General features: G+C 45.7%; 2 protein-coding genes and 52 non-coding genes across 54 annotated transcripts in view; 39 read left to right on the forward strand and 15 right to left on the reverse strand.

The window, feature by feature from the left end:
- Trnaf-gaa overlaps window positions 1–66 on the forward strand; it is a 73-nt gene extending 7 nt beyond the window's left edge. The window contains exon 1 of the tRNA in view: window positions 1–66. This exon is cut by the window's left edge and continues 7 nt beyond it. This is a non-coding gene — a tRNA (tRNA-Phe).
- Window positions 67–83: 17 nt separating this feature from the next.
- Trnae-uuc lies at window positions 84–155 on the forward strand. The gene has a single exon. It is a non-coding gene; the product is annotated as a tRNA-Glu (tRNA).
- A 344-nt stretch (window positions 156–499) lies between these two features.
- Window positions 500–571, reverse strand: Trnas-aga. Its single transcript has one exon. It is a non-coding gene; the product is annotated as a tRNA-Ser (tRNA).
- Window positions 572–1,077: 506 nt separating this feature from the next.
- Trnaf-gaa lies at window positions 1,078–1,150 on the forward strand. Its single transcript has one exon. It is a non-coding gene; the product is annotated as a tRNA-Phe (tRNA).
- A 4,746-nt stretch (window positions 1,151–5,896) lies between these two features.
- Trnaf-gaa lies at window positions 5,897–5,969 on the forward strand. The gene has a single exon. It is a non-coding gene; the product is annotated as a tRNA-Phe (tRNA).
- Window positions 5,970–5,986: 17 nt separating this feature from the next.
- On the forward strand, window positions 5,987–6,058 carry Trnae-uuc. Its single transcript has one exon. It is a non-coding gene; the product is annotated as a tRNA-Glu (tRNA).
- A 344-nt stretch (window positions 6,059–6,402) lies between these two features.
- Trnap-agg lies at window positions 6,403–6,474 on the reverse strand. The gene has a single exon. It is a non-coding gene; the product is annotated as a tRNA-Pro (tRNA).
- A 506-nt stretch (window positions 6,475–6,980) lies between these two features.
- On the forward strand, window positions 6,981–7,053 carry Trnaf-gaa. Its single transcript has one exon. It is a non-coding gene; the product is annotated as a tRNA-Phe (tRNA).
- Window positions 7,054–7,070: 17 nt separating this feature from the next.
- On the forward strand, window positions 7,071–7,152 carry Trnae-uuc. Its single transcript has one exon. It is a non-coding gene; the product is annotated as a tRNA-Glu (tRNA).
- A 344-nt stretch (window positions 7,153–7,496) lies between these two features.
- On the reverse strand, window positions 7,497–7,568 carry Trnap-agg. The gene has a single exon. It is a non-coding gene; the product is annotated as a tRNA-Pro (tRNA).
- Window positions 7,569–8,074: 506 nt separating this feature from the next.
- Trnaf-gaa lies at window positions 8,075–8,147 on the forward strand. Its single transcript has one exon. It is a non-coding gene; the product is annotated as a tRNA-Phe (tRNA).
- A 17-nt stretch (window positions 8,148–8,164) lies between these two features.
- Trnae-uuc lies at window positions 8,165–8,236 on the forward strand. The gene has a single exon. It is a non-coding gene; the product is annotated as a tRNA-Glu (tRNA).
- Window positions 8,237–8,580: 344 nt separating this feature from the next.
- Trnap-agg lies at window positions 8,581–8,652 on the reverse strand. Its single transcript has one exon. It is a non-coding gene; the product is annotated as a tRNA-Pro (tRNA).
- Window positions 8,653–9,158: 506 nt separating this feature from the next.
- Window positions 9,159–9,231, forward strand: Trnaf-gaa. The gene has a single exon. It is a non-coding gene; the product is annotated as a tRNA-Phe (tRNA).
- A 4,800-nt stretch (window positions 9,232–14,031) lies between these two features.
- Trnae-uuc lies at window positions 14,032–14,103 on the forward strand. The gene has a single exon. It is a non-coding gene; the product is annotated as a tRNA-Glu (tRNA).
- Window positions 14,104–14,447: 344 nt separating this feature from the next.
- Window positions 14,448–14,519, reverse strand: Trnap-agg. The gene has a single exon. It is a non-coding gene; the product is annotated as a tRNA-Pro (tRNA).
- A 506-nt stretch (window positions 14,520–15,025) lies between these two features.
- Trnaf-gaa lies at window positions 15,026–15,098 on the forward strand. The gene has a single exon. It is a non-coding gene; the product is annotated as a tRNA-Phe (tRNA).
- Window positions 15,099–15,115: 17 nt separating this feature from the next.
- Window positions 15,116–15,187, forward strand: Trnae-uuc. The gene has a single exon. It is a non-coding gene; the product is annotated as a tRNA-Glu (tRNA).
- A 4,879-nt stretch (window positions 15,188–20,066) lies between these two features.
- On the reverse strand, window positions 20,067–20,138 carry Trnap-agg. Its single transcript has one exon. It is a non-coding gene; the product is annotated as a tRNA-Pro (tRNA).
- A 506-nt stretch (window positions 20,139–20,644) lies between these two features.
- On the forward strand, window positions 20,645–20,717 carry Trnaf-gaa. Its single transcript has one exon. It is a non-coding gene; the product is annotated as a tRNA-Phe (tRNA).
- Window positions 20,718–20,734: 17 nt separating this feature from the next.
- Trnae-uuc lies at window positions 20,735–20,806 on the forward strand. The gene has a single exon. It is a non-coding gene; the product is annotated as a tRNA-Glu (tRNA).
- A 344-nt stretch (window positions 20,807–21,150) lies between these two features.
- Window positions 21,151–21,222, reverse strand: Trnap-agg. The gene has a single exon. It is a non-coding gene; the product is annotated as a tRNA-Pro (tRNA).
- A 496-nt stretch (window positions 21,223–21,718) lies between these two features.
- Window positions 21,719–21,791, forward strand: Trnaf-gaa. The gene has a single exon. It is a non-coding gene; the product is annotated as a tRNA-Phe (tRNA).
- An 11,598-nt stretch (window positions 21,792–33,389) lies between these two features.
- Trnaf-gaa lies at window positions 33,390–33,462 on the forward strand. Its single transcript has one exon. It is a non-coding gene; the product is annotated as a tRNA-Phe (tRNA).
- A 17-nt stretch (window positions 33,463–33,479) lies between these two features.
- Window positions 33,480–33,551, forward strand: Trnae-uuc. Its single transcript has one exon. It is a non-coding gene; the product is annotated as a tRNA-Glu (tRNA).
- A 5,681-nt stretch (window positions 33,552–39,232) lies between these two features.
- On the forward strand, window positions 39,233–39,305 carry Trnaf-gaa. The gene has a single exon. It is a non-coding gene; the product is annotated as a tRNA-Phe (tRNA).
- A 3,129-nt stretch (window positions 39,306–42,434) lies between these two features.
- Trnaf-gaa lies at window positions 42,435–42,507 on the forward strand. Its single transcript has one exon. It is a non-coding gene; the product is annotated as a tRNA-Phe (tRNA).
- Window positions 42,508–45,668: 3,161 nt separating this feature from the next.
- On the forward strand, window positions 45,669–45,741 carry Trnaf-gaa. Its single transcript has one exon. It is a non-coding gene; the product is annotated as a tRNA-Phe (tRNA).
- A 17-nt stretch (window positions 45,742–45,758) lies between these two features.
- On the forward strand, window positions 45,759–45,830 carry Trnae-uuc. Its single transcript has one exon. It is a non-coding gene; the product is annotated as a tRNA-Glu (tRNA).
- A 5,459-nt stretch (window positions 45,831–51,289) lies between these two features.
- Trnaf-gaa lies at window positions 51,290–51,362 on the forward strand. Its single transcript has one exon. It is a non-coding gene; the product is annotated as a tRNA-Phe (tRNA).
- A 4,847-nt stretch (window positions 51,363–56,209) lies between these two features.
- Trnap-agg lies at window positions 56,210–56,281 on the reverse strand. Its single transcript has one exon. It is a non-coding gene; the product is annotated as a tRNA-Pro (tRNA).
- A 497-nt stretch (window positions 56,282–56,778) lies between these two features.
- On the forward strand, window positions 56,779–56,851 carry Trnaf-gaa. Its single transcript has one exon. It is a non-coding gene; the product is annotated as a tRNA-Phe (tRNA).
- Window positions 56,852–61,657: 4,806 nt separating this feature from the next.
- Trnaf-gaa lies at window positions 61,658–61,731 on the forward strand. The gene has a single exon. It is a non-coding gene; the product is annotated as a tRNA-Phe (tRNA).
- Window positions 61,732–61,747: 16 nt separating this feature from the next.
- On the forward strand, window positions 61,748–61,819 carry Trnae-uuc. The gene has a single exon. It is a non-coding gene; the product is annotated as a tRNA-Glu (tRNA).
- A 344-nt stretch (window positions 61,820–62,163) lies between these two features.
- On the reverse strand, window positions 62,164–62,235 carry Trnap-agg. Its single transcript has one exon. It is a non-coding gene; the product is annotated as a tRNA-Pro (tRNA).
- A 506-nt stretch (window positions 62,236–62,741) lies between these two features.
- Window positions 62,742–62,814, forward strand: Trnaf-gaa. The gene has a single exon. It is a non-coding gene; the product is annotated as a tRNA-Phe (tRNA).
- A 3,164-nt stretch (window positions 62,815–65,978) lies between these two features.
- Trnaf-gaa lies at window positions 65,979–66,051 on the forward strand. The gene has a single exon. It is a non-coding gene; the product is annotated as a tRNA-Phe (tRNA).
- A 4,768-nt stretch (window positions 66,052–70,819) lies between these two features.
- On the forward strand, window positions 70,820–70,892 carry Trnaf-gaa. The gene has a single exon. It is a non-coding gene; the product is annotated as a tRNA-Phe (tRNA).
- Window positions 70,893–70,909: 17 nt separating this feature from the next.
- Trnae-uuc lies at window positions 70,910–70,981 on the forward strand. The gene has a single exon. It is a non-coding gene; the product is annotated as a tRNA-Glu (tRNA).
- A 344-nt stretch (window positions 70,982–71,325) lies between these two features.
- Window positions 71,326–71,397, reverse strand: Trnap-agg. The gene has a single exon. It is a non-coding gene; the product is annotated as a tRNA-Pro (tRNA).
- A 506-nt stretch (window positions 71,398–71,903) lies between these two features.
- Window positions 71,904–71,976, forward strand: Trnaf-gaa. Its single transcript has one exon. It is a non-coding gene; the product is annotated as a tRNA-Phe (tRNA).
- Window positions 71,977–77,143: 5,167 nt separating this feature from the next.
- On the reverse strand, window positions 77,144–77,215 carry Trnap-agg. Its single transcript has one exon. It is a non-coding gene; the product is annotated as a tRNA-Pro (tRNA).
- Window positions 77,216–79,103: 1,888 nt separating this feature from the next.
- Window positions 79,104–82,218, reverse strand: LOC123466559. Its single transcript, XM_045179947.1, has one exon. The coding sequence runs from the start codon at window positions 82,182–82,184 to the stop codon at window positions 79,104–79,106; it is 3,081 nt and encodes a 1,026-aa protein (XP_045035882.1). The 5' UTR covers window positions 82,185–82,218.
- A 1,579-nt stretch (window positions 82,219–83,797) lies between these two features.
- Window positions 83,798–83,870, forward strand: Trnaf-gaa. Its single transcript has one exon. It is a non-coding gene; the product is annotated as a tRNA-Phe (tRNA).
- A 17-nt stretch (window positions 83,871–83,887) lies between these two features.
- Window positions 83,888–83,959, forward strand: Trnae-uuc. The gene has a single exon. It is a non-coding gene; the product is annotated as a tRNA-Glu (tRNA).
- Window positions 83,960–89,580: 5,621 nt separating this feature from the next.
- LOC123476935 lies at window positions 89,581–91,119 on the forward strand. Its single transcript, XM_045179948.1, is given in 2 exon segments — window positions 89,581–90,152; window positions 90,154–91,119. Coding segments are annotated over 2 exon segments (1,527 nt in total). The 5' UTR covers window positions 89,581–89,591.
- A 1,235-nt stretch (window positions 91,120–92,354) lies between these two features.
- On the reverse strand, window positions 92,355–92,426 carry Trnap-agg. The gene has a single exon. It is a non-coding gene; the product is annotated as a tRNA-Pro (tRNA).
- Window positions 92,427–92,919: 493 nt separating this feature from the next.
- On the forward strand, window positions 92,920–92,992 carry Trnaf-gaa. Its single transcript has one exon. It is a non-coding gene; the product is annotated as a tRNA-Phe (tRNA).
- Window positions 92,993–97,840: 4,848 nt separating this feature from the next.
- Window positions 97,841–97,912, reverse strand: Trnap-agg. The gene has a single exon. It is a non-coding gene; the product is annotated as a tRNA-Pro (tRNA).
- A 506-nt stretch (window positions 97,913–98,418) lies between these two features.
- On the forward strand, window positions 98,419–98,491 carry Trnaf-gaa. The gene has a single exon. It is a non-coding gene; the product is annotated as a tRNA-Phe (tRNA).
- Window positions 98,492–103,534: 5,043 nt separating this feature from the next.
- Window positions 103,535–103,607, forward strand: Trnaf-gaa. Its single transcript has one exon. It is a non-coding gene; the product is annotated as a tRNA-Phe (tRNA).
- A 17-nt stretch (window positions 103,608–103,624) lies between these two features.
- On the forward strand, window positions 103,625–103,696 carry Trnae-uuc. Its single transcript has one exon. It is a non-coding gene; the product is annotated as a tRNA-Glu (tRNA).
- A 1,219-nt stretch (window positions 103,697–104,915) lies between these two features.
- Trnap-agg lies at window positions 104,916–104,987 on the reverse strand. The gene has a single exon. It is a non-coding gene; the product is annotated as a tRNA-Pro (tRNA).
- Window positions 104,988–114,847: 9,860 nt separating this feature from the next.
- On the forward strand, window positions 114,848–114,920 carry Trnaf-gaa. The gene has a single exon. It is a non-coding gene; the product is annotated as a tRNA-Phe (tRNA).
- The last annotated feature ends 6,976 nt before the right edge of the window (window positions 114,921–121,896 follow it).

Below are 121,896 nucleotides of genomic sequence, written 5' to 3' on the forward strand. Positions count from 1 at the left end.
TAGCTCAGTTGGGAGAGCGTTAGACTGAAGATCTAAAGGTCCCTGGTTCGATCCCGGGTTTCGGCAACCAACAGCTGATAACATCCCATATGGTCTAGTGGCTAGGATACCTGGCTTTCACCCAGGAGGCTCGGGTTCGATTCCCGGTATGGGAACAGTTAGAATTGTTCATTGTTACAATGTCATATTTTTGTTGCTTGGTTGAATCAAAAATAGAAAAATTCTCTGCTTTGGCAAGTTATCGATAATCAGTCATCGGTGTACAGTCTTAGACGGAGATTTGACGAAAAATTGCCGTCACTGTTTGAGTTTCAGTTTGAGAACACTTTTGCGGCTTTGTTGCAGCCAGAAGCCATAACTATTTAAATAGTTCACTAATGGGTGAACAACTTGAGTGGGTGAAAAGGCTGGAGATGCAGGTTATCGATCCCCGTACTTCTCGCATGCTAAGCGAGCGCTCTACCATCTGAGCTACATCCCCGAGTACAACGCTCACTGTGGGCTCATCCGGGAATTGAACCCGGGACATCTCGCACTCTAAGCGAGAATCATACTACTAGACCAATGAGCCGCACACAAACATACCACTTTAACAAATTGGAAGAAAAAAACCCCCAGTCCTGATGAGTCTTGATGAATGTTTCAAACTTTGTAAACTATGCTGAGGTAGTAAGTGAAGGGTCGGTCACTGCCATCGAGTGTACACAAAACCTACCCATGCTGGAGGAAATAGATTAAAGAAAGGGGTGTGACAACAAAGACAATTATTTGACAGCGGTAAACGAGCGAAAAGAACAAAGTTATGACACAAAAACAACAAGCCCGAGGCATGGTGATTTGCAAAAATGGTTGGGAGCTCCGGAAAAACACATGTCAGCAAGAATCGCACTACTAGACCAATAAGGTTACAAAAATTTAACATCAACTAACCTAGAGTGACAACCGCCAGTCCTGGAAAGACTTGGTTGATGTTTGCAAGTTTCTAAACTAAGCCGAAGTGATGGTTATTGGAATCAGGTGTGACAAAAACTTTATCATTTTGCTGGATTCCACACGGCCTGAGTGTTAACGTAATGTGCCGAAATAGCTCAGTTGGGAGAGCGTTAGACTGAAGATCTAAAGGTCCCTGGTTCGATCCCGGGTTTCGGCAACCAACGGCTGATAACATCCCATATGGTCTAGTGGCTAGTTTATGGAGGGGTTTCCGGAAGGGGAATAAACATGTATGAGGTAGGTGCATTTTAAAATATTACAAAAATTACATAAATAAAATATGAGGGAAAGAATCTACTAATCTACTGGGTAGGGAGTTTCTACGGGAAAAGGGGGGATATCCTCAGCTTCGGGGTTTGGTGCACCATGATGGAAATGGGCACACACCATATCCATTGATCCCTGGATCGCTGCCAATCGGGCCTTGAATCGGAAGGCACCCCAGGATCTTCCGTTGATTCCGAGAATCGAACGGATTTCGTCGTTCCTGGGGTACCATGATCCAAGAGACCCGACAACCAGGGGGAGAATCCTCCCATGCGAAGAATATTTATCATATTTCCGCTGGTAGGCATTCTCCATACTCCCTGGTTGGTCATAGCAGACCACGACGTCAACCATCACCCGGGAACCGGATAGTTGAAATTCAACATCCGGTCTTAACCTTTGCCCGGGGATGGCATTGTTGATCGTGACGTCGTGTCCCTGCTTGACTAGCAGCGATTCCAAGAGATCTTGGATGGTGTTGTGCCTCTTGGTGGCGAGCTGGAGACCTTCTTCACAGTGGTTAAGCACATGAAACCCGGTCTCGTTTTCCTTTCCGCATCGGCGGCAACTCGTATCTTGCTCCTGTGAGCAAAACCACGAGTGCCCCCGAAGAGGAAGGATGTCGAGCCGGGCCCTGTGAAGATATCTCCAGTCGCGGAAGGAGAGGGGCGTACGGCAGGATACCAGGCGAGCCATGTCTTTCGACTTGTCTTCCAGGGAGAGGCCAGTGGCAACTACTCCCTGGTGGCTCTTGTCGGAAATTAGGTCCCTGGTATAGCGCTGCCGAGCTACTTTCCGAAGTCCGCGGACTGCCTTGACTGGGCTTACGGAGACGTCATCGGCGACAATTCTTAGATTTTCGTCGCCGGATACATCAATCCGCACTCCCAGTCGTTTGGCAGCTTGGCGGGCAAGAGTCCAAAGATTGGACCCTGCCTCCGCGTACCTCAGTCTGTAGAGCCCCCCATCCACGGATCCCGAAAGATATTCCCCAACTGGCAACACTCCTGGATGCTCGTTTCTGAACCCTCGCCGGATGGTGTCATGGAGCTGCTCTCGGCATATGTTCCTCACTGTAGGGTCTCTACAAGTGAGGAGCTGAGCAAGCCCTGGCGATGGTCCAGATATCGGCATCATCAGTGAGGCGGCATGTTCCTAGGCCCCCAACCCGCCGGTCCGCGTAGAAAAACGGGACCGTTGCGTGATTGGGAAGGTTGCAAATAAGGCCTAGAAACTTCCTACACTCAGTGTCCAGTTGGGTTAAGACAGTCTTTCAGGACCCGACCCGAAGCGAGGTGATGGGAAAGGGAGGGAAGAAGGTGGCTACGGAAGATTTCAAGTTTTTGCCATGGTGCGAGGTGGGAGGCGGCAATCTTGTCGAGGTTAGGGATAAGGTCAGTTGGTGGTCGGAACCGCAATTTTCCTCCGATCGGTGTACCAAGATATGTTTCTTGGTCGTCTGGACCCAAGCACCGAATAAATTGATCACCAATTCGGCACTGGGCGTCAGACGGCTTGCCTTTGTCGAAGACCAGGCAAGCACACTTCCCGGCATTAAATTGCAGCCCCAAGGTGTTTGCGGTGAGGGTAAAAACGTTTAAAATGTTTTGGAGCTCGGAGGGAGAATTTGTAACCACGGCAATGTCGTCAGCATATGCCGTGGTTTTCACGAGCGAGCCAAATAATAAAAATCCGGGGTTAATATTGGACTTTCCGGCCCTGACGAGGGGCTCGGAAGCCAGGTTAAAAATAGGGGAACTAAGAGCGTCACCCTGGCGAACACCTGCTGTCGGGAAAATGCGGATGGATTCTTTCCCAACGGCAAAATCCATCCGATTTCCCGAATATATGTCCACCAGGATGCGCCGGAGGTCCTCTGGTATTGGAAGTGATGTGAACAGCTCATTCAGAACGGCGTGAGGCACAGATCCAAACGCGTTGCACATGTCCAGCCATGCTATAGACATGTGCTTTCGTTTGGTCTTTGTCTCCTCGACAACCGTCTGTAAGAGCTGTGTATGTTCCTGAATACCATGGACCCCCGGGAGGAAACCCTTTTGCTCGGGAGATAACCAGCCAAGGTCTGAAGCGACTTGCGTTATTCTCTGGCTGATCACTCCCGAGAACAGTTTGTAAATGGTAGGAAGAAGGGATATTGGTCTAAAGTTGGAATAGTCGCTAGTGTCCCCTTTCTTGAAAATGGGGACAGTTCGCGATGTCTTCCAACAATTAGGAACCCCTAGCTTCCAAACCATTTTACAAACTGTTTCCAAGCAGAATGCAGTTGGGGTCGATGGCTCTAAGATGACGGTATTCTAGGCCATCAACCCCTGGTGATGTGTTGGTAGCCCGGCGAAGCTTAGCTTCAAGCTCTTGTTGGGTTGGCGCACGATTAAGGAAGTTCATCTGGTCCTCTGAAGGTTGGGACCAGTCGCAGGTGTCGTAGAGTTCCCTCGCACTTTGGCACTGCTGCGGAGATGGTCTCAATCGGTTGTAAGTCCTCTTGAGATATTCCTCCGCAGCTTGTACAGTACCATCGTAGGAGGGTGAACGGTCTTCGAGCACCTCTCGAACGGCTCTTCTTGGGTAAATGTTGAAGAGCCGCTGAATCTTCCTCGCCTCGTACGCCTTTTGCTTGATATGTCGCCGGGCCTTCTGCATCTGCCGGTTTTGGTTTCTTTTTCTTTTTTCAGGGTTTCCTCGGGGTTGTTCAGGGCTAGGGTCTTGTAAAATTTGTGCTTTAGGGAGCCAGTCAGCTGTGCAACGTTCGAGGACGTCGTCTAGGTCATGTAGGGTCTCACAGCTCAAGAAGGCAGGAACCCAGAGACTGACAAAATCGTCGTCTCTTTGGCTCTGCTCTTCTGAGCTGTTATGACTACGTCCTCGATTGCTTTGCTGACTGGGGACAAAGGTTAAGGTCTCGGGGTTAGGTGAAGGGTCTAAAATCTCTTGTAATAAAATTGTGGGGCTAGTATTTTCTTGTGGGGGAGTTCATAAAGCCAACTAAAATTTTGTGTATTAAAAGAGGAGGCGAACTCCCTCCCAAGATCTAAAATAGGGCTAGCGGTAAAATTTGCTGGAGATAGGACATTACCAAGGGATTCCTCGATCGCTGGGATTTCCACCACGGATAGCTCATCACGCTCGTCTTCTGTTGCAGTAACATCCTCTAGAGAGATCACTGCAGCAGAAGAGTCACGGTTGGAGCCATCCATACTGGATATCCCAGCAAATCGGATGGAGGGTGATGGGTTGTTATTAGAATGTAACCTTTGGTAATGTCCTTTTAGTGTAGGGCCATCTCCAGCAAATCCACACACTCCGCATTCCCAATATTTAACTAGTCGGAGTGTGTGGGCTGTCTCTAGGTGTCTGTGGATACTACCCATGGCTCTGGTGTTAGTTGCCAAGGTAGTCCACTCACACCTAGGACACTTCGTGGGTTTCCCAGGGTATTTTAAAATGATTTTGTCCCCTTCAATTCTGGAAGGGGAAAACGTGGGGAGAGAAGAGTGAGCGGGATTAGGAGACCCCTGCAGAACCATCCATTGCAGATGCAATGGTTAGTTCGAGGGATTGGCGGAGAATACTGGAGGAAAGGGACTCAGTACAAGGTCTTGCATGTCTGCCGGCTGAAATAAACGAATTAAATTCCTTTTTACAGCCAAGGCAGACATACTGGGTGGTGTACTGAACCCCTCTCCTAGAATGTCTTTCTTTTATGTGTGTCTCCGCCAATTGTCTCTTGCGATCCCCAGACCAGGGACCGCTACCTCGCTCACCTTGACAGGATTTCTCCCCACATTTTAAAATGTTTGGCAGAGGAACTGGGATTTTAATGATTGTCCCATGGAGTCTTACTCTAGTAGCATTTCTACTAGATGCTCCTACCTCTGCCATTGCTACCCTGGGCCGACTTACATATGAAAGAATAAAACAGTAATTCTTATTAACTAAAACCAAAGAAGTAAAGAAAAAATCGGTCAAATATTGTTAGAAAAATAAAAACTAAACCAATAAAAATCTGTAGAGTAAATTCTAAATAAATATGAAAAGAAAGGATTTATAGAAATTTAAGAAAGAGGAAAAAAAATAGCAAAATTGACGCTTTAAGTAATAAAAATTAAAAATAAAATAATTTTGTAAAGAATAAAAAAAATTAAAACAGAAGAAATTGTGGAATAAAAAAACTTGAGGTAAGAATAAAAAAAAATATATAAAATAAATTTAAACCGAGGAAATTGTGGAATAAAATAAGAAAAAAAAAATTTTAAAAACCGAAGAAAGTGTGGAATCAAATTTGAGAAAAAAAAAATCAAGGATGAAAAGAATAAATAAATAAATTCTATGGAGTATTAAAATCAAAGAAAAATATGCATTAAAATTCAATATTTGTTTTGGTTTAAGCATAAGAATGTTTTTAAGGTATTTTTGGATGTCAATGGATAAAATGTAAAAATAATACAAGGAGCTAAAACACTTCATCAATAAAAATCGGAGCTCTTTAAAAACAGGTCTGCTCTCCACGAAGTCTAGCAGAAGGAGGATCAAATTATCAAGTCATTATTGGAATCAGGTGTGACAAAAACTTTATCATTTTGCTGGATTCCACACGGCCTGAGTGTTAACGTAATGTGCCGAAATAGCTCAGTTGGGAGAGCGTTAGACTGAAGATCTAAAGGTCCCTGGTTCGATCCCGGGTTTCGGCAACCAACGGCTGATAACATCCCATATGGTCTAGTGGCTAGGATACCTGGCTTTCACCCAGGAGGCTCGGGTTCGATTCCCTGTATGGGAACAGTTAGAATTGTTCATTGTTACAATGTCATATTTTTGTTGCTTGGTTGAATCAAAAATAGAAAAATTCTCTGCTTTGGCAAGTTATCGATAATCAGTCATCGGTGTACAGTCTTAGACGGAGATTTGACGAAAAATTGCCGTCACTGTTTGAGTTTCAGTTTGAGAACACTTTTGCGGCTTTGTTGCAGCCAGAAGCCATAACTATTTAAATAGTTCACTAATGGGTGAACAACTTGAGTGGGTGAAACGGCTGGAGATGCAGGGTATCGATCCCCGTACTTCTCGCATGCTAAGCGAGCGCTCTACCATCTGAGCTACATCCCCGAGTACAACGCTCACTGTGGGCTCATCCGGGAATTGAACCCGGGACCTCTCGCACCCTAAGCGAGAATCATACTACTAGACCAATGAGCCGCACACAAACATACCACTTTAACAAATTGGAAGAAGAAAACCCCCAGTCCTGATGAGGCTTGATGAATGTTTCAAACTTTGTAAACTATGCTGAGGTAGTAAGTGAAGGGTCGGTCACTGCCATCGAGTGTACACAAAACCTACCCATGCTGGAGGAAATAGATTAAAGAAAGGGGTGTGACAACAAAGACAATTATTTGACAGCGGTAAACGAGCGAAAAGAACAAAGTTATGACACAAAAACAACAAGCCCGAGGCATGGTGATTTGCAAAAATGGTTGGGAGCTCCGGAAAAACACATGTCAGCAAGAATCGCACTACTAGACCAATAAGGTTACAAAAATTTAACATCAACTAACCTAGAGTGACAACCGCCAGTCCTGGAAAGACTTGGTTGATGTTTGCAAGTTTCTAAACTAAGCCGAAGTGATGGTTATTGGAATCAGGTGTGACAAAAACTTTATCATTTTGCTGGATTCCACACGGCCTGAGTGTTAACGTAATGTGCCGAAATAGCTCAGTTGGGAGAGCGTTAGACTGAAGATCTAAAGGTCCCTGGTTCGATCCCGGGTTTCGGCAACCAACGGCTGATAACATCCCATATGGTCTAGTGGCAAGGAGTGGCTAGGATACCTGGCTTTCACCCAGGAGGCTCGGGTTCGATTCCCGGTATGGGAACAGTTAGAATTGTTCATTGTTACAATGTCATATTTTTGTTGCTTGGTTGAATCAAAAATAGAAAAATTCTCTGCTTTGGCAAGTTATCGATAATCAGTCATCGGTGTACAGTCTTAGACGGAGATTTGACGAAAAATTGCCGTCACTGTTTGAGTTTCAGTTTGAGAACACTTTTGCGGCTTTGTTGCAGCCAGAAGCCATAACTATTTAAATAGTTCACTAATGGGTGAACAACTTGAGTGGGTGAAACGGCTGGAGATGCAGGGTATCGATCCCCGTACTTCTCGCATGCTAAGCGAGCGCTCTACCATCTGAGCTACATCCCCGAGTACAACGCTCACTGTGGGCTCATCCGGGAATTGAACCCGGGACCTCTCGCACCCTAAGCGAGAATCATACTACTAGACCAATGAGCCGCACACAAACATACCACTTTAACAAATTGGAAGAAGAAAACCCCCAGTCCTGATGAGGCTTGATGAATGTTTCAAACTTTGTAAACTATGCTGAGGTAGTAAGTGAAGGGTCGGTCACTGCCATCGAGTGTACACAAAACCTACCCATGCTGGAGGAAATAGATTAAAGAAAGGGGTGTGACAACAAAGACAATTATTTGACAGCGGTAAACGAGCGAAAAGAACAAAGTTATGACACAAAAACAACAAGCCCGAGGCATGGTGATTTGCAAAAATGGTTGGGAGCTCCGGAAAAACACATGTCAGCAAGAATCGCACTACTAGACCAATAAGGTTACAAAAATTTAACATCAACTAACCTAGAGTGACAACCGCCAGTCCTGGAAAGACTTGGTTGATGTTTGCAAGTTTCTAAACTAAGCCGAAGTGATGGTTATTGGAATCAGGTGTGACAAAAACTTTATCATTTTGCTGGATTCCACACGGCCTGAGTGTTAACGTAATGTGCCGAAATAGCTCAGTTGGGAGAGCGTTAGACTGAAGATCTAAAGGTCCCTGGTTCGATCCCGGGTTTCGGCAACCAACGGCTGATAACATCCCATATGGTCTAGTGGCTAGGATACCTGGCTTTCACCCAGGAGGCTCGGGTTCGATTCCCGGTATGGGAACAGTTAGAATTGTTCATTGTTACAATGTCATATTTTTGTTGCTTGGTTGAATCAAAAATAGAAAAATTCTCTGCTTTGGCAAGTTATCGATAATCAGTCATCGGTGTACAGTCTTAGACGGAGATTTGACGAAAAATTGCCGTCACTGTTTGAGTTTCAGTTTGAGAACACTTTTGCGGCTTTGTTGCAGCCAGAAGCCATAACTATTTAAATAGTTCACTAATGGGTGAACAACTTGAGTGGGTGAAACGGCTGGAGATGCAGGGTATCGATCCCCGTACTTCTCGCATGCTAAGCGAGCGCTCTACCATCTGAGCTACATCCCCGAGTACAACGCTCACTGTGGGCTCATCCGGGAATTGAACCCGGGACCTCTCGCACCCTAAGCGAGAATCATACTACTAGACCAATGAGCCGCACACAAACATACCACTTTAACAAATTGGAAGAAGAAAAACCCCAGTCCTGATGAGGCTTGATGAATGTTTCAAACTTTGTAAACTATGCTGAGGTAGTAAGTGAAGGGTCGGTCACTGCCATCGAGTGTACACAAAACCTACCCATGCTGGAGGAAATAGATTAAAGAAAGGGGTGTGACAACAAAGACAATTATTTGACAGCGGTAAACGAGCGAAAAGAACAAAGTTATGACACAAAAACAACAAGCCCGAGGCATGGTGATTTGCAAAAATGGTTGGGAGCTCCGGAAAAACACATGTCAGCAAGAATCGCACTACTAGACCAATAAGGTTACAAAAATTTAACATCAACTAACCTAGAGTGACAACCGCCAGTCCTGGAAAGACTTGGTTGATGTTTGCAAGTTTCTAAACTAAGCCGAAGTGATGGTTATTGGAATCAGGTGTGACAAAAACTTTATCATTTTGCTGGATTCCACACGGCCTGAGTGTTAACGTAATGTGCCGAAATAGCTCAGTTGGGAGAGCGTTAGACTGAAGATCTAAAGGTCCCTGGTTCGATCCCGGGTTTCGGCAACCAACGGCTGATAACATCCCATATGGTCTAGTGGCTAGTTTATGGAGGGGTTTCCGGAAGGGGAATAAACATGTATGGGTTGGGTGCATTTAAAAATATTACTAAAATTACATAAATAAAATAAATGGGGAAGAGTCTACTAATCTACTGGGTAGGGAGTTTCTACGGGAAGAGGGGGGGTTATCCTCAGCTTCGGGGTTTGGTGCACCATGATGGAAATGGGCACACACCATATCCATTGATCCCTGGATCGCTGCTAATCGGGCCTTGAATCGGAAGGCACCCCAGGATCTTCCGTTGATTCCAAGAATCGAACGGATTTCGTCGTTCCTGGGGTACCATGATCCAAGAGACCCGACAACCAGGGGGAGAATCCTCCCATGCGAAGAATATTTATCATATTTCCGCTGGTAGGCATTCTCCATACTCCCTGGTTGGTCATAGCAGACCACGACGTCGACCATCACCCGGGAACCGGATAGTTGAAATTCAACATCCGGTCTTAACCTTTGCCCGGGGATGGCATTGTTGATCGTGACGTCGTGTCCCTGCTTGACTAGCAGCGACTCCAAGAGATCTTGGATGGTGTTGTGCCTCTTGGTGGCGAGCTGGAGACCTTCTTCACAGTGGTTAAGCACATGAAACCCGGTCTCGTTTTCCTTTCCGCATCGGCGGCAACTCGTATCTTGCTCCTGTGAGCAAAACCACGAGTGCCCCCGAAGAGGAAGGATGTCGAGCCGGGCCCTGTGAAGATATCTCCAGTCTCGGAAGGAGAGGGGCGTACGGCAGGATACCAGGCGAGCCATGTCTTTCGACTTGTCTTCCAGGGAGAGGCCAGTGGCAACTACTCCCTGGTGGCTCTTGTCGGAAATTAGGTCCCTGGTATAGCGCTGCCGAGCTACTTTCCGAAGTCCGCGGACTGCCTTGACTGGGCTTACGGAGACGTCATCGGCGACAATTCTTAGATTTTCGTCGCCGGATACATCAATCCGCACTCCCAGTCGTTTGGCAGCTTGGCGGGCAAGAGTCCAAAGATTGGACCCTGCCTCCGCGTACCTCAGTCTGTAGAGCCCCCCATCCACGGATCCCGAAAGATATTCCCCAACTGGCAACACTCCTGGATGCTCGTTTCTGAACCCTCGCCGGATGGTGTCATGGAGCTGCTCTCGGCATATGTTCCTCACTGTAGGGTCTCTACAAGTGAGGAGCTGAGCAGCCCTGGCGATGGTCCAGATATCGGCATCATCAGTGAGGCGGCATGTTCCTAGGCCCCCAACCCGCCGGTCCGCGTAGAAAAACGGGACCGTTGCGTGATTGGGTAGGTTGCAAATAAGGCCTAGAAACTTCCTGCACTCAGTGTCCAGTTGGGTAAGGCAGTCTTTCAGGACCCGACCCGAAGCGAGGTGATGGGAAAGGGAGGGAAGAAGGTGGCTACGGAAGATTTCAAGTTTTTGCCATGGTGCGAGGTGGGAGGCGGCAATCTTGTCGAGGTTAGGGATAAGGTCAGTTGGTGGTCGGAACCGCAATTTTCCTCCGATCGGTGTACCAAGATATGTTTCTTGGTCGTCTGGACCCAAGCACCGAATTAATTGATCACCAATTCGGCACTGGGCGTCAGACGGCTTGCCTTTGTCGAAGACCAGGCAAGCACACTTCCCGGCATTAAATTGCAGCCCCAAGGTGTTTGCGGTGAGGGTAAAAACGTTTAAAATGTTTTGGAGCTCGGAGGGAGAATTTGTAACCACGGCAATGTCGTCAGCATATGCCGTGGTTTTCTCGAGCGAGCCAAATAATAAAAATCCGGGGTTAATATTGGACTTTCCGGCCCTGACGAGGGGCTCGGAAGCCAGGTTAAAAATAGGGGAACTAAGAGCGTCACCCTGGCGAACACCTGCTGTCGGAAAATGCGGATTGATTCTTTCCCAACGGCAAAATCCATCCGATTTTCCGAATATATGTCCACCAGGATGCGCCGGAGGTCCTCTGGTATTGGAAGTGATGTGAACAGCTCATTCAGAACGGCGTGAGGCACAGATCCAAACGCGTTGCACATGTCCAGCCATGCTATAGACATGTGCTTTCGTTTGGTCTTTGTCTCCTCGACAACCGTCTGTAAGAGCTGTGTATGTTCCTGAATACCATGGACCCCCGGGAGGAAACCCTTTTGCTCGGGAGATAACCAGCCAAGGTCTGAAGCGACTTCCGTTATTCTCTGGCTGATCACTCCCGAGAACAGTTTGTAAATGGTAGGAAGAAGGGATATTGGTCTAAAGTTGGAATAGTCGCTAGTGTCCCCTTTCTTGAAAATGGGGACAGTTCGCGATGTCTTCCAACAATTAGGAATCCCTAGCTTCCAAACCATATTACAAACTGTTTCCAGCAGAATGCAGTTGGGGTCGATGGCCCTAAGATGACGGTATTCTAGGCCATCAACCCCTGGTGATGTGTTGGTAGCCCGGCGAAGCTTAGCTTCAAGCTCTTGTTGGGTTGGCGCACGATTAAGGAAGTTCATCTGGTCCTCTGAAGGTTGGGACCAGTCGCAGGTGTCGTAGAGTTCCCTCGCACTTTGGCACTGCTGCGGAGATGGTCTCAATCGGTTGTAAGTCCTCTTGAGATATTCCTCCGCAGCTTGTACAGTACCATCGTAGGAGGGTGAACGGTCTTCGAGCACCTCTCGAACGGCTCTTCTTGGGTAAATGTTGAAGAGCCGCTGAATCTTCCTCGCCTCGTACGCCTTTTGCTTGATATGTCGCCGGGCCTTCTGCATCTGCCGGTTTTGGTTTCTTTTTCTTTTTTCAGGGTTTCCTCGGGGTTGTTCAGGGCTAGGGTCTTGTAAAATTTGTGCTTTAGGGAGCCAGTCAGCTGTGCAACGTTCGAGGACGTCGTTTAGGTCATGTAGGGTCTCACAGCTCAAGAAGGCAGGAACCCAGAGACTGACAAAATCGTCGTCTCTTTGGCTCTGCTCTTCTGAGCTGTTATGACTACGTCCTCGATTGCTTTGCTGACTGGGGACAAAGGTTAAGGTCTCGGGGTTAGGTGAAGGGTCTAAAATCTCTTGTGATAAAATTGTGGGGCTAGTATTTTCTTGTGGGGGGAGTTCATAAAGCCAACTAAAATTTTGTGTATTAAAAGAGGAGGCGAACTCCCTCCCAAGATCTAAAATAGGGCTAGCGGTAAAATTTGCTGGGGATAGGACATTACCAAGGGATTCCTCGATCGCTGGGATTTCCACCACGGATAGCTCATCACGCTCGTCTTCTGTTGCAGTAACATCCTCTAGAGAGATCACTGCAGCAGAAGAGTCACGGTTGGAGCCATCCATACTGGATATCCCAGCAAATCGGATGGAGGGTGATGGGTTGTTATTAGAATGTAACCTTTGGTAATGTCCTTTTAGTGTAGGGCCATCTCCAGCAAATCCACACACTCCGCATTCCCAATATTTAAGTAGTCGGAGTGTGTGGGCTGTCTCTAGGTGTCTGTGGATACTACCCATGGCTCTGGTGTTAGTTGCCAAGGTAGTCCACTCACACCTAGGACACTTCGTGGGTTTCCCAGGGTATTTTAAAATGATTTTGTCCCCTTCAATTCTGGAAGGGGAAAACGTGGGGAGAGAAGAGTGAGCGGGATTAGGAGACCCCTGCAGAACCATCCATTGCAGATGCAATGGTTAGTTCGAGGGATTGGCGGAGAATACTGGAGGAAAGGGACTCAGTACAAGGTCTTGCATGTCTGCCGGCTGAAATAAACGAATTAAATTCCTTTTTACAGCCAAGGCAGACATACTGGGTGGTGTACTGAACCCCTCTCCTAGAATGTCTTTCTTTTATGTGTGTCTCCGCCAATTGCCTCTTGCGATCCCCAGACCAGGGACCGCTACCTCGCTCACCTTGACAGGATTTCTCCCCACATTTTAAAATGTTTGGCAGAGGAACTGGGATTTTAATTATAGTCCCATGGAGTCTTACTCTAGTAGGATTTCTACTAGATGCTCCTACCTCTGCCATTCCTACCCTGGGCCCACTTACATATGAAAGAATAAAACAGTAATTCTTATTGACTAAAACCAAAGAAGTAAAGAAAAAATCGGTAAAATATTGTTAGAAATATAAAAAATAAACCATTAAAAATCTGGAGAGAAAATTCTAAATAAATATAAAAAGAAAGGATTTATAGAAATTTAAGAAAGAGGAAAAAAAATAGCAAAATTGACGCTTTAAGTAATAAAAATTAAAAATAAAATAATTTTGTGAAGAATAAAAAAAATTAAAACAGAAGAAATTGTGGAATAAAAAAAACTTGAGTGAAGAATTTAAAAAAATATATATAAAATAAATTTAAACCGAGGAAATTGTGGAATAAAATAAGAAAAAAATTTTGTGAAGAATAAAAAAAAATTTAAAAACCGAAGAAAGTGTGGAATCAAATGAGAAAAAAAAAATCAAGGATGAAAAGAATAAATAAATAAATTCTATGGAGTATTAAAATTAAAGAAATATATGTATTAAAATTCAATATTTGTTTTGGTTAAAGCATAAGAATGTTTTTAAGGGATTTTTGGATGTCAATGGATAAAATGTAAAAATAATACAAGGAGCTAAAACACTTCATCAATAAAAACCGGAGCTCTTTAAAAACACGTCTGCTCTCCACGAAGTCTAGCAGAAGAAACCTCAGTGAAACGACGAAGAAACCTGAGTGTTAACGTAATGTGCCGAAAACCAGTGGGAGAGCGTTAGACTGAAAATCTAAAGGTCCCTGGTTCGATCCCGGGTTTCGGCAACGAACGGCTGATAACATCCCATATGGTCTAGTGGCTAGGATACCTGGCTTTCACCCAGGAGGCTCGGGTTCGATTCCCGGTATGGGAACAGTTAGAATTGTTCATTGTTACAATGTCATATTTTTGTTGCTTGGTTGAATCAAAAATAGAAAAATTCTCTGCTTTGGCAAGTTATCGATAATCAGTCATCGGTGTACAGTCTTAGACGGAGATTTGAAGAAAAGTTGCCGTCACTGTTTGAGTTTCAGTTTGAGAACACTTTTGCGGCTTTGTTGCAGCCAGAAGCCATAACTATTTAAATAGTTCACTAATGGGTGAACAACTTGAGTGGGTGAAACGGCTGGAGATGCAGGGTATCGATCCCCGTACTTCTCGCATGCTAAGCGAGCGCTCTACCATCTGAGCTACATCCCCGAGTACAATGCTCACTGTGGGCTCATCCGGGAATTGAACCCGGGACCTCTCGCACCCTAAGCGAGAATCATACTACTAGACCAATGAGCCGCACACAAACATACCACTTTAACAAATTGGAAGAAGAAAACCCCCAGTCCTGATGAGGCTTGATGAATGTTTCAAACTTTGTAAACTATGCTGAGGTAGTAAGTGAAGGGTCGGTCACTGCCATCGAGTGTACACAAAACCTACCCATGCTGGAGGAAATTGATTAAAGAAAGGGGTGTGACAACAAAGACAATTATTTGACAGCGGTAAACGAGCGAAAAGAACAAAGTTATGACACAAAAACAACAAGCCCGAGGCATGGTGATTTGCAAAAATGGTTGGGAGCTCCGGAAAAACACATGTCAGCAAGAATCGCACTACTAGACCAATAAGGTTACAAAAATTTAACATCAACTAACCTAGAGTGACAACCGCCAGTCCTGGAAAGACTTGGTTGATGTTTGCAAGTTTCTAAACTAAGCCGAAGTGATGGTTATTGGAATCAGGTGTGACAAAAACTTTATCATTTTGCTGGATTCCACACGGCCTGAGGGTTAACGTTATGTGCCGAAGTAGCTCAGTTGGGAGAGCGTTAGACTGAAGATCTAAAGGTCCCTGGTTCGATCCCGGGTTTCGGCAACCAACGGCTGATAACATCCCATATGGTCTAGTGGCTAGGATACCTGGCTTTCACCCAGGAGGCTCGGGTTCGATTCCCGGTATGGGAACAGTTAGAATTGTTCATTGTTACAATGTCATATTTTTGTTGCTTGGTTGAATCAAAAATAGAAAAATTCTCTGCTTTGGCAAGTTATCGATAATTAGTAAATTGCTCGAGGTCGCGAAGCGACCGAAGAGCAGTTATGATTGTATGTATAATAAAGCGAGACCTTAACTTATAGTGTTGACACTTGTATTTAGCCCTTTCAACGCAAACAAAAACAAAAGAATAACGATATGGTCCGCCTCAGGACCTCAACGCCCCCTTTATCCTCAGACCTTTAAGGCTCGGGAAATCTTCTCAGGGCCGCTGATCCGAAAGAGTAGGCCAACTCTTCACCTTTTCTGTTGGTTACTGCCAAATCCTCTTCCTCTGAAAGGAATGAAGAAAAACGATTAATAAAGTTAGGAGCGGGTTGGGGGGGTACCTTAACCTAAGTTAAGGTCTCGCTTTATTATACATACAATCATAACTGCTCTTCGGTCGCTTCGCGACCTCGAGCAATTTACTAATTGCATGTAAATCGCTCGACCTTAACTTATAGTGACTTCAAAGCACGTTAACCAGACAAACCACTGGCACCACCTAGCACTTGGCTAGCCACGCTTTCTTTCTCGATTGGCCGACTGTAATGCTTGGCGAATACGCTTTCGGACGACCAGTTGCCCGAACGCAAAATTGTTTCGATTGATAAACCCGTCGCCACCGCCTTAGATGCGGCCGCCCCACGGGTGGAATGCGCTGTATAGATTGACGTGTCAATTCCTGCGTCGCCCAGAAAATCTTTGATCCATCTGGCCACCGTTGAAGCGCCGATCGGAGCGTGGGGGATTTAATACTTAACATGAGATTAGAGTTAGAATCCTTCCTGAACTTGCGTGTTTCTTTACAATAATAATCAAGACACGAGACTGGACAGACGTTTGACAAAACCGTGAGCTTTTTTAAGGAGAAGATCGCTCCTGCTGAGCTAGGTGTCTGCGACTTTCTGAGCTTTGACAAGGCGAACTTCACTGCCGGCCCTGAGAAAACCATAGACGAAAAATCAATAGATGCAATTTCCGAGACCCTAAACAAGGAAGTGAGAGCCAACAAAATTACTAATTTCTTTGATAAAACTGCTAGGCTCAACCCGCTATCGGGGCCTAGCGACTCGATATAATCCAAAACTGTATCTGTGCTCCAAAACCCAGTATACTTTGGTTTGGGAGGGGAAGAATTAAAAATTCCTTGCATCAGTTTGACAACCAGAGGGTGTTTACCTACATCCCAGCCCTCTATCTTTTCCAGCGTACCGGACAACATTGACCGATACACATTTATTGACCTGTACGCTTTACCTTCTTCGAAAAGATCCGATAAAAATTTCAAAATCAAATTTAGAGTAGGAGACAAGGGATTTTCACTCCTCTTAGAGCACCAATGGAACCAAACGTTCCAGGCACTTTTGTAAGTAGCTGATGTGGTTTCGCGATTGCTGGCCAGGAGTAATTGCACCACTCCTTCCGAAAGGCCTCGGTTTTCATATCGTCGCCTGATAAGGTCCATGCGGCCAACAGGAGGGACCCTCGCACTAGGAGTGGGTGGCCGGTGCCCGTCGCGTCCAGCAACAGGTCCTCGCTCGGTTTCAAAATGCGGACCGGCCGACAGGACAGCTCCAAAATCGTTGGCCACCACGGCTGGGACGGCCACACTGGGGTTACCATCAGCACGTCCGCTCTGTCCCTCCTGATCTTGATCAAGCATCGGTGGATCAGATTGAACGGGGGAAACGCGTATCCTTTCAGATTCTTCCAATTCTGAGTGAAAGCGTCCAACGCCACCGATTCCGGCTGGGGTTTCCAGCTCATAAACCGCGCCACTTGCCGGTTCCAATGGGATGCAAATAAATCCACTTCCGGTGCCCACAGTTCCGACAGCTGGGAAAAGATGGACATCTTGAGCTTCCAGTCGCTGGACTCCCGTTTCCATCTGGATTGCAGATCTGCGAGAGAATTCAATATTCCAGGGAGATGAACTGCGTGGACCGAAATTTTTCTACTCTCGCACCAACACATAATGTCCGCCGCTATATCGTTAAGACTTTTCGAACGCGTCCCTCCAGCTTTGTTTACATAACAAACGGCCGTGGAGTTATCCATCATTAAACGAATAGAAATTCCCTCCAATTGACTAGTGAAGGCTTTGAGAGAGTATAATGCCGCGAGAAGCTCTAATTCATTGATATGCCTCAGCCTATCTACTTCCGTCCAAGGGCCCCTTGTCGAGACCCCATTAAGCACGCCACCCCACCCTGAGTTTGATGCATCCGAATAGATGGTCAGATCGGGATCCACCGCCAACATTGGCTTTCCGTTACATTTAATCAAATTAGCAACCCACCAGGACAAATTGATTTTAGAGCCGTTGTCTAATAAAACCAAAGAATTTAAATCATTTTCGAACCGGACGCAACCATCAATATAGAGCCTCTGCAAATCTCTATAATGGGACTGGGCAAAAGGAACGGCCTTGATCGCCCAAGCAAAAAGACCGAGGACTTGAGCAATCTTCCGTAAAGGAGCGGAACTTTTCGACAACAAATTTTGACACAGACGAATGATTTCGTCAACTTTTTCCGTGCGTAAGGAAAGCGACAGGTTACGCGAGTCTACAATTAACCCCAGGAATTCGATTACTTGGTGGGGGGTGCCGATAGATTTCTCTACATTTATCACAAAACCACATTTTTCTAAAAGCTCCGTGGCAAACAAAATTTCCCGCTCCGCCTCCTTTTTGCAAGAATTTAATAGCAAAATGTCGTCTAAATAGATGACAAGACGAAAACCTTGGGACCGTAGGAAGGTCACAATAGGTTTAAGAATTTTAGTAAATAAAAAGGGGGCGGATGTCAGACCGAAGGCTAGCGTTTTGAATAGGAAAAGTTGCCCCCCCCCACCTGATTTGAATAAACTTTCTGTCTTCTTGGTGAAGAGGCACGGTAAGATATGCGTCCTTCAGATCAATTTTTGTAAAAAAATCGTCGGGACGAATGATCTCTTGTAAAGAACTAACCCCTTCCATCTTAAAATGAGGGGAACAGACAAATTTATTTAAAGCTTTCAAGTTTACTATCGGCCTAAACCCACCCGATTTTTTGGGAATAATAAACACCCCACTGACAAAACATTGCTCCGATTCTTCAACCGGCTCAATAGCTTCTTTTCTTACAAGATCCTGAATTTCTTGATTACAGAGCGCCCATTGACTCTCCCCCATTTCCATGTTGCTTTGGTTACGAGCTTGAAACGGGCTCGCCAAAAACTCTAACTTTACACCCTGACTGATGCTTTGTACGATCCATGGATCACTCGACAAACATTTCCAGGAATCAACAAAACGTCTTAATCTACCTCCCACAATGGGCGGAGAATCTAAGGAATAATTATGTAAAGATAAATTTTCCGACCTGATTGAGTGGTTTCCTCTGCTCCTGTTAAAGGTGCCGGATGATCCGCCGTTATAGCCGTTGCTATAGCCTCCTTGACCGAAATTTCCTCCATGATGAGATCTTGAGGAGCCACGATAACCGCTGCTGCCCGCTCTAGGCCTTGATGACGAGCCATGGCTGCTACTAATGCTTCTAAGAGTTTGGTCGTCTGTTGCCTCCTTCACCATGTTCTTGATGAAGTGTCGACCAAAAAGCGAAGCGCACTCCCGCGGCTTGAAACGGTGGGGCTCCTTCAACAAGGAGAGAAATTTCGGATCCGAAACTTTCAGCAAGTTTTCCCGTCGGTTGGTAGTCACATTGTGAAACGTGTGGCCCCAGAGACGCAGGGCCGTATCCGCTGCTTCTGCCAATGGAGAATCTTTCAAATCTGCGGATTCCGCAATTTTTTCTCTCAGGAATAAAAGCGGACGCGCTACATCCAAAATTTTGTAGTGTTCAGCTTTCAGGGACCTTTCCGTAGCCTCCGCCTTGGACATCTCTGGAGTTTTAATGTCTTTGAAGCGGCGCGAAAAAGAAGAGTCTACCTGGGGACAAACTAAATCAAAACCAGAGTTAGGGAAACTCGGAATCAAACTACCACGAAGATTTCTGGCTTCCGGCGCGCTTAAAGAGGTTGTCATCCAGTTCCTGAAGACTTTCATTCTCTTCCTGGCAACCGTGAATTTGAACTGCTTCGATTCTTGACCCGGCGGCTGAACTGGCTGCCTATCTCCTGGCTGATCTTGTTGAGCTCGCCGTTCTTCTGACTGCTCTCTCCTTAAACGATCTTCTTCCACGATTCGCTCCAACCTTTCTCTAGACCGTTCCCTCCGTTCACGCTCCAACCTCTCCTGTTCTGCCTCGTCTGGAGCTCGAGATCCGCGACGTGGGCTGCGAGAACGATCCGGCCGATCTTGGGCTGGACGACGCTCTCGTTTTGAACGACGAGAACGGCGAGAGACTGAAGAATCACTTTCCGAAGATGACGAAGTCGAACTATCTGACGGCATGACCGTTTTGCGTAAGAGCCGAAAAGCGTCTGAGGATAAAGGGGGCGTTGAGGTCCTGAGGCGGACCATATCGTTATTCTTTTGTTTTTGTTTGCGTTGAAAGGGCTAAATACAAGTGTCAACACTATAAGTTAAGGTCGAGCGATTTACATGCAATCAGTCATCGGTGTACAGTCTTAGACGGAGATTTGACGAAAAATTGCCGTCACTGTTTGAGTTTCAGTTTGAGAACACTTTTGCGGCTTTGTTGCAGCCAGAAGCCATAACTATTTAAATAGTTCACTAATGGGTGAACAACTTGAGTGGGTGAAACGGCTGGAGATGCAGGGTATCGATCCCCGTACTTCTCGCATGCTAAGCGAGCGCTCTACCATCTGAGCTACATCCCCGAGTACAACGCTCACTGTGGGCTCATCCGGGAATTGAACCCGGGACCTCTCGCACCCTAAGCGAGAATCATACTACTAGACCAATGATCCGCACACAAACATACCACTTTAACAAATTGGAAGAAGAAAACCCCCAGTCCTGATGAGGCTTGATGAATGTTTCAAACTTTGTAAACTATGCTGAGGTAGTAAGTGAAGGGTCGGTCACTGCCATCGAGTGTACACAAAACCTACCCATGCTGGAGGAAATAGATTAAAGAAAGGGGTGTGACAACAAAGACAATTATTTGACAGCGGTAAACGAGCGAAAAGAACAAAGTTATGACACAAAAACAACAAGCCCGAGGCATGGTGATTTGCAAAAATGGTTGGGAGCTCCGGAAAAACACATGTCAGCAAGAATCGCACTACTAGACCAATAAGGTTACAAAAATTTAACATCAACTAACCTAGAGTGACAACCGCCAGTCCTGGAAAGACTTGGTTGATGTTTGCAAGTTTCTAAACTAAGCCGAAGTGATGGTTATTGGAATCAGGTGTGACAAAAACTTTATCATTTTGCTGGATTCCACACGGCCTGAGTGTTAACGTAATGTGCCGAAATAGCTCAGTTGGGAGAGCGTTAGACTGAAGATCTAAAGGTCCCTGGTTCGATCCCGGGTTTCGGCAACCAACGGCTGATAACATCCCATATGGTCTAGTGGCTAGGATACCTGGCTTTCACCCAGGAGGCTCGGGTTCGATTCCCGGTATGGGAACAGTTAGAATTGTTCATTGTTACAATGTCATATTTTTGTTGCTTGGTTGAATCAAAAATAGAAAAATTCTCTGCTTTGGCAAGTTATCGATAATCAGTCATCGGTGTACAGTCTTAGACGGAGATTTGACGAAAAATTGCCGTCACTGTTTGAGTTTCAGTTTGAGAACACTTTTGCGGCTTTGTTGCAGCCAGAAGCCATAACTATTTAAATAGTTCACTAATGGGTGAACAACTTGAGTGGGTGAAACGGCTGGATATGCAGGGTATCGATCCCCGTACTTCTCGCATGCTAAGCGAGCGCTCTACCATCTGAGCTACATCCCCGAGTACAACGCTCACTGTGGGCTCATCCGGGAATTGAACCCGGGACCTCTCGCACCCTAAGCGAGAATCATACTACTAGACCAATGAGCCGCACACAAACATACCACTTTAACAAATTGGAAGAAGAAAACCCCAGTCCTGATGAGGCTTGATGAATGTTTCAAACTTTGTAAACTATGCTGAGGTAGTAAGTGAAGGGTCGGTCACTGCCATCGAGTGTACACAAAACCTACCCATGCTGGAGGAAATAGATTAAAGAAAGGGGTGTGACAACAAAGACAATTATTTGACAGCGGTAAACGAGCGAAAAGAACAAAGTTATGACACAAAAACAACAAGCCCGAGGCATGGTGATTTGCAAAAATGGTTGGGAGCTCCGGAAAAACACATGTCAGCAAGAATCGCACTACTAGACCAATAAGGTTACAAAAATTTAACATCAACTAACCAACCGCCAGTCCTGGAAAGACTTGGTTGATGTTTGCAAGTTTCTAAACTAAGCCGAAGTGATGGTTATTGGAATCAGGTGTGACAAAAACTTTATCATTTTGCTGGATTCCACACGGCCTGAGTGTTAACGTAATGTGCCGAAATAGCTCAGTTGGGAGAGCGTTAGACTGAAGATCTAAAGGTCCCTGGTTCGATCCCGGGTTTCGGCAACCAAGGGCTGATAACATCCCATATGGTCTAGTGGCTAGTTTATGGAGGGGTTTCCGGAAGGGGAATAAACATGTATGAGGTAGGTGCATTTTAAAATATTACTAAAATTACATAAATAAAATATGAGGGAAAGAATCTACTAATCTACTGGGTAGGGAGTTTCTACGGGAAAAGGGGGGATATCCTCAGCTTCGGGGTTTGGTGCACCATGATGGAAATGGGCACACACCATATCCATTGATCCCTGGATCGCTGCCAATCGGGCCTTGAATCGGAAGGCACCCCAGGATCTTCCGTTGATTCCGAGAATCGAACGGATTTCGTCGTTCCTGGGGTACCATGATCCAAGAGACCCGACAACCAGGGGGAGAATCCTCCCATGCGAAGAATATTTATCATATTTCCGCTGGTAGGCATTCTCCATACTCCCTGGTTGGTCATAGCAGACCACGACGTCAACCATCACCCGGGAACCGGATAGTTGAAATTCAACATCCGGTCTTAACCTTTGCCCGGGGATGGCATTGTTGATCGTGACGTCGTGTCCCTGCTTGACTAGCAGCGATTCCAAGAGATCTTGGATGGTGTTGTGCCTCTTGGTGGCGAGCTGGAGACCTTCTTCACAGTGGTTAAGCACATGAAACCCGGTCTCGTTTTCCTTTCCGCATCGGCGGCAACTCGTATCTTGCTCCTGTGAGCAGAACCACGAGTGCCCCCGAAGAGGAAGGATGTCGAGCCGGGCCCTGTGAAGATATCTCCAGTCGCGGAAGGAGAGGGGCGTACGGCAGGATACCAGGCGAGCCATGTCTTTCGACTTGTCTTCCAGGGAGAGGCCAGTGGCAACTACTCCCTGGTGGCTCTTGTCGGAAATTAGGTCCCTGGTATAGCGCTGCCGAGCTACTTTCCGAAGTCCGCGGACTGCCTTGACTGGGCTTACGGAGACGTCATCGGCGACAATTCTTAGATTTTCGTCGCCGGATACATCAATCCGCACTCCCAGTCGTTTGGCAGCTTGGCGGGCAAGAGTCCAAAGATTGGACCCTGCCTCCGCGTACCTCAGTCTGTAGAGCCCCCCATCCACGGATCCCGAAAGATATTCCCCAACTGGCAACACTCCTGGATGCTCGTTTCTGAACCCTCGCCGGATGGTGTCATGGAGCTGCTCTCGGCATATGTTCCTCACTGTAGGGTCTCTACAAGTGAGGAGCTGAGCAGCCCTGGCGATGGTCCAGATATCGGCATCATCAGTGAGGCGGCATGTTCCTAGGCCCCCAACCCGCCGGTCCGCGTAGAAAAACGGGACCGTTGCGTGATTGGGAAGGTTGCAAATTAGGCCTAGAAACTTCCTACACTCAGTGTCCAGTTGGGTAAGACAGTCTTTCAGGACCCGACCCGAAGCGAGGTGATGGGAAAGGGAGGGAAGAAGGTGGCTACGGAAGATTTCAAGTTTTTGCCATGGTGCGAGGTGGGAGGCGGCAATCTTGTCGAGGTTAGGGATAAGGTCAGTTGGTGGTCGGAACCGCAATTTTCCTCCGATCGGTGTACCAAGATATGTTTCTTGGTCGTCTGGACCCAAGCACCGAATTAATTGATCACCAATTCGGCACTGGGCGTCAGACGGCTTGCCTTTGTCGAAGACCAGGCAAGCACACTTCCCGGCATTAAATTGCAGCCCCAAGGTGTTTGCGGTGAGGGTAAAAACGTTTAAAATGTTTTGGAGCTCGGAGGGAGAATTTGTAACCACGGCAATGTCGTCAGCATATGCCGTGGTTTTCACGAGTGAGCCAAATATTAAAAATCCGGGGTTAATATTGGACTTTCCGGCCCTGACGAGGGGTTCGGAAGCCAGGTTAAAAATAGGGGAACTAAGAGCGTCACCCTGGCGAACACCTGCTGTCGGGAAAATGCGGATGGATTCTTTCCCAACGGCAAAATCCATCCGATTTCCCGAATATATGTCCACCAGGATGCGCCGGAGGTCCTCTGGTATTGGAAGTGATGTGAACAGCTCATTCAGAACGGCGTGAGGCACAGATCCAAACGCGTTGCACATGTCCAGCCATGCAATAGACATGTGCTTTCGTTTGGTCTTTGTCTCCTCGACAACCGTCTGTAAGAGCTGTGTATGTTCCTGAATACCATGGACCCCCGGGAGGAAACCCTTTTGCTCGGGAGATAACCAGCCAAGGTCTGAAGCGACTTGCGTTATTCTCTGGCTGATCACTCCCGAGAACAGTTTGTAAATGGTAGGAAGAAGGGATATTGGTCTAAAGTTGGAATAGTCGCTAGTGTCCCCTTTCTTGAAAATGGGGACAGTTCGCGATGTCTTCCAACAATTAGGAACCCCTAGCTTCCAAACCATTTTACAAACTGTTTCCAGCAGAATGCAGTTGGGGTCGATGGCTCTAAGATGACGGTATTCTAGGCCATCAACCCCTGGTGATGTGTTGGTAGCCCGGCGGAGCTTAGCTTCAAGCTCTTGTTGGGTTGGCGCACGATTAAGGAAGTTCATCTGGTCCTCTGAAGGTTGGGACCAGTCGCAGGTGTCGTAGAGTTCCCTCGCACTTTGGCACTGCTGCGGAGATGGTCTCAATCGGTTGTAAGTCCTCTTGAGATATTCCTCCGCAGCTTGTACAGTACCATCGTAGGAGGGTAAACGGTCTTCGAGCACCTGTCGAACGGCTCTTCTTGGGTAAATGTTGAAGAGCCGCTGAATCTTCCTCGCCTCGTACGCCTTTTGCTTGATATGTCGCCGGGCCTTCTGCATCTGCCGGTTTTGGTTTCTTTTTCTTTTGTCAGGGTTTCCTCGGGGTTGTTCAGGGCTAGGGTCTTGTAAAATTTGTGCTTTAGGGAGCCAGTCAGCTGTGCAACGTTCGAGGACATCGTCTAGGTCATGTAGAGTCTCACAGCTCAAGAAGGCAGGAACCCAGAGACTGACAAAATCGTCGTCTCTTTGACTCTGCTCTTCTGAGCTGTGGTGACTACGTCCTCGATTGCTGTGCTGACTGGGGACAAAGGATAAGGTCTCGGGGTTAGGTGAAGGGTCTAAAATCTCTTGTGATAAAATTGTGGGGCTAGTATTTTCTTGTGGGGGAGTTCATAAAGCCAACTAAAATTTTGTGTATTAAAAGAGGAGGCGAACTCCCTCCCAAGATCTAAAATAGGGCTAGCGGTAAAATTTGCTGGAGATAGGACATTACCAGGGGATTCCTCGATCGCTGGGATTTCCACCACGGATAGCTCATCACGCTCGTCTTCTGTTGCAGTAACATCCTCTAGAGAGATCACTGCAGCAGAAGAGTCACGGTTTGAGCCATCCATACTGGATATCCCAGCAAATCGGATGGAGGGTGATGGGTTGTTATTAGAATGTAACCTTTGGTAATGTCCTTTTAGTGTAGGGCCATCTCCAGCAAATCCACACACTCCGCATTCCCAATATTTAACTAGTCGGAGTGTGTGGGCTGTCTCTAGGTGTCTGTGGATACTACCCATGGCTCTGGTGTTAGTTGCCAAGGTAGTCCACTCACACCTAGGACACTTCGTGGGTTTACCAGGGTATTTTAAAATGATTTTGTCCCCTTCAATTCTGGAAGGGGAAAACGTGGGGAGAGAAGAGTGAGCGGGATTAGGAGACCCCTGCGAACCATCCATTGCAGATGCAATGGTTAGTTCGAGGGATTGGCGGAGAATACTGGAGGAAAGGGACTCAGTACAAGGTCTTGCATGTCTGCCGGCTGAAATAAACGAATTAAATTCCTTTTTACAGCCAAGGCAGACATGCTGGGTGGTGTATTGAACCCCTCTCCTAGAATGTCTTTCTTTTATGTGTGTCTCCACCAATTGTCTCTTGCGATCCCCAGACCAGGGACCGCTACCTCGCTCACCTTGACAGGATTTCTCCCCACATTTTAAAATAATTGGCAGAGGAACTGGGATTTTAATGATTGTCCCATGGAGTCTTACTCTAGTAGCATTTCTACTAGATGCTCCTACCTCTGCCATTGCTACCCTGGGCCCACTTACATATGAAAGAATAAAACAGTAATTCTTATTGACTAAAAACAAACAAATAAAGAAAAAATCGGTAAAATATTGTTAGAAAAATTTAAAAAAAAACCATTAAAAATCTGAAGAGAAAATTCTAAAAAAATATAGAAAGAGAGGAATTTAGAAATTTAAGAAAGAAAGAAAAAAATAGAAAAATAGATGTTTTAAGTACTAAAAATTAAAAATTAAATAATTTTGTAAAGAATAAAAAAAATAGAAACCGAAGAAATTGTGGAATAAAAAAATTTAGTGAAGAATAAAGAAAAATTTTAAAAACAAAGAAATTGTGGTATAAAAAAATTAATGAAGAATTAAAAAAAAAATAATAATAATTTAAAAACCGAAGAAAGTGTGAAATCAAATAAAAAAAAAAATTCATGGATGAAAAGAATAAATAAATAAATTCTATAGAGTACTAAAATTAAAGAAAGATATGCATTAAAATTCAATATTTGTTTTGGTTAAAGCATAATAAAAAAATTTTTTTTAAAGGGTTTTTTGGATGTAAATGGATAAAATGTAAAAATAATACAAGGAGCTAAAACATTTCATCAGTGAAAACGGGAGCTCTTTAAAAACACGTCTGCTCTACACGAAGTCTAGCAGACAGGATACCTGGCTTTCACCCAGGAGGCTCGGGTTCGATTCCCGGTATGGGAACAGTTAGAATTGTTCATTGTTACAATGTCATATTTTTGTTGCTTGGTTGAATCAAAAATAGAAAAATTCTCTGCTTTGGCAAGTTATCGATAATCAGTCATCGGTGTACAGTCTTAGACGGAGATTTGACGAAAAATTGCCGTCACTGTTTGAGTTTCAGTTTGAGAACACTTTTGCGGCTTTGTTGCAGCCAGAAGCCATAACTATTTAAATAGTTCACTAATGGGTGAACAACTTGAGTGGGTGAAACGGCTGGAGATGCAGGGTATCGATCCCCGTACTTCTCGCATGCTAAGCGAGCGCTCTACCATCTGAGCTACATCCCCGAGTACAATGCTCACTGTGGGCTCTTCCGGGAATTGAACACGGGACCTCTCGCACCCTAAGCGAGAATCATACTACTAGACCAATGAGCCGCACACAAACATACCACTTTAACAAATTGGAAGAAGAAAACCCCCAGTCCTGATGAGGCTTGATGAATGTTTCAAACTTTGTAAACTATGCTGAGGTAGTAAGTGAAGGGTCGGTCACTGCCATCGAGTGTACACAAAACCTACCCATGCTGGAGGAAATAGATTAAAGAAAGGGGTGTGACAACAAAGACAATTATTTGACAGCGGTAAACGAGCGAAAAGAACAAAGTTATGACACAAAAACAACAAGCCCGAGGCATGGTGATTTGCAAAAATGGTTGGGAGCTCCGGAAAAACACATGTCAGCAAGAATCGCACTACTAGACCAATAAGGTTGTTGTATGAAATCCAACTCAAGCGTGCCCAACTATGGTTGCCAAACCATAGAGTTGCTGAACCCTTTTCTTATCCTCTTTTCCATAATGTCGTCTGCCTCTTTAGATCCATCAGCACTCCTCTTTCTACTTCTTTTCTAGTTCTCAAGAGGGTAAGAACTCAAGTCTTTTGTTCAGATCCATATATGTGTGGAAGTTATCAGGAAATATATTGTGTTATGTTGAAACCAATTGTGTGTGTTCTAATCCGTTAGCTTAATTATTACAACAGGTTATGGGCCCAGAAACACGTTGCTGCCTGGTAACTAACAATGGCCGAACACGAGATCCAAGACAACCAACCTTTGCGGGCAGTAGCCCATTTGCCGAAATTCGACGGCTCCAACCACCGAGAGTGGAACTTCGAAATCGACCTAGTCTTTCAACATCATGAATTAAAAGACCTAGTCTCGGGAACCGAACTACGTCCAGAAGAGGTAAAACATTTCAAATTCCTCTCCCGTTGTGCTGGGCCTTTTTTTCTGAACTGTTCTACCAACGTGGCTCATTACTTAAATCACCACTGAGAATAACAAGCCCGATGTAAAGGGGGATTTTTTTACTAAACATTGTTGCTTAAATCAGATCCTATGATATTCTCAGAATTAGACTCTTGATCTATTTAATTTAAAAAAAAAACTCAAAAACTAGTGACGTTCAGGGCATGAATACTGTCATTTTTCGAGAATCTATATAAGGGGCTGGAACATTCATACTATTTACACAGTATGTCGTATGCTCATGTTACTTCAACAAAATGCCACATTCCTTAACAATGTCACTCTACAGTTAAACTGAGAGAAACTTTATCAGCCTTAACGCTGCATACAATTGATTTTTTGCTCTACAGTTGAGACTGAGAGAAACTTTATCAGCCTTAACGCTGTAAACATTCAAATTTTTCTTTTCTGTACAGTTGAGACTGAGAGAAACTATCAGCCTTAACGCTGTGTAAATTTGATTTTTTTTCTCTACAGCTAAGACTGAGAGAAACTTTATCAGCCTTAACGCTGTGTACATCTGATTTTATTACTGTACAGTTGAGATTTAGAGAAACACATTCTACTATAATGTTGTCCATATCTCCTGCTTATCCTTATCTTTCCTTTCCTTTTATAGGAACGAAACGAAGCTGGTGAACTGCTAAATGATGCAGCCATAAGACTTTGGACAAGGAAGAACATAACGGCCCTTAACTTCATCTTTGCCTCAATAACAAAGAAAATGAAGGAGAATTTGTACACCCCAGGTCTTAATGCAGCACAAATATGGACAAAGTTGAACCTGCAGTACCAACTTCAAACTGAAGAACAGTTGCATCTTCTATGGCAACAATACTATGATTTCAAACATACAGCTGGTATGCTAAATTTTTTAAAACATAATGATGCAAAAGTTTACATCGCCCTGCTTCACTCAACAGGTGATGACATGAGGACCATGATACAAAAACTCTCGAACATCGCTGACCAACTGAGAGAAAGGGAACAGGCTCTCCCTGAAGTCCAACTTATCTCAAAGGCCCTAGCCACACTTCCAGAATCCTTCCGGGTTGTCAGATCCGTTTGGACCAGTGTTCCAGCAGCTGACCGAACCCTTGATCATTTACTTCAACGACTCATCACTGAGGAAAGTGTGCTCAAGTCCTATCAAAAGGCAGAACATCCGGAAGAAACTGCGTTCGCTGCAAGTGGATATCCGAAAAGAAAGTTCAACCATGGTCGCGGCAGCCACTCTGGCTATGGAAAAGAATATCATCATGGACCCACAGAAGGTCATGTAGACAAACGATCACGATGCGGTACCTGCAACAGCCCACACCACGAAGAGAAAAACTGTTTCAAGAAACACGGCTACCCCCCGAATTGGTCTAACACAAAAAGCAGAGGAAGAGGCAGAGGAAGGGGGAACCCACCCAACTCATCAAATGCCTTGCTATCCCTCTCCAAACTTGATCCCAGAAGCATACTCACTTTCCTCGTTGACTCAGGGGCCTCCAAGCACATGAGTGATCAAAGAAGCTTCTTCTCAACCTTCAGACCTATGAATGCAGGCACTTGGTCCGTAAAAGGTAACACCTTTTTTTTCTTATCAAGTTTTTTTTTTCAAAAACTAATTTTTTTTTCCTGGCCTTCCAGGCATTGGAGATTCTGAGTTGGATGCTCTAGGGATCGGAAACATTGAAGTTTTGGTTGAAGTAGACAAAGTAACGACTTCTAAGACACTGACAGAGGTTCTCTATGTGCCTGGACTTGGCTCAAACCTTTTCTCGGTTGGAGCAGCAACTGCCAACGGCCTAGTAGCAACATTTGATGACAACAAGGTAATAATCTCTTATGCCGCTTTCTTAATTAAATTACACAAAGCATCAATATTTTTTTCTCTCTCTCTCTCTCTTAAGGTACTCTTCAAGAGAAATGGGGAGACTGTCCTCACTGGGGAGAAACAAAATGAAAACCTTTTTCAGCTTCACATGAAACCCGACATCCAGTCAATCCAGAGTGACACAAGCCAAACATGCACTCTCGTCGCACTTGGCGCAAACCTTCGGGCATCAATGACCACTTGGCATCAGCGCCTAGGTCATCTCGGCTACCAGACTCTCTTGAAAATGGTTAAGGAGGACCAAACGATTGGCTTAAATATCAACGGGGAATGTAATGTCCCAGCATCCCTCTGCTCCAACTGCGAGTTGGGAAAATTCTCAAAGCTACCTCTGAAAACAGGCAGACACAGAGCATCCAGAATTGGCGAATTGACACATTCAGACGTCTGGGGACCCATCTCCACCACCAGTCTTGGAGGCGCCCGTTACTTCGTCACCTTCAAGGACGACTTTAGCGGATATATCACCATCCACTTCATGAAAAAGAAAAACGAAGTGCCCGCCCTAATCCGTCTCTACCACGCCATGCTCCTGAATGAAACTGGCTACTACATGCTTACGCTTCAATCGGACAACGGCAAAGGAGAGTACGTCAACAAAGAAAATGCTGAGTGGTTCTCTCAACAAGGAATCCGTCATGAAACCAGCGCACCTCACACGCCAGAGCAAAACGGCTCCGCCGAACGCCTAAACCGGACGCTACTAGAATCTGTTCGTTGCATGATTATTGAGAGTGGTATGCCAGCTTTTCTTTGGGCAGAGGCCACATCCTACACAGCATACATAAAAAACCGAGTCCTCTCAAGGACTGGTCAACTCACTCCTTACGAATATTGGAATGAAAGAAAACCCGACATGACAAACTTTCGAATCTTTGGATCGAAAGCATTCGTTAGAAATCCACTCATCTCATCAAAACTGGAACCTCGCAGCCAAGAAGGATTTTTTGTTGGACTTTGCCCCACTCAAAATGCATCCCGAATTTACATCCCATCAAAAAGGAAGATTGTCATAAGTAAAGACATCAAAGTTGATGAGACAATTCTTTATCGAGATCATGTGGCCAAGGACACACTACCCTCAATGGTAACAACAATAATATTAAAAAAAAAAAAAAAAAAAAAAAAAAAATTTCATTCTTTATTCTTTCTCTCCTATCAAGAACCAACTCCAAGTCGTTACGGACAATGAAAATTCAATAGAGGCAAGTGACACTTCTGTTCCGACTTTCGATGAAACTCCTGAAGGAGACAGAGCTCCTCCTGCCACCATGGCAAATCAAGAAGAAGAAGCTCTCGTCAACACCTCAGTACCAACCACCAACATCATAAACAATGAGGAAACCGCCAAAATTGACGACACCATCCAGGAAGCCGTAATCCAAATCAACAACCAAAACGATGTAGGAGTAAGCCCTACCCACGTCTCTCCTCTAGCTTCAAATGATGTCCCTCAAGAGAACAACTGTAACCTTCGCAGATCAACTCGCATACAAGCAAGAAAAATGCAATCGATCGCTAAACAAGTAACTCTCCATGACATATCAGCCAACCGTGAATATGGAAAAACGATGTCAAAACCAATGGAACCTAGTAGCTATCAAGAAGCCATCTCCTGTCCGGAAGCTAAACTATGGATCCAAGCAATACAAGAAGAATATGAATCACTCATTAGAAACAACACATGGACAATATGCCAACTGCCTTCTGGCCGGAAAGCAATCGAAGGCAAATGGATACTGAAACACAAACCCGGGTTCAAAACAACTGCACCACGATACAAGGCTCGGTTCGTCATTAAAGGTTTTTCTCAAGTACATGGTGTTGACTACAACGAAACCTACGCCCCAGTAGCCAAGACCTACTCCTTCCGGATGGTTATGGCAATCGCAGCTGCAAGAGACCTGGAAATAATCCAACTAGACGTCAAAACAGCCTTCCTCTATGGGACACTAGAAGAAGAAGTCTATATGCACCAACCTGAAGGCTTTATCCTTCCCGGACGAGAAGAAGAAGTGTGTCGTCTCATTAAAAGCATATACGGACTGAAACAAGCTTCTCGTGTATGGAACGTCAAATTCAACGAGTTCATCACATCTTTCGGCCTTAAAAGATCCCAATGTGACTCATGCATCTATTACCGCCATCTCCGCCAGGGGGAGATAGATGAGGAAATAACCTTCTTTATTCTTTACGTAGACGACGGTCTGATCCTGAGCAACGTCAATCAAGTTCTACTGGACATGGTGGAATTCCTTGGCAAGGAATTTGAAATACGTTCACTACCTGCAGACAGATTCATCGGCGTCGACATTGACCGCAACCGCAATCAACGAGCCATTCATCTTTCCCAGCCAGATTACGTCAAAACCATCCTACAAAGATTCGACATGGCCAACTGTCACTGCGTCGCTGTCCCAGCCGATCCATGCGTCAAAATGTCACCAGCCATGTGTCCCCGAACGGAAGAAGAAAAGACAATGATGGCCAAAATTCCCTTCATGGAAGGAATCGGCTCACTGATGCACCTAGCCAATCTGACACGACCTGACCTCGCCTATGCCATCGGCCAAGTATCACGTTTCTCTCAAAATCCTGGACTGGAACACTGGAAAGGGCTAAAAAGGATCCTGGCTTACCTGCGAAAAACTATCAATCATGGCATTCTATATAGCGGTGGAAGCAACGAACTTCACGGGTATGTTGACGCAGACTACGCTGGAGATCTCGAAAACCGACGATCAACATCCGGAGCCGTATTTATACTCAATGGTGGTCCCATTTCATGGCACAGCCGTCGCCAAACCTGTGTAGCCTTGTCTACCACAGAGTCAGAATTCATTGCAGCAGCTGACGGGACAAAAGAAGCTATATGGTTGAAGCGCTTGTACTCAGAGTTGGGTGGCCCGGACGTCGCCACGCCACTGCGATGCGACAATCAAGGCGCCATTGCCTTGATTCACAACCCAATGTTCCATCAGCGCACCAAGCACATGGATGTGCGCTTCTTCTTCGTGCGCGACGCTCAACAGGAAGGAAAAATAGACATCAACTACATCGAAACCGAATCCCAACTCGCTGACATCTTTACAAAGGCCCTACCGGTCCCAAGATTCAAAATGCTGCGTCAGAACCTGAACATTCGGGAGTTCATGAACTAAACAATCTAATACAAGGGACGCTCACGTTTGTTTTTTTTGGACACGCAACGAAATGTCACTCTTGAAATTCAATGTTTATTTTGAGCACGCTCGACTTGAGGGACGTGTTGTATGAAATCCAACTCAAGCGTGCCCAACTATGGTTGCCAAACCATAGAGTTGCTGAACCCCTTTCTTATCCTCTTTTCCATAATGTCGTCTGCCTCTTTAGATCCATCAGCACTCCTCTTTCTACTTCTTTTCTAGTTCTCAAGAGGGTAAGAACTCAAGTCTTTTGTTCAGATCCATATATGTGTGGAAGTTATCAGGAAATATATTGTGTTATGTTGAAACCAATTGTGTGTGTTCTAATCCGTTAGCTTAATTATTACAACAAAGGTTACAAAAATTTAACATCAACTAACCTAGAGTGACAACCGCCAGTCCTGGAAAGACTTGGTTGATGTTTGCAAGTTTCTAAACTAAGCCGAAGTGATGGTTATTGGAATCAGGTGTGACAAAAACTTTATCATTTTGCTGGATTCCACACGGCCTGAGTGTTAACGTAATGTGCCGAAATAGCTCAGTTGGGAGAGCGTTAGACTGAAAATCTAGAGGTCCCTGGTTCGATCCCGAGTTTCGGCAACCAACGGCTGATAACATCCCATATGGTCTAGTGGCTAGGATACCTGGCTTTCACCCAGGAGGCTCGGGTTCGATTCCCGGTATGGGAACAGTTAGAATTGTTCATTGTTACAATGTCATATTTTTGTTGCTTGGTTGAATCAAAAATAGAAAAATTCTCTGCTTTGGCAAGTTATCGATAATCAGTCATCGGTGTACAGTCTTAGACGGAGATTTGACGAAAAATTGCCGTCACTTTTGAGTTTCAGTTTGAGAACACTTTTGCGGCTTTGTTGCAGCCAGAAGCCATAACTATTTAATTAGTTCACTAATGGGTGAACAACTTGAGTGGGTGAAATGGCTGGAGATGCAGGGTATCGATCCCCGTACTTCTCGCATGCTAAGCGAGCGCTCTACCATCTGAGCTACATCCCCGAGTACAACGCTCACTGTGGGCTCATCCGGGAATTGAACCCGGGACCTCTTTTTTGTTTTTTTGTAAAATTTTCTTTTATTATCTTTTGTTATCAGCTAATGGGGTCATTAAAACAAACAAAGCAAAAACAAAATTTGGTTCGCCGGATGCAGACGTTAGCAAAGGGATGTAGACGAAAATGTGGCAATGTTGGGGACTATAATAATAAAACAAAAACAAAAACATAAACAAACAAATGCAATGTGGGTTGAGGTGGGATAATACCATAAAATAAAACAAAACAAAAGTAAACAAAGCAGAAGACTTGGTAGCAGAAAATATAAACAAAAATAGACAAAGGCCATTGATGTTGGGAAAAGGAAATACAAAATAAACAAAAATAAACAAAATATACTAAAATTTATGGTAAAGATTAGGTAGGACATAGGGATCTAGGTTGACGAAGGGCTTTCCATAGGCTCTCTACTTTTTCTTGACGTGGGACGCGAAGGTGACTTCTTTCCTTCCAGGTGATGAAGAGGTAAGCAGCCAGAAGAGTGAAAGAAAACTGGAGATTTCCTATTGGTCCAAAATGGCCACGTATCAAATCTTCCTTTGACGAACTGCAGCCCATCTGACGCATAGTTCCTTCCAACCAGCTCCAAACGGTGAGTCGTTCAGGACACTGGTACATCAGATGCTCATCGGTTTCGGGGTCTTCATTGCAGAATGGGCATGTTGCATCCTTGGTGGGGTCCAACCGATGGCATCTGGTCCTGGTAGGGAGAAGTTGCTGGTTGAACAGGAACATGGTCTCTCTGATGTTAGTTGGAAGGGCTGCAGTCTCCTTCCAGATACGTGGCCAATCCAGATTAGGCCTCAGGATCTCCAGCTTTCCAATTGTCGTTTCCTCCAGGATCCAATGGTTGTAGGTTTTTCGATGAACCATTGGATTCCCCTGCACCAGAATGGAAGATGCGAAAAGTTGCTTGATTTGATGCAGGGGTTCCTGAAGGTAATAGGGTCTCTTGATGACTGCTACAGGTGTGGTGTTGTCCTTGTAGAGTGGCAATAAGGTTCGGAGAGGAAAGGACATCCAATAACGAAGTAGAGAGCTTTCTGGACTGCTGGGCCCTGTCAGGACTTTGTACAAGGGGCAGAGGAAAAGGGAACGGTAAAAGAGGTGTGTGTTGACCATTCCCAGTCCCCCCTCTTTGACAGTACGAAAAATTACGGTTTTTTTCGGCCTTTCTACTTTCCCCATCCATAGAAATTTCATGACAGCCTTCGAAATCTGGTCAGCCATTATTTTATTACAAGGTAATACCTGTGCAAAGTACACAGTTCCGGAGAGAGCCTTCGACTTAAGGAACATTACCCTCTGGTAAATATTAAACCGTCGACTGGCATTCTCTCGCAGAATACCATTTAAAGAGCAAAATGCATCATTCCAAACCCTACTAGCTGTCTCTACTATGGAATGGGAAAATTTAATTCCTAACAGGGACAATGTTGGCGCTGACACAAGCCACTCAAGAGGCCAAATTGATCTAGAGCTCCAAGTCCCGAGTCCCAGGGCTTTTGTTTTCTCCTTATTCATCCTTGCCTTTGTCCACTGACAGAACATATCAAGGATTTGTCCTGCCCTGGTAAAATCTTCGTCACAAGAAACGAAAATGGTGACGTCATCAACAAAGGCTCTGACAGTGAGTTTTTCATTAAACAATGATATACCCTTGAGAGCTCGAGATAAACGCACAAGTAATGGCTCAATGTATAGAACGAAGAGATGGACAGATAGGGGGCATCCCTGGCGAATCGACTGAATATCACTAATCACCCCAGCCACCTCCGATCCGTTGAGGATTGACATTCCTGTTACAGAATACATAATCTGTAACCAACGGACGAAAGTGGTGGGGTAACCCATGACATCCAGAATCCTCCAGAGGACTTCCCTGTTAACCAGGTCGTAGGCCTTTTCAAAGTCAACTCCAACAATGGCAGCGCCCATACCCCGAATCAAAGAGTTGGAAGAGTCATGGCATCCCCGGTCATCAACAAATTGAATGACATCTCTGTAAAGACTTAAATTATCAAAAATCAATCTACCAGGTACCCCACCTTTTTGATGAGGCCCTATGGTAGAAGATAGTGTCTCCCTCAATCGTCTCGCTAAGACAGATGCCATGACTTTGTAGTCACAATTCAAAAGAGAAATTGGCCGAAAATTAGAAATTCCACAAAGTCCCGAAGACTTAGGAATTAGCCTGATCGCCGCTTGGCCCTGCGAAGACGTCAGAGTTTCCCTTTCCAGGATATGATTAAACATATCCAAGAAGTGTGGTGCGATCACGTCCCAAAATTCTACGTAAAACTCGTAAGGAATGCCATCAGTGCCAGGGGACTTGTTTGACTTCATTGCTATTAGAGCAGCTCTAATCTCAAGAAGGGAAATTGGTGCTGTTAGGTTTGGGGTTGGCTTAAAGCAATCTCTTACTCCTTCAAGGAACTCAGACCCTGCCAGTATGTCAGGAGAAGGTTGAATCTTAAAAATTTTTGTAAAATGAGCTACAATTTCTGCTGAAATTTCCTCTTTTGTCGATAAGCAAGTGCCATTGGGGGCAATGATCTTATCAATGCAACATTTTCGATAATTATTCCTGGCACGATTTATGTGAAAAATACTTGCTTCCTCTACATCTGGCCCTTCGAAGCAGCGGGAACGAATCCCACACCCTTTGAGTGTGCTCTCCTCCCAAGACTTTGAAAATTTTCTCAACTGTTGAAAGGCAACCCAATCAAAGGTATCTGCTTCGGCCATTTCCTGTATGCAAGATTGATAGAAAAACTTAGTTTCTCTTATCAGCCTTGCTCTTTGCCTGGAATAATCCACCGAAATGCGCTTGATACCCGGTTTCAGGACACTCTCCCACCAATTTGCTACATTACTTTCCCTAAGAGGATGATTAGCAGATTCCTGAATAAAATTGGTTACATATTTCTGAAAACCTTCTTCTGACAATATTGAAGTATTTAGTTTCCACAATCCGGCAGGTGGTCTGCTACGATTTGGGAGATCAAGATTGCAAGTAAGTGTGGATTGTACCGACTGATAGTCACTAATCGATAAAGACTGCAAATAAATATTTAAAAATCATTCAGCAAACGATCGACTAGCATAAATCCTATCAAGCCTAGAAGAACCATCGTGGTAATGGAAAGTGTGGCACGGATCACTATGATTTAGCTTTTTCCAGATGTCTACCAGATCAAGACCAGTAACCATCTCCTTCAAAGCATAGCTAACAACACTACTTGGGACAGGGAGGGATTGGATATTTGCCCTATCTTGGATGTCGTCAACACAATTAAAATCGCCCATCAACACGAAGGGCAGTCGAGTGGTAATCGAGTAGGCAGGAACGGTTTGACGAAGAAAATTGTTTCTCTCATTCCTTACCTGCTTACCTGACGGGGCATAGATATTAATAAACGTAAAACATTTTACGTCAATGGAGATAAGCCTTCCGTCAGGTTCAAGAAGCAGTCGAGAATACTCCAGACCATGTCTAATTAGAATGGCTGTTCCTTTTTTGTTGGGACCGACATTTGCTAGCAAGTGGTAACAGCTTTCAATAATTGGGCAAGAGTGAAAGGCTACCTCTTGAAGTCCTACGATATCTAAATTACCGTCCCTGCAGAAATTTAAAAGAATTTGACGTCGCTCGACTGATCGAATACCTCCAATGTTGATAGAAGCGATTTTTAATTGTGAAGTCATGTGTTAGGTTTTTTGAGTACGGGAATGCCTGAAGTGGGTTTCGAATTTTGGGGCGTCAGGGTAGGTTTAAATCGTTTGCTTCGTGGTACCGTGGGAATTTTCAGGGGGTCCTTAGTTTTTTCTGGATCAGTGGTATCAATTTCCCCCGTGTCGGGTTCCATTGATTCCATGATAATTGTCACTGTTTCCTGGTCTTCTGTCTCTGTGTCAGGTGCTGCTATTTTGGATTTTGAAATAGGTTTCAAAGGGTTGTCTTTCGGAGGTACAGATGCGGAAGTGGTAGCAGTGTCACATTCCATGGATTCAGTTTCCAAATTATTAGTACTTTCTGAGAGTGAATCTTGCGATTCACTTTCCAGAGGTACCTGGGAAACCATGGAATTTGCTACCACGGGAATTACTACGGGTGTCTGTTTAATAGTCTCTGTCTTTTTAGTCTTTTTGGCAACAGGTTTTTGGACAATGGTGGGTTCCTGGTTTCGTTTTAAAGTTGGGCAGTCGTAGCTAAAGTGTGTCTCTTCGTCGCAAAGTCTGCAAGTGGGCTTTTGTCCCTCATACTTAACCATGGCACGATAACTGCCAATGGTAATGTATGAGGGCATGTTTTTCGTCTCCGTCATTCGTACAATCATCCAAGTGGCTAGGACAGGGTATAAAACTTCATCCTCTGCCACCCGATAGCGCTCCCACCGAGCTTCAATTACATTTCCAAATTCCTTAAGACGTGTCTGAACTATTCCCAAGTCTAGGTTCTGTGGAATCCCTGCAATTCGAACAAATTTCTCTTGAATATTGCTATCCCTGATGACTACACTAACTTCTTTCCCCTCCAATTCAGTCCTGACGATACCACTGTGTTGGGACAAAAAATTTGAGGTATATGCCTCTGACGTAAACGTAATTCTAGCGACCTGGTTTCTCGTATCTAGCACAGCAACTAGGCCTAAGAGATCCTGAGCATCAACCTTCAAACTACGCACAAAACCATGAACCGTACGCATACTCAATTTCGGGAATTGAACCCCAAAATCAATATCTACACTATTGAGCCACTTGGCAGCCATTGTCCCCTAGAAAATGTAAACAAACTGCCCAAAGGGGGGGAGGGGAAGGTCCCCACACACGTAAACAAACACACAAATAAAACAATTTGGGGCAAAACACAACAAAAACAGCTAAACTATACAAAATAAACACTCAAAAACACGAATATAACAACAAAAAGTAATAAAAAATAACAAAAACTCACAAAATGATGGAAAAACGGGAGAACACAAAAAGACGTCTGCATCCGACGCAGCTTAACTTCTGGGAGTTATGACACAAAAACAACAAGCCCGAGGCATGGTGATTTGCAAAAATGGTTAGGAGCTCCGGAAAAACACATGTCAGCAAGAATCGCACTACTAGACCAATAAGGTTACAAAAATTTAACATCAACTAACCTAGAGTGACAACCGCCAGTCCTGGAAAGACTTGGTTGATGTTTGCAAGTTTCTAAACTAAGCCGAAGTGATGGTTATTGGAATCAGGTGTGACAAAAACTTTATCATTTTGCTGGATTCCACACGGCCTGAGTGTTAACGTAATGTGCCGAAATAGCTCAGTTGGGAGAGCGTTAGACTGAAGATCTAAAGGTCTCTGGTTCGATCCCGGGTTTCGGCAACCAACGGCTGATAACATCCCATATGGTCTAGTGGCTAGTTTATGGAGGGGTTTCCGGAAGGGGAATAAACATGAATGGGGTGGGTGCATTTAAAAATATTACTAAAATTACATAAATAAAATAAATGGGGAAGAGTCTACTAATCTACTGGGTATGGAGTTACTACGGGAAGAGGGGGGTTATCCTCAGCTTCGGGGTTTGGTGCACCATGATGGAAATGGGCACACACCATATCCATTGATCCCTGGATCGCTGCCAATCGGGCCTTGAATCGGAAGGCACCCCAGGATCTTCCGTTGATTCCAAGAATCAAACGGATTTCGTCGTTCCTGGGGTACCATGATCCAAGAGACCCGACAACCAGGGGGAGAATCCTCCCATGCGAAGAATATTTATCATATTTCCGCTGGTAGGCATTCTCCATACTCCCTGGTTGGTCATAGCAGACCACGACGTCGACCATCACCCGGGAACCGGATAGTTGAAATTCAACATCCGGTCTTAACCTTTGCCCGGGGATGGCATTGTTGATCGTGACGTCGTGTCCCTGCTTGACTAGCAGCGACTCCAAGAGATCTTGGATGGTGTTGTGCCTCTTGGTGGCGAGCTGGAGACCTTCTTCACAGTGGTTAAGCACATGAAACCCAGTCTCGTTTTCCTTCCCACATCGTCGACAACTCGTATCCTGCTCCTGAGAGCAAAACCACGAGTGCCCCCGAAGAGGAAGGATGTCGAGCCGGGCTCTGTGAAGGTATCTCCAGTCGCGAAAGGAGAGGGGCGTACGGCAGGATACCAGGCGAGCCATGTCTTTCGATGTTCCTTCCAGGGAGAGGCAATGGGCTACAACTCCCTGGTGGCTCTTGTCGGTGAGCAGGTTCCTGGTATAGCGCTGCCGTGCTACTTTCCGAAGTCCAGGACTGCCTTAACTGGGCTTACGGAGACGTCATCGGCGACAATTCTTAAATTTTCGTCGCCGGATACATCAATCCGCACTCCCAGTCGTTTGGCAGCTTGGCGGGCAAGAGTCCAAAGGTTAGACCCTGCCTCCGCGTACCTCAGTCTGTAGAGCCCCCCATCCATGGATCCTGAAAGATATTCCCCAACTGGTAACACTCCTGGATGCTCAGTTCTGAACCCTCGCCGAATGGTGTCGGGGAGCTGCTCTCGGCAAACATTCTTCACTGTAGGATCTCTACAAGTGAGGAGCTGAGCAGCTCTGGCGATGGTCCAGATATCAGCATCATCAGTGAGGCGGCATGTTCCTAGGCCCCCAACCCGCCGATCTGCATAGAAAAAGGGGACAGTTGCGTGGTTGGGTAAGTTGCAAATAAGGCCTAGGAACTTCCTGCACTCAGTGTCCAGTTGGGTAAGGGAATCTTTCAGGACCCGACCCGAAGCGAGGTGATGGGAAAGGGAGGGAAGAAGGTGACTACGGAAAATTTCAAGTTTTTGCCATGGTGCAAGGTTGGAGGCGGCAATCTTGTCAAGGTTAGGGATAAGGTCAGTTGGTGCCCGGAACCACAATTTTCCGCCTATCGGTGTACCAAGATATGTTTCTTGGTCGTCTGGACCCAAGCACCGAATCAATTGATTATCAATTCGGCACTGGGTCTCAGACGGCTTGCCTTTGTCAAAGACCAGACAAGCACACTTCCCGGCATTAAATTGCAGTCCCAAGGTGTTAGCGGTGTGGGTTAAAACGTTTAAAATATTTTGGAGCTCGGAAGCAGAATTTGTAACCACGGCAATGTCGTCAGCATATGCCGTGGTTTTCTACGAGCGAGCCAAATAATAAAAATCCGGGGTTAATATTGGACTTTCCGGCCCTGACGAGGGGCTCGGAAGCCAGGTTAAAAATAGGGGAACTAAGAGCGTCACCCTGGCGAACACCCGCTGTCGGTAAAATGCGAATGGATTCTTTCCCAACGGCAAAATCCATCCGATTTCCCGAATATATGTCCACCAGGATGCGCCGGAGGTCTTCTGGTATTGGAAGTGATGTGAACAGCTCATCCAGAACGGCGTGAGGCACAGAACCAAACGCATTGCACATGTCCAGCCATGCTATGGACATGTGCCTTCGCTTGGTCTTTGTTTCCTCGACAACCGTCTGTAAGAGCTGTGTATGTTCTTGAATACCATGGACCCCCGGGAGGAAACCCTTTTGCTCGGGAGATAACCAGCCAAGGTCTGAGGCGACCTCCGTTATTCTTTGGCTGATCACTCCCGAGAACAGTTTGTAAATGGTGGGAAGAAGGGATATTGGTCTATAGTTGGAATAGTCGCTAGTGTCCCCCTTCTTGAAAATGGGGACAGTTCGCGATGTCTTCCAACAGTTAGGAATCCCCAGCTTCCAGACCATTTTACAAACTGTTTCCAGCAGAATGCAGTTGGGGTCGATGGCTCTAAGATGACGATATTCTAGGCCATCAACCCCTGGTGATGTATTGGTAGCCCGGCGAAGCTTAGCTTCAAGCTCTTGTTGGGTTGGCGCACGATTGAGGAAGTTCATCTGGTCCTCTGATGGTTGGGACCAGTCGCAGGTGTCGTAGAGTTCCTTCGCACTTTGGCACTGCTGCGGAGATGGTCTCAATCGGTTGTAAGTCCTCTCGAGATATTCCTCCGCAGCTTGAACAGTACCATCGTACGAAGGTGAACGGTCTTCGAGCACCTCTCGAACAGCTCTTCTTGGGTAGATGTTGAAGAGCCGCTGAATCTTCCTCGCCTCGTACGCCTTTTGCTTGATATGTCGCCGGGCCTTCTGCATCTGCCGGTTTTGGTTTCTTTTTCTTTTGTCAGGGTTTCCTCGGGGTTGTTCAGGGCTAGGGTCTTGTAAAATTTGAGCTTTAGGGAGCCAGTCAGCTGTGCAGCGTTCGAGGACGTCGTTTAGGTCATTAAGTGTCACACAGCCCAAGAAGGCAGGGACCCAGAGACTAACAAAATCGTCGTCTCTTTGGCTCTGCTCTTCTGAGCTGTGCTGACTACGTCCTCGAATACTTTGCTGACTGGGGACAAGAGATAACATCTCAAGGTTCGGTGAAGGGTCTAAAATCTGTTCTGTGTGTGAGGTGTGACAAAAACTTTATCATTTTGCTGGATTCCACACGGCCTGAGTGTTAACGTAATGTGCCGAAATAGCTCAGTTGGGAGAGCGTTAGACTGAAGATCTAAAGGTCCCTGGTTCGATCCCGGGTTTCGGCAACCAACGGCTGATAACATCCCATATGGTCTAGTGGCAAGGCTTTAAGGGTATTTTCCAAAAGGGAAGAAACTTGTATTAAAAGGGTTCATTTTAAAATGTATTGAAATAAGGGAAAAGTACAAAAATATATTTAAAACAAAATACAATTAAATAAAATTGACTAAAAAAAAAACTATTCTACTGGGAGTGGGGAATCTACGGGACTTGGGGGTTTTCCTCGTCTTCGGGGTTTGTTGCACCGTAGTGGAAGTGGGCACACACCATTTCCATTGATCCCTGGATTGCTGCTAATCGGGCCTTGAATCCAAATGCACCCCAGGACCGTCCATCGATACCAAGTATCGAGCGAATTTCTTCATTCCTGGGGTTCCATGATCCAAGGAACCCGATAACCAGGGGGAGAATCCTACCAAGGGAAGAATATTTAGCAATCTTTCGCTGGAAGGCATTCTCCGTGCTCCCTGGTTGGTCATAGCAGACCACGACGTCAACCATCACCCGGGAACCAGATAATGTTAATTCAACATCTGGTCTTAGGCGTTGCCCGGGGATGGCTTTGTTGACAGTGACATCGTGGCCTTGCTTGACAAGCAGCGTTTCCAGGAGATCTTGGACGGTGTTGTGCCTCTTGGTGGCTAACTGGAGACCTTCTTCACAGTGATTAAGAACGTGATACCCAGTCTCGTTTTCCTTCCCACATCGTCGACAACTCGTATCCTGCTCCTGAGAGCAAAACCACGAGTGCCCCCGAAGAGGAAGGATGTCGAGCCGGGCTCTGTGAAGGTATCTCCAGTCGCGAAAGGAGAGGGGCGTACGGCAGGATACCAGGCGAGCCATGTCTTTCGATGTTCCTTCCAGGGAGAGGCAATGGGCTACAACTCCCTGGTGGCTCTTGTCGGTGAGCAGGTTCCTGGTATAGCGCTGCCGTGCTACTTTCCGAAGTCCGCGGACTGCCTTAACTGGGCTTACGGAGACGTCATCGGCGACAATTCTTAAATTTTCGTCGCCGGATACATCAATCCGCACTCCCAGTCGTTTGGCAGCTTGGCGGGCAAGAGTCCAAAGGTTAGACCCTGCCTCCGCGTACCTCAGTCTGTAGAGCCCCCCATCCATGGATCCTGAAAGATATTCCCCAACTGGTAACACTCCTGGATGCTCAGTTCTGAACCCTCGCCGAATGGTGTCGTGGAGCTGCTCTCGGCAAACATTCCTCACTGTAGGATCTCTACAAGTGAGGAGCTAAGCAGCTCTGGCGATGGTCCAGATATCAGCATCATCAGTGAGGCGGCATGTTCCTAGGCCCCCAACCCGCCGATCTACATAGAAAAAGGGGACAGTTGCCAGGTTGGGTAAGTTGCAAATAAGGCCTAGGAACTTCCTGCACTCAGTGTCCAGTTGGGTAAGGGATTCTTTCAGGACCCGACCCGAAGCGAGGTGATGGGAAAGGGAGGGAAGAAGGTGACTACGGAAAATTTCAAGTTTTTGCCATGGTGCAAGGTTGGAGGCGGCAATCTTGTCAAGGTTAGGGATAAGGTCAGTTGGTGGTCGGAACCGCTATTTTCCGCCTATCGGTGTACCAAGATATGTTTCTTGGTCGTCTGGACCCAAGCACCGAATCAATTGATTATCAATTCGGCACTGGGTCTCAGACGGCTTGCCTTTGTCAAAGACCAGACAAGCACACTTCCCGGCATTAAATTGCAGTCCCAAGGTGTTAGCGGTGTGGGTTAAAACGTTTAAAATATTTTGGAGCTCGGAAGCAGAATTTGTAACCACGGCAATGTCGTCAGCATATGCCGTGGTTTTCACGAGCGAGCCAAATAATAAAAATCCGGGGTTAATATTGGACTTTCCGGCCCTGACGAGGGGCTCGGAAGCCAGGTTAAAAATAGGGGAACTAAGAGCGTCACCCTGGCGAACACCCGCTGTCGGTAAAATGCGAATGGATTCTTTCCCAACGGCAAAATCCATCCGATTTCCCGAATATATGTCCACCAGGATGCGCCGGAGGTCTTCTGGTATTGGAAGTGATGTGAACAGCTCATCCAGAACGGCGTGAGGCACAGAACCAAACGCATTGCACATGTCCAGCCATGCTATGGACATGTGCCTTCGCTTGGTCTTTGTTTCCTCGACAACCGTCTGTAAGAGCTGTGTATGTTCTTGAATACCATGGACCCCCGGGAGGAAACCCTTTTGCTCGGGAGATAACCAGCCAAGGTCTGAGGCGACCTCCGTTATTCTTTGGCTGATCACTCCCGAGAACAGTTTGTAAATGGTGGGAAGAAGGGATATTGGTCTATAGTTGGAATAGTCGCTAGTGTCCCCCTTCTTGAAAATGGGGACAGTTCGCGATGTCTTCCAACAGTTAGGAATCCCCAGCTTCCAGACCATTTTACAAACTGTTTCCAGCAGAATGCAGTTGGGGTCGATGGCTCTAAGATGACGGTATTCTAGGCCATCAACCCCTGGTGATGTATTGGTAGCCCGGCGAAGCTTAGCTTCAAGCTCTTGTTGGGTTGGCGCACGATTGAGGAAGTTCATCTGGTCCTCTGATGGTTGGGACCAGTCGCAGGTGTCGTAGAGTTCCTTCGCACTTTGGCACTGCTGCGGAGATGGTCTCAATCGGTTGTAAGTCCTCTCGAGATATTCCTCCGCAGCTTGAACAGTACCATCGTACGAAGGTGAACGGTCTTCGAGCACCTCTCGAACGGCTCTTCTTGGGTAGATGTTGAAGAGCCGCTGAATCTTCCTCGCCTCGTACGCCTTTTGCTTGATATGTCGCCGGGCCTTCTGCATCTGCCGGTTTTGGTTTCTTTTTCTTTTGTCAGGGATTCCTCGGGGTTGTTCAGGGCTAGGGTCTTGTAAAATTTGAGCTTTAGGGAGCCAGTCAGCTGTGCAGCGTTCGAGGACGTCGTTTAGGTCATTAAGTGTCACACAGCCCAAGAAGGCAGGGACCCAGAGACTAACAAAATCGTCGTCTCTTTTGCTCTGCTCTTCTGAGCTGTGCTGACTACGTCCTCGAATACTTTGCTGACTGGGGACAAGGGATAACAACTCAAGGTTCGGTGAAGGGTCTAAAATCTGTTCTGTGTGTGAGGTATGACAAAAACTTTATCATTTTGCTGGATTCCACACGGCCTGAGTGTTAACGTAATGTGCCGAAATAGCTCAGTTGGGAGAGCGTTAGACTGAAGATCTAAAGGTCCCTGCTTCCATCCCGGGTTTCGGCAACCAACGGCTGATAACATCCCATATGGTCTAGTGGCTAGGATACCTGGCTTTCACCCAGGAGGCTCGGGTTCGATTCCCGGTATGGGAACAGTTAGAATTGTTCATTGTTACAATGTCATATTTTTGTTGCTTGGTTGAATCAAAAATAGAAAAATTCTATGCTTTGGCAAGTTATCGATAATCAGTCATCGGTGTACAGTCTTAGACGGAGATTTGACGAAAAATTGCCGTCACTGTTTGAGTTTCAGTTTGAGAACACTTTTGCGGCTTTGTTGCAGCCAGAAGCCATAACTATTTAAATAGTTCACTAATGGGTGAACAACTTGAGTGGGTGAAACGGCTGGAGATGCAGGGTATCGATCCCCGTACTTCTCGCATGCTAAGCGAGCGCTCTACCATCTTTTTTTTATATTAAAATTATCTTTTATTGGCTCATGGTATCAGCTATTTAGGGCATTAAAACAAAATAAAGCAAAACAATTAGGCTGTCGGATGCAGACGTTGGCAAGGGAAAATAATCAAAATCTGGCAATGGTGGGGATCATAATATTAACAAACAAAACAAAAACAAACAAATGCAATTTACTGTGGTGGGATAATTCAAGAAAAATAAACAAAAGAAAAACAAAGCAGAAGACAATGGTGGTGTGAAATATAAACAACAACAACAAAAAAAAACATAAACAAAGGCCAATAAAACTGGGAATGGGAAATTCAAAACAAACAAAAATAAACAAAATGTACTAAAATGTATGATTAAAATGAAACAGGGAATTGGGATCTAGATTTACGAAGGACTTTCCAGAGGCTCTCTACTTCTTCTTGACATGGTGTGCGTAGGTTATTTCTTGCCTTCCAGTTGATGTAGAAATAAGCAGCCAGAAGAGTGAATGAAAGCTGGAGATTTCCTACTGGACCAAAATTGCCACGTAATAAATCTTCGTTTGACGAACTGCAGCCCATCTGACGCATAGTTCCTTCCAACCAGCTCCAAACGGTGAGTCGTTCAGGACACTGGTACATCAGATGCTCATCGGTTTCCGGGTCTTGATTGCAGATTAGACATGTTGCGTCCTTGGTGGGGTCCAACCGATGGCATCTGGTCCTGGTAGGGAGAAGTCGCTGGTTGAACAGGAACATGGTCTCTCTGATGTTAGTTGGAAGGGCTGCAGTCTCCTTCCAGATTCGTGGCCAATCCAGATTAGGCCTCAGGATCTCCAGCTTTCCCATTGTCGTTACCTCCAGGATCCAATGGTTATATGTTTTCCGATGTACCATTGGATTCCCCTGCACCAGAATGGAAGATGCGAAAAGTTGCTTGATTTGATGCAGGGGTTCCTGAAGGTAATATGGTCTCTTCATGACTGCTACAGGTGTGGTGTTGTCCTTGTAGAGTGGCAATAAGGTTCGGAGAGGAAAGGACATCCAATACCGAAGTAGAGAGCTTTCTGGGCTGTTGGGGCCTATCAGGACTTTGTACAAGGGGCACAAGAAAAGGGAACGGTAAAAGAGGTGTGTGTTGACCATTCCCAGACCCCCTTCTTTGACAGTACGGAAAATTACGGTTTTCTTCGGCCTTTCTACTTTTCCCATCCATAGAAATTTCATGACAGCCTTCGAAATCTGGTCAGCCATTTTTTGATTACAAGGTAATACCTGTGCAAAGTACACAGTTCCGGAGAGAGCCTTCGACTTGAGGAAAAGCACCCTCTGGTAAATATTAAACCGTCGACTGGCATTCTCTCGCAGAATACCATTTAAAGAGCTAAATGCATCATTCCAAATCCTACTAGCTGTCTCTTCTATGGAATGGGAAAATTTAATTCCTAACAGGGACAATGTTGGTGCTGACACAAGCCACTCAAGAGGCCAAATTGATCTAGAGCTCCAAGTCCCGAGTCCCAGGGCTTTTGTTTTCTCCTTATTCATCCTTGCCTTTGTCCACTGACAGAACATATCAAGGATTTGTCCTGCCCTGGTAAAATCTTCGTCACAAGAAACGAAAATGGTGACGTCATCAACAAAGGCTCTGACAGTGAGTTTTTCATTAAACAATGATATACCCTTGAGAACTCGAGATAAACGCACAAGCAAAGGCTCAATGTATAGAACGAAGAGATGGACAGATAGGGGGCATCCCTGGCGAATCGACTGAATATCACTTATCACCCCAGCCACCTCCGATCCGTTGAGGATTGCCATTCCTGTTACAGAATACATAATCTGTAACCAACGGATGAAAGTGGTGGGGTAACCCATGACATCCAGAATCCTCCAGAGGACTTCCCAGTTAACCAGGTCGTAGGCCTTTTTAAAGTCAACTCCAACAATGGCAGCGCCCATACCCCGAATCAAAGAGTTGGAAGAGTCATGGCATCCCCGGTCATCAACAAATTGAATGACATCTCTGTAAAGACTTAAATTATCAAAAATCAATCTACCAGGTACCCCACCTTTTTGATGAGGCCCTATGGTAGAAGATAGTGTTGGCCTCAATCGTCTCGCTAAGACAGATGCCATGACTTTGTAGTCACAATTCAAAAGAGAAATTGGCCGAAAATTAGAAATTCCACAAAGTCCCGAAGACTTAGGAATTAGCCTGATCGCCGCTTGGCCCTGCGAAGACGTCAGAGTTTCCCTTTCCAGGATATGATTAAACATATCCAAAAAGTGGGGTGCGATCACGTCCCAAAATTCTACGTAAAACTCGTAAGGAATGCCATCGGTGCCAGGGGACTTGTTTGACTTCATTGCTATTAGAGCAGCTCTAATCTCAAGAAGGGAAATTGGTGCTGTTAGGTTTGGGGTTGGCTTAAAGCAATCTCTTACTCCTTCAAGGAACTCAGACCCTGCCAGTATGTCAGGAGAAGGTTGAGTCTTAAAAATTTTTGTAAAATGAGCAACAATTTCTGCTGAAATTTCCTCTTTGGTCGATAAGCAAGTGCCATTGGGGGCAATGATCTTATCAATGCAACATTTTCGATAATTATTCCTGGCACGATTTATGTGAAAAATACTTGCTTCCTCTACATCTGGCCCTTCGAAGCAGCGGGAACGAATCCCATACCCTTTGAGTGTGCTCTCCTCCCAAGACTTTGAGAATTTTCTCAACTGTTGAAAGGCAACCCAATCAAAGGTATCTGCTTCGGCCATTTCCTGTATGCAAGATTGATAGAAAAACTTAGTTTCTCTTATCAGTCTTGCTCTTTGCCTGGAATAATCCATCGAAATACGCTTGATACCCGGTTTCAGGACACTCTCCCACCAATTTGCTACATTACTTTCCCTAAGAGGATGATTAGCAGATTCCTGAATGAAATTGGTTACGTATTTCTGAAAACCTTCTTCTGACAATATTGAAGTATTTAGTTTCCACAATCCGGCAGGTGGTCTGCTACGATTTGGGAGATCAAGATTGCAAGTAAGTGTGGATTGTACCGACTGATGGTCACTAATCGATAAAGGCTGCAAACAAATATTTAAAAATTTATCCGCAAACGATCGACTAGCATAAATCCTATCAAGCCTAGAAGAACCGTCGTGGTAATGGAAAGTGTGGCCCGGATCACTATGATTTAGCTTTTTCCAGATGTCTACCAGATCAAGACCAGTAACCATCTCCTTCAAAGCATAGCTAACAACACTACTTGGGACAGGGAGGGATTGGATATTTGCCCTATCTTGGATGTCGTCAACACAATTAAAATCGCCCATCAACACGAAGGGCAGTCGAGTGGTAACCGAGTAGGCAGGAACGGTTTGACGAAGAAAATTGTTTCTCTCATTCTTTACCTGCTTACCTGACGGGGCATAGATATTAATAAACGTAAAACATTTTACGTCAATGGAGATAAGCCTTCCGTCAGGTTCAAGAAGCAGTCGAGAATACTCCAGACCATGTCTAATTAGAATGGCTGTTCCTTTTTTGTTGGGACCGACATTTGCTAGCAAGTGGTAACAGCTTTCAATAATTGGGCAAGAGTGAAAGGCTACCTCTTGAAGTCCTACGATATCTAAATTACCGTCCCTGCAGAAATTTAAAAGAATTTGACGTCGCTCGACTGATCGAATACCTCCAATGTTGATAGAAGCGATTTTTAATTGTGAAGTCATGTGTTAGGTTTTTTGAGTACGGGAATGCCTGAAGTGGGTTTCGAATTTTGGGGCGTCAGGGTAGGTTTAAATCGTTTACTTCGTGGTACCGTGGGAATTTTCAGGGGGTCCTTAGTTTTGTCAGGATCAGTGGTATCAATTTCCCCCGTGTCGGGTTCCATTGATTCCATGATAATTGTCACTGTTTCCTGGTCTTCTGTCTCTGTGTGAGGTGCTGCTATTTTGGATTTCGTAATTGGTTTCAAAGGATTGTCTTTCGGAGGTACAGATGCGGGAGTGGTAGCGGTGTCACATTCCATGGTTTCAGTTTCCAAATTATTAGTACTTCCTGAGAGTGAATCTTGTGATTCACTCCCCAGAGGTACCTGGGAAACCATGGAATTTGCTACCACGGGAATTACTACGGGTGTCTGTTTAATAGTCTCTGTCTTTTTAGTCTTTTTGGCAACAGGTTTTTGGACAATGGTGGGTTCCTGGTTTCGTTTTAAAGTTGGGCAGTCGTAGCTAAAGTGTGTCTCTTCGTCGCAAAGTCTGCAAGTGGGCTTTTGTCCGTCATACTTTACCATGGCACGATAACTGCCAATGGTAATGTATGAGGGAATGTTTTTCGTCACCGTCATTCTTATAATCATCCAAGTTGCTAGGACAGGGTATAAAACTTCATCCTCTGCCACCCGATAGCGCTCCCACCGAGCTTCAATTACATTTCCAAATTCCTTAAGACGTGTCTGAACTACTCCCAAGTCTAAGTTCTGTGGAATCCCTGCAATTCGAACAAATTTCTCTTGGATATTGCTATCCTTTATCACTACACTAACTTCTTTCCCCTCCAATTCGGTCCTGACGATACCACTGTGTTGGGACAAAAAACTTGAGGTATATGCCTCTGACGTAAACGTAATTCTAGCGACCTGGTTTCTCGTATCTAGCACAGCAACTAGGCCTAAGAGATCCTGGACATCAACCTTCAAACTACGCACAAAACCATGAACCGTACGCATACTCAATTTCGGGAATTGAACCCCAAAATCAATATCTACACTATTGAGCCACTTGGCAGCCATTGTTCCCTAGACAATGTAAACAAACTGCCAAAAAAAAGGGGAGGGGAAGGACCCCACACACGTAAACAAACACGACAAATAAAACAATTGGCAACAAAACACTACAAAAACAGCTAAACTATACAAAATAAACACTCAAAAACACGAATATAACAACAAAAAGTAATAAAAACTAACAAAAACTCACAAAATGATGGAAAAACGGGAGAACACAAAAAGACGTCTGTTGTGGTTGTGGTGTGGCCTGGAAAGACTTGGTTGATGTTTGCAAGTTTCTAAACTAAGCCGAAGTGATGGTTATTGGAATCAGGTGTGACAAAAACTTTATCATTTTGCTGGATTCCACACGGCCTGAGTGTTAACGTAATGTGCCGAAATAGCTCAGTTGGGAGAGCGTTAGACTGAAGATCTAAAGGTCCCTGGTTCGATCCTGGGTTTCGGCAACCAACGGCTGATAACATACCATATGGTCTAGTGGCTAGTTTATGGAGGGGTTTCCGGAAGGGGAATAAACATGTATGAGGTAGGTGCATTTTAAAATATTACAAAAATTACATAAATAAAATATGAGGGAAAGAATCTACTAATCTACTGGGTAGGGAGTTTCTACGGGAAAAGGGGGGATATCCTCAGCTTCGGGGTTTGGTGCACCATGATGGAAATGGGCACACACCATATCCATTGATCCCTGGATCGCTGCCAATCGGGCCTTGAATCGGAAGGCACCCCAGGATCTTCCGTTGATTCCGAGAATCGAACGGATTTCGTCGTTCCTGGGGTACCATGATCCAAGAGACCCGACAACCAGGGGGAGAATCCTCCCATGCGAAGAATATTTATCATATTTCCGCTGGTAGGCATTCTCCATACTCCCTGGTTGGTCATAGCAGACCACGACGTCAACCATCACCCGGGAACCGGATAGTTGAAATTCAACATCCGGTCTTAACCTTTGCCCGGGGATGGCATTGTTGATCGTGACGTCGTGTCCCTGCTTGACTAGCAGCGACTCCAAGAGATCTTGGATGGTGTTGTGCCTCTTGGTGGCGAGCTGGAGACCTTCTTCACAGTGGTTAAGCACATGAAACCCGGTCTCGTTTTCCTTTCCGCATCGGCGGCAACTCGTATCTTGCTCCTGTGAGCAAAACCACGAGTGCCCCCGAAGAGGAAGGATGTCGAGCCGGGCCCTGTGAAGATATCTCCAGTCTCGGAAGGAGAGGGGCGTACGGCAGGATACCAGGCGAGCCATGTCTTTCGACTTGTCTTCCAGGGAGAGGCCAGTGGCAACTACTCCCTGGTGGCTCTTGTCGGAAATTAGGTCCCTGGTATAGCGCTGCCGAGCTACTTTCCGAAGTCCGCGGACTGCCTTGACTGGGCTTACGGAGACGTCATCGGCGACAATTCTTATATTTTCATCGCCGGATACATCAATCCGCACTCCCAGTCGTTTGGCAGCTTGGCGGGCAAGAGTCCAAAGATTGGACCCTGCCTCCGCGTACCTCAGTCTGTAGAGCCCCCCATTCACGGATCCCGAAAGATATTCCCCAACTGGCAACACTCCTGGATGCTCGTTTCTGAACCCTCGCCGGATGGTTTCATGGAGCTGCTCTCGACATATGTTCCTCACTGTAGGGTCTCTACAAGTGAGGAGCTGAGCAGCCCTGGCGATGGTCCAGATATCGGCATCATCAGTGAGGCGGCATGTTCCTAGGCCTCCAACCCGCCGGTCCGCGTAGAAAAACGGGACCGTTGCGTGATTGGGAAGGTTGCAAATAAGGCCTAAGAACTTCCTACACTCAGTGTCCAGTTGGGTGAGGCAGTCTTTCAGGACCCGACCCGAAGCGAGGTGATGGGAAAGGGAAGGTAGAAGGTGGCTACGGAAAATCTCAAGTTTTTGCCATGGTGCGAGGTGGGAGGCGGCAATCTTGTCAAGGTTAGGGATAAGGTCAGTGGGAGGACGAAACCGCAATTTCCCGCCGATCGGTGTACCAAGATATGTCTCTTGGTCGTCTGGTCCCAAGCACCGAATGGGTTGAGTACCGATTCGGCACAGAGCCTCAGACGGCTTGCCTTTGTCAATGACCAAGCAAGCACACTTCCCGGCGTTGAATTGCAGCCCTAAGGTGTCAGCGGTGAGGGATAACATGTCTAAAATATTTTGGAGCTCGTCAGGAGAATTTGTAACCACGGCAATGTCGTCAGCATATGCCGTGGTCTTGACGAGTGAGCCAAATAATAAAAATCCGGGGTTGATATTGGACTTTCCGGCCCTGACGAGGGGCTCGGAAGCCAGATTAAAAATAGGGGCGCTAAGAGCGTCACCCTGCTGTTGGGGAAATACGAACAGATTCTTTCTGAACGGCAAAATCCATCCGATTCCCCGAGTAAATGTCCGCCAGGATGCGCCGGAGGTCGTCTGGTATCGGAAGAGAAGCAAACAGCTCTCCAAGAACGGCGTGAGGAACAGAACCAAACGCATTGCACATGTCTAGCCATGCTATAGACACATGCCTACGTTTGGTCCTTGTCTCCTCGACAACGGTCTGCAAGAGCTGTGTGTGCTCCTGGATACCATGGACCCCCGGGAGGAAACCCTTTTGCTAGGGAGATAACCAGCCAAGATCTGAGGCGACCTCTGTGAGTCTCTGGCTGATTACTCCCGAGAACAGTTTGTAGATGGTCGGAAGAAGGGAAATTGGCCTAAAGTTGGAATAATCGCTAGTGTCCCCTTTCTTAAAGATGGGGACTGTTCGCGATATTTTCCAACAGTTAGGAATTCCAATCTTCCAAACTATTCTACAAACTGTTTCCAGCAAGATGCAGACGGGGTCGAGGGCTCTTAGATGTCGATATTCTAGGCCATCGACCCCTGGTGATGTATTTGTAGCCCGGCGAAGTTTAGCCTCAAGCTCTTTTTGGCTAGGCGCACGATTGAGGAAGTCCATCTGGTCCCTTGATGGATGGGACCAGTCGCAGGTGTCGTAGAGTACCCTCGCACTCTGGCACTGCTGCGAAGGTAGACTCGAGCGGTGGTAAGTCCTCTCGAGGTATTCCTCCGCAGCTTCAACAGTGCCATCGTACGAGGGTGAACGATCTCCGAGCACCTCTCGAACGGCTCTTCTTGGGTAGATATTGAAAAGCCGTTGAATCTTCCTCGCTTCGTAGGCCTTGAGCTTGATCTGTCGCCGGGCTCTCTGCATCTGCCGGGTTTGGTTTCTTTTTCTACCATTAGGGTTTCCTCGGGGTTTTTCAGGGCTAGGGTCTTCTAAAATCTGTGCTTTGGGGAGCCAGTCAGCAGTGCAACGTTCGAGGACGCCTTCAAGATCAAGAAGAGTCTCGCAGCTCAGAAAAGCAGGTACCCAGAGACAAGCGAAATCGCCGCCTCTTTGGCTTTGCTCTTCTGAGCTGTCTTGGCTGCATCCTCGATTATTTTGCTGACTGGGGAAAAAGGGTTGGGTCTCTTGAGGGGGATCGGGTTGGGGCCCTTCCGGAACTACAGGTGGTGGATAAGAAATTTCTTGTAGAGGGAGTTCGTAGAGCCAACTAAAATTTTGTGTATTAAAAGATGCGGTGAACTCCCTATCAAGAATTAAAATGGGGCTTTGGGTAAAATTTGCTGGAGATTGGGCATTACCAGGCCCCTCCTCTTCGATCGCCGGCATTCCCATCACGGATAACTCTTGACGCTCATCTTCTGTGACAGCGATCTCCTCTTGGAAGGTCGCTACCACAGAAGAATCCCGAACAGAGGTATCCGCGTTGAAAAACCGTGGCGACCGGATGGAGGGTGATTGCTGTGGTGCTGAGTGCAATCTCTGGTAATGCCCTTTTAGTGTAGGGCCATCTCCAGCAAATCCACACACTCCGCATTCCCAATATTTAACTAGTCGGAGTGTGTGGGCTGTCTCTAGGTGTCTGTGGATACTACCCATGGCTCTGGTGTTAGTTGCCAAGGTAGTCCACTCACACCTAGGACACTTCGTGGGTTTCCCAGGGTATTTTAAAATGATTTTGTCCCCTTCAATTCTGGAAGGGGAAAACGTGGGGAGAGAAGAGTGAGCGGGATTAGGAGACCCCTGTGAACCATCCATTGCAGATGCAATGGTTAGTTCGAGGGATTGGCGGAGAATACTGGAGGAAAGGGACTCAGTACAAGGTCTTGCATGTCTGCCGGCTGAAATAAACGAATTAAATTCCTTTTTACAGCCAAGGCAGACATACTGGGTGGTGTACTGAACCCCTCTCCTAGAATGTCTTTCTTTTATGTGTGTCTCCGCCAATTGTCTCTTGCGATCCCCAGACCAGGGACCGCTACCTCGCTCACCTTGACAGGATTTCTCCCCACATTTTAAAATGTTTGGCAGAGGAACTGGGATTTTAATGATTGTCCCATGGAGTCTTACTCTAGTAGAATTTCTACTAGATGCTCCTTCCTCTGCCATTGCTACCCTGGGCCCACTTCAAGAGTGTAAAACAGAAATTCTTAGGAAGTAAAAACAAAAAATGAAATAAAATTCGGAAAAATATAGGGAGAAAAATTTAAAGACCAATTAAAAATATGAAGAAAAATATTTTTTTTTATAGGATTTTAGAGGATTAAAAAATAAATAAATAAATAATAAGGGAAATTGGAAAAAATTAAAAGAACGGAAAATGAGATGAAAAATGAATATAAATAAACAAGTAGAATGGAATATTAAAATTACAGAAAAAATAGTATTGAATAAAAGCAAAATATTTGTTTTTGTAAAAACAGAAGAGTTTCTCGGATGAAGTTAGATAAAAGAGAAGAACAATATAACGAGCTAAAACATAACATCAATAAAAACCCAGAGCCCTTTGAAAACACGTCTGCTCTCGACAAAGTCTAGCAGAAGACCCTAGTCTAGTGGCTAGGATACCTGGCTTTCACCCAGGAGGCTCGGGTTCGATTCCCGGTATGGGAACAGTTAGAATTGTTCATTGTTACAATGTCATATTTTTGTTGCTTGGTTGAATCAAAAATAGAAAAATTCTCTGCTTTGGCAAGTTATCGATAATCAGTCATCGGTGTACAGTCTTAGACGGAGATTTGACGAAAAATTGCCGTCACTGTTTGAGTTTCAGTTTGAGAACACTTTTGCGGCTTTGTTGCAGCCAGAAGCCATAACTATTTAAATAGTTCACTAATGGGTGAACAACTTGAGTGGGTGAAACGGCTGGAGATGCAGGGTATCGATCCCCGTACTTCTCGCATGCTAAGCGAGCGCTCTACCATCTGAGCTACATCCCCGAGTACAACGCTCACTGTGGGCTCATCCGGGAATTGAACCCGGGACCTCTCGCACCCTAAGCGAGAATCATACTACTAGACCAATGAGCCGCACACAACTTTAACAAATTGGAAGAAGAAAACCCCAGTCCTGATGAGGCTTGATGAATGTTTCAAACTTTGTAAACTATGCTGAGGTAGTAAGTGAAGGGTCGGTCACTGCCATCGAGTGTACACAAAACCTACCCATGCTGGAGGAAATAGATTAAAGAAAGGGGTGTGACAACAAAGACCATTATTTGACAGCGGTAAACGAGCGAAAAGAACAAAGTTATGACACAAAAACAACAAGCCCGAGGCATGGTGATTTGCAAAAATGGTTGGGAGCTCCGGAAAAACACATGTCAGCAAGAATCGCACTACTAGACCAATAAGGTTACAAAAATTTAACATCAACTAACCTAGAGTGACAACCGCCAGTCCTGGAAAGACTTGGTTGATGTTTGCAAGTTTCTAAACTAAGCCGAAGTGATGGTTATTGGAATCAGGTGTGACAAAAACTTTATCATTTTGCTGGATTCCACACGGCCTGAGTGTTAACGTAATGTGCCGAAATAGCTCAGTTGGGAGAGCGTTAGACTGAAGATCTAAAGGTCCCTGGTTCCATCCCGGGTTTCGGCAACCAACGGCTGATAACATCCCCTATGGTCTAGTTGCTAGGCTTGAAGAGTATTTTCCAAAAGGGAAGAAAATTGTATTAAAAGGGTTCATTTTAAAATGTATTAAAATAAGGGAAAAGTACAAAAATATATTTAAAACAAAATACAATTAAATAAAATTGACTAAAAAAAACTATTCTACTGGGAGTGGGGAATCTACGGGACTTGGGGGTTTTCCTCGTCTTCGGGGTTTGTTGCACCGTAGTGGAAGTGGGCACACACCATTTCCATTGATCCCTGGATTGCTGCTAATCGGGCCTTGAATCGAAATGCACCCCAGGACCGTCCATCGATACCAAGTATCGAGCGAATTTCTTCATTCCTGGGGTTCCATGATCCAAGGGACCCGATAACCAGGGGGAGAATCCTACCAAGGGAAGAATATTTAGCAATCTTTCGCTGGTAGGCATTCTCCATGCTCCCTGGTTGGTCATAGCAGACCACGACGTCAACCATCACCCGGGAACCAGATAATGTTAATTCAACATCTGGTCTTAGGCGTTGCCCGGGGATGGCTTTGTTGACAGTGACATCGTGGCCTTGCTTGACAAGCAGCGTTTCCAGGAGATCTTGGACGGTGTTGTGCCTCTTGGTGGCTAACTGGAGACCTTCTTCACAGTGATTAAGAACGTGATACCCAGTCTCGTTTTCCTTCCCACATCGTCGACAACTCGTATCCTGCTCCTGAGAGCAAAACCACGAGTGCCCCCGAAGAGGAAGGATGTCGAGCCGGACTCTGTGAAGGTATCTCCAGTCGCGAAAGGAGAGGGGCGTACGGCAGGATACCAGGCGAGCCATGTCTTTCGATGTTCCTTCCAGGGAGAGGCAATGGGCTACAACTCCCTGGTGGCTCTTGTCGGTGAGCAGGTTCCTGGTATAGCGCTGCCGTGCTACTTTCCGAAGTCCGCGGACTGCCTTAACTGGGCTTACGGAGACGTCATCGGCGACAATTCTTAAATTTTCCTGTCCGGATACATCAATCCGCACTCCCAGTCGTTTGGCAGCTTGGCGGGCAAGAGTCCAAAGGTTAGACCCTGCCTCCGCGTACCTCAGTCTGTAGAGCCCCCCATCCATGGATCCTGAAAGATATTCCCCAACTGGTAACCCTCCTGGATGCTCAGTTCTGAACCCTCGCCGAATGGTGTCGTGGAGCTGCTCTCGGCAAACATTCCTCACTGTAGGATCTCTTCAAGTGAGGAGCTGAGCAGCTCTGGCGATGGTCCAGATATCAGCATCATCAGTGAGGCGGCATGTTCCTAGGCCCCCAACCCGCCGATCTGCATAGAAAAAGGGGACAGTTGCGTGGTTGGGTAAGTTGCAAATAAGGCCTAGGAACTTCCTGCACTCAGTGTCCAGTTGGGTAAGGGAATCTTTCAGGACCCGACCCGAAGCGAGGTGATGGGAAAGGGAGGGAAGAAGGTGACTACGGAAAATTTCAAGTTTTTGCCATGGTGCAAGGTTGGAGGCGGCAATCTTGTCAAGGTTAGGGATAAGGTCAGTTGGTGGTCGGAACCGCTATTTTCCGCCTATCGGTGTACCAAGATATGTTTCTTGGTCGTCTGGACCCAAGCACCGAATCAATTGATTATCAATTCGGCACTGGGTCTCAGACGGCTTGCCTTTGTCAAAGACCAGACAAGCACACTTCCCGGCATTAAATTGCAGTCCCAAGGTGTTAGCGGTGTGGGTTAAAACGTTTAAAATATTTTGGAGCTCGGAAGGAGAATTTGTAACCACGGCAATGTCGTCAGCATATGCCGTGGTTTTCACGAGCGAGCCAAATAATAAAAATCCTGGGTTAATATTGGACTTTCCGGCCCTGACGAGGGGCTCGGAAGCCAGGTTAAAAATAGGGGAACTAAGAGCGTCACCCTGGCGAACACCCGCTGTCGGGAAAATGCGAATGGATTCTTTCCCAACGGCAAAATCCATCCGATTTCCCGATTATATGTCCACCAGGATGCGCCGGAGGTCTTCTGGTATTGGAAGTGATGTGAACAGCTCATCCAGAACGGCGTGAGGCACACAACCAAACGCATTGCACATGTCCAGCCATGCTATGGACATGTGCCTTCGCTTGGTCTTTGTTTCCTCGACAACCATCTGTAAGAGCTGTGTATGTTCTTGAATACCATGGACCCCCGGGAGGAAACCCTTTTGCTCGGGAGATAACCAGCCAAGGTCTGAGGCGACCTCCGTTATTCTTTGGCTGATCACTCCCGAGAACAGTTTGTAAATGTTGGGAAGAAGGGATATTGGTCTATAGTTGGAATAGTCGCTAGTGTCCCCCTTCTTGAAAATGGGGACAGTTCGTGATGTCTTCCAACAGTTAGGAATCCCCAGCTTCCAGACCATTTTACAAACTGTTTCCAGCAGAATGCAGTTGGGGTCGATGGCTCTAAGATGACGGTATTCTAGGCCATCAACCCCTGGTGATGTATTGGTAGCCCGGCGAAGCTTAGCTTCAAGCTCTTGTTGGGTTTCTTGTTGGGTTGGCGCACGATTGAGGAAGTTCATCTGGTCCTCTGATGGTTGGGACCAGTCGCAGGTGTCGTAGAGTTCCTTCGCACTTTGGCACTGCTGCGGAGATGGTCTCAATCGGTTGTAAGTCCTCTCGAGATATTCCTCCGCAGCTTGAACAGTACCATCGTACGAAGGTGAACGGTCTTCGAGCACCTCTCGAACGGCTCTTCTTGGGTAGATGTTGAAGAGCCGCTGAATCTTCCTCGCCTCGTACGCCTTTTGCTTGATATGTCGCCGGGCCTTCTGCATCTGCCGGTTTTGGTTTCTTTTTCTTTTGTCAGGGTTTCCTCGGGGTTGTTCAGGGCTAGGGTCTTGTAAAATTTGAGCTTTAGGGAGCCAGTCAGCTGTGCAGCGTTCGAGGACGTCGTTTAGGTCATTAAGTGTCACACAGCCCAAGAAGGCAGGGACCCAGAGACTAACAAAATCGTCGTCTCTTTGGCTCTGCTCTTCTGAGCTGTGCTGACTACGTCCTCGAATACTTTGCTGACTGGGGACAAGGGATAACATCTCAAGGTTCGGTGAAGGGTCTAAAATCTGTTCTGTTAAAATTTGGGGGTTAATATTTTCTTGTGGAAGGAGTTCATAAAGCCAACTAAAATTTTGTGTGTTAAAAGAAGTGGTGAACTCCCTCCTAAGATCTAAAATTGGGCTGTCGTTAAAATATGCTGGAGATAGGACATTACCAGGAGATTCAACGATCGCTGGGATTTCCACCACGGATTGCTCATCACGCTCGTCTTCTGTTGCAGTAACCTCCTCTAGAGAGATCACTGCAGCAGAAGAGTCACGGTTGGAGCAATCCATATTGGGCATCCCAGCAAATCGGATGGAGGGTGATGGATTGGGACTGGAATGTAATCTTTGGTAATGTCCTTTTAGGGTAGGGCCATCTCCAGCAAATCCACACACTCCGCATTCCCAATATTTAACTAGTCGGAGTGTGTGGGCTGTCTCTAGGTGTCTGTGGATACTACCCATGGCTCTGGTGTTAGTTGCCAAGGTAGTCCACTCACACCTAGGACACTTCGTGGGTTTCCCAGGGTATTTTAAAATGATTTTGTCCCCTTCAATTCTGGAAGGGGAAAACGTGGGGAGAGAAGAGTGAGCGAGATTAGGAGACCCCTGCGAACCATCCATTGCAGATGCAATGGTTAGTTCGAGGGAATGGCGGAGAATGCTGGAGGAAAGGGACTCAGTACAAGGTCTTGCATGTCTGCCGGCTGAAATAAAGGAATTAAATTCCTTTTTACAGCCAAGGCAGACATACTGGGTGGTGTACTGAACCCCTCTCCTAGAATGTCTTTCTTTTATGTGTGTCTCCGCCAATTGTCTCTTGCGATCCCCGGACCAGGGACCGCTACCTCGCTCACCTTGACAGGATTTCTCCCCACATTTTAAAATGTTTGGCAGAGGAACTGGGATTTTAATGATTGTCCCATGGAGTCTTACTCTAGTAGAATTTCTACTAGATGCTCCTTCCTCTGCCATTGCTACCCTGGGCCCACTTGCATATGAAAGAATAAAATAGTAATTATTATTAACTAAAAACAAAAAAGTAAAGCAAAAATCGGTAAAATATTGTTAGAAAAATAAAAAATAAACCATTAAAAATCTGAAGAGAAAATTCTAAATAAATATAGAAAGAAAAGATTTTTAGAAATTTAAGAAAGAAAGAAAAAAATAGCAAAATTGATGTTTTAAGTACTAAAAATTAAAAATAAAATAATTTAGAGAAGAATAAAAAAAAAATTTAAAACCGAAGAAATTGTGGAATAATAAAAAAAAAAATTTAGTGAAGAATAAAATAAAAAAATTTAAAACCGAAGAAAGTGTGGAATGAAATGAAAAAAGAAATTTAAGGATAAAAAGAATAAATAAATAAATTCTATATAGTAATAAAATTAAAGAAATATATGAATTAAAATTCAATATTTGTTTTGGTTAAAGCATAAGATTTTTTTTTAAAGGGTTTTTTGGATGTCAATGGATAAAATGTAAAAATATTACAAGGAGCTGAGACCCTTCATCAATAAAAACCGGAGCTCTTAAAAAACACGTCTGCTCTCCACGAAGTCTAGCAGAAGCTAACCTAGACTAACCTAGAGTGACAACCGCCAGTCCTGGAAAGACTTGGTTGATGTTTGCAAGTTTCTAAACTAAGCCGAAGTGATGGTTATTGGAATCAGGTGTGACAAAAACTTTATCATTTTGCTGGATTCCACACGGACTGAGTGTTAACGTAATGTGCGAAATAGCTCAGTTGGGAGAGCGTTAGACTGAAGATCTAAAGGTCCCTGGTTCGATCCCGGGTTTCGGCAACCAACGGCTGATAACATCCCATATGGTCTAGTGGCTAGGATACCTGGCTTTCACCCAGCATGCTCGGGTTCGATTCCCGGTATGGGAACAGTTAGAATTGTTTATTGTTACAATGTCATATTTTTGTTGCTTGGTTGAATCAAAAATAGAAAAATTCTCTGCTTTGGCAAGTTATCGATAATCAGTCATCGGTGTACAGTCTTAGACGGAGATTTGACGAAAATTTGCCGTCACTCTTCGAGTTTCAGTTTGAGAACACTTTTGCGGCTTTGTTGCAGCCAGAAGCCATATCTATTTAAATAGTTCACTAATGGGTGAACAACTTGAGTGGGTGAAACGGCTGGAAATGCAGGGTATAGATACCCGTACTTCTCGCATGCTAAGCGAGCGCTGTACCATCTCAGCTACATCCCCGAGTACAACGCTCACTGTGGGCTCATCCGGGAATTGAACCCGGGACCTCTCGCACCCTAAGCGAGAATCATACTACTAGACCAATGAGCCGCACACAAACATACCACTTTAACAAATTGGAAGAAGAAAACCCCCAGTCCTGATGAAGCTTGATGAATGTTTCAAACTTTGTAAACTATGCTGAGGTAGTAAGTGAAGGGTCGGTCACTGCCATCGAGTGTACACAAAACCTACCCATGCTGGAGGAAATAGATTAAAGAAAGGGGTGTGTCAACAAAGACAATTATTTGACAGCGGTAAACGAGCGAAAAGAACAAAGTTATGACACAAAAACAACAAGCCCGAGGCATGGTGATTTGCAAAAATGGTTGGGAGCTCCGGAAAAACACATGTCAGCAAGAATCGCACTACTAGACCAATAAGGTTACAAAAATTTAACATCAACTAACCTAGAGTGACAACCGCCAGTCCTGGAAAGACTTGGTTGATGTTTGCAAGTTTCTAAACTAAGCCGAAGTGATGGTTATTGGAATCAGGTGTGACAAAAACTTTATCATTTTGCTGGATTCCACACGGCCTGAGTGTCAACGTAATGTGCCGAAATAGCTCAGTTGGGAGAGCGTTAGACTGAAGATCTAAAGGTCCCTGGTTCGATCCCGTGTTTCGGCAACCAACGGCTGATAACATCCCATATGGTCTAGTGGCAAGGATTTAAGGGTATTTTCCAAAAGGGGAAGAAACTTGTATTAAAAGGGTTCATTTTAAAATGTATTAAAATAAGGAAAAGTACAAAAATATATTTAAAACAAAATACAATTAAATAAAATTGACTAAAAAAAAAAACTATTCTACTGGGAGTGGGGAATCTACGGGACTTGGGGGTTTTCCTCGTCTTCGGGGTTTGTTGCATCGTAGTGGAAGTGGGCACACACCATTTCCATTGATCCCTGGATTGCTGCTAATCGGGCCTTGAATCGAAATGCACCCCAGGACCGTCCATCGATACCAAGTATCGAGCGAATTTCTTCATTCCTGGGGTTCCATGATCCAAGGGACCCGATAACCAGGGGGAGAATCCTACCAAGGGAAGAATATTTAGCAATCTTTCCGCTGGTAGGCATTCTCCATGCTCCCTGGTTGGTCATAGCAGACCACGACGTCAACCATCACCCGGGAACCAGATAATGTTAATTCAACATCTGGTCTTAGGCGTTGCCCGGGGATGGCTTTGTTGACAGTGACATCGTGGCCTTGCTTGACAAGCAGCGTTTCCAGGAGATCTTGGACGGTGTTGTGCCTCTTGGTGGCTAACTGGAGACCTTCTTCACAGTGATTAAGAACGTGATACCCAGTCTCGTTTTCCTTCCCACATCGTCGACAACTCGTATCCTGCTCCTGAGAGCAAAACCACGAGTGCCCCCGAAGAGGAAGGATGTCGAGCCGGGCTCTGTGAAGGTATCTCCAGTCGCGAAAGGAGAGGGGCGTACGGCAGGATACCAGGCGAGCCATGTCTTTCGACTGTTCCTTCCAGGGAGAGGCAATGGGCTACAACTCCCTGGTGGCTCTTGTCGGTGAGCAGGTTCCTGGTATAGCGCTGCCGTGCTACTTTCCGAAGTCCGCGGACTGCCTTAACTGGGCTAACGGAGACGTCATCGGCGACAATTCTTAAATTTTCGTCGCCGGATACATCAATCCGCACTCCCAGTCGTTTGGCAGCTTGGCGGGCAAGAGTCCAAAGGTTAGACCCTGCCTCCGCGTACCTCAGTCTGTAGAGCCCCCATCCATGGATCCTGAAAGATATTCCCCAACTGGTAACACTCCTGGATGCTCAGTTCTGAACCCTCGCCGAATGGTGTCGTGGAGCTGCTCTCGGCAAACATTCTTCACTGTAGGATCTCTACAAGTGAGGAGCTGAGCAGCTCTGGCGATGGTCCAGATATCAGCATCATCAGTGAGGCGGCATGTTCCTAGGCCCCCAACCCGCCGATCTGCATAGAAAAAGGGGACAGTTGCGTGGTTGGGTAAGTTGCAAATAAGGCCTAGGAACTTCCTGCACTCAGTGTCCAGTTGGGTAAGGGAATCTTTCAGGACCCGACCCGAAGCGAGGTGATGGGAAAGGGAGGGAAGAAGGTGACTACGGAAAATTTCAAGTTTTTGCCATGGTGCAAGGTTGGAGGCGGCAATCTTGTCAAGGTTAGGGATAAGGTCAGTTGGTGCCGGAACCGCAATTTTCCGCCTATCGGTGTACCAAGATATGTTTCTTGGTCGTCTGGACCCAAGCACCGAATCAATTGATTATCAATTCGGCACTGGGTCTCAGACGGCTTACCTTTGTCAAAGACCAGACAAGCACACTTCCCGGCATTAAATTGCAGTCCCAAGGTGTTAGCGGTGTGGGTTAAAACGTTTAAAATATTTTGGAGCTCGGAAGGAGAATTTGTAACCACGGCAATGTCGTCAGCATATGCCGTGGTTTTCTACGAGCGAGCCAAATAATAAAAATCCGGGGTTAATATTGGACTTTCCGGCCCTGACGAGGGGCTCGGAAGCCAGGTTAAAAATAGGGGAACTAAGAGCGTCACCCTGGCGAACACCCGCTGTCGGTAAAATGCGAATGGATTCTTTCCCAACGGCAAAATCCATCCGATTTCCCGAATATATGTCCACCAGGATGCGCCGGAGGTCTTCTGGTATTGGAAGTGATGTGAACAGCTCATCCAGAACGGCGTGAGGCACAGAACCAAACGCATTGCACATGTCCAGCCATGCTATGGACATGTGCCTTCGCTTGGTCTTTGTTTCCTCGACAACCGTCTGTAAGAGCTGTGTATGTTCTTGAATACCATGGACCCCCGGGGAGGAAACCCTTTTGCTCGGGAGATAACCAGCCAAGGTCTGAGGCGACCTCCGTTATTCTTTGGCTGATCACTCCCGAGAACAGTTTGTAAATGGTGGGAAGAAGGGATATTGGTCTATAGTTGGAATAGTCGCTAGTGTCCCCCTTCTTGAAAATGGGGACAGTTCGCGATGTCTTCCAACAGTTAGGAATCCCCAGCTTCCAGACCATTTTACAAACTGTTTCCAGCAGAATGCAGTTGGGGTCGATGGCTCTAAGATGACGGTATTCTAGGCCATCAACCCCTGGTGATGTATTGGTAGCCCGGCGAAGCTTAGCTTCAAGCTCTTGTTGGGTTGGCGCACGATTGAGGAAGTTCATCTGGTCCTCTGATGGTTGGGACCAGTCGCAGGTGTCGTAGAGTTCCTTCGCACTTTGGCACTGCTGCGGAGATGGTCTCAATCGGTTGTAAGTCCTCTCGAGATATTCCTCCGCAGCTTGAACAGTACCATCGTACGAAGGTGAACGGTCTTCGAGCACCTCTCGAACGGCTCTTCTTGGGTAGATGTTGAAGAGCCGCTGAATCTTCCTCGCCTCGTACGCCTTTTGCTTGATATGTCGCCGGGCCTTTTGTATCTGCCGGTTTTGGTTTCTTTTTCTTTTGTCAGGGTTTCCTCGGGGTTGTTCAGGGCTAGGGTCTTGTAAAATTTGAGCTTTAGGGAGCCAGTCAGCTGTGCAGCGTTCGAGGACGTCGTTTAGGTCATTAAGTGTCACACAGCCCAAGAAGGCAGGGACCCAGAGACTAACAAAATCGTCGTCTCTTTGGCTCTGCTCTTCTGAGCTGTGCTGACTACGTCCTCGAATACTTTGCTGACTGGGGACAAGGGATAACATCTCAAGGTTCGGTGAAGGGTCTAAAATCTGTTCTGTGTGTGAGGTGTGACAAAAACTTTATCATTTTGCTGGATTCCAAAAGGCCTGAGTGTTAACGTAATGTGCCAAAATAGCTCAGTTGGGAGAGCGTTAGACTGAAGATCTAAAGGTCCCTGGTTCGATCCCGGGTTTCGGCAACCAACGGCTGATAACATCCCATATGGTCTAGTGGCTAGTTTATGGAGGGTTTTCCGGAAGGGGAATAAACATGTATGAGGTGGGTGCATTTTAAAATATTACTAAAATTACATAAATAAAATATGTGGGAAAGAATCTACTAATCTACTGGGTAGGGAGTTTCTACGGGAAAAGGGGGGATATCCTCAGCTTCGGGGTTTGGTGCACCATGATGGAAATGGGCACACACCATTTCCATTGATCCCTGGATCGCTGCCAATCGGACCTTGAATCGGAAGGCACCCCAGGATCTTCCGTTTATTCCGAGAATCGAACGGATTTCGTCGTTCCTGGGGTACCATGATCCAAGAGACCCGACAACCTGGGGGAGAATCCTTCCATGCGAAGAATATTTATCATATTTCCGCTGGTAGGCATTCTCCATACTCCCTGGTTGGTCATAGCAGACCACGACGTCGACCATCACCCGGGAACCGGATAGTTGAAATTCAACATACGGTCTTAACCTTTGCCCGGGGATTGCAGTGTTGATCGTGACGTCGTGTCCCTGCTTGACTAGCAGCGACTCCAAGAGATCTTGGATGGTGTTGTGCCTCTTGGTGGCGAGCTGGAGACCTTCTTCACAGTGGTTAAGCACATGAAACCCGGTCTCGTTTTCCTTTCCGCATCGGCGGCAACTCGTATCTTGCTCCTGTGAGCAAAACCACGAGTGCCCCCGAAGAGGAAGGATGTCGAGCCGGGCCCTGTGAAGATATCTCCAGTCTCGGAAGGAGAGGGGCGTACGGCAGGATACCAGGCGAGCCATGTCTTTCGACTTGTCTTCCAGGGAGAGGCCAGTGGCAACTACTCCCTGGTGGCTCTTGTCGGAAATTACGTCCCTGGTATAGCGCTGCCGAGCTACTTTCCGAAGTCCGCGGACTGCCTTGACTGGGCTTACGGAGACGTCATCGGCGACAATTCTTATATTTTCATCGCCGGATACATCAATCCGCACTCCCAGTCGTTTGGCAGCTTGGCGGGCAAGAGTCCAAAGATTGGACCCTGCCTCCGCGTACCTCAGTCTGTAGAGCCCCCCATCCACGGATCCCGAAAGATATTCTCCAACTGGCAACACTCCTGGATGCTCGTTTCTGAACCCTCGCCGGATGGTTTCATGGAGCTGCTCTCGACATATGTTCCTCACTGTAGGATCTCTACAAGTGAGGAGCTGAGCAGCCCTGGCGATGGTCCAGATATCGGCATCATCAGTGAGGCGGCATGTTCCTAGGCCCCCAACCCGCCGGTCCGCGTTGAAAAACGGGACCGTTGCGTGATTGGGAAGGTTGCAAATAAGGCCTAAGAACTTCCTACACTCAGTGTCCAGTTGGGTGAGGCAGTCTTTCAGGACCCGACCCGAAGCGAGGTGATGGGAAAGGGAAGGTAGAAGGTGGCTACGGAAAATCTCAAGTTTTTGCCATGGTGCGAGGTGGGAGGCGGCAATCTTGTCAAGGTTAGGGATAAGGTCAGTGGGAGGACGAAACCGCAATTTCCCGCCGATCGGTGTACCAAGATATGTCTCTTGGTCGTCTGGTCCCAAGCACCGAATGGGTTGAGTACCGATTCGGCACAGAACCTCAGACGGCTTGCCTTTGTCAATGACCAAGCAAGCACACTTCCCGGCGTTGAATTGCAGCCCTAAGGTGTCAGCGGTGAGGGATAAAATGTCTAAAATATTTTGGAGCTCGTCAGGAGAATTTGTAACCACGGCAATGTCGTCAGCATATGCCGTGGTCTTGACGAGCGAGCCAAATAATAAAAATCCGGGGTTGATATTGGACTTTCCGGCCCTGACGAGGGGCTCGGAAGCCAGATTAAAAATAGGGGCGCTAAGAGCGTCACCCTGACGAACACCTGCTGTTGGGGAAATACGAACAGATTCTTTCTGAACGGCAAAATCCATCCGATTCCCCGAGTAAATGTCCGCCAGGATGCGCCGGAGGTCGTCTGGTATCGGAAGAGAAGCAAACAGCTCTCCAAGAACGGCGAGAGGAACAAAACCAAACGCATTGCACATGTCTAGCCATGCTATAGACACATGCCTACGTTTGGTCCATGTCTCCTCGACAACGGTCTGCAAGAGCTGTGTGTGCTCCTGGATACCATGGACCCAAGGAGGGAACCCTTTTGCTCGGGAGATAACCAGCCAAGATCTGAGGCGACCTCTGTGAGTCTCTGGCTGATTACTCCCGAGAACAGTTTGTAGATGGTCGGAAGAAGGGAAATTGGCCTAAAGTTGGAATAATCACTAGTGTCCCCTTTCTTAAAGATGGGGACTGTTCGCGATATTTTCCAACAGTTAGGAATTCCAATCTTCCAAACTATTCTACACACTGTTTCCAGCAAGATGCAGTCGGGGTCGAGGGCTCTTAGATGTCGTTATTCTAGGCCATCGACCCCTGGTGATGTATTTGTAGCCCGGCGAAGTTTAGCCTCAAGCTCTTTTTGGCTGGGCGCACGATTGAGGAAGTCCATCTGGTCCCTTGATGGATGGGACCAGTAGCAGGTGTCGTAGAGTACCCTCGCACTCTGGCACTGCTGCGAAGGTAGACTCGAGCGGTGGTAAGTCCTCTCGAGGTATTTCTCCGCAGCTTCAACAGTGCCATCGTACCAGGGTGAACGATCTCCGAGCACCTCTCGAACGGCTCTTCTTGGGTAGATATTGAAAAGCCGTTGAATCTTCCTCGCTTCGTAGGCCTTGAGCTTGATCTGTCGCCGGGCTCTCTGCATCTGCCGGTTTTGGTTTCTTTTTCTACCATTAGGGTTTCCTCGGGGTTTTTCAGGGCTAGGGTCTTCTAAAATCTGTGCTTTGGGGAGCCAGTCAGCAGTGCAACGTTCGAGGACGCCTTCAAGATCAAGAAGAGTCTCGCAGCTCAGAAAAGCAGGTACCCAGAGACAAGCGAAATCGCCGCCTCTTTGGCTTTGCTCTTCTGAGCTCTCTTGGCTGCATCCTCGAACATTTTGCTGACTGGGGGAAAAGGGTTGGGTCGCTTGAAGGGAATCGGGTTGTGGCCCTTCCGGAGCTACAGGTGGTGGATAAGAAATTTCTTGTAGAGGGAGTTCGTAGAGCCAACTAAAATTTTGTGTATTAAAAGATGCGGTGAACTCCCTCTCAAGAATTAAAATGGGGCTTTGGGTAAAATTTGCTGGAGATTGGGCATTACCAGGCCCCTCCTCTTCGATCGCCGGCATTCCCATCACGGATAACTCTTGACGCTCATCTTCTGTGACAGCGATCTCCTCTTGGAAGGTCGCTACCACAGAAGAATCCCGAACAGAGGTATCCGCGTTGAAAAACCGTGGCGACCGGATGGAGGGTGATTGCTGTGGTGCTGAGTGCAATCTCTGGTAATGCCCTTTTAGTGTAGGGCCATCTCCAGCAAATCCACACACTCCGCATTCCCAATATTTAACTAGTCGGAGTGTGTGGGCTGTCTCTAGGTGTCTGTGGATACTACCCATGGCTCTGGTGTTAGTTGCCAAGGTAGTCCACTCACACCTAGGACACTTCGTGGGTTTCCCAGGGTATTTTAAAATGATTTTGTCCCCTTCAATTCTGGAAGGGAAAACGTGGGGAGAGAAGAGTGAGCGAGATTAGGAGACCCCTGCAGGAACCATCCATTGCAGATGCAATGGTTAGTTCGAGGGAATGGCGGAGAATGCTGGAGGAAAGGGACTCAGTACAAGGTCTTGCATGTCTGCCGGCTGAAATAAAGGAATTAAATTCCTTTTTACAGCCAAGGCAGACATACTGGGTGGTGTACTGAACCCCTCTCCTAGAATGTCTTTCTTTTATGTGTGTCTCCGCCAATTGTCTCTTGCGATCCCCGGACCAGGGACCGCTACCTCGCTCACCTTGACAGGATTTCTCCCCACATTTTAAAATGTTTGGCAGAGGAACTGGGATTTTAATGATTGTCCCATGGAGTCTTACTCTAGTAGAATTTCTACTAGATGCTCCTTCCTCTGCCATTGCTACCCTGGGCCCACTTGCATATGAAAGAATAAAATAGTAATTATTATTAACTAAAAACAAAAAAGTAAAGCAAAAATCGGTAAAATATTGTTAGAAAAATAAAAAATAAACCATTAAAAATCTGAAGAGAAAATTCTAAATAAATATAGAAAGAAAAGATTTTTAGAAATTTAAGAAAGAAAGAAAAAAATAGCAAAATTGATGTTTTAAGTACTAAAAATTAAAAATAAAATAATTTAGAGAAGAATAAAAAAAAAAAATTTAAAACCGAAGAAATTGTGGAATAATAAAAAAAAATTTAGTGAAGAATAAAATAAAAAAAATTTAAAACCGAAGAAAGTGTGGAATGAAATGAAAAAAAAAATTTTAGGATAAAAAGAATAAATAAATAAATTCTATATAGTAATAAAATTAAAGAAATATATGAATTAAAATTCAATATTTGTTTTGGTTAAAGCATAAGATTTTTTTTAAAGGGTTTTTTGGATGTCAATGGATAAAATGTAAAAATATTACAAGGAGCTGAGACCCTTCATCAATAAAAACCGGAGCTCTTAAAAAACACGTCTGCTCTCCACGAAGTCTAGCAGCAGCTAACCTAGACTAACCTAGAGTGACAACCGCCAGTCCTGGAAAGACTTGGTTGATGTTTGCAAGTTTCTAAACTAAGCCGAAGTGATGGTTATTGGAATCAGGTGTGACAAAAACTTTATCATTTTGCTGGATTCCACACGGACTGAGTGTTAACGTAATGTGTCGAAATAGCTCAGTTGGGAGAGCGTTAGACTGAAGATCTAAAGGTCCCTGGTTCGATCCCGGGTTTCGGCAACCAACGGCTGATAACATCCCATATGGTCTAGTGGCTAGGATACCTGGCTTTCACCCAGCAGGCTCGGGTTCGATTCCCGGTATGGGAACAGTTAGAATTGTTTATTGTTACAATGTCATATTTTTGTTGCTTGGTTGAATCAAAAATAGAAAAATTCTCTGCTTTGGCAAGTTATCGATAATCAGTCATCGGTGTACAGTCTTAGACGGAGATTTGACGAAAATTTGCCGTCACTGTTCGAGTTTCAGTTTGAGAACACTTTTGCGGCTTTGTTGCAGCCAGAAGCCATATCTATTTAAATAGTTCACTAATGGGTAAACAACTTGAGTGGGTGAAACGGCTGGAAATGCATGGTATAGATCCCCGTACTTCTCGCATGCTAAGCGAGCGCTGTACCATCTGAGCTACATCCCCGAGTACAACGCTCACTGTGGGCTCATCCGGGAATTGAACCCGGGACCTCTCGCACCCTAAGCGAGAATCATACTACTAGACCAATGAGCCGCACACAAACATACCACTTTAACAAATTGGAAGAAGAAAACCCCCAGTCCTGATGAAGCTTGATGAATGTTTCAAACTTTGTAAACTATGCTGAGGTAGTAAGTGAAGGGTCGGTCACTGCCATCGAGTGTACACAAAACCTACCCATGCTGGAGGAAATAGATTAAAGAAAGGGGTGTGACAACAAAGACAATTATTTGACAGCGGTAAACGAGCGAAAAGAACAAAGTTATGACACAAAAACAACAAGCCCGAGGCATGGTGATTTGCAAAAATGGTTGGGAGCTCCGGAAAAACACATGTCAGCAAGAATCGCACTACTAGACCAATAAGGTTACAAAAATTTAACATCAACTAACCTAGAGTGACAACCGCCAGTCCTGGAAAGACTTGGTTGATGTTTGCAAGTTTCTAAACTAAGCCGAAGTGATGGTTATTGGAATCAGGTGTGACAAAAACTTTATCATTTTGCTGGATTCCACACGGCCTGAGTGTTAACGTAATGTGCCGAAATAGCTCAGTTGGGAGAGCGTTAGACTGAAGATCTCAAGGTCCCTGGTTCGATCCCGGGTTTTGGCAACCAACGGCTGATAACATCCCCTATGGTCTAGTGGCTAGGCTTTAAGGGTATTTTCCAAAAGGGAAGAAAATTGTATTAAAAGGGTTCATTTAAAAATGTATTAAAATAAGGGAAAAGTACAACAATATATTTAAAAAAAAATACAATTAAATAAAATTGACTAAAAAAAAACTATTCTACTGGGAGTGGGGAATCTACGGGACTTAAGGGTTTTCCTCGTCTTCGGGGTTTGTTGCACCGTAGTGGAAGTGGGCACACAACATTTCCATTGATCCCTGGATTGCTGCTAATCGGGCCTTGAATCGAAATGCACCCCAGGACCGTCCATCGATACCAAGTATCGAGCGAATTTCTTCATTCCTGGGGTTCCATGATCCAAGGGACCCGATAACCAGGGGGAGAATCCTACCAAGGGAAGAATATTTAGCAATCTTTCGCTGGTAGGCATTCTCCATGCTCCCTGGTTGGTCATAGCAGACCACGACGTCAACCATCACCCGGGAACCAGATAATGTTAATTCAACATCTGGTCTTAGGCGTTGCCCGGGGATGGCTTTGTTGACAGTGACATCGTGGCCTTGCTTGACAAGCAGCGTTTCCAGGAGATCTTGGACGGTGTTGTGCCTCTTGGTGGCTAACTGGAGACCTTCTTCACAGTGATTAAGAACGTGATACCCAGTCTCGTTTTCCTTCCAACATCGTCGACAACTCGTATCCTGCTCCTGAGAGCAAAACCACGAGTGCCCCCGAAGAGGAAGGATGTCGAGCCGGGCTCTGTGAAGGTATCTCCAGTCGCGAAAGGAGAGGGGCGTACGGCAGGATACCAGGCGAGCCATGTCTTTCGATGTTCCTTCCAGGGAGAGGCAATGGGCTACAACTCCCTGGTGGCTCTTGTCGGTGAGCAGGTTCCTGGTATAGCGCTGCCGTGCTACTTTCCGAAGTCCGCGGACTGCCTTAACTGGGCTTACGGAGACGTCATTGGCGACAATTCTTACATTTTCGTCGCCGGATACATCAATCCGCACTCCCAGTCGTTTGGCAGCTTGGCGGGCAAGAGTCCAAAGGTTAGACCCTGCCTCCGCGTACCTCAGTCTGTAGAGCCCCCATCCATGGATCCTGAAAGATATTCCCCAACTGGTAACACTCCTGGATGCTCAGTTCTGAACCCTCGCCGAATGGTGTCGTGGAGCTGCTCTCGGCAAACATTCCTCACTGTAGGATTTCTACAAGTGAGGAGCTGAGCAGCTCTGGCGATGGTCCAGATATCAGCATCATCAGTGAGGCGGCATGTTCCTAGGCCCCCAACCCGCCGATCTGCATAGAAAAAGGGGACAGTTGCGTGGTTGTGTAAGTTGAAAATAAGGCCTAGGAACTTCCTGCACTCAGTGTCCAGTTGGGTAAGGGAATCTTTCAGGACCCGACCCGAAGCGAGGTGATGGGAAAGGGAGGGAAGAAGGTGACTACGGAAAATATCAGGTTTTTGCCATGGTGCAAGGTTGGAGGCGGCAATCCTGTCAAGGTGAGGGATAAGGTCAGTTGGTGGTCGGAACCGCAATTTTCCGCCTATCGGTGTACCAAGATATGTTTCTTGGTCGTCTGGACCCAAGCACCGAATCAATTGATTATCAATTCGGCACTGGGTCTCAGACGGCTTGCCTTTGTCAAAGACCAGACAAGCACACTTCCCGGCATTAAATTGCAGTCCCAAGGTGTTAGCGGTGTGGGTTAAAACGTTTAAAATATTTTGGAGCTCGGAAGGAGAATTTGTAACCACGGCAATGTCGTCAGCATATGCCGTGGTTTTCACGAGCGAGCCAAATAATAAAAATCCGGGGTTAATATTGGACTTTCCGGCCCTGACGAGGGGCTCGGAAGCAAGGTTAAAAATAGGGGAACTAAGAGCGTCACCCTGGCGAACACCCGCTGTCGGTAAAATGCGAATGGATTCTTTCCCAACGGCAAAATCCATCCGATTTCCCGAATATATGTCCACCAGGATGCGCCGGAGGTCTTCTGGTATTGGAAGTGATGTGAACAGCTCATCCAGAACGGCGTGAGGCACAGAACCAAACGCATTGCACATGTCCAGCCATGCTATGGACATGTGCCTTCGCTTGGTCTTTGTTTCCTCGACAACCGTCTGTAAGAGCTGTGTATGTTCTTGAATACCATGGACCCCCGGGAGGAAACCCTTTTGCTCGGGAGATAACCAGCCAAGGTCTGAGGCGACCTCCGTTATTCTTTGGCTGATCACTCCCGAGAACAGTTTGTAAATGGTGGGAAGAAGGGATATTAGTCTATAGTTGGAATAGTCGCTAGTGTCCCCCTTCTTGAAAATGGGGACAGTTCGCGATGTCTTCCAACAGTTAGGAATCCCCAGCTTCCAGACCATTTTACAAACTGTTTCCAGCAGAATGCAGCTGGGGTCGATGGCTCTAAGATGACGGTATTCTAGGCCATCAACCCCTGGTGATGTATTGGTAGCCCGGCGAAGCTTAGCTTCAAGCTCTTGTTGGGTTGGCGCACGATTGAGGAAGTTCATCTGGTCCTCTGATGGTTGGGACCAGTCGCAGGTGTCGTAGAGTTCCTTCGCACTTTGGCACTGCTGCGGAGATGGTCTCAATCGGTTGTAAGTCCTCTCGAGATATTCCTCCGCAGCTTGAACAGTACCATCGTACGAAGGTGAACGGTCTTCGAGCACCTGTCGAACGGATCTTCTTGGGTAGATGTTGAAGAGCCGCTGAATCTTCCTCGCCTCGTACGCCTTTTGCTTGATATGTCACCGGGCCTTCTGCATCTGCCGGTTTTGGTTTCTTTTTCTTTTTTCAGGGTTTCCTCGGGGTTGTTCAGGGCTACGGTCTTGTAAAATTTGAGCTTTAGGGAGCCAGTCAGCTGTGCAGCGTTCGAGGACGTCGTTTAGGTCATTAAGTGTCACACAGCCCAAGAAGGCAGGGACCCAGAGACTAACAAAATCGTCGTCTCTTTGGCTCTGCTCTTCTGAGCTGTGCTGACTACGTCCTCGAATACTTTGCTGACTGGGGACAAGGGATAACATCTCAAGGTTTGGTGAAGGGTCTAAAATCTGTTCTGTTAAAATTTGGGGGTTAATATTTTCTTGTGGAGGGAGTTCATAAAGCCAACTAAAATTTTGTGTATTAAAAGAAGTGGTGAACTCCCTCCTAAGATCTAAAATTGGGCTGTCGTTAAAATATGCTGGAGATAGGACATTACCAGGGGATTCAACGATCGCTGGGATTTCCACCACGGATTGCTCATCATGCTCGTCTTCTGTTGCAGTAACCTCCTCTAGAGAGATCACTGCAGCAGAAGAGTCACGGTTGGAGCAATCCATATTGGGCATCCCAGCAAATCGGATGGAGGGTGATGGATTGGGACTGGAATGTAATCTTTGGTAATGTCCTTTTAGGGTAGGGCCATCTCCAGCAAATCCACACACTCCGCATTCCCAATATTTAACTAGTCGGAGTGTGTGGGCTGTCTCTAGGTGTCTGTGGATACTACCCATGGCTCTGGTGTTAGTTGCCAAGGTAGTCCACTCACACCTAGGACAGTTCGTGGGTTTCCCAGGGTATTTTAAAATGATTTTGTCCCCTTCAATTCTGGAAGGGGAAAACGTGGGGAGAGAAGAGTGAGCGAGATTAGGAGACCCCTGCAGAACCATCCATTGCAGATGCAATGGTTAGTTCGAGGGAATGGCGGAGAATGCTGGAGGAAAGGGACTCAGTACAGGGTCTTGCATGTCTGCCGGCTGAAATAAAGGAATTAAATTCCTTTTTACAGCCAAGGCAGACATACTGGGTGGTGTACTGAACCCCTCTCCTAGAATGTCTTTCTTTTATGTGTGTCTCCGCCAATTGTCTCTTGCGATCCCCAGACCAGGGACCGCTACCTCGCTCACCTTGACAGGATTTCTCCCCACATTTTAAAATGTTTGGCAGAGGAACTGGGATTTTAATGATTGTCCCATGGAGTCTTACTCTAGTAGAATTTCTACTAGATGCTCCTTCCTCTGCCATTGCTACCCTGGGCCCACTTACATATAAGAGTGTAAAACAGAAATTCTTATGAAGTAAAACAAAAAAGTGAAATAAGATTCAGGAAAAATAAAGGAAAAAAAATTTAAAGACCAATTAAAAATATGAAGAAAAATATTTTTTTTTTAAAGAATTTGACAGGATTTAAAAAAAATAAATAAATAATAAGGGAAATGGAAAATGGGAAAAAAAAGTTTAAAGAACGGAAAATGAAATGGTTGACCATATGATTTTGATGTAAAATGAGATTCAAAAGTAGTGAATATTAAAAAAAAAAAAAAAAAAAAAAAATAAAATTTTCTGGGAATTTAGATTGAGATAAATTAAGATACCAAAATAAAAGTGCAAACTAGATGTTTGAAATAAGAAAATCTGAAAATAAAATATTTTTTTTTTTTTTTTTTGAAATAATAAAATTTTAATCCGAAAAAAAGAAAATTGGCGTTAAATGAAGTGATTAAAATTTGAAAAAAAAAAGATAAATTAATTTTAAAATGAAAATAAATAAACAATTAGAATGGAATATTAAAATTAAAGAAAAGATAGTATTGAATAAAAGCAAAATATTTGTTTTTTTAAAAAAAGAAGAGTTTCTCGGATGAAGTAAGATAAAAAAGGAGAACAATATAACGAGCTAAAACATAACATCCATAAAAACCCAGAGCTCTTTGAAAACACGTCTTCTCTCGACAAAGTCTAGCAGAAGGAGGAGGCAAGGATACCTGGCTTTCACCCAGGAGGGTCGGGTTCGATTCCCGGTATGGGAACAGTTAGAATTGTTCATTGTTACAATGTCATATTTTTGTTGCTTGGTTGAATCAAAAATAGAAAAATTCTCTGCTTTGGCAAGTTATCGATAATCAGTCATCGGTGTAAAGTCTTAGACGGAGATTTGACGAAAAATTGCCGTCACTGTTTGAGTTTCAGTTTGAGAACACTTTTGCGGCTTTGTTGCAGCCAGAAGCCATAACTATTTAAATAGTTCACTAATGGGTGAACAACTACAGTGGGTGAAACGGCTGGAGATGCAGGGTATCGATCCCCGTACTTCTCGCATGCTAAGCGAGCGCTCTACCATCTGAGCTACATCCCCGAGTACAACGCTCACTGTGGGCTCATCCGGGAATTGAACCCGGGACCTCTCGCACCCTAAGCGAGAATCATACTACTAGACCAATGAGCCGCACACAAACATACCACTTTAACAAATTGGAAGAAGAAAACCCCCAGTCCTGATGAGGCTTGATGAATGTTTCAAACTTTGTAAACTATGCTGAGGTAGTAAGTGAAGGGTCGGTCACTGCCATCGAGTGTACAGTATCCTGCACAAAAATCCGAACACCGATTTAATTTTTTAAAGCCACCTATTGGCGGGGTAGTAGGTTTTTGTTTGTTTTTCTTTAAGGGGGAGGGTAGACGGGGTGATGGACACGACAGGGTAGGGTTGGGTAAGTCTAGAAATTTTAAAAAGGTGCCTTAAGGTATTACGCTTTAAGGCAAGTCACAGGTCGGGACATTTTTGCAACCCCCAGGGTGGTGTGTTTTTTAAAACGACAGTTGGAATAACAGAAGCCATAACTATTTAAATAGTTCACTAATCGGTGAACAACTTGAGTGGGTGAAACGGCTGGAGATGCAGGGTATCGATCCCCGTACTTCTCGCATGCTAAGCGAGCGATCTACAATCTGAGCTACATCCCCGAGTACAACGCTCACTGTGGGATCATCCGGGAATTGAACCCGGGACCTCTCGCACCCTAAGCGAGAATTACTAAATTGTTCGAGGCAGCGCAAAGCGCTGCCGATGGACAATTGGGATTGTAAGAAATAAATAAAGGAAGCCTTATAGCGGTGTTGACCTGCACTCTATTAGCTTATTCAAAGCAAAAACCAATGACAAAGGCCCTCTGCCCCCATAGCCTCAGACCTTTTACCAACAAAGAAAAATAAACAAATAATATTTGGACGCCTCATTTGTTCTGCTCGCGGTTTTCTTGTTGATAATTTCTTCCGCGGCCACGTCCTCTCGACAGCTGCTAGCTGCTGAAAATAAAAAATGGAAAAAGCGGTTAAACGTGGGTATGCGGCTGGGTTGTGGATAGATACCGCTATAAGGCTTCCTTTATTTATTTCTTACAATCCCAATTGTCCATCGGCAGCGCTTTGCGCTGCCTCGAACAATTTAGTAATTGTATTACATAAATTCGTTCGCCTTCTAGCGGTGATTTCAAAGCAACCTAAGGCGGACCAAATAATATTTCACCCCCATTAATCTCCACCGAGCACCGTTGTTCCTGCATCCTTTTGGGGGATGTCTCTCCGATAAAATCTAACGAAAGTTGATTCAGATGCCCAGCTTGCCGTTTTCAATATCGAATCTGTTGGAACACCTTTCTCTGCCGCCTTCGAAGCGGAGGCTCCTCGAGTGGAGTGGGCGGAAAAGATTGACGTGTCCACTCCCGCCAGTTCTAGAACTTTCTTGAGCCATTGCCCGATTGTCGAACCTTTTACCTCCTTATGTGGCTTGACCGAGCCTACAAACAGATTTGCGTTCTCGCCCTGCTTACGTAAAGGGAGTGTTGCTTTAATGTAAGCTTCTGTTGCTGCTACTGGGCAGATGATAGCGTCTTCCAAGCGAACTATATTTCGCGAGAACAGCGGCCCGTTTCTCTGGGATTTCCTCAGCCTAGATAGGCTAAAAAGTAGACCACTATCTGAACAATTTATCGACGACAAATTGATCGCTGCCAACTCTGAAACCCGAAACATCGTCACCAAGGCCAAAAGCATTGCTGTTTTGCGGGATAGTTAGATCAGTGACAGCTTTTCATTGGGAGGAGCTGTCTTAAAGAAAATTAAAACTACATCAACATCCCATGTACCCGCATATTTAGGCTTTGGTGGGTTGGAATTAAATATTCCCTTCATGAGCTTAACTACGGTCGGATGTTTACCTACATCCTGACCGTCCACTTGAGGCAACGTACCTGATAGCATGGACCGATAGACGTTTATGGTACTGTATGCCTTACCCCTGACAAAGGAATCAGATAAAAAGGTAATTACATTGACTACAGAGCTATGCAGGGGATGGTGACCATTCCTATTGCACCAATCTGACCATTGGTTCCAGGCGGCCTCGTAGCCAGCGTGTGTGGCTGGTCGGTTGCCGGCCAGTATAAGATCGATAGCCTGGTCCGGAAATCGTTCGCTTCTGAAGCGATTCCGGATAATCTCCACGCGATTAAGCACAGAGCGTTGGTTGTCAGCAGAGGATGAGTCTCCACGTTCACATCGATCAGTAAATCTTTGCGATAAGGCAGTACCCTCGGGATATCGACTATTGTCTCCAGCAGCAACGGGAACCAAGGTTGGCTGGGCCAATACGGGCAAACTAGCGTCAGCTGGGATTGATCCTGTCTCATTTTCCGGATACAATTCCCTATTAGATTGAATGGAGGGAACGCATAGCCGTTGATGTACTTCCAATTGAGAGAGAAGGCATCTGTCATCCATGCCGCTGGATCGGGGTGCCAGCAGACAAATTCCGGCAACTGGGCGTTCCAAGGCAACGCGAATAGATCTATTTTCGGGTGCCAGCGCTCCCAGATCTTTTGGAAAACCCTGCGGTTCAAATGCCAATCCCCACTGTCCTGGAACGATCTCCTGGACTCCATATCTGCCACAATATTAAGAGCTCCTGGTAGATATTTTGCATCTAACATAATGTTCCTCCTTTCGCTCCATTTGGCGATTTTTAGCGCTATTTCGAGCAGTTGAGGCGACCTTGTGCCTCCGCTTTTATTGATATGAGCTACTGCCGTCGTATTATCAATATTTAGCCTGATGGAGCAATTCCGTGAAGCGTTTGCGAAATATTGCAGTGCTAAAAATGCCGCCAACAGCTCTAGCTCATTGATATGGCGCCCCACGTCATAACTGGACCATTTCCCTCCTGTGCTACAATTGCTGTCCGTCGCACCCCAACCGGTCATGGAAGCGTCGGAAAAAAGCACTAAATCTGGGTCCGATGTTAAAAAGGATTTGCCCATCGACTGATCCAGCTGTCTAATCCACCAGTCCAAATCCTCCCTAGCCTCATCTGAAAGGATGGTTTTTACTCCTAAATTTCCTTCCGCTGACTTTGTATGACTAATATACAAATTCTGAATATTCCTTAAATTGGCTTGGGCAAACGGGACTGCCGCTGTAGCCCAATTGAAATTCCCCAATAACGAGGCCAGATCCCAAAGCGCCACCTCACGACTGGCCAGGAGTTTTTTACATGTCCTCAACAACGCTTCTTTTTTCGCTTCGGTCAGGGCCAAAGTTAAATGCGCTGTATCCAACATCAGTCCCAGAAATTCTAATCGCTGGGTGGGGTCTGCCTCTGATTTTTTATCATTAATTAAAAAACCCACCTCCTCTAGCGTTGATCTGACTAACGCGACCTCCCTGGCCAATCCTTCTGGACACGAATTCATGATGAGAATATCATCCAAATAAATAACCAATCTGATGCCCCTTTTCCTCAAGAAGGACACAATGGGTTTGAGCAGCTTAGTGAATATTCGCGGTGCGGAGGACAAACCAAAGGGCAAACATGTGAATTGAAAAATCTTCCCTTTCCATGTAAATTGGACAAAGCGACGGTGTGACGGGTGCAAAGGCACTGTTAAATATGCATCGGAGAGGTCTAGTTTAGCTAACCAGTCATTCGCCCGCACAATGCTTTTAACTGTCGGCAGGCCCTCCATTTTAAAGTGGTTGTACACGACAAATTTATTAAGAGCCTTTAGATTAACCACCGGGCGAAAACCTCCCGATTTCTTTGGAATTGTAAAGATGCTACTAATAAACCCTATTTCTTGAGTTTCCTCAATAGCTTTTTTCCCCAAAAGAGCGTCGATTTCGGATTCGATAATTTCTAGTTGCAAGTCACCTGTCACTTTATTGGGAGGGGGGGGAAATTGTATAGGCCTAGACAAAAATTCAATTTGAAGGCCAAACGACACGATGCTTAACACCCATGGATCCTTTGAGAATCGGTTCCAAGCCAACGCATACGCACCCAACCTCCCCCCTACTGGAATGGGCGTTTTATCGACTAAAGAAATATTTGAAGGAATGGTGACATACCCATTGTTCTGATTCGAATATCCTTGATTCTTGCCGTAACCTTTGTCGAACTGGTTGCGGGATGGGTGACGATCCTTTCTCTGATCGAGCCGCCTTCCTCTCGAATCGCGCCTATGGCGACTGGTGGACGATCCGTTGTTTCTGCCCGCTGCGTTAAGTTTAGCTTCATCATCTGCCGTTCTCACCATGGCCTTTAAAAAATGGCGTCCAAACAGATGGTTGGACTCTGAAAATTCAAAATTATCTTGGTCTTCCAGGAGCGACTCCATCTTGGGATCTGTTTGACGCAGGATGTTTCGACGTCTTGATTTCGTTATGTCGTTGAAAGCTACTCCCCATAACTGCAGAGCTGTCTCCAGCGCCTCGATACACTCCGGGTCCTCCAGACGAGAACCAAGAAATAGTAGGGGTCTACCGATGTCCAGTATCTTGAACTGAAGCGCCAAGAGAGCCTTTTCTCGTTGATCAATGTTAACTTTCGACGCTGATGAGCTCTTCAGAGACGACAGCCGTCGAAAAAAGGTATCGTCCAAAGCGGGGCAGTTTAACGAGTATTTAGATGGAACAGATAAATCATACTTGTTTCGCAGAAGCTTAACTTTTGCCAGTTGTAAACCTCTCGCCATCACTAATTTAGCCAGCTTAGCTTGAGAACGGAGTACCTTACAGGAAGTAACCGTAGGAGGTTTCTCCGCATCCTTCTTCTTCTTCTTTCGCGATCTCTTCTTTTCGTTCGAACCTTTTCTCCCGTCGCCGTCTGTCTTCTTCTTCTTTGGTGATGGGCTGTGAGACTCATCAGATGACGACGAGGAAGATGATGAAAGGGATGATGAAGAAGACGAGGAGCTGCTGCTACTACTTGACGAAGAACTCGATCTTCTTTTCTTATGCGAAACACTGTCCTTGCTGTTCACTAAATTTTCCTCCTGATTGAGGCCTAAGTCTATTTCGGTATCGTCTGATGGGCGCGAAGCGCCTTGCGAATCGTCTAAGTCAGCGCCCGAAAGAGACATCTTAATGGTATAAGAGCTTAAAAAGGTCTGAGGCTATGGGGGCAGAGGGCCTTTGTCATTGGTTTTTGCTTTGAATAAGCTAATAGAGTGCAGGTCAACACCGCTAGAAGGCGAACGAATTTATGTAATACAATCATACTACTAGACCAATGAGCCGCACACAAACATACCACTTTAACAAATTGGAAGAAGAAAACCCCCAGTCCTGATGAGGCTTGATGAATGTTTCAAACTTTGTAAACTATGCTGAGGTAGTAAGTGAAGGGTCGGTCACGGCCATCGAGTTTACAGTATCCTGCACAAAAATCCGAACACCGATTTAATTTTTTAAAGCCACCTATTGGCGGGGTAGTAGGTTTTTGTTTGTTTTTCTTTAAGGGGGAGGGTAGACGGGGTGATGGACACGACAGGGTAGGGTTGGGTAAGTCTAGAAATTTTAAAAAGGTGCCTTAAGGTATTACGCTTTAAGGCAAGTTACAGGTCGGGACATTTTTGCAACCCCCAGGGTGGTGTGTTTTTTAAAACGACAGTTGGAAATTTAGGGCTTGGGCTTGGTAATGTTGCTTACCGAAACAATTTAGCTTATGTTCCAGCTGCCCGTAAAAATTTACGTCGCTGTCAATGGCGTAGGTGTAGCGTTTCTGATTGTGATGCTGGAGATCGGTGTTCGATTCCAGATGAGGTGATGAGTTAATATGGTTAACTTATATATAAAACAAATTTTCATCCAGCAATATGTGCTTTTTTTGTTTATTATTATTAAAAATAATAATCTCCTTCGTTCTAGAGAAATTAATATTCCCAGCAAATTCGAATGATGAATATTATAACGATACCAAATATTTTGCAATTCCTTATTGGAAATCGAACACTGATCTACGGCGTCGCAATCAGAGGCTCTACACATATGCCATCGGTATCGACATAATTATGCACAGGCAGCTATCTAATTTATTTGGGTAAGGAGTATTACACAGCCTAAGTCCAACATTTCAAAATGTCGTTTAAAAAAACACACCACCCTGGGGGTTGCAAAAATGTCCCGACCTGTTACTTGCCTTAAAGCGTAATACCTTAAGGCATAAAAAAAATGTCTAGACTTACCCAACCCTGCCCTATGTGTCCATCACCCCGTCTACCCTCCCTCTTAAAGAAAAACAAACAAAAAACCCTTTACCCCGCCAATAGGTGGCTTTAAAAAATGAAATCGGTGTTCGGATTTTTGTGCAGGATACTGTACACAAAACCTACTCATGCTGGAGGAAATAGATTAAAGAAAGGGGTGTGACAACAAAGACAATTATTTGACAGCGGTAAACGAGCGAAAAGAACAAAGTTATGACACAAAAACAACAAGCCCGAGGCATGGTGATTTGCAAAAATGGTTGGGAGCTCCGGAAAAACACATGTCAGCAAGAATCGCACTACTAGACCAATAAGGTTACAAAAATTTAACATCAACTAACCTAGAGTGACAACCGCCAGTCCTGGAAAGACTTGGTTGATGTTTGCAAGTTTCTAAACTAAGCCGAAGTGATGGTTATTGGAATCAGGTGTGACAAAAACTTTATCATTTTGCTGGATTCCACACGGCCTGAGTGTTAACGTAATGTGCCGAAATAGCTCAGTTGGGAGAGCGTTAGACTGAAGATCTAAAGGTCCCTGGTTCGATCCCGGGTTTCGGCAACCAACGGCTGATAACATCCCATATGGTCTAGTTGCTAGGATACCTGGCTTTCACCCAGGAGGCTCGGGTTCGATTCCTGGTATGGGAACAGTTAGAATTGTTCATTGTTACAATGTCATATTTTTGTTGCTTGTGTAACGAAACGCCAAGCGAAGCCCCTTCTTGCCCCTTTTATTTTTGCTTAATTAAACTAAGACCTTATTTCTTAAACTCTCCTTAACTTAATACCCCACTAGTTGACCTAGTTATTAGACTTTCTAGAAAATATAACAAGCGGAGAGAACAAGTCTCGGCACGCCCGTTATAAATAGAAACTTTTATGATTTGTCCAAAGCCGCCCAAAACAGCCTTAACCTGCCGTAGCTAAAAATAGATATATTTTTGTCTGTTGGGAATTGCCCGAAACGGCCCGAAACTGCCCGGCCTATTTTTAACAATCGTCCAAATTCGCCCGATACCGCTTGAATTTGTCCGCCTATACCTCTTCGTGACGTCCAAATTCGCCTGATACTGCCCGATTTTGTCCGCCTATACCTTAACATTTTCCCGTATGTCCCCCACGGGATGATGACTAACATATAAAAAGCCACCGTAAACTCCCAAAAGGCAGTCAGATCTACTCTGCCTGCTCCGTGTGCCAACTTAGGCCTCTGCAGCTCTCCCGCCGAGCCCGCTACCGTAACTCTTGCAAGCCGCAGAATAAGTACCCTTTAAGTAATCACTAAGTAGCTGATTGACTATTACTTTATTACGTCTATGCCTTGAAGTTAGTACCCATTGGTAACCTTAAAGTGTCATGAGTCTTCTTCCCTCAATTTACGAGCTTGTTTAATTATTCTACGGCTACCTGTCGCAAATGGGTTTATAATACACGGCTTTTTATTTATTGCGTGCGTGTTGTTTTATGCTTGCTAAGTATACAAGACATTGTGAGTAAAGACGCCGCATTAAATTAAACTTTTCCGTATTGGAGACAACATGACAACGTCGTGTACTCCTTTACATCTGGTGGCACCGGTTTTCGAACTCACTTACAGTGTCGTTGTGTACTGGTGTTAAGCCTAAGACAAGACGTACCTTTTTTTTGGTTTTTCAACAGCCAACTAAGACTGAAAATATGTCTATCGAGTCAATGGAAATATTACCAATCTCAGCTAATAATGCTGAACATGACTTCTTGTTGTCCGAAAGGAAAACAGGCTTTCAAAAAAGGCCAACTCATTTTACTATGAACAATGTATCCTTGACCCAAGTGGATAGACCTAAGACTCTTTTATCTGACACGCAGTCAAACCTAACTAGAATAACCAAAACGTCGTTTATAAAAAGAATTGCTATTTTTTTACGTCTAGAAAATCAACCAAACAAATTAAGTTACCAACAAGTAGCAACGTTTCTTTTCATAAATTCGAACCCTTAACGGAAGGACAAAGTTCCGTCAATCTTTTCCCCCAAAGTAGCATTGCTTCATAATTAAGTAGCTTAAACGTAAAATCGAAAATTGACCAAGTAACAATTCAGAGCAATGATAAGCCGAATGGAGATGTCATTAACAACGAAAACCTGTCTATCACATCCCACAATATTCTAACAGACAACACAATAAAAAATTTAGATATTGCAAACAGGCAGATTGGCATAACCACAAGAGAAAGTGTAATTTCAAAGAATCCCAGTTATTCCTCTTTAGCGTCAGATTCGTTTTCCGATGTTGTCGACCAGACCATAGAATGTTTTCCGATTCTACAATCGACTAATAATACTCTTCAATCCTACAGTTTCTATCACGCCCCAAATTCTGTCTCTGAGACAACCGAGTATACTATGCACGAAACAAAACAATTTACAAATTTGAACAATAAAATAGACAGATTAATAGACCGCATGGAAAATCTAGACAGCTTGATACAGTCTAACCTCTGGCAAGAAAACGGGACGGTTCTCCCACCAAAGGGAAGGCACAATTATGCGTCAAACCAATCAAAACAAATTAATTTTTCAAAGCCCTCCTCCTCAAAAATTTTCACTACACAAAAAAAAGCCTACGGCTACCGACAGATACACGTAAAGCCTTTCAGAAAGACTAACCGAAACAACTCAGGTCAAGATAGTTTTAGACAAAACAATGGGTTTATGCAGTCTGCCATAGGGTGTGCAAATTGCGGCCTTGCAAACCACAACATCGAAATGTGTTTTCAATATTCAAGAAACAATAAAGTACGGGAAAAACCACCTTCTTGTTATTTTTGTCAACAAGTAGGACATAAAGCAAATTCGTGCCGAGGTAGAGACAGTCTGATTAGGTCTAACGTATCTACCCTTTACTAAACCAGAAAAACAAGTAGTACTAGCTGTAAAATAGGGTTAGTTTAAACAAATCAAAAATTAATAATAAAAATTTTAAAAAATGGATTCCAAGAAAGTTAAATCAGTCGCAAAAAAAAATCATTTATTTAAATAATAAAAATAATAATAATACAGCATCAAATTCACAAGTAGCTCAAAGAACTCTATGGAAAACTAAGGTATACTTCAATCAAAGCAACATTAGATCCTGGTGACGAGAAAAACCGTTACACAAAAATATTTGTAATGCAAACAAAAAGTGTCGGAACATCGATAAGATGGCTTTGAGTCCAACACAGAAATTATATGAGGAAAACGATAAGAAAATATTACCTCGAATAATTTCCCTTGCCGTTTCTTACTTCGCTGCGGGCTGCGAAACGACGGCTAATACAGTCACTATCGCAGTTAAAAGGGTATTTTATATCTCAAAGAACTGTCAGGTAGTATATACCACAATCTGGGAGCAAGGTGATAGTTTAGTCACCGGCTCTCATTTTCTATTATTTCCGATATGGATTTACCGGAAGGCGTGGAAGTTATTCGATACTGCCGCAGCCAGAAGACTCTACCCATAGATATCTTTAATGAAAGCGCGTCGGAACATTAATGACAATTGCACTGAGTCCAACGTAGATTTTTATAAGTCTAGATCTTCTTAAGTTGTAGAGGCCACAATAAAGGAGCAGGGTGATAAATTAGGCACTAGCTCTCTCTTTTTATTCTCCCGGAGTATGGATTTACCCGAGGGAATATATATAAGCAATTTCCTAAACGCTACGAACAAAAACAGAAAATATCAGATTGTTGTAGAAAACAATTATAATATGGCACACACTCTACCGAGAGATAGTCCCCTTGGTGGATTAGAATTCTCTTGTCAGCTGATAGGCTTAGTATCTAAAAGTCAAGAGATGGTTTCCATGAAGTAAATGTCAGAAATCGAGTTTAAATCAGAAACAGAAGAAAGACTAATATAAAACGAGCACAACATGGTTTAGTGGGTACGTCTCCCAGGTTTTCTCAAATGGATGAGGTTGCAATACAAGAGCAAGGTGATAGTGTAGTCATCACCTCACTTTTTTATATCTTCCCAGAGTGAGGATTTGCCCTAGGGTATACGATACGTAATTCTTTGGTGCTACAAACAATAAACGAAAAATATATTTCTTTTTGCGGAAAAAAGAAATCGCTCGGACTCGTGTGAATTAGTTTGACTCAGGAAAACCGATTATCTTGTCAACTGGCAGGCAAAGTATCTCCAGGTCAAGAATTCGTTTCCCTGAAGGAAATTTAGAAATTAATTTTTTAAACAGAAACGAAAGAAAACGGCTAGAATAAAATAAAAAAAAACACAAATATTTTGCTTCCAAACAAAACTATTAAAATATTGCGACAGAATCTAGATTGGGACACTCGAAAAAAAAAGTAATTAGAAAAAAAAGAAAAAAAAAATACGAATTGAAATAAAAAGTAGACTTCTATCGACACCGAAAAGAAACAATCTTTTCAACTTTGACCTTATTACACGGGCCAAGGCCAGTAAGAATTGAAACGATGGGTTAAAGAAATGTTGCATTCAAATGCAATGGGATCCCGCTGGATGGACATAGTAAATTTAGTTGTTAAAACAGAGAGCTTTGTTTCGAAGCAATCAAAGGAAGCTCAATAATTTTTACGAAAAGAGTTTCATTTCCACAATAAAAAATCGATGGAACTTTGGACAAGCTTTACGGAAAAACGTATTATAACGTTTGATCTTGCCACAAGCACTAGAAAATTCAAACTTGAAGAATCATCTAAAGCCCAACCTTGACTAGAGGAAAGAAAAAATGTTGGAATTGGCTAAAAATACAATTCATTTGTGAACTATCCCAAAAGATCAATGAGTCACATTCGAAGAGTTGTCTGGAAAAAAAATAGAAACAATCATACACATGCACAAAATGAGACAGAGCAAAGACAAAAAATAATAATAAGGAAAAAAAAATAAAACTAAAACTGAAACAAAAAACAAATCAAAGCAAAAGAAACAGAACAATGCAAAAAAAAGAAACAAAACAAAATCAATGAGGATAAACAAAGCCAAAAAAAAACACAAAAAAAACACAAAAAACAAACAGACAAAAAAAAAATCAAAAAAAAAATAAAAAAATAAAAAATAATAATAATAATAATACTAATACCATGATAGATAGTTACAAAAGAAACCGATGGAACCCAATCTAAAAGTAAAAGTATAACTGGTGTGTTGTTTTCGGGGGCCACCCTACTAATGCTGCATAAGCTCCCAAAAGTCCGTATCGGCCATCATATAGGATGCGCCCGATAAACGCGGATGAAACTTGCAATAAAATTATAGTTGATACGCGAACTCTAAGCTCGTCTACCGTTTTCCCCATCTCCTTGCTCTATATCACCCTTGCTCATTCTGCCCTTACCCAACTTCCATCCCGTAAATATTTTTGCCGTACACATATCTCGGGGAAACGCCCCAGGCAACCATATGGTGCGCCCTCTATGATATTTTCACCCCTTTTATTCATATAGACATATAGCACTCCCCTTGTATTCCTTTTTCCCACTCCTAGGGTAAACGAAAAATAAACCTGCAATATTTCCATAATAACCCTCCGTGACACGACTGTCAAGTAGACTGTTCCCCACCCCTTCATACCATAAAATGCTTCCGATAAAAACGGATAAGGCTCCAACAGCTATACGATTCAATAGGCTACATTTTCAGCCATCCGATACTATAACCCGCCCAACCCCACTCCTTACCCTTCTGCACGCTCCTGCAATAGTGAATCGCTTTTCTTCGCGTAAACCACCCGATAAACGAACTCCCACCACAACCACCTCCCTCCCCCCCACAATTTAGGATGTCGGGAATAAAACCGGATACAAACAGCGTATGCAAGCGTACGTTGCGGCAGTCCATTTCGCCATCTCTCACTTCTCCCTCCATCTTCATCTTACTCACTTTCCCCCATTGCCCCCCTCCCCGCGACAACGCCCTGTTTCCCCCTGTAACTTCCCTTACCCAAACATCAACCCCTAATACTAATAATCCCATGTAAGATAGGATGTTTAAGATATAGATAGATAAAAATATTCAACCACTCAGCGGCATAGCAACGTATACGGCCCCATATGCTCTGTTTACCCCATTGTTCTCCATGTATGTGTCCAACCCAACCTGATAAGTATTATGCCGACCCGCGCTACTCCTACTACTCTCCTCGACAAACGCATTCCAGATCACGACATGCGACTGCAACAAGCCAAGCAGAGTCGGACTCCTCCAATTTTCCGATGGCTCCTGCGAACCTGCCACATGCAATTCGAATAAAAAAGTCGACTATCGAGTCATGACCGACAAAAAGGCAGCTTTTAACTTCCCGGGATACATCTGTGGTAGATGGAAATCAATTAAGCATATCACGATCAATTTCGTAGGACAAGTTATTACCGTTCCGGAACGCATCGCCATGGAAACGACGGCGGTAGAGTGTGATATAATGAGACAATCGAGGCGATGCAACGAGAGCCCAATGATGAAATCAGAAAACAAATGGATATTTAACCAAGAACCGGAGGACTTCGGTTATTGGCTAAGAACCACCACTGTGGTTACAGTCAACTGTATGTTAGAAGAAGTCGTCCTTTCCCGAATTGACGAAGGAGACATGATAAACACGCCACTAGGAAAAACCAACGTATCCCATGGATCTCTATCCCATAACCATCTAACATTATTTTGGATCGACACCTACGGAAAACCAACTGATATCGCAATCCGACAATTAGAGAAAGGCGTGGGATTCTGGTACGAATCTTCAACGAACGGGACTTGGATCCTACAAGACGACTCCAAACAGTTGGACTTTCACGTACGGTTGACGTCACGCTGCCAAACCGTGAAATGCGACAAAAAAAATAGACAGTTGGACTGTGATCGGAGGCAGCCATTTGTTCTTCATTAAATACCCATTGGGATCGTCCGCAGTTACCGTATCATCCGTCATCAAGGATATTGTGACAAAAAGAAATGACCCTTTAGATATCAACATCCGACAAAACGCAAGAATCCAGTATTTGGAGGACGCCGCCATCCGTCACGAAAATGAACTTATCCGCGTCATCCAGAGCATGCAGTGTGACCAACGACGTGCTAAACACGCACAAGCCATGTCAACTGCCCAATACAATGGATGGCTGGCAGCCGCACAGCTGGGTCTTCGGCAATGCATCAAACTGATCGCCACCGGAAACATCGTCTCAGCCCTACAATGCACCCCTACAACAGTAAATTTCACGACGGATACAACCACTTGTGGACCTCAACCGCGGTTCAACAATTTCACCATTGGCCGGTCCAGTTGGGAACTCACTGCTTTTACGCCATGCTACTGGGCTGGAGGTATCGTGAATTTTAACGACAAACCTCACGCCTATCGCAATAACACGTGGCAACCGGTCGAAGCATCCGTCGTCATCCCACAGCGTGATTTGGCTGACGCTTTCCGATATCAAGACGTCAACTTCTTCGAATATCAACATCAAACCAATCCCGCTTATACGGAAGTCCTCATTAGCCCAATGGATATAATGGCCGATATCACAGCCTCCATGAACGAACACTCCCTGACTGTCCCCAATCAAATTACAGGGACATCGGCTATCGTCGTATCCGCAGCCGAGAAAGCAGGTCTCGGAACCTTTACCAATTGGTTCGAGAATTTTAAAGTCTACTCATTCATCATCCTGCTCATCGCTATTTTCCTACTGATCGCTCGTGCTTGTTACGCCCTCGGATTTTGTGGTTTGATATGGAAATGTTGCTGTAAACCCCCACGTCCTCCTTCTACGGCGGTTTACCAGCCGAGAAGCAGCTGACCCACAGGTCCCTGAATTTTCTTTTGGATTGCGGGACGCAATCTAGTATGACGGGGAGTGATGTAACGAAACGCCAAGCGAAGCCCCTTCTTGCCCCTTTTATTTTTGCTTAATTAAACTAAGACCTTATTTCTTAAACTCTCCTTAACTTAATACCCCACTAGTTGACCTAGTTATTAGACTTTCTAGAAAATATAACAAGCGGAGAGAACAAGTCTCGGCACGCCCGTTATAAATAGAAACTTTTATGATTTGTCCAAAGCTTCCCAAAACGGCCTTAACCTGCCGTAGCTAAAAATAGATATATTTTTGTCTGTTGGGAATTGCCCGAAACGGCCCGAAACTGCCCGGCCTATTTTTAACAATCGTCCAAATTCGCCCGATACCGCTTGAATTTGTCCGCCTATACCTCTTCGTGACGTCCAAATTCGCCCGATACCGCCCGATTTTGTCCGCCTATACCTTAACATTGTCCCGTATGTCCCCCACGGGATGATGACTAACATATAAAAAGCCACCGTAAACTCCCAAAAGGCAGTCAGATCTACTCTGTCTGCTCCGTGTGCCAACTTAGGACACTTCAGCTCTCCCGCCGAGCCCGCTACCGTAACTCTTGCAAACCGCAGAATAAGTACCCTTTAAGTAATCACTAAGTAGCTGATTGACTATTACTTTATTACGTCTATGCCCTGAAGTTAGTACCCATTGGTAACCTTAAAGTGTCATGAGTCTTCTTCCCTCAATTTACGAGCTTGTTTAATTATTCTACGGCAACCTGTCGCAAATGGGTTTATAATACACGGCTTTTTATTTATTGCGTGCGTGTTGTTTTATGCTTGCTAAGTATACAAGACATTGTGAGTAAAGACGCCGCATTAAATTAAACTTTTCCGTATTGGAGACAACATGACAACGTCGTGTACTCCTTTACACTTGGTTGAATCAAAAATAGAAAAATTCTCTGCTTTGGCAAGTTATCGATAATCAGTCATCGGTGTACAGTCTTAGACGGAGATTTGACGAAAAATTGCCGTCACTGTTTGAGTTTCAGTTTGAGAACACTTTTGCGGGTTTGTTGCAGCCAGAAGCCATAACTATTTAAATAGTTCACTAATGGGTGAACAACTTTAGTGGGTGAAACGGCTGGAGATGCAGGGTATCGATCCCCGTACTTCTCGCATGCTAAGCGAGCGCTCTACCATCTGAGCTACATCCCCGAGTTCAACGCTCACTGTGGGCTCATCCGGGAATTGAACCCGGGACCTCTCGCACCCTAAGCGAGAATCATACTACTAGACCAATGAGCCGCACACAAACATACCACTTTAACAAATTGGAAGAAGAAAACCCCCAGTCTTGATGAGGCTTGATGAATGTTTCAAACTTTGTAAACTATGCTGAGGTAGTAAGTGAAGGGTCGGTCACTGCCATCGAGTGTACACAAAACCTATCCATGCTGGAGGAAATAGATTAAAGAAAGGGGTGTGACAACAAAGACAATTATTTGACAGCGGTAAACGAGCGAAAAGAACAAAGTTATGACACAAAAACAACAAGCCCGAGGCATGGTAAAAAAAAAAAGGCCAAAAAAAAAAAAAAAAAAAAAAAAAAAAAAAAAAAAAAAAAAAAAAAAAAAAAAAAAAAAAAAAAAAAAAAAGGAGGAAAAACCCCAATTCGGGAAAAATTTGGTTTATTTTTGAAGTTTCTAAACTAAGCCGAAGTGATGGTTATTGGAATCAGGTGTGACAAAAACTTTATCATTTTGCTGGATTCCACACGGCCTGAGTGTTAACGTAATGTGCCGAAATAGCTCAGTTGGGAGAGCGTTAGACTGAAGATCTAAAGGTCCCTGGTTCGATTCCGGGTTTCGGCAACCAACGGCTGATAACATCCCATATGGTCTAGTGGCTAGTTAATGGAGTGGTTTCCGGAAGAGGAATAAACATGCATGAGGTAGGTGCATTTTAAAATATTACTAGAATTACATAAATATAATATGTGGGAAAGAATCTACTATTCTACTGGGTAGGAAGTTTCTACGGGAAAAGGGGGGATATCCTCAGCTTCGGGGTTTGGTGCACCATGATGGAAATGGGCACACACCATTTCCATTGATCCCTGGATCGCTGCCAATCGGGCCTTGAATCGGAAGGCACCCCAGGATCTTCTTCGTTCCTGGGGTACCATGATCCAAGAGACCCGACAACCAGGGGGAGAATCCTCCCATGCGAAGAATATTTATCATATTTTCGCTGGTAGGCATTCTCCATACTCCCTGGTTGGTCATAGCAGACCACGACGTCGACCATCACCCGGGAACAGGATAGTTGAAATTCAACATCCGGTCTTAACCTTTGCCCGGGGATGGCATTGTTGATCGTGACGTCGTGTCCCTGCTTGACTAGCAGCGACTCCAAGAGATCTTGGATGGTGTTGTGCCTCTTGGTGGCGAGCTGGAGACCTTCTTCACAGTGGTTAAGCACATGAAATTCGGTCTCGTTTTCCTTTCCGCATCGGCGGCAACTCGTATCTTGCTCCTGTGAGCAAAACCACGAGTGCCCCCGAAGAGGAAGGATGTCGAGCCGGGCTCTGTGAAGATATCTCCAGTCTCGGAAGGAGAGGGGCGTACGGCAGGATACCAGGCGAGCCATGTCTTTCGACTTGTCTTCCAGGGAGAGGCCAGTGGCAACTACTCCCTGGTGGCTCTTGTCGGAAATTAGGTTCCTGGTATAGCGCTGCCGAGCTACTTTCCGAAGTCCGCGGACTGCCTTGACTGGGCTTACGGAGACGTCATGGGCGACAATTCTTATATTTTCATCGCCGGATACATCAATCCGCACTCCCAGTCGTTTGGCAGCTTGGCGGGCAAGAGTCCAAAGATTGGACCCTGCCTCCGCGTACCTCAGTCTGTAGAGCCCCCCATCCACGGATCCCGAAAGATATTCCCCAACTGGCAACACTCCTGGATGCTCGTTTCTGAACCCTCGCCGGATGGTTTCATGGAGCTGCTCTCGACATATGTTCCTCACTGTAGGGTCTCTACAAGTGAGGAGCTGAGCAAACCCTGACGATGGTCCAGATATCGGCATCATCAGTGAGGCGGCATGTTCCTAGGCCCCCAACCCGCCGGTCCGCGTAGAAAAACGGGACCGTTGCGTGATTGGGAAGGTTGCAAATAAGGCCTAAGAACTTCCAACACTCAGTGTCCAGTTGGGTGAGGCAGTCTTTCAGGACCCGACCCGAAGCGAGGTGATGGGAAAGGGAAGGTAGAAGGTGGCTACGGAAAATCTCAAGTTTTTGCCATGGTGCGAGGTGGGAGGCGGCAATCTTGTCAAGGTTAGGGATAAGGTCAGTGGGAGGACGAAACCGCAATTTCCCGCCGATCGGTGTACCAAGATATGTCTCTTGGTCGTCTGGTCCCAAGCACCGAATGGGTTGAGTACCGATTCGGCACAGAGCCTCAGACGGCTTGCCTTTGTCAATGACCAAGTAAGCACACTTCCCGGCGTTGAATTGCAGCCCTAAGGTATCAGCGGTGAGGGATAAAATGTCTAAAATATTTTGGAGCTCGTCAGGAGAATTTGTAACAACGGCAATGTCGTCAGCATATGCCGTGGTCTTGACGAGCGAGCCAAATAATAAAAATCCGGGGTTGATATTGGACTTTCCGGCCCTGACGAGGGGCTCGGCAGCCAGATTAAAAATAGGGGCGCTAAGAGCGTCACCCTGACGAACACCTGCTGTTGGGGAAATACGAACAGATTCTTTCTGAACGGCAAAATCCATCCGATTCCCCGAGTAAATGTCCGCCAGGATGCGCCGGAGGTCGTCTGGTATCGGAAGAGAAGCAAACAGCTCTCCAAGAACGGCGTGAGAAACAGAACCAAACGCATTGCACATGTCTAGCCATGCTATAGACACATGCCTACGTTTGGTCCTTGTCTCCTCGACAACGGTCTGCAAGAGCTGTGTGTGCTCCTGGATACCATGGACCCCCGGGGAGAAACCCTTTTGCTCGGGGAGATAACCAGCCAAGATCTGAGGCGACCTCTGTGAGTCTCTGGCTGATTACTCCCGAGAACAGTTTGTAGATGGTCGGAAGAAGGGAAATTGGCCTAAAGTTGGAATAATCGCTAGTGTCCCCTTTCTTAAAGATGGGGACTGTTCGCGATATTTTCCAACAGTTAGGAATTCCAATCTTCCAAACTATTCTACAAACTGTTTCCAGCAAGATGCAGTCGGGGTCGAGGGCTCTTAGATGTCGATATTCTAGGCCATCGACCCCTGGTGATGTATTTGTAGCCCGGCGAAGTTAGGCTCAAGCTGTTTTTGGCTAGGCGCACGATTGAGGAAGTCCATCTGGTCCCTTGATGGATAGGACCAGTCGCAGGTGTCGTAGAGTACCCTCGCACTCTGTCACTGCTGCGAAGGTAGACTCGAGCGGTGGTAAGTCCTCTCGAGGTATTCCTCCGCAGCTTCAACACTGCCATCGTACGAGGGTGAACGATCTCCGAGCACCTCTCGAACGGCTCTTCTTGGGTAGATATTGAAAAGCCGTTGAATCTTCCTCGCTTCGTAGGCCTTGAGCTTGATCTGTCGCCGGGATCTCTGCATCTGCCGGTTTTGGTTTCTTTTTCTACCATTAGGGTTTCCTCAGGGTTTTTCAGGGCTAGGGTCTTCTAAAATCTGTGCTTTGGGGAGCCAGTCAGCAGTGCAACGTTCGAGGACGCCTTCAAGATCAAGAAGAGTCTCGCAGCTCAGAAAAGCAGGTACCCAGAGACAAGCGAAATCGCCGCCTCTTTGGCTTTGCTCTTCTGAGCTGTCTTGGCTGCATCCTCGAACATTTTGCTGACTGGGGGAAAAGGGTTGGGTCTCTTGAAGGGGATCGGGTTGTGGCCTTTCCGGAGCTACAGGTGGTGGATAAGAAATTTCTTGTAGAGGGAGTTCGTAGAGCCAACTAAAATTTTGTGTATTAAAAGATGCGGTGAACTCCCTCTCAAGAATTAAAATGGGGCTTTGGGTAAAATTTGCTGGAGATTGGGCATTACCAGGCCCCTCCTCTTCGATCGCCGGCATTCCCATCACGGATAACTCTTGACGCTCATCTTCTGTGACAGCGATCTCCTCTTGGAAGGTCGCTACCACAGAAGAATCCCGAACAGAGGTATCCGCGTTGAAAAACCGTGGCGACCGGATGGAGGGTGATTGCTGTGGTGCTGAGTGCAATCTCTGGTAATGCCCTTTTAGTGTAGGACCATGTCCAGCAAATCCACACACTCCGCATTCCCAATATTTAACTAGTCGGAGTGTGTGGGCTGTCTCTAGGTGTCTGTGGATACTACCCATGGCTCTGGTGTTAGTTGCCAAGGTAGTCCGCTCACACCTAGGACACTTCGTGGGTTTCCCAGGGTATTTTAAAATTATTTTGTCCCCTTCAATTCTGGAAGGGGAAAACGTGGGGAGAGAAGAGTGAGCGTGATTAGGAGACCCCTGCGAACCATCCATTGCAGATGCAATGGTTAGTTCGAGGGATTGGCGGAGAATACTGGAGGAAAGGGACTCAGTACAAGGTCTTGCATGTCTGCCGGCTGAAATAAACGAATTAAATTCCTTTTTACAGCCATGGCAGACATACTGGGTGGTGTACTGAACCCCTCTCCTAGAATGTCTTTCTTTTATGTGTGTCTCCGCCAATTGTCTCTTGCGATCCCCAGACCAGGGACCGCTACCTCGCTCACCTTGACAGGATTTCTCCCCACATTTTAAAATGTTTGGCAGAGGAACTGGGATTTTAATGATTTTTTTTTTTGGTTTTTTTTTTTTTTTAAAATTTTTTTAAAGTTTCCCCCCCTTTTTTTTTTTTCCCTGGGCCCACTTACAAAAAAAAGTGTAAAACAGAAATTCTTAGGAAGTAAAAACAAAAAATGAAAAAATAAATAAAATTAAAAAAAAAAAAAAAAAAAAAAAAAAAAAAAAAAAAAAAAAAAAAAAAAAAATATTTTTATTTTTTTTTTTTTTTAAAAAAAAAAAAAAAAAAAAAAAAGGGAAAGGGGAAAAAAATTTAAAAGAACGGAAAATGAGATGAAAAATGAATATAAATAAACAAGTAGAATGGAATATTAAAATTAAAGAAAAATATAGTATTGAATAAAAAGCAAAATATTTGTTTTTGTAAAAACAGAAGAGTTTCTCGGATGAAGTTAGATAAAAGAGAAGAACAATATAACGAGCTAAAACATAACATCAATAAAACCCAGAGCCCTTTGAAAACACATCTGCTCTCGACAAAGTCTAGCAGAAGACCCATGGCTAGTGATACCTGGCTAGGATACATGGCTTTCACCCAGGAGGCTCGGGTTCGATTCCCGGTATGGGAACAGTTTGAATTGTTCATTGTTACAATGTCATATTTTTGTTGCTTGGTTGAATCAAAAATAGAAAAATTCTCTGCTTTGGCAAGTTATCGATAATCAGTCATAAATGTACAGTCTTAGACGGATATTTGACGAAAAATTGCCGTCACTGTTTGAGTTTCAGTTTGAGAACACTTTTGCGGCTTTGTTGCAGCCAGAAGCCATAACTATTTAAATAGTTCACTAATGGGTGAACAACTTGAGTGGGTGAAACGGCTGGAGATGCAGGGTATCGATCCCCGTACTTCTCGCATGCTAAGCGAGCGCTCTACCATCTGAGCTACATCCCCGAGTACAACGCTCACTGTGGGCTCATCCGGGAATTGAACCCGGGACCTCTCGCACCCTAAGCGAGAATCATACTACTAGACCAATGAGCCGCACACAAACATACCACTTTAACAAATTGGAAGAAGAAAACCCCCAGTCCTGATGAGGCTTGATGAATGTTTCAAACTTTGTAAACTATGCTGAGGTAGTAAGTGAAGGGTCGGTCACTGCCATCGAGTGTACACAAAACCTACCCATGCTGGAGGAAATAGATTAAAGAAAGGGGTGTGACAACAAAGACAATTATTTGACAGCGGTAAACGAGCGAAAAGAACAAAGTTATGACACAAAAACAACAAGCCCGAGGCATGGTGATTTGCAAAAATGGTTGGGAGCTCCGGAAAAACACATGTCAGCAAGAATCGCACTACTAGACCAATAAGGTTACAAAAATTTAACATCAACTAACCTAGAGTGACAACCGCCAGTCCTGGAAAGACTTGGTTGATGTTTGCAAGTTTGTAAACTAAGCCGAAGTGATGGTTTTTGGAATCAGGTATGACAAAAACTTTATCATTTTGCTGGATTCCACACGGCCTGAGTGTTAATGTAATGTGCCGAAATAGCTCAGTTGGGAGAGCGTTAGACTGAAGATCTAAAGGTCCCTGGTTCGATCCCGGGTTTCGGCAACCAACGGCTGATAACATCCCATATGGTCTAGTGGCTAGTTTATAGAGGGGTTTCCGGAAGGGGAATAAACATGTATGAGGTAGGTGCATTTTAAAATATTACAAAAATTACATAAATAAAATATGAAGGAAAGAATCTACTAATCTACTGGGTAGGGAGTTTCTACGGGAAAAGGGGGGATATCCTCAGCTTCGGGGTTTGGTGCACCATGATGGAAATGGGCACACACCATATCCATTGATCCCTGGATCGCTGCCAATCGGGCCTTGAATCGGAAGGCTTCCCAGGATCTTCCGTTGATTCCGAGAATCGAACGGATTTCGTCGTTCCTGGGGTACCATGATTCAAGAGACCCGACAACCAGGGGGAGAATCCTCCCATGCAAAGAATATTTATCATATTTCCGCTGGTAGGCATTCTCCATACTCCCTGGTTGGTCATAGCAGACCACGACGTCAACCATCACCCGGGAACCGGATAGTTGAAATTCAACATCCGGTCTTAACCTTTGCCCGGGGATGGCATTGTTGATCGTGACGTCATGTCCCTGCTTGACTAGCAGCGATTCCAAGAGATCTTGGATGGTGTTGTGCCTCTTGGTGGCGAGCTGGAGACCTTCTTCACAGTGGTTAAGCACATGAAACCCGGTCTCGTTTTCCTTTCCGCATCGGCGGCAACTCGTATCTTGCTCCTGTGAGCAAAACCACGAGTGCCCCCGAAGAGGAAGGATGTCGAGCCGGGCCCTGTGAAGATATCTCCAGTCGCGGAAGGAGAGGGGCGTACGGCAGGATACCAGGCGAGCCATGTCTTTCGACTTGTCTTCCAGGGAGAGGCCAGTGGCAACTACTCCCTGGTGGCTCTTGTCGGAAATTAGGTCCCTGGTATAGCGCTGCCGAGCTACTTTCCGAAGTCCGCGGACTGCCTTGACTGGGCTTACGGAGACGTCATCGGCGACAATTCTTAGATTTTCGTCGCCGGATACATCAATCCGCACTCCCAGTCGTTTGGAAGCTTGGCGGGCAAGAGTCCAAAGATTGGACCCTGCCTCCGCGTACCTCAGTCTGTAGAGCCCCCCATTCACGGATCCCGAAAGACATTCCCCAACTGGCAACACTCCTGGATGCTCGTTTCTGAATCCTCGCCGGATGGTGTCATGGAGCTGCTCTCGGCATATGTTCCTCACTGTAGGGTCTCTACAAGTGAGGAGCTGAGCAGCCCTGGCGATGGTCCAGACATCGGCATCATCAGTGAGGCGGCATGTTCCTAGGCCCCAAACCCGCCGGTCCGCGTAGAAAAACGGGACCGTTGCGTGATTGGGAAGGTTGCAAATAAGGCCTAGAAACTTCCTACACTCAGTGTCCAGTTGGGTAAAACAGTCTTTCAGGACCCGACCCGAAGCGAGGTGATGGGAAAGGGAGGGAAGAAGGTGGCTACGGAAGATTTCAAGTTTTTGCCATGGTGCGAGGTGGGAGGAGGCAATCTTGTCGAGGTTAGGGATAAGGTCAGTTGGTGGTCGGAACCGCAATTTTCCTCCGATCGGTGTACCGAGATATGTTTCTTGGTCGTCTGGACCCAAGCACCGAATTAATTGATCACCAATTCGGCACTGGGCGTCAGACGGCTTGCCTTTGTCGAAGACCAGGCAAGCACACTTCCCGGCATTAAATTGCAGCCCCAAGGTGTTTGCGGTGAGGGTAAAAACGTTTAAAATGTTTTGGAGCTCGGAGGGAGAATTTGTAACCACGGCAATGTCGTCAGCATATGCCGTGGTTTTCACGAGCGAGCCAAATATTAAAAATCCGGGGTTAATATTGGACTTTCCGGCCCTGACGAGGGGCTCGGAAGCCAGGTTAAAAATAGGGGAACTAAGAGCGTCACCCTGGCGAACACCTGCTGTCGGGAAAATGCGGATGGATTCTTTCCCAACGGCAAAATCCATCCGATTTTCCGAATATATGTCCACCAGGATGCGCCGGAGGTCCTCTGGTATTGGAAGTGATGTGAACAGCTCATTCAGAACGGCGTGAGGCACAGATCCAAACGCGTTGCACATGTCCAGCCATGCTATAGACATGTGCTTTCGTTTGGTCTTTGTCTCCTCGACAACCATCTGTAAGAGCTGTGTATGTTCCTGAATACCATGGACCCCCGGGAGGAAACCCTTTTGCTCGGGATATAACCAGCCAAGGTCTGAAGCGACTTGTGTTATTCTTTGGCTGATCACTCCCGAGAACAGTTTGTAAATGGTAGGAAGAAGAGATATTGGTCTAAAGTTGGAATAGTCGCTAGTGTCCCCTTTCTTGAAAATGGGGACAGTTCTCGATGTCTTCCAACAATTAGGAACCCCTATCTTCCAAACCATTTTACAAACTGTTTCCAGCAGAATGCAGTTGGGGTCGATGGCTCTAAGATGACGGTATTCTAGGCCATCAACCCCTGGTGATGTGTTGGTAGCCCGGCGAAGCTTAGCTTCAAGCTCTTGTTGGGTTGGCGCACGATTAAGGAAGTTCATCTGGTCTTCTGAAGGTTGGGACCAGTCGCAGGTGTCGTAGAGTTCCCTCGCACTTTGGCACTGCTGCGGAGATGGTCTCAATCGGTTGTAAGTCCTCTTGAGATATTCCTCCGCAGCTTGTACAGTACCATCGTAACTGCTGCAAGACCGTCGGTAAACGGTCTTCGAGCACCTGTCGAACGGCTCTTCTTGGGTAAATGTTGAAGAGCCGCTGAATCTTCCTCGCCTCGTACGCCTTTTGCTTGATATGTCGCCGGGCCTTCTGCATCTGCCGGTTTTGGATTCTTTTTCTTTTGTCAGGGTTTCCTCGGGGTTGTTCAGGGCTAGGGTCTTGTAAAATTTGTGCTTTAGGGAGCCAGTCAGCTGTGCAACGTTCGAGGACATCGTCTAGGTCATGTAGAGTCTCACAGCTCAAGAAGGCAGGAACCCAGAGACTGACAAAATCGTCGTCTCTTTGGCTCTGCTCTTCTGAGCTGTTATGACTACGTCCTCGATTGCTTTGCTGACTGGGGACAAAGGTTAAGGTCTCGGGGTTAGGTGAAGGGTCTAAAATCTCTTGTAATAAAATTGTGGGGCTAGTATTTTCTTGTGGGGGGAGTTCATAAAGCCAACTAAAATTTTGTGTATTAAAAGAGGAGGCGAACTCCCTCCCAAGATCTAAAATAGGGCTAGCGGTAAAATTTGCTGGGGATAGGACATTACCAGGGGATTCCTCGATCGCTGGGATTTCCACCACGGATAGCTCATCACGCTCGTCTTCTGTTGCAGTAACATCCTCTAGAGAGATCACTGCAGCAGAAGAGTCACGGTTGGAGCCATCCATACTGGATATCCCAGCAAATCGGATGGAGGGTGATGGGTTGTTATTAGAATGTAACCTTTGGTAATGTCCTTTTAGCGTAGGGCCATCTCCAGCAAATCCACACACTCCGCATTCCCAATATTTAACTAGTCGGAGTGTGTGGGCTGTCTCTAGGTGTCTGTGGATACTACCCATGGCTCTGGTGTTAGTTGCCAAGGTAGTCCACTCACACCTAGGACACTTCGTGGGTTTACCAGGGTATTTTAAAATTATTTTGTCCCCTTCAATTCTGGAAGGGGAAAACGTGGGGAGAGAAGAGTGAGCGGGATTAAGAGACCCCTGCGAACCATCCATTGCAGATGCAATGGTTAGTTCGAGGGATTGGCGGAGAATACTGGAGGAAAGGGACTCAGTACAAGGTCTTGCATGTCTGCCGGCTTAAATAAACGAATTAAATTCCTTTTTACAGCCAAGGCAGACATACTGGGTGGTGTACTGAACCCCTCTCCTAGAATGTCTTTCTTTTATGTGTGTCTCCGCCAATTGTCTCTTGCGATCCCCAGACCAGGGACCGCTACCTCGCTCACATTGACAGGATTTCTCCCCACATTTTAAAATAATTGGCAGAGGAACTGGGATTTTAATGATTGTCCCATGGAGTCTTACTCTAGTAGCATTTCTACTAGATGCTCCTACCTCTGCCATTGCTACCCTGGGCCCACTTACATATAAAAGAATAAAACAGTAATTCTTATTGACTAAAAACAAACAAATAAAGAAAAAATCGGTAAAATATTGTTAGAAAAATTTTAAAAAAACCATTAAACATCTGAAGAGAAAATTCTAAAAAAATATAGAAAGAAAGGAATTTAGAAATTTAAGAAAGAAAGAAAAAAAATAGCAAAATAGATGTTTTAAGTACTAAAAATTAAAAATTAAATAATTTTGTAAAGAATAAAAAAAAATAGAAACCGAAGAAATTGTGGAATAAAAAATTTAGTGAAGAATAAAGAAAAAATTTTAAAAACAAAGAAATTGTGGAATAAAAAAATTAATGAAGAATTAAAAAAAAAATAATAATTTAAAAACCGAAGAAAGTGTGAAATCAAATGAAAAAAAATTCATGGATAAAAAGAATAAATAAATAAATTCTATAGTGTACTAAAATTAAAGAAAGATATGCATTAAAATTCAATATTTGTTTTGGTTAAAGCATAATAAAATTTTTTTTAAAGGGTTTTTTGGATGTCAATGGATAAAATGTAAAAATAATACAAGGAGCTAAAACATTTCATCAATGAAAACGGGAGCTATTTAAAAACACGTCTGCTCTACACGAAGTCTAGCAGAGGAAAAAAAAAAAAAAGGCCGCGCGACTTAAGTGTCCGCGATGCCTCAAATACAAACGGCTATTTAAAAAATAAAGGTCGCTTTAAGCATTTTTTTCAAATTTTGGACAAAACAACAACAAGCCCGAGGCATGGTGATTTGCAAAAATGGTTGGGAGCTCCGGAAAAACACATGTCAGCAAGAATCGCACTACTAGACCAATAAGGTTACAAAAATTTAACATCAACTAACCTAGAGTGACAACCGCCAGTCCTGGAAAGACTTGGTTGATGTTTGCCAGTTTCTAAACTAAGCCGAAGTGATGGTTATTGGAATCAGGTGTGACAAAAACTTTATCATTTTGCTGGATTCCACACGGCCTGAGTGTTAACGTTATGTGCCGAAATAGCTCAGTTGGGAGAGCGTTAGACTGAAGATCTAAAGGTCCCTGGTTCGATCCCGGGTTTCGGCAACCAACGGCTGACAACATCCCATATGGTCTAGTGGCTAGGATACCTGGCTTTCACCCAGGAGGCTCGGGTTCGATTCCCGGTATGGGAACAGTTAGAATTGTTCATTGTTACAATGTCATATTTTTGTTGCTTGTGTAACGAAACGCCAAGCGAAGCCCCTTCTTGCCCCTTTTATTTTTGCTTAAATAAACTAAGACCTTATTTCTTAAACTCTCCTTAACTTAATACCCCACTAGTTGACCTAGTTATTAGACTTTCTAGAAAATATAACAAGCGGAGAGAACAAGTCTCGGCACGCCCGTTATAAATAGAAACTTTTATGATTTGTCCAAAGCCGCCCAAAACGGCCTTAACCTGCCGTAGCTAAAAATAGATATATTTTTGTCTGTTGGGAATTGCCCGAAACGGCCCGAAACTGCCCGGCCTATTTTTAACAATCGTCCAAATTCGCCCGATACCGCTTGAATTTGTCCGCCTATACCTCTTCGTGACGTCCAAATTCGCCCGATACCACCCGATTTTGTCCGCCTATACCTTAACATTGTCCCGTATGTCCCCCACGGGATGATGACTAACATATAAAAAGCCACCGTAAACTCCCAAAAGGCAGTCAGATCTACTCTGTCTGCTCCGTGTGCCAACTTAGGCCTCTGCAGCTCTCCCGCCGAGCCCGCTACCGTAACTCTTGCAAGCCGCAGAATAAGTACCCTTTAAGTAATCACTAAGTAGCTGATTGACTATTACTTTATTACGTCTATGCCTTGAAGTTAGTACCCATTGGTAACCTTAAAGTGTCATGAGTCTTCTTCCCTCAATTTACGAGCTTGTTTAATTATTCTACGGCAACCTGTCGCAAATGGGTTTATAATACACGGCTTTTTATTTATTGCGTGCGTGTTGTTTTATGCTTGCTAAGTATACAAGACATTGTGAGTAAAGACGCCGCATTAAATTAAACTTTTCCGTATTGGAGACAACATGACAACGTCATGTACTCCTTTACACTTGGTTGAATCAAAAATAGAAAAATTCTCTTCTTTGGCAAGTTATCGATAATCAGTAATCGGTGTACAGTCTTAGACGGAGATTTGACGAAAAATTGCCGTCACTGTTTGAGTTTCAGTTTGAGAACACTTTTGCGGCTTTATTGCAGCCAGAAGCCATAACTATTTAAATAGTTCACTAATGGGTGAACAACTTGAGTGGGTGAAACGGCTGGAGATGCAGGGTATCGATCCCCGTACTTCTCGCATGCTAAGCGAGCGCTCTACCATCTGAGCTACATCACCGAATACAACGCTCACTGTGGGCTCATCCGGGAATTGAACCCGGGACCTCTCGCACCCTAAGCGAGAATCATACTACTAGACCAATGAGCCGCACACAAACATACCACTTTAACAAATTGGAAGAAGAAAACCCCCAGTCCTGATGAGGCTTGATGAATGTTTCAAACTTTGTAAACTATGCTGAGGTAGTAAGTGAAGGGTCGGTCACTGCCATCGAGTGTACACAAAACCTACCCATGCTGGAGGAAATAGATTAAAGAAAGGGGTGTGACAACAAAGACAATTATTTGACAGCGGTAAACGAGCGAAAAGAACAAAGTTATGACACAAAAACAACAAGCCCGAGGCATGGTGATTTGCAAAAATGGTTGGGAGCTCCGGAAAAACACATGTCAACAAGAATCGCACTACTAGACCAATAAGGTTACAAAAATTTAACATCAACTAACCTAGAGTGACAACCGCCAGTCCTGGAAAGACTTGGTTGATGTTTGCAAGTTTCTAAACTAAGCCGAAGTGATGGTTACCACCGTAAATTGCATTTGTTTGTTTTTGTTTTGTTTGTTAATATTATGATCCCCACCATTGCCAGATTTCGATTTTTTCCCCTTGCGAACGTCTGCATCCGACAGCCTAATTGTTTTGCTTTATTTTGTTTGAATGCCCTAAATAGCTGATACAATGAGCCAATAAAAGATAATTTTAATAAAAAAAAAAAAAAGATCTAAAGGTCCCTGGATCGATCCCGGGTTTCGGCAACCAACGGCTGATAACATCCGATATGGTCTAGTGGCTACTTTATGGAGGGGTTTCCGGAAGGGGAATAAACATGTATGGGGTGGGTGCATTTAAAAATATTACTAAAATTACATAAATAAAATTAATGGGAAAGAATCTACTAATCTACTGGGTAGGGAGTTACTACGGGAAGAGGGGGGTTATCCTCAGCTTCGGGGTTTGGTGCACCATGATGGAAATGGGCACACACCATATCCATTGATCCCTGGATCGCTGCCAATCGGGCCTTGAATCGGAAGGCCCCCCAGGATCTTCCGTTGATTCCAAGAATCGAACGGATTTCGTCGTTCCTGGGGTACCATGATCCAAGAGACCCGACAACCAGGGGGAGAATCCTCCCATGCGAAGAATATTTATCATATTTCCGCTGGTAGGCATTCTCCATACTCCCTGGTTGGTCATAGCAGACCACGACGTCGACCATCACCCGGGAACCGGATAGTTGAAATTCAACATCTGGTCTTAACCTTTGCCCGGGGATGGCATTGTTGATCGTGACGTCGTGTCCCTGCTTGACTAGCAGCGACTCCAAGAGATCTTGGATGGTGTTGTGCCTCTTGGTGGCGAGCTGGAGACCTTCTTCACAGTGGTTAAGCACATGAAACCCGGTCTCGTTTTCCTTTCCGCATCGGCGGCAACTCGTGTCTTGCTCCTGTGAGCAAAACCACGAGTGCCCCCGAAGAGGAAGGATGTCGAGCCGGGCCCTGTGAAGATATCTCCAGTCTCGGAAGGAGAGGGGCGTACGGCAGGATACCAGGCGAGCCATGTCTTTCGACTTGTCTTCCAGGGAGAGGCCAGTGGCAACTACTCCCTGGTGGCTCTTGTCGGAAATTAGGTCCCTGGTATAGCGCTGCCGAGCTACTTTCCGAAGTCCGCGGACTGCCTTGACTGGGCTTACGGAGACGTCATCGGCGACAATTCTTAGATTTTCGTCGCCGGATACATTAATCCGCACTCCCAGTCGTTTGGCAGCTTGGCGGGCAAGAGTCCAAAGATTGGACCCTGCCTCCGCGTACCTCAGTCTGTAGAGCCCCCATCCACGGATCCCGAAAGATATTCCCCAACTGGCAACACTCCTGGAAGCTCGTTTCTGAACCCTCGCCGGATGGTGTCATGGAGCTGCTCTCGGCATATGTTCCTCACTGTAGGGTCTCTACAAGTGAGGAGCTGAGCAGCCCTGGCGATGGTCCAGATATCGGCATCATCAGTGAGGCGGCATGTTCCTGGGCCCCCAACCCGCCGGTCCGCGTAGAAAAACGGGACCGTTGCGTGATTGGGAAGGTTGCAAATAAGGCCTAGAAACTTCCTACACTCAGTGTCCAGTTGGGTAAGGCAGTCTTTCAGGACCCGACCCGAAGTGAGGTGATGGGAAAGGGAGGGAAGAAGGTGGCTACGGAAGATTTCAAGTTTTTGCCATGGTGCGAGGTGGGAGGCGGCAATCTTGTCAAGGTTAGGGATAAGGTCAGTGGGAGGACGTAACCGCAATTTCCCGCCGATCGGTGTACCAAGATATGTCTCTTGGTCGTCTGGTCCCAAGCACCGAATGGGTTGAGTACCGATTCGGCACAGAGCCTCAGCCGGCTTGCCTTTGTCAATGACCAAGCAAGCACAATTCCCGGCGTTGAATTGCAGCCCTAAGGTGTCAGCGGTGAGGGATAACATGTCTAAAAAATTTTGGAGCTCGTCAGGAGAATTTGTAACCACGGCAATGTCGTCAGCATATGCCGTGGTCTTGACGAGTGAGCGAAATAATAAAAATCCGGGGTTGATATTGGACTTTCCGGCCCTGACGAGGGGCTCGGAAGCCAGATTAAAAATAGGGGCGCTAAGAGCGTCACCCTGACGAACACCTGCTGTTGGGGAAACACGAACAGATTCTTTCTGAACGGCAAAATCCATCCGATTCCCCGAGTAAATGTCCGCCAGGATGCGCCGGAGGTCGTCTGGTATCGGAAGAGAAGCAAACAGCTCTCCAAGAACGGCGTGAGGAACAGAACCAAACGCATTGCACATGTCTAGCCATGCTATAGACACATGCCTACGTTTGGTCCTTGTCTCCTCGACAACGGTCTGCAAGAGCTGTGTGTGCTCCTGGATACCATGGACCCCCGGGAGGAAACCTTTTTGCTCGGGAGATAACCAGCCAAGATCTGAGGCGATCTCTGTGAGTCTCTGGCTGATTACTCCCGAGAACAGTTTGTAGATGGTCGGAAGAAGGGAAATTGGCCTAAAGTTGGAATAATCGCTAGTGTCCCCTTTTTTAAAGATGGGGACTGTTCGCGATATTTTCCAACAGTTAGGAATTCCAATCTTCCAAACTATTCTACAAACTGTTTCCAGCAAGATGCAGTCGGGGTCGAGGGCTCTTAGATGTCGATATTCTAGGCCATCGACCCCTGGTGATGTATTTGTAGCCCGGCGAAGTTTAGCCTCAAGCTCTTTTTGGCTAGGCGCACGATTGAGGAAGTCCATCTGGTCCCTTGATGGATGGGACCAGTCGCAGGTGTCGTAGAGTACCCTCGCACTCTGGCACTGCTGCGAAGGTAGACTCGAGCGGTGGTAAGTCCTCTCGAGGTATTCCTCCGCAGCTTCAACAGTGCCATCGTACGAGGGTGAACGATCTCCGAGCACCTCTCGAACGGCTCTTCTTGGGTAGATATTGAAAAGCCGTTGAATCTTCCTCGCTTCGTAGGCCTTGAGCTTGATCTGTCGCCGGGCTCTCTGCATCTGCCGGGTTTGGTTTCTTTTTCTACCATTAGGGTTTCCTCGGGGTTTTTCAGGGCTAGGGTTTTCTAAAATCTGTGCTTTGGGAGCCAGTCAGCAGTGCAACGTTCGAGGACGCCTTCAAGATCAAGAAGAGTCTCGCAGCTCAGAAAAGCAGGTACCCAGAGACAAGCGAAATCGCCGCCTCTTTGGCTTTGCTCTTCTGAGCTGTCTTGGCTGCATCCTCGAACATTTTGCTGACTGGGGAAAAAGGGTTGGGTCTCTTGAGGGGGATCGGGTTGGGGCCCTTCCGGAACTACAGGTGGTGGATAAGAAATTTCTTGTAGAGGGAGTTCGTAGAGCCAACTAAAATTTTGTGTATTAAAAGATGCGGTGAACTCCCTCTCAAGAATTAAAATGGGGCTTTGGGTAAAATTTGCTGGAGATTGGGCATTACCAGGCCCCTCCTCTTCGATTGCCGGCATTCCCATCACGGATAACTCTTGACGCTCATCTTCTGTGACAGCGATCTCCTCTTGGAAGGTCGCTACCACAGAAGAATCCCGAACAGAGGTATCCGCGTTGAAAAACCGTGGCGACCGGATGGAGGGTGATTGCTGTGGTGCTGAGTGCAATCTCTGGTAATGCCCTTTTAGTGTAGGGCCATCTCCAGCAAATCCACACACTCCGCATTCCCAATATTTAACTAATCGGAGTGTGTGGGCTGTCTCTAGGTGTCTGTGGATACTACCCATGGCTCTGGTGTTAGTTGCCAAGGTAGTCCACTCACACCTAGGACACTTCGTGGGTTTCCCAGGGTATTTTAAAATTATTTTGTCCCCTTCAATTCTGGAAGGGGAAAACGTGGGGAGAGAAGAGTGAGCGGGATTAGGAGACCCCTGCAGAACCATCCATTGCAGATGCAATGGTTAGTTCGAGGGATTGGCGGAGAATACTGGAGGAAAGGGACTCAGTACAAGGTCTTGCATGTCTGCCGGCTGAAATAAACGAATTAAATTCCTTTTTACAGCCAAGGCAGACATACTGGGTGGTGTACTGAAACCCTCTCCTAGAATGTCTTTCCTTTATGTGTGTCTCCGCCAATTGTCTCTTGCGATCCCCAGACCAGGGACCGCTACCTCGCTCACCTTGACAGGATTTCTCCCCACATTTTAAAATGTTTGGCAGAGGAACTGGGATTTTAATGATTGTCCCATGGAGTCTTACTCTAGTAGAATTTCTACTAGATGCTCCTTCCTCTGCCATTGCTACCCTGGGCCCACTTACATATAAGAGTGTAAAACAGAAATTCTTAGGAAGTAAAAACAAAAAATGAAATAAAATTCGGAAAAATATAGGGAGAAAAATTTAAAGATCAATTAAAAATATGAAGAAAAATATTTTTTTATAGGATTTTAGAGGATTAAAAAATAAATAAATAAATAATAAGGGAAATGGGAAAAAAAAATTAAAAGAACGGAAAATGAGATGAAAAATGAATATAAATAAACAAGTAGAATGGAATATTAAAATTACAGAAAAAATAGTATTGAATAAAAGCAAAATATTTGTTTTTGTAAAAACAGAAGAGTTTCTCGGATGAAGTTAGATAAAAGAGAAAAACAATATAACGAGCTAAAACATAACATCAATAAAAACCCAGAGCCCTTTGAAAACACGTCTGCTCTCGACAAAGTCTAGCAGAAGGATCTGACCCATATGGTCTAGTGGCTAGTTTATGGAGGGGTTTCCGGAAGGGGAATAAACATGTATGGGGTGGGTGCATTTAAAAATATTACTAAAATTACATAAATAAAATAAATGGTTAAGAATCTACTAATCTACTGGGTATAGAGTTACTACGGGAAGAGGGGGGTTATCCTCAGCTTCGGGGTTTGGTGCACCATGATGGAAATGGGCACACACCATATCCATTGATCCCTGGATCGCTGCCAATCGGGCCTTGAATCGGAAGGCCCCCCAGGATCTTCCGTTGATTCCAAGAATCGAACGGATTTCGTCGTTCCTGGGGTACCATGATCCAAGAGACCCGACAACCAGGGGGAGAATCCTCCCATGCGAAGAATATTTATCATATTTCCGCTGGTAGGCATTCTCCATACTCCCTGGTTGGTCATAGCAGACCACGACGTCGACCATCACCCGGGAACCGGATAGTTGAAATTCAACATCTGGTCTTAACCTTTGCCCGGGGATGGCATTGTTGATCGTGACGTCGTGTCCCTGCTTGACTAGCAGCGACTCCAAGAGATCTTGGATGGTGTTGTGCCTCTTGGTGGCGAGCTGGAGACCTTCTTCACAGTGGTTAAGCACATGAAACCCGGTCTCGTTTTCCTTTCCGCATCGGCGGCAACTCGTGTCTTGCTCCTGTGAGCAAAACCACGAGTGCCCCCGAAGAGGAAGGATGTCGAGCCGGGCCCTGTGAAGATATCTCCAGTCTCGGAAGGAGAGGGGCGTACGGCAGGATACCAGGCGAGCCATGTCTTTCGACTTGTCTTCCAGGGAGAGGCCAGTGGCAACTACTCCCTGGTGGCTCTTGTCGGAAATTAGGTCCCTGGTATAGCGCTGCCGAGCTACTTTCCGAAGTCCGCGGACTGCCTTGACTGGGCTTACGGAGACGTCATCGGCGACAATTCTTAGATTTTCGTCGCCGGATACATCAATCCGCACTCCCAGTCGTTTGGCAGCTTGGCGGGCAAGAGTCCAAAGATTGGACCCTGCCTCCGCGTACCTCAGTCTGTAGAGCCCCCATCCACGGATCCCGAAAGATATTCCCCAACTGGCAACACTCCTGGAAGCTCGTTTCTGAACCCTCGCCGGATGGTGTCATGGAGCTGCTCTCGGCATATGTTCCTCACTGTAGGGTCTCTACAAGTGAGGAGCTGAGCAGCCCTGGCGATGGTCCAGATATCGGCATCATCAGTGAGGCGGCATGTTCCTAGGCCCCCAACCCGCCGGTCCGCGTAGAAAAACGGGACCGTTGCGTGATTGGGAAGGTTGCAAATAAGGCCTAGAAACTTCCTACACTCAGTGTCCAGTTGGGTAAGGCAGTCTTTCAGGACCCGACCCGAAGTGAGGTGATGGGAAAGGGAGGGAAGAAGGTGGCTACGGAAGATTTCAAGTTTTTGCCATGGTGCGAGGTGGGAGGCGGCAATCTTGTCGAGGTTAGGGATAACGTCAGTTGGTGGTCGTAACCGCAATTTTCCTCCGATCGGTGTACCAAGATATGTTTCTTGGTCGTCTGGACCCAAGCACCGAATTAATTGATCACCCATTCGGCACTGGGCGTCAGACGGCTTGCCTTTGTCGAAGACCAGGCAAGCACACTTCCCGGCATTAAATTGCAGCCCCAAGGTGTTTGCGGTGAGGGTAAAAACGTTTAAAATGTTTTGGAGCTCGGAGGGAGAATTTGTAACCACGGCAATGTCGTCAGCATATACCGTGGTTTTCACGAGCGAGCCAAATAATAAAAATCCGGGGTTAATATTGGACTTTCCGGCCCTGACGAGGGGCTCGGAAGCCAGGTTAAAAATAGGGGAACTAAGAGCGTCACCCTGGCGAACACCTGCTGTCGGGAAAATGCGGATGGATTCTTTCCCAACGGCAAAATCCATCCGATTTTCCGAATATATGTCCACCAGGATGCGCCGGAGGTCTTCTGGTATTGGAAGTGATGTGAACAGCTCATTCAGAACGGCGTGAGGCACAGATCCAAACGCGTTGCACATGTCCAGCCATGCTATAGACATGTGCTTTCGTTTGGTCTTTGTCTCCTCGACAATCGTCTGTAAGAGCTGTGTATGTTCCTGAATACCATGGACCCCCGGGAGGAAACCCTTTTGCTCGGGAGATAACCAGCCAAGGTCTGAAGCGACTTGCGTTATTCTCTGGCTGATCACTCCCGAGAACAGTTTGTAAATGGTAGGAAGAAGGGATATTGGTCTAAAGTTGGAATAGTCGCTAGTGTCCCCTTTCTTGAAAATGGGGACAGTTCGCGATGTCTTCCAACAATTAGAAACCCCTAGCTTCCAAACCATTTTACAAACTGTTTCCAGCAGAATGCAGTTGGGGTCGATGGCTCTAAGATGACGGTATTCTAGGCCATCAACCCCTGGTGATGTGTTAGTAGCCCGGCGAAGCTTAGCTTCATGCTCTTGTTGGGTTGGCGGACGATTAAGGAAGTTAATCTGGTCCTCTGAAGGTTGGGACCAGTCGCAGGTGTCGTAGAGTTCCCTCGCACTTTGGCACTGCTGCGGAGATGGTCTCAATCGGTTGTAAGTCCTCTTGAGATATTCCTCCGCAGCTTGTACAGTACCATCGTCGGAAGGTGAACGGTCTTCGAGCACCTCTCGAACGGCTCTTCTTGGGTAAATTTTGAAGAGCCGCTAAATCTTCCTCGCCTCGTACGCCTTTTGCTTGATATGTCGCCGGGCCTTCTGCATCTGCCGGTTTTGGTTTCTTTTTCTTTTTTCAGGGTTTCCTCGGGGTTGTTCAGGGCTAGGGTCTTGTAAAATTTGTGCTTTAGGGAGCCAGTCAGCTGTGCAACGTTCGAGGACGTCGTCTAGGTCATGTAGAGTCTCACAGCTCAAGAAGGCAGGAACCCAGAGACTGACAAAATCGTCGTCTCTTTGGCTCTGCTCTTCTGAGTTGTTATGACTACGTCCTCGATTGCTTTGCTGACTGGGGACAAAGGTTAAGGTCTCGGGGTTAGGTGAAGGGTCTAAAATCTCTTGTAATAAAATTGTGGGGCTAGTATTTTCTTGTGGGGGGAGTTCATAAAGCCAACTAAAATTTTGTGTATTAAAAGAGGAGGCGAACTCCCTCCCAAGATCTAAAATTGGGCTAGCGGTAAAATTTGCTGGGGATAGGACATTACCAAGGGATTCCTCGATCGCTGGGATTTCCACCACGGATAGCTCATCCCGCTCGTCTTCTGTTGCAGTAACATCCTCTAGAGAGATCACTGCAGCAGAAGAGTCACGGTTGGAGCCATCCATACTGGATATCCCAGCAAATCGGATGGAAAGTGGAGGGTTGTTATTAGAATGTAACCTTTGGTAATGTCCTTTTAGTGTAGGGCCATCTCCAGCAAATCCACACACTCCGCATTCCCAATATTTAACTAGTCGGAGTGTGTGGGCTGTCTCTAGGTGTCTGTGGATACTACCCATGGCTCTGGTGTTAGTTGCCAAGGTAGTCCACTCACACCTAGGACACTTCGTGGGTTTACCAGGGTATTTTAAAATTATTTTGTCCCCTTCAATTCTGGAAGGGGAAAACGTGGGGAGAGAATAGTGAGCGGGATTAAGAGACCCCTGCGAACCATCCATTGCAGATGCAAAGGTTAGTTCGAGGGATTGGCGGAGAATACTGGAGGAAAGGGACTCAGTACAAGGTCTTGCATGTCTGCCGGCTGAAATAAACGAATTAAATTCCTTTTTACAGCCAAGGCAGACATACTGGGTGGTGTACTGAACCCCTCTCCTAGAATGTCTTTCTTTTATGTGTGTCTCCGCCAATTGTCTCTTGCGATCCCCAGACCAGGGACCGCTACCTCGCTCACCTTGACAGGATTTCTCCCCACATCTTAAAATGTTTGGCAGAGGAACTGGGATTTTAATTATTGTCCCATGGAGTCTTACTCTAGTAGCATTTCTACTAGATGCTCCTACCTCTGCCATTGCTACCCTGGAACCACTTACATGTGCAAGAATAAAACAGTAATTCTTATTGACTAAAACCAAAGAAGTAAAGCAAGAATCGGTAAAATATTGTTAGAAAAATAAAAAATAAACCATTAAAAATCTGAAGAGAAAAATCTTTATAAATATAGGGAGAAAGGATTCATAGAAATTTAAGAAAGAGGAAAAAAATAGCTAAATTGACGTTTTAAGTAATAAAAATTAAAAATAAAATAATTTTGTGAAGAATAAAAAAATTAAAACAGAAGAAATTGTGGAATAAAAAAAATTAAGTGAAGAATCAAAAATAAATATAAAATAAATTTAAACCGAAGAAATTGTGAAATAAAAAAAAAATTGTTAAGAATAAAAAAAATTTTAAAAACCGAAGAAAGTGTGGAATCAAATGAAAAAAAACAAGGATGAAAATAATTAATAAATAAATTCTATGGAGTATTAAAATTAAAGAAATATATGCATAAAAATTCAATATTTGTTTTGGTTCAAGCATAAGAATGTTTTTAAGGGATTTTTGGATGTCAATGGATAAAATGTAAAAATAATACAAGGAGCTAAAACACTTCATCAATAAAAACCGGAGCTCTTTAAAAACACGTCTGCTCTCCACAAAGTCTAGCAGAAGGACCCATTGGAACCCGAAGTCGAAGTGATGGTTATTGGAATCAGGTGTGACAAAAACTTTATCATTTTGCTGGATTCCACACGGCCTGAGTGTTAACGTAATGTGCCGAAATAGCTCAGTTGGGAGAGCGTTAGACTGAAGATCTAAAGGTCCCTGGTTCGATCCCGGGTTTCGGCAACCTACGGCTGATAACATCCCATATGGTCTAGTAGCTAGTTAATGGAGTGGTTTCCGGAAGGGGAATAAACATGTATGAGGTAGGTGCATTTTAAAATATTACTAAAATTACATAAATAAAATATGTGGGAAAGAATCTACTAATCTACTGGGTATGGAGTTTCTACGGGAAAACGGGGGATATCCTCAGCTTCGGGGTTTGGTGCACCATGATGGAAATGGGCACACACCATTTCCATTGATCCCTGGATCGCTGCCAATCGGGCTTTGAATCGGAAGGCACCCCAGGATCTTCCGTTGATTCCGAGAATCGAACGGATTTCGTCGTTCCTGGGGTACCATGATCCAAGAGACCCGACAACCAGGGGGAGAATCCTCCCATGCGAAGAATATTTATCATATTTCCGCTGGTAGGCATTCTCCATACTCCCTGGTTGGTCATAGCAGACCACGACGTCGACCATCACCCGGGAACCGGATAGTTGAAATTCAACATCCGGTCTTAACCTTTGCCCGGGGATGGCATTGTTGATCGTGACGTCGTGTCCCTGCTTGACTAGCAGCGACTCCAAGAGATCTTGGATGGTGTTGTGCCTCTTGGTGGCGAGCTGGAGACCTTCTTCACAGTGGTTAAGCACATGAAACCCGGTCTCGTTTTCCTTTCCGCATCGGCGGCAACTCGTATCTTGCTCCTGTGAGCAAAACCACGAGTGCCCCCGAAGAGGAAGGATGTCGAGCCGGGCCCTGTGAAGATATCTCCAGTCTCGGAAGGAGAGGGGCGTACGGCAGGATACCAGGCGAGCCATGTCTTTCGACTTGTCTTCCAGGGAGAGGTCAGTGGCAACTACTCCCTGGTGGCTCTTGTCGGAAATTAGGTCCCTGGTAAAGCGCTGCCGAGCTACTTTCCGAAGTCCGCGGACTGCCTTGACTGGGCTTACGGAGAAGTCATCGGCGACAATTCTTAGATTTTCATCGCCGGATACATCAATCCGCACTCCCAGTCGTTTGGCAGCTTGGCGGGCAAGAGTCCAAAGATTGGACCCTGCCTCCGCGTACCTCAGTCTGTAGAGCCCCCCATCCACGGATCCCGAAAGATATTCCCCAACTGGCAACACTCCTGGATGCTCGTTTCTGAACCCTCGCCGGATGGTTTCATGGAGCTGCTCTCGACATATGTTCCTCACTGTAGGGTCTCTACAAGTGAGGAGCTGAGCAGCCCTGGCGATGGTCCAGATATCGGCATCATCAGTGAGGCGGCATGTTCCTAGGCCCCCAACCCGCCGGTCCGCGTAGAAAAACGGGACCGTTGCGTGATTGGGAAGGTTGCATATAAGGCCTAGAAACTTCCTACACTCAGTGTCCAGTTGGGTAAGACAGTCTTTCAGGACCCGACCCGAAGCTAGGTGATGGGAAAGGGAGGGAAGAAGGTGGCTACGGAAAATCTCAAGTTTTTGCCATGGTGCGAGTTTTGGGAGGCGGCAATCTTGTCAAGGTTAGGGATTAGGTCAGTGGGAGGACGAGACCGCAATTTCCCGCCGATCGGTGTACCAAGATATGTCTCTTGGTCGTCTGGTCCCAAGCACCGAATGGGTTGAGTACCGATTCGGCACAGAGCCTCAGACGGCTTGCCTTTGTCAATGACCAAGCAAGCACACTTCCCGGCGTTGAATTGCAGCCCTAAGGTATCAGCGGTGAGGGATAAAATGTCTAAAATATTTTGGAGCTCGGAGGGAGAATTTGTAACCACGGCAATGTCGTTAGCATATGCCGTGGTTTTCACGAGCGAGCCAAATATTAAAAATCCGGGGTTAATATTGGACTTTCCGGCCCTGACAAGAGGTTCGGAAGCCAGGTTAAAAATAGGGGAACTAAAAGCGTCACCCTGGCGAACACCTGCTGTCGGGAAAATGCGGATGGATTCTTTCCCAACGGCAAAATCCATCCGATTTCCCGAATATATGTCCACCAGGATGCGCCGGAGGTCCTCTGGTATTGGGAGTGATGTTAACAGCTCATTCAGAACGGCGTGAGGCACAGATCCAAACGCGTTGCACATGTCCAGCCATGCAATAGACATGTGCTTTCGTTTGGTCTTTGTCTCCTCGACAACCGTCTGTAAGAGCTGTGTATGTTCCTGAATACCATGGACCCCCGGGAGGAAACCCTATTGCTCGGGAGATAACCAGCCAAGGTCTGAAGCGACTTGCGTTATTCTCTGGCTGATCACTCCCGAGAACAGTTTGTAAATGGTAGGAAGAAGGGATATTGGTCTAAAGTTGGAATAGTCGCTAGTGTCCCCTTTCTTGAAAATGGGGACAGTTCGCGATGTCTTCCAACAATTAGGAACCCCTAGCATCCAAACCATTTTACAAACTGTTTCCAGCAGAATGCAGTTGGGGTCGATGGCTCTAAGATGACGGTATTCTAGGCCATTAACCCCTGGTGATGTGTTCGTAGCCCGGCGAAGCTTAGCTTCAAGCTCTTGTTGGGTTGGCGCACGATTAAGGAATTTCATCTGGTCCTCTGAAGGTTGGGACCAGTCGCAGGTGTCGTAGAGTTCCCTCGCACTTTGGCACTGCTGCGGAGATGGTCTCAATCGGTTGTAAGTCCTCTTGAGATATTCCTCCGCAGCTTGTACAGTACCATCGTAGGAGGGTGAACGGTCTTCGAGCACCTCTCGAACGGCTCTTCTTGGGTAAATGTTGAAGAGCCGCTGAATCTTCCTCGCCTCGTACGCCTTTTGCTTGATATGTCGCCGGGCCTTCTGCATCTGCCGGTTTTGGTTTCTTTTTCTTTTTTCAGGGTTTCCTCGCGGTTGTTCAGGGCTAGGGTCTTGTAAAATTTGTGCTTTAGGGAGCCAGTCAGCTGTGCAACGTTCGAGGACGTCGTCTAGGTCATGTAGGGTATCACAGCTCAAGAAGGCAGGAACCCAGAGACTGACAAAATCGTCGTCTCTTTGGCTCTGCTCTTCTGAGCTGTTATGACTACGTCCTCGATTGCTTTGCTGACTGGGGACAAAGGTTAAGGTCTCGGGGTTAGGTGAAGGGTCTAAAATGTCTTGTAATAAAATTGTGGGGCTAGTATGTTCTTGTGGGGGGAGTTCATAAAGCCAACTAAAATTTTGTGTATTAAAAGAGGAGGCGAACTCCCTCCCAAGATCTAAAATAGGGCTAGCGGTAAAATTTGCTGGGGATAGGACATTACCAAGGGATTCCTCGATTGCTGGGATTTCCACCACGGATAGCTCATCACGCTCGTCTTCTGTTGCAGTAACATCCTCTAGAGAGATCACTGCAGCAGAAGAGTCACGGTTGGAGCAATCCATACTGGATATCCCAGCAAATCGGATGGAGGGTGATGGATTGTTATTAGAATGTAACCTTTGGTAATGTCCTTTTAGTGTAGGGCCATCTCCAGCAAATCCACACACTCCGCATTCCCAATATTTAACTAGTCGGAGTGTGTGGGCTGTCTCTAGGTGTCTGTGGATACTACCCATGGCTCTGGTGTTAGTTGCCAAGGTAGTCCACTCACACCTAGGACACTTCGTGGATTAGGAGTGTAGGAAGTTTCTAGGCCTTATTTGCAACCTTCCCAATCACGCAACGGTCCCGTTTTTCTACGTGGACCGGCGGGTTGGGGGCCTAGGAACATGCCGCCTCACTGATGATGCCGATATCTGGACCATCGCCAGGGCTGCTCAGCTCCTCACTTGTAGAGACCCTACAGTGAGGAACATATGTCGAGAGCAGCTCCATGAAACCATCCGGCGAGGGTTCAGAAACGAGCATCCAGGAGTGCTGCCAGTTGGGAAATATCTTTCGGGATCCGTGGATGGGGGGGCTCTACAGACTGAGGTACGCGGAGGCAGGGTCCAATCTTTGGACTCTTGCCCGGCAAGCTGCCAAACGACTGGGATTGCGGATTGATGTATCCGGCGATGAAAATATAAGAATTGTCGCCGATGACGTCTCCGTAAGCCCAGTCAAGGCAGTCCACGGACTACGGAAAGTAGTCGGCAGCGCTATACCAGGGACCTAATTTCCGACAAGAGCCAACAGGGAGTAGTTGCCACTGGCCTCTCCCTGGAAGACAAGTCGAAAGACATGGCTCGCCTGGTATCCTGCCGTACGCCCCTCTCCTTCCGCGACTGGAGATATCTTCACAGGGCCCGGCTCGACATCCTTCCTCTTCGGGGGCACTCGTGGTTTTGCTCACAGGAGCAAGATACGAGTTGCCGCCGATGCGGAAAGGAAAATGAGACCGGGTTTCATGTGCTTAACCACTGTGAAGAAGGTTTCCAGCTCGCCACCAAGAGGCACAACACCATCAAAGATCTCTTGGAGTCGCTGCTAGTCAAGCAGGGACACGACGTCACGATCAACAATGCCATCCCCGGGCAAAGGTTAAGACCGGATGTTGAATTTCAACTATCCGGTTCCCGGGTGATGGTCGACGTCGTGGTCTGCTATGACCAACCAGGGAGTATGGAGAATGCCTACCAGCGGAAATATGATAAATATTCTTCGCATGGGAGGATTCTCCCCCTGGTTGTCGGGTCTTTTGGATCATGGTACCCCAGGAACGACGAAATCCGTTCGATTCTCGGAATCAACGGAAGATCCTGGGGTGCCTTCCGATTCAAGGCCTGATTGGCAGCGATCCAGGGATCAATGGTGTTAGAACACATTCAGAGGTTTCGCAATCGAATTTTATTTAACAAATCCAGACTCAACCATTGGTAATACAGTTCGGTAAATTTACTTACACAATGGATGACAGATATAGTTTTGGGTGTGAGGCCACTAGGATTTTCCTCGTGTGCCCGTCTCGATGTGACTCGGCTATGCACCCCTCCAGCAGACGAACTCCCGTGTCTCTCAAACGGTTGCTTAGCAACCCTCGGTTTACGCAACCAGTGCGCCGTTTTGTTAGTCAGGTTGTAGAATGCTACCTCAACACTCTCTCTCATTCAAAACTGACGTAAAAAAAAGACAACACTTAGTTTGATGACATAGAACAGTACAGGATGAATGAAAAGAAATTTTCTCGGTCAAAGAAACAAAACAAAAAAACATTTCACACATGTCTTGGAAGATAGTTAAGAATGAACAAAACAAACAAAAACTAGGGCTGTGAAACCATAACTCAGGTCGATTCTTTAGGCACCTGCGCGAGACCATATCCACTCAAACATTTATAAAAAGTTTCACCATCTACGGCTTTTGTGAGAGCATCCGCTAGTTGATTTTTGGTGTCAACATACACAACATCAATGGTTCCATCCGTAACCTGCTCACGAATGTAGTGGTAGCGCACCTCTATGTGTTTCGCACCTTTATGGGCTAAAGGATTGTACGCCAGTCCGATAGCACTTTCATTGTCGCAACGGAGGCAAGTTGCATCAGTCTGACATTCCCCGAGATTATCAAGTAGGCGACGCAACCACACGGCTTCGCGGGTTGCATCACTAGCGGCAATGTACTCGGACTGCATCGTGGACAGTGCTACAATGGGTTGTTTGCGACTCGACCAAGTGACGGCTGCTCCATTAAAGGTGAACACGTAGCCAGAAGTGGACCGCCTGGTGCTAGGATCTCCTGCATAATCCGCATCTGAATAGCCAACTAGCACATGCCTGGTGGATCCGTTTCCGCCGAAGCAGAGACCATGATTGCGTGTTCCGGATAGGTATCTCAGCACACGTGTTGCGACTTTCCAGTGTTCCATCCCCGGATTTTGGCAATGTTGAGCCAATTGGCTAGCCATGAAAGCTATGTCTACACGTACTGTGAGTGCAGCATACATCAGACACCCCACGGCTTCGCGGAAAGGGATGGTAGTCATAGCAGCAACCTCGGCAGGTGAAGAGGGCGATGATTCACGAGAGAGACGAGGTGTACCTTTGAGTACCGGAAGGGACACCGGATGCGCATCGGAGAGGTGGAAATTTGCCAGGACTTTTTCGATGAACTGAGGGATCGACATGTAGATTTTTCGGTTAGGTCGATCACGAGTAAGTACTACTCCGACGAAGAGGTCAGCAGGAATAGCAGTTATTTCAAATCGCCTGTTGAGGCATTGGACTACTTCGTTGACAACATTCATCGAACTGCCGGCCACAAGGCCATCATTAACCCAAATGGCAATGATGAGATAGTGGGAATTAGTTATCTGGTGGTACACACAAGGGTCCGCAGTGCTCTGCATGAATCCATAGTCGATGAGGGCGTCGTGGAGGGTTTTGTTCCAGATGCGGGAGGCTTGGCATATTCCATAGATTCCTTTGTTCAGTCGACATACTTCGCTTTCTCGACCAGGGACTACATAGCCTTCGGGTTGAGCGATGTACACCAATTCATCGATATTACCGCTGAGAAAAGCGGCTGTCACGTCGAGTTTAATGAGTTCCAGATCACGATGAGCTGCGATAGAGATGATGACTCGAAGAGAGTCGTAGCGAACGACAGGTGCAAAAGATTCTTGGTAGTCAATGCCTTTGACTTGTCGATAGCCTTTTGCGAAAAATCGAGCTTTACGGCGACAAGGGAGGCCAAATCTGTCGGTTTTCATCTTGAAATCCCATCCGCTGGGAATGCAGTCCCGGCCTGGAGGTAGTGGAACAAGGGTCCATGTCTCATTCTTGATGTGAGAAGACATTTCGATGTCCGCAGCCCGTTTCCACACAATACCTTCAGGGCCATCCACAGCTTCACGGAATGTCTTCGGTTCGTAGTACAGGGAAGTTGACTTCAATGCCAGCGATATGAAACAGTACATAGAAGCATCTCGGGGATTTGTAACCACAGTGGTACAATCCATGTCCATCGGAAACTGTTTCTTTGGTATTAGACCTCTGGCGGATTTCCGGACCGGTAGGTGAACAGCGCGGAGCTTAGTTTTAGTCCCGAGAGTCGGAAACGGTGGTGAAAGATGGATGGTGGCCTCAGGTGTATTGGCATCAATTTGAGGTGGT

Source organism: Daphnia magna, linkage group LG10 (genome assembly GCF_020631705.1).
Source record: "Daphnia magna isolate NIES linkage group LG10, ASM2063170v1.1, whole genome shotgun sequence".
Classification (NCBI taxonomy): Eukaryota; Metazoa; Arthropoda; class Branchiopoda; order Diplostraca; family Daphniidae; genus Daphnia; species Daphnia magna.

What these genes read in the sequence shown, in the direction of transcription:
- LOC123466559 (XM_045179947.1), bottom strand. Translation starts at nt 82,184, where the DNA reads ATGTCTCTTTCGGGCGCTGACTTAGACGATTCGCAAGGCGCTTCGCGC.